This window comes from Coptis chinensis, chromosome 2 (genome assembly GCF_015680905.1).
Source record: "Coptis chinensis isolate HL-2020 chromosome 2, ASM1568090v1, whole genome shotgun sequence".
NCBI classification, from domain to species: Eukaryota; Viridiplantae; Streptophyta; class Magnoliopsida; order Ranunculales; family Ranunculaceae; genus Coptis; species Coptis chinensis.
Window position 1 is genome coordinate 60,307,274 of NC_141457.1, and position 144,179 is coordinate 60,451,452.

General features: G+C 38.0%; 8 protein-coding genes and 3 long non-coding RNA genes across 18 annotated transcripts; 7 read left to right on the forward strand and 4 right to left on the reverse strand.

Annotated features, from left to right (window-relative positions):
- The first annotated feature begins 11,671 nt into the window (after positions 1 to 11,671).
- LOC147516916 (uncharacterized) lies at positions 11,672 to 28,367 on the forward strand. The gene is made up of 4 exons (XR_015213764.1): positions 11,672 to 11,961; positions 12,160 to 12,220; positions 28,146 to 28,200; positions 28,277 to 28,367. It is a non-coding gene; the product is annotated as an uncharacterized LOC147516916 (long non-coding RNA).
- Positions 14,396 to 16,232, reverse strand: LOC147516917 (omega-amidase, chloroplastic-like). Its single transcript, XM_086595007.1, is given in 8 exon segments — positions 14,396 to 14,483; positions 14,787 to 14,869; positions 14,937 to 14,972; positions 14,975 to 15,001; positions 15,003 to 15,029; positions 15,122 to 15,137; positions 15,310 to 15,408; positions 16,204 to 16,232. Coding segments are annotated over 8 exon segments (405 nt in total).
- A 5,153-nt stretch (positions 28,368 to 33,520) lies between the features above and the next one.
- LOC147516918 (uncharacterized) lies at positions 33,521 to 34,201 on the forward strand. Its single transcript, XM_086593417.1, has one exon. The coding sequence runs from the start codon at positions 33,521 to 33,523 to the stop codon at positions 34,199 to 34,201; it is 681 nt and encodes a 226-aa protein (XP_086449543.1).
- A 3,679-nt stretch (positions 34,202 to 37,880) lies between these two features.
- On the forward strand, positions 37,881 to 39,657 carry LOC147516919 (uncharacterized). Its single transcript, XR_015213765.1, has 2 exons — positions 37,881 to 38,067; positions 39,422 to 39,657. It is a non-coding gene; the product is annotated as an uncharacterized LOC147516919 (long non-coding RNA).
- A 706-nt stretch (positions 39,658 to 40,363) lies between these two features.
- LOC147516920 (uncharacterized) lies at positions 40,364 to 46,184 on the forward strand. The gene is made up of 10 exons (XM_086593418.1): positions 40,364 to 40,487; positions 40,630 to 41,177; positions 41,323 to 41,526; positions 41,599 to 41,691; positions 41,765 to 41,875; positions 41,985 to 42,275; positions 42,372 to 42,443; positions 42,533 to 42,583; positions 45,110 to 45,165; positions 45,765 to 46,184. Exons 1-6 carry the CDS (start codon positions 40,364 to 40,366, stop codon positions 42,168 to 42,170), a joined length of 1,266 nt encoding a protein of 421 aa, XP_086449544.1. The 3' UTR covers positions 42,171 to 42,275; positions 42,372 to 42,443; positions 42,533 to 42,583; positions 45,110 to 45,165; positions 45,765 to 46,184.
- Positions 46,185 to 48,253: 2,069 nt separating this feature from the next.
- LOC147516921 (phytochrome B-like) lies at positions 48,254 to 59,749 on the forward strand. Of its 2 annotated transcripts, none has more exons than XM_086589398.1 (4): positions 48,254 to 50,374; positions 50,815 to 51,622; positions 53,156 to 53,449; positions 57,636 to 58,352. In XM_086589398.1, the coding sequence occupies exons 1-4, from the start codon at positions 48,295 to 48,297 to the stop codon at positions 57,715 to 57,717; spliced, it is 3,264 nt and encodes a 1,087-aa protein (XP_086445524.1). In that variant the 5' UTR covers positions 48,254 to 48,294; the 3' UTR covers positions 57,718 to 58,352. The 2 variants fall into 2 exon arrangements, with proteins under 2 accessions (XP_086445524.1, XP_086445523.1); XM_086589397.1 differs by lacking the exon at positions 57,636 to 58,352 and adding an exon at positions 59,032 to 59,749 and having other exon boundaries at positions 48,255 to 50,374.
- A 2,767-nt stretch (positions 59,750 to 62,516) lies between these two features.
- On the forward strand, positions 62,517 to 72,407 carry LOC147516922 (uncharacterized). 7 transcript variants are annotated; one of them, XM_086589401.1, is made up of 13 exons: positions 62,517 to 63,107; positions 63,739 to 64,135; positions 64,203 to 64,875; positions 65,794 to 65,834; positions 67,938 to 68,006; positions 68,583 to 68,683; positions 68,849 to 68,927; positions 69,185 to 69,283; positions 69,406 to 69,471; positions 69,601 to 69,650; positions 69,764 to 69,845; positions 70,747 to 70,841; positions 71,625 to 72,407. In XM_086589401.1, the coding sequence occupies exons 1-7, from the start codon at positions 62,674 to 62,676 to the stop codon at positions 68,889 to 68,891; spliced, it is 1,758 nt and encodes a 585-aa protein (XP_086445527.1). In that variant the 5' UTR covers positions 62,517 to 62,673; the 3' UTR covers positions 68,892 to 68,927; positions 69,185 to 69,283; positions 69,406 to 69,471; positions 69,601 to 69,650; positions 69,764 to 69,845; positions 70,747 to 70,841; positions 71,625 to 72,407. The 7 variants fall into 7 exon arrangements, with proteins under 7 accessions (XP_086445527.1, XP_086445528.1, XP_086445526.1 ...); XM_086589402.1 differs by having other exon boundaries at positions 62,527 to 63,107; positions 69,728 to 69,845; XM_086589400.1 differs by having other exon boundaries at positions 62,534 to 63,107; positions 68,827 to 68,927; positions 69,728 to 69,845.
- On the forward strand, positions 69,610 to 71,751 carry LOC147516923 (serine/threonine-protein kinase EDR1-like). Its single transcript, XM_086593419.1, has 4 exons — positions 69,610 to 69,650; positions 69,764 to 69,845; positions 70,747 to 70,841; positions 71,625 to 71,751. The coding sequence occupies exons 1-4, from the start codon at positions 69,610 to 69,612 to the stop codon at positions 71,749 to 71,751; spliced, it is 345 nt and encodes a 114-aa protein (XP_086449545.1).
- A 1,877-nt stretch (positions 72,408 to 74,284) lies between the features above and the next one.
- Positions 74,285 to 77,778, reverse strand: LOC147516924 (DNA-binding enhancer protein-like protein). The gene is made up of 4 exons (XM_086589406.1): positions 77,592 to 77,778; positions 77,435 to 77,490; positions 74,819 to 74,885; positions 74,285 to 74,721 (listed from the first exon to the last, which is right to left on the reverse strand). Exons 1-4 carry the CDS (start codon positions 77,718 to 77,720, stop codon positions 74,641 to 74,643), a joined length of 333 nt encoding a protein of 110 aa, XP_086445532.1. The 5' UTR covers positions 77,721 to 77,778; the 3' UTR covers positions 74,285 to 74,640.
- Positions 77,779 to 103,628: 25,850 nt separating this feature from the next.
- On the reverse strand, positions 103,629 to 105,592 carry LOC147516925 (uncharacterized). The gene is made up of 3 exons (XR_015213766.1): positions 105,498 to 105,592; positions 105,166 to 105,338; positions 103,629 to 103,741 (listed from the first exon to the last, which is right to left on the reverse strand). It is a non-coding gene; the product is annotated as an uncharacterized LOC147516925 (long non-coding RNA).
- Positions 105,593 to 131,314: 25,722 nt separating this feature from the next.
- Positions 131,315 to 131,737, reverse strand: LOC147516926 (uncharacterized). Its single transcript, XM_086593420.1, has one exon. It carries the CDS (start codon positions 131,735 to 131,737, stop codon positions 131,315 to 131,317), a length of 423 nt encoding a protein of 140 aa, XP_086449546.1.
- Between the last annotated feature and the right edge of the window lie 12,442 nt (positions 131,738 to 144,179).

A 144,179-nucleotide genomic window follows, 5' to 3' on the forward strand; every position in this document is an offset into this window, starting at 1 on the left:
TAAAAAGTCTACCTGGACACGCTAAGTTTCTAAAAGAGTTGTGCACCAAGAAGAGGAAAACCAACATACCCCACGAAGCATTCTTAACTAAACAATATCCCTCTTTATCTGAACATAACAGAATTGTTAAGTACAAGGACCACAATCAGATCCCTCTTTATCTGATGCACCTTAGGTGATACCTTCATAACAACTGCTTTATTAGACACGGGGGCGAGTGTTAACTTACTCCCTTTTTATTTATATAAACAACTGGGTCTAACAATACTTCAACCAACCAAAATGACTTTGCGGTTAAATTGATCGTTCTATTAAGTATCCCAGGGTGTAGTTGAAAATATTCTTGTTAAAGTTCAGGATTTTTTACTATCCTGCCGACTTTGTTATTCTCGACCGCGTAAGTTGCTCATGATTCCATTCCCATCATCTTAGGGCGTCCTTTCTTGGCAACCCGCCAATGCCCAAATCAATTGTCGGGATGGCTCAATGACTCTTTCTTTTGGAAATCTTTACGTAGAAGTTAACATGTTTAGACAAAACAGGGACAACTAGGTTTGCCTATAGAAGGAGAAGTGAAGTCCATTGAGAGTTTTGTACCTCACATTAGTCGCGGTGACACTTTAGTCCCCACACTAGTAGATACCCCTCTTATGGAAGAAGACAAGGATCCCAATTTCTACTCCCTAGGCGTAGATAACATCGAGGAAGATTTCCTTCGACTCCTTGAGTTCTCTCCTATTGACATCCATTCATCTCTCTTGACGCCATGGCGGAAGAAGAATTTTTCGCCCTCTATCCCAGTGATTCTTCTTACCCACCTATTGAGGAATGTCTTGCATATCTCAAAGCCTCTGATGATATAGACCTAAGAACACTAGTTGAACACCATTCACCCACCTCACATCCTCATGTCACTCATTCACCTTCCATCACGAATGTTCCTCGCCTCTACCTTTTCAAAAGAACCATTGAGTTTGTACTTGACCTTGGTGTTTCTCCTATGCTTCATAACTATCTAAAACCAACTAGTGAAGAAGTAACACCCAAGGACAAGCCACCGGACACTTTTTCATTTTTTCCATTTTTCCCTTCTCAAAATTATCCACATCCTACGTATCTTCCACAACTATCAATTTTCTCATGTTCATTTACTTGGCATTCCCTTCGTGGGAGGACAAAGAAGAAACCAGATGCTCGATTAGGTTTTAGATCTATAAGGCTTTACTCTCATTCCACTAAGCTACATCATAGGAAATCTTGGTGCTTAATTACGTTTGATGGTGCATTCCATGTTAATTATTTGTGGAAAGACCCACAACTTTTAGATTATTGATATATGGGAACCGCATGTAAATACATATATATCACTTTAAGTCTAGGGAATCGACTTTAAAAAAGACCAGCGTTTTAAAACAAATTTTTACAAACTGTTTTTTCAAAAATTTGTTTGGGGTGGGTGTGTTTGGTTTTTCCATGCTTGATCACTAAACTTCCTATTCTTACCCCCACCTTTCCTCGCTCCCTTGTAAAAAAAAAAAAAAAAAAAAAAAAAAAAAAAAAAAAAAATGTTTTCCACTCCAAGTTTTACTTTCTTTTTCATCTAAACTCCGGTTTGACCTTCAGAGGCCTGCGCGCGGCGTCGCTGCGCTTCTTTAATTTTTTTTTTTTTTTTTGAAGAATTTTGTCGAGTCGACCGCCCGTCATCTTGGCCAGCGACCATACCGACTCTTGGGACCTAAACGAACCAGCCCTCATACCAAAAGCGACTTCGGCTCAAACACTGGAATTCTAAATACACGAGGCGACTTCGCGCCTAGTTAATGGCGCCAGCGCTGACTTCCGTGAACCAGAAAAATTCCAGTTTTCTCGGGTAGTTTCGGATCATTCACAGGCTATTCCAGGCGTAATTTTGAGATGACATCTCCTACATTGATACCGGAACAATCTTTGAAGATTTGTTTCAAAAGCACTACTTATGGTGCTTGGTTTTGTGAGGTGATCACACACGTAGGGTTTGGATGCTTATGGTTCTTGCAAGCATTTGTTCTTGGACTTGCCATGCCCGGCTGAAATACAAGACCCATGATGCTATTGGGTAGATAATATTCATGTCTACACTTATGACTTTTTGCATGAGGCTTATGGGTCCGACAATTTCCGTGTAGAGGACCAAGGGACATATAATGTAGCCCTTGGTAACTTGTCCCTTAATGTGATACTCGGTAATGTTCTTTATCATGCTAAACATATTAGGGGAGTGACATTTTTCTTCTGCGAATAATGCCACTTCGCGATGTTTTCCTTGCTTTAGGCGAGGAACGCTGCTATATGACCTTCCTAAGACCTTAATGTCTAGTTTAGCACGAGCCCATAGCATGAGGCATAAGTATCTTCTTATGCCTATATTAGTTTGCCGTATTATACTATGTTTCTTCCCCGTTTTTTGTGCCCCTTTCACGGACCGGGTTGGGGTTCGACATTGTGAGACCCACCAATTCTATTATTCGATCTTTCCGTGTGCAATGACTTGGCAAGGGTGGAGGATACAACCTCATCAGGTTGCACCTTACACCCCATCCGACCAAGTGGCTTTAACAAAGTTAGGATCCGTAGATGATAAATGGCGGCAAGCTTGGCAAATTATAATGGCATGGCAGGATGCAAAGGAACCTCACTTCTTTATAGAAGAGGAGGATGACGAGTAAACGCTGGAGTGGAGGTAAGTTTTTAGTTTCAGTTAGTGTCTGCTTATGTCCCAAGCAATTTAATTCTGTTAACCCCATAATGGGTGGAACTCTTATAGAGTTGCGTCAGTATTTTTATTACTATATTTGTATGTTTTAACTTTGTTTTGCAGATGTTCCTGAATTTCACGCGCTTCAATGGTATTTTTCCTACCCTCTTTATTTAAATGCTTTGAGGACAAAGCATGCTTCTTGTTTGGGGGGGCATAGAAACACGTGTAATTAAGACATCTGTTAGGATATAGATATGTATAATATGCACTTGTTTTCTAGTTAAAATTTCAAAAATTCAAAAATATAAATAAAAAGTATGCTATACACTTAGGAATATTGGTATTGTTTTCTTTCTCCATGCTCTTAACAATCTAGAAGTCTCCGTAGTCTGTTGCATCAGAATATTGTTAGAAACTTAGGTTAATATGTAGGTAATAATCTTTGCATCTATCTATAAATTTATTACATGAGTATCTATGATTGTTAGCAGTAAGTTTCTGAAATCTAGGCTAGAGTACTTATTCTACAAATCCTGTGAGAATATAGCCTAAAGCCTTATATGAGCGAAACATTTGAGAAATGACACAAGGGAGAAGTAAAATCCGGATAGAGAAATCACACGTCCACTTGCTTGATCACTAAACCATATCCTAAGCGAGAATTTAGGCCCTCTTTGGATCGATATAGCCAGAAATTCAAACCTATGAATTATTTTCCGCTAGTCGCCCCTCTGAGCCTTTCTTTAGCCTTCCATAAACCACAATTCCTTTACCCTGTTACAAAAACAAAACAAAATAAAAAATCAACCTACCCAATTTAGAATAAGTCTGAGAATAGAATGAGGAAGAAAGAAGAAGAGAAAAACCTTTGTAAACAAAAATTAGTTAGTTGCTTCAGAAAATAAAGAAAAGAAGTTTCCATCCAAAGAGAAAAGAAAAAAAAAAACATAAAAGAAAAAAAAAAAAAGAAATAAATAAAACTCCAAAAAATAGAATAAAAAAGGAGTCAAAGGCCAAAGAAAAGAAAAAATATGGCTAAGGATGGAAACAAAGTGTAGAAGCAAAAGTAAATAACAAGGTTTTCTCTAGTTACATAATATGAAGACTCTATTATCTCGGACTTGTCCTCTAGAATATCCATTTCCTTCCTTCTTAAACCATCTCCTAATCCCCGCAACACCTAATAAAGACCTCTAGCTCAATTAGGAATAGGTTAGTGTGATAGTAAGTGGCGGATGTGTTTGATCGACCGAGCTTCCTTGTTGTCATTGAGATTGTAAGGTAAAGTGTGCCCACTGCATTAATCGAGTAGCTTAAACTTGAGTGGAAAAATCAGAGTGGTTTTTTTGTCTTGACATTTATGTGAGGACCTACTTAAGGACGCTATTCCGAAGTTTTCTAAACGGACTGCTATTACATTTCATTGTATTACTCATTGTTATATGTTTATTTTAGATGATTGATTATTATGCATATATTAGTTTAGGGTTCTGACTGGGTTATTCTTATGTAATTGCTAGAGAGATGTATAGATAGTTGAGCATGAATAAGGAAACAATAGTTTTATTTTCTTAGTCGTTGTAGTATAGATGAAGTTTGTGAGTACCTTCACTAGAAAACTCTCACGAGGCTATAACTTCGTCCACTAGGGAATTCCTAGTGGTTTAAGGCCTTGTTGCATATGGTCAATGCAATCGCATCTCAAATAAACGAGAGTAGTTAGAACTCCATTTTGGTCACTTATTCTAATTTCTCATATTTGCTTGAGGACAAGCAAAATGTCATGTTTGGGGTGGTTTGATAAGAGCCCAAAAACTGTAGTTTTAACCCCTAATAATCATACTGTTAGACCAATTATGTGAATAATAAGTAAGAGTTAATACTGATTACGTGTTTTTGCATTTCGGGCTTCAAAGTCCATTACGTCTTGCGCGAGAAATGTGCCACTTTAGCGAGATAAAGGAGCAAAAGTCGTGAGAACTTCCTCAAGGCGTATCTTTGGACTCGGACCTCGAATTGGGCCTACCTTATGTCAAAACGACCGGCTCAGAAAGAGCTTTCCAATGGACTAAGCCTTGACCTAATCAGAGGAGCAGAAGTGGACAAAACATCTGTCGAAGCCAACTGCAGCTGAGGAGCCCATTTTGGACTAAAGAAATTGGGTTTTGGGCCCGATTTTCCGGCCCAAAACATGGCTCCAAGCCCATGCACGATTTTTGGATCCGGAAGTATAAAACAAAAGCTTGACTCTTTGTTAATGGCAGTTAGGTTAGGAAGCTAATGTAATGGAGTTTAGGGTTAGAAAAAGTTAGATCTAGATTAGTTAATTACTTAGTTTTCATTCCATTAATTAGTTTCATTCTTTGTTTTAGCTTAGTTATTTAAATCATTGAATATCATTCATTAGATAAATAAAATAGTTGTTATTCATTCAATCATATCTTGTTCTTATTGTTCTATTAGATAAATAAAGTTAATTAGTTCTCCATAATCTAGTTTCATTTTCATTTATTTATTAGCTTAAATCCTTAGATTTACTTATTTGTCATTATTAGTTTAATTCAATTAAATTGCATGAGTAGTTTCAAATTGAGTTTAAACAAATAAAGTTCAAATCTTTATATTATGTCTTGTTTAGATTCAATTGTTGGGAATGGTAGAATAGAAAATTCACATCAAATCATTACTCTCACCATTGTTCCTTTTGGGTTTGATTAGTTGAATTCTATTTAAGTCTTGAGGGTTTAAGAGTGGAACGAATTCCTTACTCATTATATTGCATAAATATGTTTTGAGAGTAAGAAGAATTGATTTAAACGTAAGAACGGTAGGATTACGTATTAGTGTTCTTGTAGCATTAATATTTAGGATTCTATTATTTTTATGTTTATCACTCACCAACTTTCTTCTTTCAACGAGCTTCAGCTAACCGAGCATCATCAGCCAAATCAATCAGGTTCATCCCCTTCAGAGGAACCCGACCTGAAGACGAACGACCTTCAACAGAACCAGGTCGGTCTTCAGACTCAGTTCGGGCCTTCTTAGCCCCCTCCGACTCAACCACTTTGGAATGCCTTTTTCAGATTAGGCTTCCGGAATGAAATGGGAGCATCACCCTCCCCACCAGCACTGCCACCTGCAACACCACCAGCACTTCTAGCACCCGCATCTCCAGAGGAGAAGCAGTTGGATGCAGAACGATCTGCATCACCAGAGGAGAAGAGGTTGGACGCAGAGCGCCCTCCACCCACCCCCTAGCTCAGAACGTTGGGGTGTCAAACGATTTGCATTATCCAACTCAGAATGTTGGGATAACAAATGATTTGCGTCACCCAACTCAGGACGTCTGGAAGGCATCACCTCTCTAGCCACCCTCACAACTCCAAAATGGTGTTCAGCAACCCACCAAACGTCCTAGCTCCACCAGAACGGCTGTCATCAGCACCTCCACTCCTTTTCACTCAAGAAACAGGTGCTTTCTTGTGACTCTCCCTCTCCATGGCAGATTCCGAGCTAGAATCAGAAAGTTCAACCACTACCTTGCGAGCCCTAGCTTTTTGCTCCATCCTCTTATGGTTGATTTTTTTCCCTCCACGCCTCTTAAAGTAATGCGCAACCTCCCCCAACAAAGCCTGCTTATCCTCCAAACTTAAACAAGCAAACCTTTCAATAACACCGTTCTTCGTACGATCACGAATTGTAATCTCTGCAAAAACAAACCAAATAAATCAGAACGTCCAAATTATAATTTACAACACACACATTACGACCTACAACCAATGACCTACCACGAGGTTGTACAACACGTTTATCAATCTCCAAACCAGGCGAGCAATATCTACCTACAGCCAACAACGGCTTATGCCCCCAGTCCTCCTTGCTCACCCCCACAATAACAAAAGACTTCCCCTTATAAATATGAAAACTAAAGTTCACAGCACCCGACTTCCTCACAATAAAGTGCTCCGTTACATCATTTAAATAGATGTTGTAGCCCCTGTCATTCAACATGTCCAACACATGGAGAATCCTCCAACGGTTCCCCACGAGCTGACAAGGGGCTTTCCCCAAAAAGTTCAAAACCTCCACAGTAAGACGGGAAAAGGGCAGCCTCATCCCAGCCTTCATCTGCCCATAACAAATAACTACTCCTCCACCCCAAGGAACGTAGTCGTTAGTATACAAATTCTTCTCCCCAGCCAGATCGTACATAGACAGATCGGATTTCACCCAACCAAACTCCTTCCTAAAAGCAGCATAACAATTCACCGACTTAGGCTTTCTCTCATCCACTGTCTCCAACGAGGAAGACGACAAAGCCTCATCACCACTACGAACCCTTTCCTCAGTTTCTTCACTTACAATTCTCTCTCTCCATTCATTAACTTCAACCTCACCACTCAAACTATCACAAGTCATAGACATTGCACAATCAAAGAAAGAAAGAAAGCTCAAATTTTTAAAGTTGAAGGACGAACCTAATTTAAGAAGGACGAGAAGTTTTTTTCTTCTTTCTTTCTCTTTTTCTTTTTCTTTTTCTTTCACTCTGGATTCTTTTTTTTTTTCCTTTGGTTGAAAAGTGAACAAACAAAAATCTTCTACAAGTCAAAAACCCCTCAACTGCCCAAACACCTCGAGACAATCAAAACGTTTTGTGTTCCCAAAACTTAAATCATTACTCGCCCACAAATCGCCATAACTCCGGGCCCACGAATCCAGCCCAGTAGTTCCTGCACATTCCCCAAAACCTAAATTCAAAACAAACCAGCTGTCAAACACGTGCTTTCAAACTTTACTTTTTAAACCGTTCTTGTTCCACGCAACAGCTGTCCAAAGAACAAATAAAAAGTAAAGGGGGTTGTGTAAGTACCCTCTGTTCTACACTGCAGAGCATATGTCCACAAGGCAGGACGTCTTACTTCAGCTCATCCCACAACATCAGATCGTACCAACGACCCAACACCCAGGTCGTTACCAGTAGCAGTTACAGCCATTCATGGAAAGATATCAACTAGCGCAATCCTGGAGCTCAGTCAACGCAACATTCAAGGAGTCATTTACTTTGTAACATTAGAGTAATGGTGAATCATCAAGATATCATACAAGATGGATCTGCAATCCATAACGGTTCAAGCACACATCTATAAATAGAGAGAGATGAACTACGTAAGGTTTGATTCAAGTTTACCCCGAGAAACTTGATACGTAGGCAACTCTTATCCCAAGAAGAGTGCAGCCACTTCCTATCCAACAAATCATCAGGTCGTAGTCCCAAAATAACCAACATTTACAACCTTGAATTACTGCACCTTCAGGAGAGTTTGTGGGAAACTTATTCCAAATATATACTTATTGTTAAGTAAACAACAAAATCAATATACAATAAATATATCGTAATGTAAACAAACCTTTATTCGTTTAATGAATAAGCGAAATTACCAAATTTCAATCAGAGCCTAGTGTATCACACTATGTCCTTAAGACAAATTTGCTCCCTCTTGGTGCTCAAGGTTGATAAGCAATTGTCTCCCAAAATAGAACATATTTCATTCTAAGGAATGTAGCACTTCAATTTCAAAGAACCAATGAATGCAACATTGTGTTTGTACTCGAACAACGAAAAACTTTTAGAGAGAGCTGAGAGAGAGAGAATGCACGAAAAATTAATCCTAGTGACTTTTTCTTTAGATTCTTTTAAACAAAACATGCAGTCGAGTTTTATAGAAGAGAATGTACATACCTTTTCAAAGAGGTGCACCTTTTTAAAAAGACGCGACAATTTGAAAAGACACGACTGCTCAAACAAAAAGCCAAATTCGGTTACGGTCGTTACATAAACTTCATTCTAAAAGAAATATTATTTATACGCCATAAACCTAAGCCTAAAGTATAACTCACATTATTTCTACTCAAGTGGGTACACTAGAGACAATTTCTCATTCATTATTAAATGGTTTTTAGACTACTCAAATGTCTAAGAATTTCTAACATAAGGAACTTCATTTCTAAACCATTTTTCCAACAGAATTAAGCTTCAACAACTTACATGTCAATTCTGCCGCTAGAAATTCAGCCTATAAATGACTGCATGCCTTGAATCCAGTGAATGCGACTTGTATTATATTTCATGTTGCACTTCTACAAAGAACACTTGCAGCTCCTCTATTCGAAAGTTTGTCGAAAGTAGCATCAAAAGAATAAATATTCCATCCAGTAGGAATATCAGTAATAACTATGGGGGTGACAACATTTCCAGCTGTTGTGCTTCCATTTTGTTTGAAAACCTCCATATTAATGCACCAAATACTATTAGCAGCTCTCCATATAGCTTTATGAGAAGAATGCCCATTCTCAAATTTAACATAATTATTATGCTTCCATATTTCATGCATAAGGATAAAGCAATATAACCCTCTATTCCTAATATCCTCCCAATCATCATTATACCATGAGACAGGTGTTGACTAGCAAAGTCGGTAAAACCTTTGGGTGATGATACCAAAGGTCTAGGGCCCACCAGCATCAAAGAGTTAATGATCTCATTTAAAACAGGCTTACCAAACAAAAAATAATAATAATAATAATAAAATAAATAAATAAACAATTCAAACCATTGTCAACAGTTCATAAAAGATTGAGAATCTATTCTAATGATATGACAACCATAGAACCATACTATAAACATCTAATCTACTCACATTCAAAGAAAATGTGCATATATATCATATTCTATGCACTTATAGCAAAAGTAACATGTGAGATCACCTTGAAAATTTCTGGACTGTAGAAGGTCTCAAGTGGAGAGATAGTGCATATATAATTTCCAGATGAAAAGTTGTAGGTTAGCCTCCACTTTAGCTTCCAGAGCCTTCTGACAATTTTATAGTTAAGAGAAGAACTTTGAGGGTCTTGCTACAGAGGTGGTTATATAGGTTTTGCCCTGATTCTTGATTAAACTTAATTATATTAAGGTTTTTTGGTAATTAGGTTCTATTTCTTTGTAAAAAGACCCTGCCTAATAAGTGAATTTGGTTTTGAACATCCACTATAAACCCCAATATTCTGGAACTAGTTACTAAAGCAAAGTGCTTCAAAACATATTTAGTTGACCCATTAATAGCCCTAGTTGTACAAACCACATTACAAAATATTAGATAGGGCAATATACCGATCCCAGATTTATAGATATGTATCGTGGATATATCCCTCTGCGTGGGGATAGTTTGCATTGGGGCATTTGCAACACATTTGAAATATCCACATATTCTTTATTTCTCGAAACACCATTGAAGTCCAGAATTTTCAAGGTTTAAGAGTGCAACAAATGGCACTCGGGCCAGACCACGATGGAAACAGTTCGTTTACATTCAGACATAAACAATGGTATTTAAGCAGCAGAAGACAAAGTTTACTAATTTTCATTGATACTAAAAAGGTAAATCATTTCAGTACACACAACATACTCCATAATGATTATTAGTTACCTCTTGATGAAAAGGTAAATTAATCCATACCTTCTCAATTACAACCCACTTGTTGTTTTGCCAAGCTTGCCGCACCCATAAATTAGATATTTGGAATCCTTTAAGCTGGATGGATCCAGACAGTCTAATCACAAAGTTATTATTGTTTAGCACCTTCACGACCTTTCCAACCCTCCAACAGTGAAGATCAAAAGTTTCTACAGAATCACCAACCACCCACTCCTCTTCCCTTCACTGGTGGCGGATAAGGCCTAACATCTTCATAATTGAGAAGTATACATCTAAGAGTGTATGTATATCTATATCTTCTGAAATGATTATACCAGAAACCAGGATTCACACTACCTCTTCTCTTTTCAACACTTCCACCTCATTTCCTTTTTTGAACTTCATGGTTTCGCTTAAGCTTGATCTTGTTTAGTGGCAAATAAATCTGAACTAGCTTGTCCGTGCATACGCACCAGCTATTTTGAAAACATTTAGATTGTTTTTAGAAAATTGAGGCTATCGTTTTAGTTGCTAACACATTTTTATTTTATAACAAATTGTTTTAAATTAAGTTTTAAAAACCCGTTTTTTCAATTGGGAGAGAAATTCTATTTTAATAGGAGAATGATTCCTATTTTAATTAGAGACGCTAGATTTTCCCTTAATTTTCAATAGAGAGGAATTCCCATTTTAATAGGAGAATGATTCCTGCTTTAATTAGAAGTGCTAGAATTCGTTTTAATAGGAGAATAATTCCCATTCTAATAAGAGATGAATTTCCATTGTAAAAAAAGATTTTCATTTTTTAAATAGGAGAGAAATTCTAGTTTTGATGATGTGGAATTTTAATAGAGTTTGAAAAATACCCTCGTGGGAGCTTTAATATTAAGATATAGATTAGAACGAAATTAGTGATATATTGTCATACATATCTACTATATCGTCGATATATCACGATATTTGACAATATATCGAGGATATTTGCAGATTTTGCACTTGAAAATATCTTATGCATATCCTTGATATATTCATATCTTTTGTTGAAATCTTGATATATATCACGATATATCGCGATATTTTGTAGGGGGAATTAGCAATACCCCCCACATTTAAAGATCTCTTTTGCGATACCCACCACATTTGAAGATCATTTGCGATACCCCCCACATTTGCAACTTCCGTCAGTCAACAGTTAGTTGCACTACTACAAAAATGCAATAAGATAGCGTTTATTTAATAGCACTTATAAAAAAAACGCTATGCTTTTATTGGGATAGCATTTACTTATCCAGCGCTATCAAAATTTTACACTGGGCCAACTTACAATTGCGTTTGGATGAATAGCGCTACATAATTGATTGCATTTTGGGCCAACTGCTATCTTCTATTGCCAGAGGGGCCCAATTTAAGCCCGCTAAAAATGAAAATCCCAATTTTTAGCTCGCGCCCTTCTTTTTTTACTTAATTTTCCTCTTTCTGAATTAATAACTAAAAAGGAAAACAGCCACCACTGTTTTCTCTCTAACCCAAACCCTCCAATCACCGACCACCACCTAATCAAAATTGTTTTCTTTCTAATCCAAAACCGTATGTAACCAACTCCAATCACCCCCACCACCACATTTATCTCCACCGACCCATCAATTCATTCCTTCTCTTCATCTCAAAACAAAGCCAAAAAGTTTTATCGGATAAACCAATCATCAAAAGTCTGAGAAAAGGTTGCAAAAAAAGCTAAAAACAGATTATAATGTACGTACTCATCTTCTCCTTCATAAAAAAAAAACCCCATGTTTTCATTTCCATCTTTATTTTTAACAAATAAAAATTCTGTCTTTTGTTAAAGTTTTTGAATTTTAGTTCCATTTTAGTCTTAGTTATTTTGTCTTTATTTCAATTTTACTTCAATTGTTTTTGTTTTTCTTTCTTGTTTGTGTACCGGGTGTTCAGGTGAATTGAGTTTGAAGAAATTAAGCCAAACAACGTGAACATCTCAAGCCTGAATATTTTGGTAAGTTCATCAAATTCATTGATTCTAAAATTATATGTTATTGTACAAAGTCAAACTCCAACTTAGTCGTCTGATGATTATTTGTGAATTTGGGTTTTGTGTTATATGAAGTGTTAAATTGCTTTAGTGAATTATGAAGTGTGGTGTTTGTTATTGGTTCGTATATTTGATATTTTTAATTAATCATGAATTGGCACTACAAAAGAAACGATTTTACCCGACTGACTATAACAGTCGCCATAGGTTAATGACGCAAGACCGTCGGAAAATGCTCGATCGGCATAGGCTTCTGGGGGTTCAAATTAGTTAGAATAGGCTGTCGGCATTGATAACCTTTGCCGACGAACATTCCAATAGTTTTAGACACTACACTAGAACAATTGAAAAAAGACATCAAAGAGCCGTTGTTTTTTCAAAAAAACGGCACTTTAAAGTGTCGGATGGTGACCCGTTTTTTTAGCAATCGTTTTTTTTTTTATTTCACACTAAAGGTGCGTCCGTTTATCAAATTTTCAATTTTTTTTTAAAAGCGTTGAATGAGCTAAAAGAAGCCCAGTCTATAGAGAGGAAACCAAACAAAATGGACATTTCTTCCTAAACAGACCCATCTTCATACAACAATAACAACAGAAGCCAAATATAAGTAAATTCAAATTCTTTTCCATTTCCACACCTACTAAATAATACAGTCATACCACTCAACAAAATTCTAAACTTAAAATTTCAATTCATACACTATTACAATGATCTAAATTGTACAAAAATCTAAATACTCCAAAAATCTCATGTAGAGAACTTTCACTTTAACTTCTGATGAGTAAATATTCGAAAAGAAAAGTATGTAGTACCAAAGTCACCATGGCACCATCTCAAGCTCCAGAGGGATGTGGTCCTGATCCTGATGGTATAGCTTAGTAAAGTAGAACAGAAAAAAGAATTAATTCATTTTCGGAAGGCAATCGAGGGACAAACTTTTAGGATCTCGCATAAGAGTCATATACAGATGTAGTGGATTCGTGATGGATGCATAGGAGTCTCACTTCCCATACCATAACGTGGTGTCTCACTGTTGAAACGGAAAAGGTCAGAAAGCTCAACAAACAAACCAACTTTTAAGAAACAGATAACTGACAACCAATTACATATTATTACCGATATGGAGTTGAAACAACAATATTATCCCTAATATTTTTGAAAATGTTGCCACGTGAAACTTTGTAGAGGTTTTTAAGGAAAAAGGGGGACTAAGCAGCTCAAAAAATTGAAAGCAACAAATTACTGTGGAATTCTAAATGAAAAAAAGAAGAATGAACAATACCAAATGGCCCTATTATCTCAGCAGTGATAAAAAATAACCATATAGTAGCCACAAATTATCGAAGTTCGAAGGTATAGAATTGTTCAGCTGCCATAATGACTACAGAACTATTGTTATACGCTTTGAGGATGACAAATGTTGCAGCTAAAGTATGAAATCAAGTTAGAGAACCATCACAAAAAATGTAACTTAAAATGAACAGATAGTGAAACCTGTATACAATGCACTTGAAAGCATATATGCAACAGAGTTTCAAAGGAAAGTAAGAGGGTTATGATTATCTAAATAGGCCATCCGAATTGCGTCTGTATTATTGTCTTTATGTGTGTAATATGCAGGAAATGCATGACAAATACATTAACAAAGACATCAGATTTGTCATTTTTAACATATCAAAATGAGGTGGCAGATCTCTACACTACATTACTACTACTAAAACTACCCACTAGATGTACAACTACAGATGGGTACCGTTTATTTCCATTAGCCACAAGGACTGCGAAATCCATCTATGGGAAATTAGATAAAGATTAATTAGCTCTTTGTTAGAGCCAAACACAACAGCTGGATAAAGTTCCTTGGGTACCAAAACAGTGAAGGAAATCAAGACTAGAGAGTAAAAAGGCCAACTATGTGCAAAATCCACCACACGAGGCTAGGGGGATAACTACAATTATTTATAGCCTGATATGAAAATGAAAAAATAGATTAAATTTAGATACTGCATTCGGGATTTATGCTACTTCTACAAGAATTTATAATGGACATTTCACTGTAAACATTAAGGAAACAAAAAAAAGAATATGTCAAAAGCTCTATAAACCTGATTGTGGTGAACTTAAGAGAAGTGGACAACATTATGAAACCGCCCCATTGTTCATTTCCTGGATGTCAACAAATTTGAATATGTCACTCCGTTTCTGTTTCTCAAGGGGAAGGTTCTCCCTGTGCACATTCAATACAATTAATAGGAGACGGAGAGAGTTTAAATATCTAAACATTCTTCAGACTTTTGTACTAGGCAAGGTGAAGGGAGAAAAGAAATTACAGCTGTTATACAATTCGAAAGTGTAGGACTTCGTCATTTAACATATTTGAAAGTTGAATCACATTAAAAAAAGGGAGATCAAGATGTTGGGAAGTGTTTTTACAATGACTTGGCAATAAAATTGGTCGATGGGATTGAATCTGGCATAAGCAAAACCAACCTCACCTAATATCCTTCTGCTTTTCAGTATGAAGAAGTACCTTTGCAATGGAATCATGGAATAATTGACCTCAGCAATAACAGTTGTCTCCTCATGACCTATAGTTTCAATTATCTCACCAAACTGCAAAGTAAAAGAAAAGCTCATGTTGGTGACTATCATTAAAACACCTAACACTTCGATTAAAGACGCGTCTTCTTGGTCCAACAAGTGTTGAATGACCCCAAAAATCATGTAAGAGCCACTAGAGTCTCGAAGTTGGTGAGCAAGTTGCCACAAACAACTGCCAACAAAATAAAAAAGAATAGATACAAAATTCACAAACCCATTTTCAATCTCAGAAATATATAACGGAGAATTATATTTGAAAAACACCTGATTATCAGTTGCCCTGGAAATAGAATGGGAAAGAAAAGATCAGTAAATGAACACGAAGGTATGTTGTATCATGAAGGAACTATAATCATGGTATTGCATAAGGGACAAGCTTAATCTGGGCAGATAGAATCAATCATATAACAGGCTCGATGATGACAAGAATATGACTCATGACATACTCTTGCCTTGCTCTCTGTACTAGCTCCCACAGTGCTTCACCAATACTCATGTTGAATGCTCCTGGATAGCAAATAAGATGAGCACCTAGTATCCAGTCATAGTAACTTTAATATTAGCAAGCAAGCAGAACATTTAACAGAGAAAAGGTCTACGTTTATAATGTGAGAGTTTTAAGACGAGAATAAAATATGATGATAATAATAATGACGATGATGATAATAAAAACGAAAACATACAATTAGAAGACCACTAGCACCAGAGAGCCAAGTTTGCACTAAATGAAGAACACTTCTCTCAACCAAAAGTTTGTATTACTACAAAAGGTCAAAACCAATCTTGCGAAAAGAGAAACTATCCAACACAAAATAGAACCAGTTAAAGCCTAACCACATTAAGCATCACTAACTAGATGCTGCAAAAATAGTTCTGACTTGCTGTAAACGATTTTGGTGAATGACATATATGGAAGCACACACCAGTAAAACAAAGGTTAGAAGATGTCCAATTCATCAGCTTGGCCTAATTGTCCTGAGATCATGGTATTATGCATCTTCCAGAGGTCGACTAAACATCAGATATATATTGGTCACAGACCAAGCGGTCCAGGCCAGTATCACCATAAGTGGATGCAAAGTATCATAATGAAGTTTCTTCTGCTAATTCCTACATATATAATAAGTACCTGTATCCACAACAGTAGGTCTATCACCAGAAGTGAAGTTGTTAGATTCCTTGAAGGAACTATCTACAGGTGCGTTGATGTCAAACAGATGCACGTGCAGATCATCAAAAATGAAAATGTCTAAAATTCATCAAACTACATGCCCTAGTTATCAAAGGGCCTAAATGGCACCATGGTAACATAATTTAAGCTGACTTATCGAAATTAATTCAAATACCTTCCTGTGCTCAGCCAGTAGTTCTCCATCTGTTCCAAATATACAGTTGGTATTATACAACCTCCCACCACACTGTTTAGGTGTAGATCCACCAACTATAGTGATCCCTTTATTATGTGCAACTTCCGATAGCATCTTGAATGATGGTGATGCATTTTTGTCCCTAAAATCCTCGGTAAAACTTAAGAAATTATCACTTGCTTAAGAACAGTTCCACATTTCCTACATTTTAAACTCCCACATGAAGCAATGTAGAAAACTACCATGCATATGTAAATACTAAATACTCTTGTGAATCACACATTAGTTTGCTGCTTGGTATTTGGAAGAGATATGCCTACCGTTAACAACTCTCGTAGAACCGTCAGGTACCCATTGAGATTGCCCGATAGATGGTCAGATTATACCCGAAGGACATAATGTGTTGGGAACTTCCTACAGACGGAATCCGTCGGGTATTCTTTATGGCCTTGGTCGGGTAAACTCGTTTTTTTGGTAGTGTGGGGTGTTTGTACGTTATGTTGAATTATTTGTAATTAGTGAATTATGAATTGGGGTTATGTAATTTTATGCCAAAATTGTTAGTAATTAGAGAACACGCTGAAACATGCATAATTAAGCTAGTTTATATATATTTTTTTTTTCTTGAGAAAAGGAATAAAAAATTTCATCATTTGGTCGTGTCTGCATGTTTATTGCTCGTCTCTATTGCCAATAATTTATAGCCTATACGAATGATTACTGAATTTCAATTTTTTCAGTTTTTTATTGTACCTTTTTATTTTGATTGTAGTAAGGTTTATGTAGTTGTCATGGTGGCCTTTAGTGAGCGATTTTAAACACTAAGGGCATTTTCGTCTTTTAACCAAAAAATTAGATGAAAGAAGACAAAACGAGTGAGAATGAGAGCGGGATTCTGAAAACACCAAGCAAGATTTCAAATAGAGATGAGGATGAGGAAGCAGACAAATTAGAATCTGAGTTTGAGAGGGTTAATGGGAAGGGATCTCTTAAGGGGTTGCTGCAAAGAAGAATGATAAGGATTCATGAAGAAGTTCTTCTACAGCGAGAGGATGAAGATGATACAGAGGGGACAATATCTATGGAAGGAAACTCAGGTAAGACCGTTGTAGTTGATACAGAGAAGAGAGGAGATGAATGGGATCGCCATGAAAAAAGTACCTTAGAAACGAAGAATCTTAGATCCATAAATGTCGGATATGAAAAAACGACTTACATAAGGTCTGAAACACCTCTGGCAATGATCAATTATACTGAAACACCTCTGGTTTCGATGGAGTCAGGGCAACCGCAGGAGCATGCTAGGGTCGTGAACAAACAAGGAGAACTCAGGATTCATCATCTGGGATCCACCATCATAGAAGACATAACTCGAGTTAATAAGAATGATGCCACAACTGCTGGAAATGAGTGTGATAAGGACGGGGTTTCAGCAAGTGACAATGGTGGAAAAAAGAGCTCATGGGTGGATATCCTAGGACGTGAGTCTATTGGGAAAGATAAGCTGGAGTACGTGCAACCTACACTAGTGAATGGGAAGCCTGTACTCCATGTTAAATCGTCGCAGTTCATGAATATAAACAAAAAATATGAGAGACTGATTGTGGGGAGTTTTGTGGGAAGGCGGTTGGGTTTTAACTTTGTAAAGGAAATAGTTCAGCGAATATGGAAGGTTAAGAGTTTCACTATGAGGACATATGGGGAATGTATGTTTACATTTGAATTTGGGAAAGAAGAGGATAGAAGCACAGTGCTGGACATAGGATCGTTCCACATTGCCAGCCAGCTGTTTGTAGTAAGGCCGTGGAAGGCTTTTATTGAGGCAGAAGCAGATGAAATCATGACAATTCCAATATGGGTCATTATGAAGAAATTTCCAATGGAATTATGGAACAAGGATGGGTTTAGTAAAGTGGCAAGTGTCATTGGGACGCCATTGTTTGTTGATAGGTTAACTGAATCAATGACACGGACTTCTTATGCGAGAGTATGCGTAGAGATAGATACGGAGTGTACCTATCCAGAGGGATTACCAATTATAGTGGATTAGAAACGAATGTTCACCATACCGTTTGAGTATAACTGGAAGCCTCAAAGGTGTGCTAAGTGCAAAGTTTTCGGTCATACAGAGTTGAAATGTCCAAAGCAAGTTAAGCAAGAACAGGGAGCGTAAGCAAGGGTCCAGTTACGAAAAGAAGGCAATAAAACTAAGGAACCTAAAGGGAAAGCAATCCAACAAGAAGAAGTGACAAATTATGAGACGAGAAAACACAAGAGCAAATGATACAAGGAGCACATCTTTAATTATCGAACTGGAAATCAAGAGGGAGTAAAGGGCACCGAGGGAGAAGAATTACGCTGAATAGAGGCGGTGCATGAAAGAGAGGCAGCACAAGTAGTAGAAGAGGGGAAGAAAAAAGATAAAGAGGAGAAATGGCGTGACGCCAAAAAGAGGAACACTTGCGCACCAAAAAGTTGTACAAGAGGTGATGACACACAATGTGGTGGTAGTGAGAGAAGGAGAGACTGTAGAGAAGGAGAGGAGAAGGAAGTCTGCGAACAAAAAGTAAAAACAGAAATGAGATGAGCACAGATGGCCGAATAGGGACAGAGGTGAAAAACAAGTATGAGAAAACAAGGACTAGAAGGGGTATCGAAGATGAGCAAGAATACTCAGATTCCAAGTTATGGGAAATCTAACTTAGTGGTTGCGAAGTACGATCACTCTAATCCTAAAAGGAATATTAAATGATTGGTATAGGATGTTGGAATGTGAGGGGCCTAAACAGAGCTTTTAAGTAGTTTGAGGTGGAAGACATGATAAGACAGAAACAATTGAGTGTGTTTGGACTGATTGAAACGAAAGTGAAGCAAGCAAAGATGCAAGAAGTCATTAACTGCTGGCACAGAATGGATGGATGGTGGAACATAACTATGAGTATAGTGCAAAGGGAATGATATGGTGTCACTGGAACCCACGTAGTGTAACTTGAAAATTATAGAAAAGGTGAACAGAGTATAACTATGGATGCCGAATGATGAATGGGAAATTGTTCGTAATAACATTGGTTTATGGTTCTAATGATAGAGATAAGAGAAGAGAGCTATGGAGGAGTTTGATTCAGGTATCGTACATAGTACGAAAACCATGGGTTGTAATAGGAGATTTTAACTTCAAGATTGAATGGGCAAGAAAGAGTAGGAGGGACGGAGACAAGACCGTGATCACTTCCAAGATTTGGTCAGTGTAACAATGGTCGGGTTAGTCAACTTGAAATATTCGGGGAACTTCCTAACATGGAGTAATAAGCGCATGTGAGGCTATGGAGGAAACTAGATAGAGTCATGGTCAATGCAGAGTGGATAAATGAGTTTGGAGATCTGAAAGCAACTTTTAAAACCCGGAGCAACATCTGATCATTCATCAATGGTGGTGGAAATGATAAAAACAAAAGGGCAATGTAAAAAGTCATTTCGATTTTTCAACTACTGGATTGATGAGGAGGGGTTTTTTTGAGGTGGTTCAGGATGCATGGGGGGTGTCAGTGGTAGGAAATCCAATGTACACCTTCACAAAAAAGCTAAAGAACGTCAAGAATGCTTTAATCAGCTGGAACAGAGAAAAAGGAAAGGCATGCACAACGAAAATAGAAGCGGAAAAAGAACTAGAAGAAGTACAAAATCAGCTACAGAACCAACCATTGGATCAACAGCTCATCACACAGGAGAGAGTGATAACAAGAAAGTACGTCAAAGCTGTTATAGAGGAGGAGAACGAGTGTAAACAAAAATCAAGGGATCAGGTAGTAACTCTTGGAGACGGCAACACAAAGTATTTTTTTAACTCAGTAAAAGTGAGAAGGATGACAAACAAGATTAACTACCTAAGAGATGGGAATGGGAAGATTCTGGAAGAGATAGAGAGTATAAGGGCAGAATGTGTGAAGTTTTATACTGACCTATACAGCCCGGATCAGATGGAAGAAATGGATTTCAGTATGCTAGAGGAAATTCAGGTAGAACAGCTGGATCAAAATACTCAAGAGGAGCTGATAAAGGAGGTCACTATAGATGAAATTATTGAATGTCTATCAGGTATAAGTGACAAAGCACCAGGGAGTGATGGGTTCTCTTCATTATTCTTCAAGGCTACATGGAGGATTATAGGCAATGAGTTTGTGAAAGCTGTGAAGAATTTTTTCAGATCAGGCATGATGTTGCAGGAGGTGAATACAACATGTATTACCTTGATTCCTAAGATACCAAAGCCTACCTCGTTGGGGGATTACAGGCCCATTGCATGTTGCAATGTGATATACAAATGCATTACAAAGATCATGACACGCAGAATGAAACTATTCATGGCTCAGGTGATATCTCTTAATCAGTCAGCATTCATTTCTGGAAGAAGTATCCATGATAATATACTGCTTTCGCATGAGCTACTACACAATTACCATAGGAATCATGGCCCACCTAGATGTGCTGCTAAGATTGATCTAAGGGAGGCATATGATACTGTAAGATGGGAGGCTGTTACGTTTGCTTTAACGAGAATTGGAGTCCCCTTACAGTTTGTACAGTGGATTCAAAAATGCATAGAAACACCGAGATACAGCATTATGATAAATGGAACGCCTTTCGGGTATTTCAAGGGAAAGAGAGGTATCAGGCAAGGGGACCCAATGTCACCTTATTTATTTGTACTAGTCATGGAGTTTTTCACTCAAATGCTAAGACGGAAAGTGGAGGAAGGAGAATATAGGCTTCATTATAAATGCAGGAACCCACTCATCACACATTTATCTTTCGCAGATGATTTAATTGCATTCATGAGTGGAGACTTGGGAACAGTACGAGCTCTGAAGGAAACTCTGAGCAAGTTGAAAAAGTGCTCGGGATTGCAAGTTAACCTATAGAAAAGCAATATGTTCTACTCGGCTATGGATGCGACAAGATGTACACAAGTCGAGAGTATTATTCAGTTCCAAAGAGGAAAGTTGCCGGTGAGATATCTGGGACTACCTTTAATAACGACAAGATTAAAGAATACTGATTGTGTGGCCTTGATAGAAAAGGTAAGGACCAAAATACAAGCATGGAAAGGACGCGCACTGTCGTATGCGGGGAGACTTCAGTTGTTAAAGGCAATACTGAACAACATGAGTATATACTGGACGTCCTCTTTTGTGTTGCCACAACAAACAATTGACACCATAAATCAAATGTGCAGAAACTTCTTGTGGTCGAGGCCTGAATGCGCTACATCCCATGCACTTATTAGTTAGGATAGTTTGTGTTTCCTGTATGAAGAAGGGGTTCTTGGGATTCGGAACCTCAGCACATCCAATATGGCAGCGAACCTAAAACATATTTGGAACCTAGTGAGTGGGAAGGAGACGCTATGGGTAAAATGGGTTAAGCTGAACCTGATCAAGGGCATAAACTTTTGGCAGTTACAGATACCAAATGATTGTTCATGGGTTTGGCGCCATATTTTGAAAAACAGGAAAGATGCGAAACACATTGCTCAGCACCAGATCAGAGATGGAAGGGATACCAAGTTTTGGTTGGATCCATGGCATCCGATGGGCATATTGAAAGAGTTTTTTCCACTATCTCTTCTTTATGATTCAACCTGTAATCTAAACGCACCAGTCGCAAACTTGATTGAAAATGGGCGCTGGAATACACCATGGTATATTCGAGTCCACATGCCAGACATTATTAATGAAATGGAAGAAGGGGTTAAGGTGGGCAGAGATAAGGACATAATCATCTGGAATGCATCAGATAAGGGGGAGTACACACTCAGAGACACATATGAGAGTGTAAGAGAGACAAAGAGACCAAATACATGGCATAGCATCATCTGGTTTCCCAACAGAATTTCGAGGCACTCGTTTACAGTTTGGCTAACTCTGAGTGAAGGATTAAAGACTCTAGAAAAGATGAAGGAGTGGAATATAGTACAAGATGATAATTGTGTTATCTGTGGGAGAGAAACAGAGACAGTAAGACACTTATTCTTTGATTGTAACTACTCAAAGTTTATATGGCAATATGTACTCAAGTTTGCGAGGTTATCAAAGGGCTTAGAGTCGCTTCATGGCAACCGGAAATCGCATGGGTACAACAGGTGGCAAAGGGAAAAGGCTATAAGCAAGACGCAGTTCGGTTATTGTTTACTTGGCTTCATATACAAAGTGTGGCAAGAGCGAAATCGAGAATTTTTTCAAAGAAAAAGAAAAAGTGGCGAGCATGTGGGGAATGAGATCATAAGGGATGTAAGGACCAAGCTACCACCTCAAAACTGAAATGGAGGAGGGCCCGAGCGGAACATCTTCATGGAAAGATGGAACATTCAAGTGGGAACGAGGAAAAAAAGGTAAAGAACTGCTGTTGGGAGAGAGCCGGAGCAGCATATACAACTTGAATAATGGATGGCACACTCAAAGGAAGTCAAGGAGGATGGGTAGCAGTGTTTCGAGATGTGAATGGGGTTGTGGTTCCAAAGCAGCACATGTAAAAGCGGACTATGATTCAATAGACTTGATTGAATTGCAAGGGATTGAACAAGGGCTTGAGACTTGGATTGCGAAAAGGTTATCAAAGAATGAGGGCAAAACAGACTTCGACTTGTGTAACGTACTTACATAAAGAATGAAGGGCAGCACCCTTGGTGGGCACATCACATGATGAAAGAGATACATGACATGATAGAACAGCTAGAAGATTTTTCCATTATGCATGTATTTAGAGAAACAAATAAACTAGCAGATATACTAGCATCTACCATACCTACTGTTAGTTATATAGAATTTAATCTTAGTTCTTTTTCAAAGGATGTAAAAAAGATTATATATGATGATGCCATGGGCAAAGAATATGTAAGAATGTAACCGAGCTATGATTTTATTATGAATAAAAAAGGGGTAAGGGACCTCTCAAAAACCCTGCTTGCCGTTCAAAAAAAAATTGGTTGTACTAATAACTAGTACTATTGGTGGTTCATGTTTACTTAATCTATGGTTCAATTGTTGCTGGTTCAAGTTTTGATCGTTGATTTATGTGATAATGTGTTCTAGTTTTAGCAATGTAGTTTAGTGTGCTGATGTAGTTGTAGGTTAAATAACTATGGAAGTGGTTTAGCAACTTAACTCTTTTGCTTATGCCAGATCAGATTTGAAGTTAGGAAGTGGTACCATAATGATGGATAAAGCTTGGGTCCATTGGCAGAGGTTCTGAAAAGAAGTCCTTATATTGCCTTCCATAAAATTTGGCATATATTTACCACATTTAGTAATTTCTTTTTTGTTTTTCTTCTATGTTGTTTGGTTTTGTTTTGTTTTTTTTTTTATAGAAATGAAGTAGAGTATAGAAAAGCGGCTGAGAACTTTGTGGAACTGCTAAAACTAGAACCGAGAAAAAAGAAATTGAGATGTCCTTGCAAAGTATGTCGAATTTTCGCCGTGGAGATGATAATAAGGTCGTCGAACACTTGGTGATAAATGGTATGGATATGACGATACTACTTGGTTTTGGCACGGGGAGCCACTAGATGCAAAGTCTGTAATCTGGTATAGAAACCACAGAGACACATGAATTATGTGAAGCTGCATTTGAGCATGACGATTCTTCGAACCGGGGATTACCAAGAGAGAATGGGTGCCGAGTTTGAAGAAGGTTCTTTGAAAATGCTGAAATCCCTCTATATCCAGGTTGCACCAAATACACAAAGTTGGCAGCAACAGTTGTCTTGTACAAGCTTAAAATTACGCATGATGTTTCAGATAGTTTTTTTGATGGGCTTCTAAGGGTATTGCAAGATATGTTACCAGCAATGGGGAACACAATTCGACTCCATATACTCGGCGAGACTTCGTTAATCAAAGAGTTTCAACTCGAAGAGAAAAAGATACACGCTTGTGTTAACGATTGCTATCTTTTTAGGGATGAGAAAATTGACGAGTGTCCAAAATGCAATTCTTCGCGATGGTTTGTGGATGAGAAGACCAATGAGATTAAGAAAGGTGTTCCTGCAAAGGTGTTAAGGTATTTTCCTATAATACCAAGGTTTAAAAGAATGTTTCAATTGCCAAAGTTGGCTGAACATTTAAGGTGGCATCACAACAACAAGAGTACAGATGGTAACAGGCGACACCCAGTAGATTCTGAGGCATGGCAAGAAGTTGACAAGAAATGGCCATTGTTCTCAGTAGAGCCACACAACCTTAGACTTGGTCTTGCTGCTGATAGATTTAACCAATTTAGTAATCTTAGTTCAACGCATAGTTGCTGGCCAGTCCTGTTGTGTACATACAATCTCCCGTCATGGCTATGCATGAGAAAGGAACATTTGATGCTAGCATTATTGATTCCTAGAAAAAAGCAACCTGGAAATGAAATCGACGTATATCTACAACCACTTATCGATGATTTAATGGAGTTGTGGAATAAAGGAGTGGAGGTTTATGATGCATTTACTAAGACCATCTTCAACCTAAAGGCAGTACTAATGTGGACTGTGAATGATTTTCCCGCCCTTGGGAACTTAGCCGGTTGCACAACAAAGGGTCAAACTGCATGCCCTACTTGTGGTGTTAATACAAATTCAATGTGGTTGCCCTTTAGCGGTAAAACAGTTTATATGGATCATAGATGTTTCCACCCGCCAAATCACTCATTTTGAAAGAAAAGAAGATGGTTCAATGGAAAGCATGAATATCGGGAGAAACCTAAAGTTATGTCTGGTTCAGAAATTAAGGTTGTGGTGGACAAAATAGAAAATGACTTTGGAAAAGATGAAAACAAAACGAAGAAGAGGAAGAGGGAAGAACATGTTCTAATGTGGAAGAAGAGGTCAATATTTTTTGATTTGCCTTATTGGGAGGTAATGTTTTACACTTTCCACACACACACACACACACACATATATATATATATATATATATATATATGTGTGTGTGTGTGTGTGTGTGTGTGTGTGTGTGTGTGTGTGTGTGTGTGTATATATATATGTGTGTGTGTGTGTGGAAATATATATATATATATATATATATATTATTATTTTTTTTTTTTTTTTTTGAAGTAATTATCTAGAAGCCTAGGTTGACCGCTCTGAACTCTATGCCCTAAGATATCTATAACAACCCTGTCACTACATACCATCCATGCTAGTGCTGAAAATCTAGAATGTACCATTGTAGAATTGTACTTGTCAATTAAATGAAGTGTTCAAACCTCTACTCCATACTACCTGAGGTTGGACCAAACCCAAGTATGCTCTAAGTTATGTGCCTGGGGCAGTATATTTTTAACAAGACCCCTGCTGAATTACTAAAGGCCTTAGGAGTTTTAAATAATTTTAAGATACATTGCGACACTGTTTGATACTATTTAGGTGGAATCTGACTCGACTAGTGTGGAAATGGTCTAAGGGGAGTAAGGGCCACAGGCTATGCTAATGGGCAGATTCAGTTCACTAAAATGAACTGATATTTTGGCCTAACTAGAAATGTATGACCTTATGACGCTTGCATTATCATGAACACTGATTATCCTTCCTAAAATGTAATGTACTGTACTGCCCCCTACATACCCTCTAGAATGTACTTGCTTGCCCCCCCATTGTACCCTCTAGAGTGTACTGCATGCCCCCATACTCAGTGGTCCTCCACCCTCTTAGATACCCTAGGTAAGCCAACTTTATTTTTTTTTAGCAATATTATTTTTTTTCGAATTTTTCAGTATAATCCTTTGCGTCACAATGTGGACGTAATGCACTAAGAGAAAAATGTGTGCGAAAGTATTATTGCCACATTATTTAATGTGAAGAACAAATCAAAGGACCATCTTAAGTCTCGCCAAGATTTGCAACAATTGGGAATTAGGCATGAATTGCATCCAGAAGTTCGTGGCAATAGAACTTATCTTCCACCGGCACCACACACACTATCGAAAGTTGAAAAAAGGATTTTTTGCAAGAGATTACAAGATTTAAAGCTACCTTATGGCTATAGCTCAAATATCAGGAGAGTTATATCAAGGGATGAGTTCAAGATTTCAGGTCTCAAGTCCTATGATTTCCATGTTTTAATGCAACAATTGTTGTCATTTAGTTAAAGGGCTTCTTCCAAAGAACCGGGACTGCAATTTTTCACTTATGTGCCTTTTACAATGAATTATGCAAAAAAGTCGTAATATCTGAGAGACTAAAAAAAAAGCTCGAGAGAGATGTTGCGAGAGACTTTGTGCATGTTAGAAAGGTTCTTCCCTCCATCCTTCTTTGATATTATGATCCATTTAACAATTCATTTAGCACGAGAAGCACGGCTTGGTGGACCAGTTCATTTGCGTTGGATGTATGCTTTTGAAAGGTGAATTTATACTCATTCATAAAACGTTAATGATTATATTCCACTACTTGTTTCTTATTTACTATTGATGTTATTTCTTGTCTTTAGATACATGAAAGAGTTGAAAGGATATGTCAGAAACTTTGCAAGACCTGAGGGTTCCATTGCAAAGTGCTATCTTGCGGAAGAGGGCATGAGATTTTGTAGTGAATTTATGAAACAGACCGTTGAGATAAGTAATCGCCGAAGTAAAAATGATGGTTTTGCAAGTGATGCAATACTTGATGGCAGGCCGAATTCTAGAGGAGTCTCGATTAGATTAAGTAAAGAAAGATTACATGCTGCCCATCTATATATATGCTGCATTCAATACAAAATTTGTAGTCGAGTTTATATTTTGAGTGAGTATGGTAATAATTATTGAAATTTAGAGTTTTGAAAAGACATACCTTAGTTATCTTTTACCATTTTTCTTTGGTTAGGAAGCACATGTGGATGAGCTACGGAAGCAAAACAAACAACTCTCAAGAAATAGAAATTTGATGTGGAAGAGACATCTAGAAAAGTTTTCTGAATGGCTACGTGAGAAGGTTCAGTTGTGACTTTTGTGTATTTGTGTTACCCTTTTTACATATATGTAGATAATAATCGTGATACTTATGCATGAATTTGGACAGATTGTAGAGGACACTAGTGAGAATATCTCTGAGACATTAAAGTGGATTGCCAATGGACCGAGGAAGCTAGCAATGTCGTATTCTTCATTTATTGTCAAAGGTCAACGTTACCACAAGAAAAGTGCTGAGAAGTCCAACCAAAATAGTGGTGTTTCACTTGAGTCAACAACTATGTGTAGATCTAGTTCAAAGGACAGAAACCAAGTCATGAACAATGTTTCTTACTATGGGGTCATCAAAGATATAATTTTGCTTGACTACATTGGCTTCCAAGTGCCTGTTTTTTTTTTGTGATTGGGCAAATGTTGGAAATGGTGTTAAGGTGGAAGATGGATTTACTTTGGTTAACTTCCATCAAGGACAACGCCAGTTCGAAAAAGAGCCATTCATTTTAGCATCACAAGCGAAGCAGGTCTTTTATTCAAGGGACAACAGTGATTCCAATTGGTATGTTGTATTACAATCCCCACCAAGAGGGCGTCATGACTTGGATATGTATGAGGAGAATGTCGATATATTCTCAGGACCACTAGATGTTTCGAGAATTGACAAGAACATTGATGATGAAGATGGTAGCTATGTTAGAAAGGACTGTGTGAGGGAGACTATGTGTAGTGCATGTACTTTCAAAGAATTTAGTAAAACGTTTTTTGTATTAATATTTTCGGCTATGAGTTCTGGTTGTTTAGTTCTGGTAGTTTTTCCTATTAATATTAGTATCTAATTTGTTTGGCACTTCGGTTGTTTGTTCATCTTAGTATGAGTATTGGTTGTTTGTTTTTATTAATATGTGCTGTGATTTGTTTTTGGTACTCTCTCCTGTCTTGTTCATATCAGTTTTGTGTCTTGATGTTTTCTACCACATTATGCATCGTTGACATTTCAGGATTTTGACAAGGACGTAAAAACACTTCACTTCAAACAAAATGTCGAAAGCGGAGGTAAGACTTTTTGTTGATAATGTTTGTGTATACACATGTTTCTCATTTAACAAAATTTTTGTTGGCATGTTGACAGAGTTCAAAACAAGCTAAGAAAAGGAGACTTAATGAAAGACTAGCTATTGTAGCTACTCTTAGGAATACATCAAATGCTGGGATACGCATATTGTAAAGTCCTGAATTATTATTAAGGGTACTTGTGTAAATTTCATATCAAATTTAGGGTCATTTATGTAAATTGGTCGTCGGGTTTATGTTTCAAACGTACGTAACTGGATGAAACTTAACTCCGACTCATAAGTCACGTTAGGTAAGCGACCATAGGCGAAAATTTGACCAAAAACGGCGGTTAGCGGTTTTCTGCGTGCGAAGCGTCTTGGCGAAGCTGGCACGAGTTAACAGCTTACACGCATGATTGGGTCATCATTATAGCATGCGGTGAGATAGAATATGGAAGATCAAATTTAGCGGGATGAGCCGGAAAAATAATTACGACGAGACGTCAAATTCGTTAGTGGTTAGGAGTCTAAGTAGGGCGTTAAGTCTAATTAGGATATATTGGGCTTGGGCCTAAATATATCGGCCCAAATAGAACCCACGAAATCGCAAAACTGAAAAATCAAAAAAATCGGCCAAACTGAAAATCGCGAAACCCACTTCTTCTTCCCCAATTCGCACCTCTCAAAACCTAAGAGAGAGAAACACGAATTCGCCTAAAATTCCATCGATTCAACCTCAATTCCTCACGCCCAAAACCTTAACAACACTCAACCAAGCATGGGAATTCAAAAAAATTATTGGATTTGCGTCGTGCCGCCGCTGCCAGGTGAGTTAATTTGCTTCAATCGATAGTTTAAACTCATTGCAATGGAATTGATGTGTTACTGAAAATATTGAACGGTGGTGTGGTGTTTCGGCAGTAGCAGCTGGAGAAGCTAGTGAATTTTGAGCGTACCAAGCGAAATCGAAGTGAAAGGTGAGTGATTTTCGCCTCCATCAAATAATTTAAACTCAATGACGATAACCTGTGATATATTGATGAAAACTAAGTGAATTAGGGGTGTATTGATGGTAACTGATTGTATTGGGGGTAGTGAAGGTCGGCAGTAGCAGTTTGGAGGAGCCAGAGTGGAGCGATTTTGGTGGAGCAACAAGCTAGGAGCGATTTTGTTTGCTGACTTGGTAAGAATTTGGTTATCCATTACAATTTCAAGAGATTTATGTCGATGTATAACTGTATGAGAGTTGATTGAGTAATGATCGAGGGATAAGGAACACCACCGATTTTATTAATAGAATTAAGGTTAATTGAGAGGTGTAGAATGGGTTGTAGTTAAAATTTGAAATTTGAATTGAGACGTGATAGGATTGACGTTGATATGAGGGCCTGCCATGGCCGAAATAACCGTAGAGACCGTCAGAGTAACAGTGCCCGAAAGGGCCTGTAGCTCTGTTGACAGTAGTTATAGGAAAAAATAATTCAACCCCAATTCTTAACGCGTTGAGATTTCTTCTCGGCTTATACTAAGTTAAGAATTCCTCGTTGTTCGATCAATTCTAACAACCGACGATATGTATATATCGATAGGATTGAATTCGAGTTGATTCGGTTAAGCGAGCTTGATTCGGTTAAGTGGGATTGAGGAGAACGGAGCTTGCTAAGGTAGGAACCTACATCCCAATATATAGTCTGCTTATTTTCATGCATGATTTGAATTGCTTAAATTGGAAATAGATAGTTTGTGTATCAACCATGCATGTATATATGATATTCATGTTTTGCATTGTATTTCCTCGCTATAAACTATATATATAGATAGCTTTCGTGTGAAATGGGTTTTCTGTAAAATCGGGGTAGCGAGGGATTGTTTCTTTGTTAAAAGTGAAAAACTGGTTTTGGGAAAGGTTCGCGTCTCTTGTCTCCGAAGGAGACAGAGAGAGATGGATTTTGAAATCGCGGGTAAGAATTACCCGTTGTCTCAGAATTAGGAGCGAGGTTAAGGATTTTTCCCGAATGGGTGTTGTTATTTACGATGATTCGCCGTTTGGGGAATCATCGGTTGTTATTTACTATGATCGCCCGTTTGGGGAGTCATAGGTTGTTCTACTCGAGGATGGGAAATCCAGGAACTCACACCTATATAATCAACAGTTTTAAAAGAAAAACTAGATATGTAACTAGAGTATTTGAAAACAATCGGTAATACGAGTATATATATATATATATAGATATTACTATGTTTATCACGAGGGGATTTAGAAAAGGAACTGTGAATTCCTATAAAGAAGGAACTGTTGTCGCATTTCCGGAGACGGCAGGTTAAGCTTCTAGATTCCAACCGGTGTACACCTTTCGAGGTGGTGGGCCACCTTTAAAGGGATGCATCACCGGATGTAGTCCGAATTCCTTTTCTACTTTTCTAGATAACCATGCTTGTTGCGTCACCATGTATGGTGATTAGCTTGTGTGGGGTTACATGCTACCTCGATGAGGTTTAGACGCTGGTGAGTGAGAGTTTAGTCCACTCGGATGTGTGTCGATCCCGAAAGCTCAGGTCAGTCGTCGAACGGTTGACCACCGTAAGTTAGGTGACGCCCGTGGGGGGTCGTGGTCACAGGCCCACCCGAGCCCTAAAAGCTTTGGGGATTTTGTGTGTCTGAACACAACAACGACATTTCAGCTCCTAGCCCGGTAAAATCGGGAAAACAACGGTGCATGGTTCACATCGGGAAGTCTTGAACCGAGATTGCTGTGGATCGGGCCGAAAATTACGGTCATACCCACCATTCTAATAGGATCACGTGCCACAATAGTTGTATGATGACCGACGAAAACTCTATTTTGAATATTAAAGAAGCATGCCGATATGATTTATGCTAGCTAGTGATTTATTGTATAGTCACGATATTTGAATACTATTATAGAAACCCTGCATGTTTTAAATGTTTTGTATAAGTAGTCTAGTATTGGTTATGTATGTTTCTCTACAAGCATAGTTGTTTGCTCATCCTACTTAACATTTCAGACGAGCCAGTTGCGGAGGAGGCTTTTCCTAACCCTAGTGATGAGGGTTATGGGGATTTGGGAGGATTCCCTTATGCTTGACGGGGACAGAGTCAAGTTCTTACTTTTGGGTTGTATATATATAGAGCTCCGCTCCTTTTGAGGTATTTATTTGATGTATTGGAGTGTAGTTAATCTTAAACCTTTTGGATATGTATATGGGCATCACAGTGGTGTATAGAGTGGAGATTTTGTATATATATGGTTGTTGGAAGGGTATTATGAAGTGTCCGGGTTATGACAGTTTATGACCCGAGGTTATGACAGGTTTTAGGGTTTACTGAACGCCGATCAAACAAAGGAAACTCTGCCGAAATTTCGGTAGAATCGGGATAGATGTCTGCCTCGAGATTCATTCCACGTCCTCGGGATGTGTGTTGGGTCTCGGGGCGTGACAAAACGTGGTATCAGAGCGTCCACTATTAGATCCGTCTGGGAGCTGTAGTGGGGGACTCGGTCGCAACGCGTTTGAGAAGTTTAGTCGGAACCCGATAAAACCCTAAGTAGTGGTTACGCTACGTTAAGCGTTAATACTAGTTTAGCAATGTTGAGACGTCGCACGGGTAGTTGTCTTGTCACGGCGGAGAGCGTGGACACATGTCGGAAAAATTTGACAAATCGGACACCATTAGGTCGGAGTGAATTTTCATTTCGAGGTGCGGTAGCGACGCTGCCTTCGCTTTACCTTACGAAAGCTCTGGCTCATCTCTTGAAATTCTACTCGCACTCATTCTATGCATGTGAGTTCCATAAGGCGCGACCTACGCCTCTTGCATAATTTTGAGAAATTCTCTCTAATGTATCATACACTGAGTTGGCTCTTTGTGTATGTGCAGAATTGTCACCATGGATCCGGAAAGTACTAGTGGTGATGATGCTACGGATCATGGTCGGGAGGACCGAATGGATAGGCTCCTCTCTATGATGAATCAAATGGCTCAAGCACAAAATGAGATGAGAGCTGAGATCGAAAGTTTGAGGGCTAGTCCGAACGAGCCCCAACCTCTTCTGGACATCCATTGTTATTCCACCGGTGTAACACCAGAGGTAGCATCCCCAACCACAGTGAGAGTTGAGGAGTTCAGACCACCAGTGCAAAGTCAATCGGGGTTTCTGCTTGCAAATTTCATCAGGCTACGTCCACCTGAATTTGTGGGGTCTTCTGAGGTTAAAGTAGCCGAAGACTGGTTGCTAGACATGTCGAGTATGCTAGACTCTATGATGTGTACTGATGTGGAACGGGTCACTTTGGCTGCCTTCATGCTTAGAGGTGAAGCCAAACACTGGTGGATCAGTGTTAAGGACGTGGAGACGTTTCCTATGAGTTGGGCTAAGTTTGAGGAACTCTTCCTTTTGAGGTATGTTACTGAGGCAGAGAGATAAGAAGCGAATGGAATTCCTCAAGTTAGAAACAAGGAAACATGACAATTGGGGGCAATTATGAAGAGAAATTCACCGTTCTTTCAATGATATGGGAAGGAGTGGATTTCCACGGAAAAAACTAAAGGCGAGGAAGTTCATTGACGGGCTGAAACCGTGATATGCAGAGCAAGATGTCGGCCCTTCGATCGATTCCTATCTTGAGGCTGTGAGAAGAGCTCAAGGTATTGAAAGAGTGGATGATCGCCATTGCTTCTGAGGCAAGAGGTTGGAAGGGTAAGGCGGTCGGCATCTCGGGGTAGGCGGGATACGGAAAGAGGCGGGTTTACCAAGGTAGTGGTTCGTGGTCGCAATGCATGTATAGGCCGGTTATTATTCAGCACCACAGTGGAGGGCACCAGCCGTACACGGGGGTTTGAATGTGGTTAGCCCCGGCCAGAGTCTACGGTTCGCGACCCGATGAGTGGATCACAGAGGCCACCGAGGGTACCCGCTCCTTCTCGGACTGAGAGCACCAGGTGCAGAATTTGAGGCCTCGTGGTCGAGAGCTAGATTGCAATCTGTAATACCACGAGTACACACCGGGGAGAGAGTGTAGTTTGCTATGGTTGCGTGAAGTTGGGCATATCAAGCGGTTTTGTCCCAAGTCCACTTCGGGGTGGAACGAGACCACAGGCCAAGGTGTATTATCTAGTGCCGAGGAGGAAGAAGTTGTGGATCCCGTGATCCGCTCAAGAGGAAGCCACGGTATATAATGCTATGGGGGCAGATATCAGCGCTACCGATCAAGTGGTTGAAGGTATGATATGTCTGTTTACACATAAGGTGCATGTCTTGTTTGATACGGGTGCTACTCATTCCTTCATTTCTAAAAATATGGTAGAAATTCTTGGGTTGGATGTAGTTAATACGGGGAGGAAGCTCATTTTATCTACTCCTCTAGGAAAGAAAACTATGTTCTTTGAAGTTTGTCACCATTGTGTGATAAAGATAGGTGATAGGGAGATGATAGTCGATCTAACGGTGATGGACCTAAAGGATTTCGATGTCATCGTAGGGATGGATTTGTTAGGGAAGTATCATGCTCATGTAGATTGTTTTGCCAAAACAGTGACGTTTAGAGTACCGGGACAGCCTGAGGTTGTGTTTGAGGGGATTAGAAATATGGTATCTCGAGTGGTGAAGGCCAAGTCTGACTTCAAGTATGATAGATACGGATTGTTAGCTGGTCTCAGTCTCCAAGGGCCGAAGTTCGAATCTTCCGAGCTTGTTCCTGTAGTTAGTGAGTTTGCGGCAGTGTTCCCAGATGCATTGCCGGGATTGCCTCCCTGGCGTGAGATAGATTTTGTGATCGATCTAATGCCGGGAACGTCGCCTATTTCGATGATTCCTTATCGAATGGCTCCTCTCGAAATGAGAGAACTCAAGTCCCAATTAGATGAATTGAAAAGATTGGGGTTTATAAGGGAAAGTCACTCACCTTGGGGAGCACCGGTGTTATTTGTGAAGAAGAAGGATGGGTCATTTCGCTATGTGTGGATTATCGGAAGTCAATAATGTGACTATCAAGAACAAATATCCGTTGCCTAGGATTAATGACCCGCTCGATCGGTTAAGGGGTGCCAAGTATTTCTCAAAGATAGATCTCGAATCGGGCTACCATCGATGAGAATTCGAGAAGAAGATATCTGAAGACAGCTTTTCGCTTAACGCTAGGGGCATTTTGAGTTTTGGTGTTACCATTTGGATTGACAAATGCTCCAAAATTGCATTTATGGATCTCATGCACCGAAAGTGATATGGAAATACTTAGATCAATTTGTCATCGTATTCATAGATGACATCTTGATTTATTCCAAGACTAGAAATTTGAACACAAGGAACACTTGAGGATTGTCTTCCAAACATTAGTTGATCATCGCCTTTATGCCAAGTTCAGCAAGTGTGAGTTCCGTTGAATAAAATGAGGTTCTTAGGGCATGTTGTATCGGAGAATGGAATCAAAGTTGATCGTTCAAAGATAGAGGCAGTGAATAATTGGCCGAGACCGACGTCAGCGACGGAAATCAGGAGTTTCTTGGGATTGGCAGGGTATTACCGTCGTTTTGTAGAAGGATTCTCTAGCATAGCGTCGTCCTTAACTAGATTGACACAGAAGGATGTGAAGTTTGAATGGACGGAGGCATGCGAAAAAGCTTTCCAAGAGCTAAAGACGCGATTGGTAACAGCGCCAGTTTTGACTATTCCAGATCCGGAGAAGAGCTATGTGATTTATACTGATGCCTCTAACACCGGGTTAGGATGTGTCTTAATGCAAGAAGGCCAAGTGATAGCGTATGCGTCTAGACAATTGAATGCCCATGAGAAGAATTATCCTACTCATGACTTGGAGTTAGCGGCGATCATTCATGCTCTAAAGATATGGAGGCATTATGTGTATGGTGAGAAGTTTGAGATATTCTCGGATCACAAGAGTCTCAAGTACTTGTTCTCGCAGAAAGATTTGAATATGAGGCAGAGGAGATGGGTTGAGTACATGGAGGACTATACCTTCACATTGCAATACCATCCGGGTAAAGCAAATGTAGTTGCCGATGCATTGAGTAGGAAGCGAGAACATGTCTGTGCTCAGATGATGATGAAGGAGTGGCAATTGCTGGAGTCTGCTGCTTCTTATGGTTTTGAAATCGCGGGAAATGGAAGTGGAGATCCTCAGAAATGCTGTTATTTAGCACAGATGACAGTGACGGCAGAAAACACCTTGGTTCAAGAGATTGTGAATGCTCAGAATACCTCGAGGGATGGACCTAGGTACCAAGGATATGTGAATAATGCTGAGGATGTTGATTGGGAGAATATAACCATGGATTTTGTATCCGGGTTACCGAGGACCAGTGAGGGAATGGATTCTATATGGGTCATTGTTGATAGACTGACCAAGTCTGCCCATTTCATACCTGTTAAGACTACTTACTCTGCTAAAAGCTAAGTAGAATCTACATGTCAGATGTACTGAGGTTGCATGGGGCACCATTATCTATAATTTCAGATAGAGGTACTCAATTTACCGGTTCATTTTGGAGAAGTCTTCAAAGGGAATTGGGGACCAAACTGAAATTCAGTACAGCATTTCATCCGCAGACCGATGGGCAATCGGAAAGAGTCATCCAAATCATAGAGGATATGCTTCGGGCTTGCGTGCTTGATTTTGGGGGTAGTTGGAAGACTCATTTGGCATTGGCTGAGTTTGCCTACAATAACAGTTACCAATCTAGTATTGGTATGGCTCCGTTTGAAGCGTTGTATGGCAGACCTTGCGTAACACCTTCGCATTGACTGAAACCGAGATAGTATTATGTTGGGGCCAGAGATGGTTAGTGACACCACCGAAAGATCGAGTGATAATGAATCGGTTGCTCACAGCCAGTCGTCGAAAAAAGCTATCTTGGATAGGCGTAGACGTCCCTTGGAATTTTATGAAGGTGACAGGGTATTCTTGAAAGTATCTCCGAAGAAGGGCATTCAGAGGTTCGGGATGAAAGGGAAACTTGCACCTAGATATGTGGGACCATTCCTGATTATTCAGAAGATCTCTGAGCTAGCTTATAAGCTCGAGCTACCAGAAAGGCTATCACGTGTCCATAACGTGTTCCATATCTCGATGCTACGCAAGTATGAGCCGGATCCACTACATGTTGTCGATTTGGAATCGTTGGAGTTGGAAGAAGACATTACCTATCCGGAAGGGCCAGTTCAGATCCTAGATGCGAGAGAGAAGAGATTGAGGTCCAAGGTCATTCCATTGGTAAAGGTCTTATGGAGAAATCACAACGTGGAGGAAGCAACATGGGAGAAAGAAACCGAGATGAGGCAACAATATCCAGAATTGTTCGAGAACTAAGGTATGATTTAATTTTGAGGACGAAATTTTCTTTTAAGGAGGGTAGGATGTAAAGTCCTGAATTATTATTAAGGGTACTTGTGTAAATTTCATATCAAATTTAGGGTCATTTATGTAAATTGGTCGTCGGGTTTATGTTTCAAACGTACGTAACTGGATGAAACTTAACTCCGACTCATAAGTCACGTTAGGTTTACCATAGGCGAAAATTTGACCAAAAACGGGCGGTTAAGCGGTTTTCTCGCGTCTGGCCGCACGAAGTTAACGGCTTTACACACGCATGATTGGGTCATCATTATAGCATGCGGGTGAGATAGAATATGGAAGATCAAATTTAGCGGGATGAGCCGGAAAAATAATTACGACGAGACGTCAAATTCGTTAGTGGTTAGGAGTCTAAGTAGGGCGTTAAGTCTAATTAGGATATATTGGGCTTGGGCCTAAATATATCGGCCCAAATAGAACTCACGAAATCGCAAAACTGAAAAATCAAAAAAATCGGCCAAACTGAAAATCGCGAAACCCACTTTTTCTTCCCCATTAAGCCCTCTCAAAACCTAAGAGAGAAAACACGAATTAAGCCTAAAATTCCATCGATTCAACCTCAATTCCTCACGCCCAAAACCTTAACAACACTCAACCAAGCGGGAATTCAAAAAATTATTGATTTATGCGTCGTCACGCCGCCAGTGAGTTAATTTGCTTCAATCGATAGTTTAAACTCATTGCAATGGAATTGATGTGTTCTTGAAAATATTGAACGGTGGTGTGGTGTTTTACAAGAGCTTTTGGAAGCTAGTGAATTTTGAGCGCACCAAAGCCAAATCGAAGTGAAAGGTGAGTGATTTTCGCCTCCATCAAATAATTTAAACTCAATGACGATAACCTGTGATATATTGATGAAAACTAAGTGAATTGGGGTGTATTGATGGTAACCGATTGTATTGGGGTAGTGAAGGTCGTCGGCAAGAGTTTGGAGGAGCCGAGTGGAGCGATTTTGGTGGAGCAACAAGCTAGGAGCGATTTTGTTTGTCGACTTGGTAAGAATTTGGTTATCCATTACAATTTCAAGAGATTTATGTCGATGTATAACTGTATGAGAGTTGATTGAGTAATGATCGAGGGATAAGGAACACCACCGATTTTATTAATAGAATTAAGGTTAATTGAGAGGTGTAGAATGGGTTGTAGTTAAAATTTGGAATTTGAATTGAGACGTGATAGGATTGACGTTGATATGAGGGCCTGCCATGGCCGAAATAACCGTAGAGACCGTCAGAGTAACAGTGCCCGAAAGGGCCTGTAGCTCTGTTGACAGTAGTTATAGGAAAAAAATACCCGAACCCCAATTCTTAACGTTGAGATTTCTTCTCGGCTTATACTAAGTTAAGAATTCCTCGTTGTTCGATCAATTCTAACAACCGACGTATATGTATATGTTGTATAGGATTGAATTCGAGTTGATTCGGTTAAGCGAGCTTGATTCGGTTAAGTGGGATTGAGGAGAACGGAGCTTGCTAAGGTAGGAACCTACATCCCAATATATAGTCTGCTTATTTTCATGCATGATTTGAATTGCTTAAATTGGAAATAGATAGTTTGTGTATCAACCATGCATGTATATATGATATTCATGTTTTGCATTGTATTTCCTCGCTATAAACTATATATATAGATAGCTTTAAATGTGAAATGGGTTTTCAGAAAATCGGGTAGCGAGGGATTGTTTCTTTGTTAAAAGTGAAAAACTGGTTTTGGGAAAGGTTCGCGTCTCTTGTCTCAGTAAGGAGACAGAGAGATGGATTTTGAAATGCGGGTAAGAATTACCCGGTTGTCTGTAATTAGGAGCGAGGTTCTGGATTTTTCCCGGAATGGGTGTTGTTATTTACGATAATTAAGCGTTTTAGGAATCATCGGTTGTTATTTACTATGACTGGCCCGTTTGGGAGTCATAGGTTGTTCTACTCGAGGATGGGAAATCCAGGAACTCACACCTATATAATCAACAGTTTTAAAAGAAAAACTAGATATGTAACTAGAGTATTTGAAAACAATCGGTAATACGAGTATATATATATAGATATTACTATGTTTATCACGGGGATTTAGAAAAGGAACCGTGAATTCCTATAAAGAAGGAACCTGTTGTCGTCGATTTCCGAGACGGCAGTTAAGCTCTAGGATTCAACTGTGGTGTACACCTTTTCGGTGGTGGGCCACCTTTAAAGGGATGCATCACCGGATGTAGTCCGGAATTCCTTTTCTACTTTTCTAGATAACCATGCTTATGCGTGTCACTTATTTGTATGGTGATTAGCTTGTGTGGGGTTACATGCTACCTCGATGAGGTTTAGGCCGAGGAGTGAGAGTTTAGTCCACTCGGATGTGTCGATCCCGAAATCTGCGATCGTCGAACGGTTGACCACCGTAAGTTAGGTGACAGCCCGTATGGGGTCGTGGTCACAGGCCCACCCGAGCCCTAAAAGCTTTGGGGATTTTGTGTGTCTGAACACAACAACGACATTTCAGCTCCTGCTTAGGTAAAATCGAGGAAAACAACGGTGCATGGTTCACACCGGGAAGTCTTGAACCGAGATTGCCCGCGGATCGGGGTGAAAGTACCGTCGTACCCTCACCATTCTAATAGGATCAAATGACCACAATAGTTGTATGATGACTGTGAAAACTCTATTTTGAATATTAAAGAAGCATGCCGATATGATTTATGCTAGCTAGTGATTTATTGTATAGTCACGATATTTGAATACTATTATAGAAACCCTGCATGTTTTAAATGTTTTGTATAAGTAGTCTAGTATTGGTTATGTATGTTTCTACTGGGCATAGTTGTTTGCTCATCCTACTTAACATTTCAGACGAGCCAGTTGCGGAGGAGGCTTTTCCTAACCCTAGCGATGAGGGTTATGGGGATTTGGGAGGATTCCCTTATGCTTGACGGGGACAGAGTCAAGTTCTTACTTTTGGGTTGTATATATATAGAGCTCCGCTCCTTTTGAGGTATTTATTTGATGTATTGGAGTGTAGTTAATCTTAAACCTTTTGGATATGTATATGGGCATCACAGTGGTGTATAGAGTGGAGATTTTGTATATATATGGTTGTTGGAAGGGTATTATGAAGTGTCCAGGGTTATGACAGGTTTATGACAGGTTATGACAGGTTTTTTAGGGTTTACGAACGTCGATCAAACAAAGGAAACTCTGCCGAAATTTCGGTAGAATCGGGATAGATGTCTGCCTCGAGATTCATTCCACGTCCTCGGGATGTGTGTTGGGTCTTGGGGCGTGACACATATCAAATAGAAGTGATGGTAGTCTACCACACTCAGCCTCTCAAGCCAATGAGTCCCACTTGTCAAAGAAAAAATTGTGTACCTTAGAGAAGTCTAACTCTAAGAAGAATAAGGTAAGCACACCTATCTTCCTCTCCTTTCTTCCTTATGCAACTAGGCACTGAAGCCATACTAGTCCTAGTTAGTTTGGTACATGTTTGAGTCTCCACGAATAGCCGCTAACTAGTAGTTAGTGCTTCCCGGGATGCTGCTATATTCGCCGGCTTTCGTAAGTATGTATGAGACTCCTAGTATAGGTCTAACTTACCCTACCGGCCGGTGCCTTTAGGTAACTCTGTACCTGGTTATTTGCATTTCCAATATATGTAGTTGCACTTTAATCTTAATATATAACTGCTGCCTTTCACCTAATTCATTCCCAAGTTTAAGGGTGTTTTATGTTAACCTTTATGTTATATTCTTTAAATTCCAGAGTGTAAAGGGAGCAACAACTAAACGATCTAAGATGGGTAAAATGCCCATTCAAGATACTAACGACTCAGATTCCACTGATGGGAACTTTAGCAAGGAAGAAGATGTCCATGATTTCAGTGAGGACGACGACATAGTCCCAAATTCTTACTCTCGTGGTAATAGAGAGAACCCTTCTTCAAATGAATCTCACAAATCAAAAAAGACGGGGGGTTCTACAAAGTCTAATATGTTGTTTAAATATGTTTTGCTTAACATTTTTGTTTATATATGTTAGATTTTTGTGTTTCCTTTGTTAAGTATTGTTTATAATTTTCATTAATCTTTTGTTTTCCTTTAATGGGGTTTTATCACAGAGTTTCAAAAAAGTTGATAAAAGATCTAGGACAAAAAGGAATTCTTCTCACGACTTAAGTGATAAAGATCTTGACGATGAAGATTATTGTAATGACGAGGATGGAAGTAAGACTACTACCAACCGAGCCAAGTTTAAGGGGCCATTGACTGAAGAAGAGAGTGAAGGAGATTCTAGTGATGAAGGTGATGCTATCGACTCTGATGATGCTATCGACTTGGATGCAGAACTTGAAAGTAGTAATCCTTCTTCCAAAGAATCTCACCTATCAAGCAAGACACTAAGAGGTTCTCGTAGATCCAAGGTAATGGCGACTGATAGTGGATCTAAGTTAGCGGTGACCTTTAACGCGAATGGGCAGCCTGTAGGAGAAAATTCAGAACAATTTTCTTCTCATTTAGGAAATATTGCATCTGAGATGGTGCCACTAACTTTTAGTGATTGGAGAGTAATCAAAAAAGGGTACAAAGATCTGTATTGGCAATCAATCTTGGTAAGAACAATTTTTTTTTTTTTTTTTTTTTACTTTGCTTTTTAGTAAATATATATAGTTATTATGATGTTCTTATTATATATGTTTAATTTGTTGATGGTGGGGTTGTCAAAACATTTCATGTATTATTTCTTATTTCTTGTAGCAAAAATTTATCTTGGATGAAGGGCGCAGAACTTATGCCCTCCAACAAATTGGAAGGTTGTGGCGGGCGCATAAATCAAGATTGAGGGGAAAGATAAGAGTTTATAGAAAAAAGAAAAAGGACATTGCACGTCTCCAGCCTAAAGACTGTGATGATGCCGAATGGGAGATGTTTGTTAAACAAATGTCAAAGAGAAAGTTCATTGTGAGTTATTTTGGTGATACTTTGAATATACTCATATTGTGAAATGTGTTATTTGACTCTTTTGTGTTGCAGCTAAAAAGTCAAAAGTTTCAAGAAATGAGGGAAAAGCAAGATCTCCCTCACACATGTAGTCGACAAGGCTATGCACGCCTAGAGTTCCAAATGGTAATTAACTATCAAATTTGTGCAACTTTGTTTTTGTGTATGTATCTTGATTGTGGATATTGTTATCATGTAGAAAAAAGAGAGTCTGAATCCCTCGTCTATAACTAGAGTTGATGTTTGGTGCAAAGGACACAACACTAAGAAAAATGGCAAACCATCAAATAGTAGAGTTGGGGAACGAATGGTATGTTTAGTTAGATTTTCTAACCAGAAGTATAGCCATAAATATCATCAATTTTGTTGAGCTTTGCTAATTTCTCTATTAACATACATATCAAATGTGATTGCTATAGAAAAAAATAAAAGAAATTAGAAATGCGACAGCATCAGATTCTCGTAACCACTCGATACAAAATGATGCTTCTTCACAAGTACTTGGACCTGATCGTTATGGTCGTGTGAGAGGTAAAGGAGCAGGAGTAACTCCTTCAAAAGTAGGTGTGGTGTCACAAAACAAAGAGTTGGTCACCCAACTTTAGGAGAAGTTACTAACGGTCGAGAAGGATATGGCTCAAATGACCAATTTGGTGAATACTCAAAATGAACTTATAAGAAACTTAATTGCTTCTCTGAATATTCGAAAGGCAAGTGACAGATGCACAAGCATTGTACAATAGCTTATTTGATATTTGTTGTCTTGCTAGAGTACTTGAACTGACAATCTTAATATATTTTTCTAGAATGAAAGTCAACAAGTTGTGACTGAGCAAGTGATACAGTCAACTATTGCTCCAATTACTTCACCTTCGCAGGTATTTTTTTTAGAATCTCTAAAGCAAAGTACTCTAGATTCTTAATTAGTAGACTGACAACTAACCGATGGTTATGATTATTTGGTTAGGGTCAAGGCATAGGCAGTGGTGATCAGGGGATACAAACTACTCTTCCACAGGTAAAATATTTCTTTTTGCAAGCAAGGGTAACTAGCTTTTGGCTTACTTGGTCTGGCGCAAAATTTTTTTTGAGTTAAAAAGGCCATTATGCAGTAGGGCTATAAGATCAGAGTTAGTGTGCTTAAGGTGTTGGTGAGATTATATTAGGTCTATATTTGGTAGCCTTTTTCAGTTTACGGCTACTTGTGTACCATTAGGGAACCTACCTCTGTAAAAACTTATAGACTCACCAATACCTACTTTATATTTTTAATTGGATGTATAGCTCCTGAGCTGCCAAGGAGAAAATTGCAGTGTTTTCTCTGTTGCCACTTCAGTCCTGAACCTTTCGATTGTGTCTGATATTTCTCTGGCCATTTTTATTAAATCTTTCACAAGTTTATAACAAAATGAAAACCAATAGCAGCTAGCCCGTTAACGCGGAGAGAAGCAGCAATAAGAGAAGCAAATTGACTACAAGGATGCCTGAGAGAACACTTTCTGAGAAGAGAGCTGTCTGATCCACCAATGCAGCTAGACACTGTAATAGTGCATGTAATTGTAGGGAGAGATGGTTTTGGTAACGATGAGTTGGCGGTAGTAGTATTTTTCTTCATTCCGGAAGCCCTAGTGGCCAAGTCGCCTTGCTGTTAACTTAATCTTGGTGATTAACGAAATTCTTTTGTGAGATAAACTAGAATTTAACAGATGAAGTGGTGTTGTAACACAAACCCTCGAAGCCTGTTCTTTGCTTTGAATAGGTGGGATTTCTCCAACTATAGGTGCAAGATCAAATTGGAGATGAAAAATGCAATTAATTAAGTTGGATTTGTTTCAACTTTTCTAACCATGGTGCTTCACTCCAGTACATAATTTTATGGGAAACCAATGTGTGGCTTTTGGCACCTTTCTTTCTCTGTGACCCTTCGTCTTGCAGTATGGATGGTGTAAATGTTGGGTCTCTAGAGAAAAACTTTTGTAATTTCTTTTTCCGAGGAATAGCCCTAGTCTGATGGTGAGGGGACTCAGGCTTCTCGGACTTTGACTCCTACATCTGCTTTGTTCGATATCTTCAATTAGCTCTACTATATTCTCTTTTTTTTTTGCTGGTCTAATGTTAAATCAAATAGAGTACATTGAACACCAACCCAATCTCGACAAAAAACAAGTACACGTTTACCTTCCTTCCTCTGGCCCTTGGTGACATCGCTAACGAATTGAGCCCTGAACTTCGAACCTCCCATTCCTAATATAGTTGGTCAATCACTTCCAGCCTCTTGATTGCCTCCGAAATAAAAATGGGGACAAACTCCAGACCAGGCCTTTCCTAAGGCTTAGCTCTTCATCTAGCAGCAAGAAAGAAAGGCAAGGACATAAAAACGAATACCATTATTATATAGCCTGCTCTTCTCTTATAGAACATATTCAACCTTCTTTTAAACACTAGCAACTCGTTCTTCTCCAGCATGAAAGTCGATATATTACAACCAGCGCGGTTGTTTGGTTTCACATGACCATTTGATTACAACAAGAATCTAGCTTGGATTGCTTTCTGGCCATGAGTGTTTTCTTGGGTGAAGTTGCAACACTCTCTTGGACAGGCCAATGGCCAAGGCTTGCTCTGAGAATGCTCGTTGTTAATAAACATTAACATTATCTTGCTCATCGTGAGTCCCAGGGTGAACCCATAAAGTGAGTGGATCGGCGACCAGCATAGTACGAGGAGATATTCAGATGGAGAGGAAAACGCAGCTTCCTTAGTTCCTCTTTCGAGCTTCTTTTTCTTTCTCTAGGTCTTTTATTCTCTAAGGTAAGGGCAGTGAAAGAAAGTCATCTGCTATACTTCCTGTAAGAAGTCTCCTGGAATAAGTGACTAGCCCTGAATTCCTTTGGTCCTTAGACCGATCCGCCACTTGGTTCTAAAGACAATCTTCCATTATATAATAACATATGGATTCACCACTGAATGTATTGCTTGACTGGAGTCATCCCTAAGGGCCCGAAGGCCCAAGAATGAGTGAAGGCTGCATTCGCTGAGCCTTTTCGAACTATGATGCTTTGAGACCAGACTCAACCAGGTCACCCAAAATGACATTTTTGCTGCGGCTTCATTGTATGTGGGGGACTTAGGTGAGGGTCTGTTATGCTCAGTTAAATACCCCCAACTTTTGATCTTCAGCTTTATGTTTTTAAGGCATGGACACGTACAGAATATCATGCTCTTTGTCTGCCAATGCATGCATGCATGCACACCTTCATCAATGCTTAGTACTGGTTTTATTGTTGTTGGTTTTAATTGGATGTCTCCACCCTCGCGCTATCGAAGTTAGAGAGTACTATTATGGATTGGCTTAGAAAAATGCTAAAACTTCCCAAGTCTTTCCTGTTTTCTGGTAATATATAGCTGGGGTGTGTTGCAAGGGGCTACTTGTGACGCCATTTTGTGCGCACAAGATTATTTGCACCTGCAGAACCTTAAACATAGGGGACATAGCAGGGATTTATTATACTTGGTTATTATACTGAATTTCTTTTTGTTTGGGTAGGGTCGAGGCATAGTAATGATGATCAGGGTATACGAACTACAACTTCTCTTCCACAGGTAAAATATTTCTTTTTGCAAGGGGTAACTTATGGCTTATTCAATGTTCATTTGTAATTAGACAGTATCAAATGGTTGTTATGCATGTATTGTTGACGTAATTAGAGTTTAAGAATATATGCTTGTGCTGCAGTCTGCTTAAGGCAGTTGCACTGGACTGACTTAGCGCTCGATTTTGTCATAGTTAGAGTTGGATTAATTTGAGCTTCAGTGACCTAGGCAGTAAATTTAGTGCTTTGTGTGTGCTATCTAATGAACCTTGTTTCATTGCATTTTGATATCTAAGTTGTAAGTTATGTTTCGAAGTGGATTGTTCCAACTAAATTTCCTACAGTTACGCTTAATAAAATGCGAAGTTTTAAATAATGAATCACTATGTTGACTGATTTCGAACAATTTTCTATTTGTCTTGAAACAAATGCTCGAAAGTCAGGTGAGTAATAACCATACTAATAATTCATTGCCATGCATGTTTCCTACTTGTAAGCTTATTAGAATGTATACAACATTTTTTTTATAGTAACTACCTACTTTTGATTCTGTACTGATTACCTAAATTATTAGTTATTATATTTGTGGCTTCCTTTTTTTTGGGTAAGGTCAAGGCGGAGGGAGTCATGGGCGACAGTGCAAGTTGATGAATTGGACGACTCTGCATGATTTAGTTGCTGAAGGACATTGGGAGACTAACAATCCTTTTAAACCGGTACATGGTGTACCTCTTGGAGATAATGCCTCTAAAGTTTGGATAGATGAAGTTGTGAAGTCAAAACCATGTCTTTGGAGAGAAAATTCTGAATTGCAAACAATGGGAGATGCTAAAGGAACCGCAATTGCATGGCCCACACAACACGTCATATTTACTGATGATCACCATGCGAAGTAGGTCGGGATTAGGATGTTTATTTTGTCTAATTTTGTGAAACTTGAATCGCGTTTTAAGTCATTTTTGTCCTTGTACAGTACACAATGAAATTGTATATTTTGGGTATTACTTAATGAATGAAGTTATTATTGATTATCGTGTGTATGTATTTTATAGACATTGTTATACTGTAGATTTTGCAGGTTTAGTGGTTACAACAATTTAGTAGCACATATTAATAGTATTGTATGAAAATGTAATTGTGTACAGGCTTCTAAAAAAAACAGTAATTGTGATTAGGAAAAGCTTTAAAATGGATGCGCACAATTTAAAATGCTATAGAACTGATAGCGCTAAAAAGAAAACGCTATTAATAAATAGATAGCGCTAAGAAAAAATGCTATAAATATAATAGCGTTTGTCATAATAAACGCTATCGGTTGGTAATCGCGCTAAAGAAAACACGCTATCATTATAATAGCATTTGTCATAATAAACGCTATTGATCTTTAATAGCGCTAATAGAAAACGCTATAAATATAATAGCGTTTGTGAAGAAACGCTATAAATTCAATAGCGTTTTTGCCTAAAATGCTATCAATAAAAGCATAGCACCGTCATTAATAGCGTTTTGGAAAACGCTATGGACACCAACTATAGCGTTTTTTGCATGCCATCTTAGGCCTTTTCTGCAGTAGTGTTGACTGAGTCAAACCATAAGAAAAAAACCCAAAAAACTCAAAAAAAAATAAAATAAAATAAAAATCGATGGTATATGGTATGTAGCATTCCAAATAATGGGGGTATATAATATGTATCATCCTTACTTTGGCAGACCAAAACTTCCAATAAGAATAGTGAGAACCAAGTGATAATGGTGTTCAAATGGATGGTATATGGTATGTAGCATTTCAAATAATGGATGGTATATAGTACGTATCATCCTTACTTTAGCAGACCAAAACTTCTAGTAAGAATGGTGAGAACCAAGTGATAATGGTGCTCAAAAGGATGGTATATGGTATGTAGCATTTCAAATAATGAATGCTATATAGTATGTATCATCCTTAATTTGGCACGTGGAGGGGTATTTTGGTAACCTCCACTATTTAATTAGGTCGATTTTTTTATTTTTTTATTTTTTTTGGTTTTTTCTTATGGTTTGACTCGGTCAACTAACTATTGACTGACCAAAATTGCAATGTGGGAGGTATCGCAAATGATCTTCAAATGTGGGGAGTATCGCAAAAGAGATCTTTAAATGTGGAGGGTATCACTAATTTCCCCTATTTTGTATTATGGTACAAACTACAAACATGGTGGCCTCTTGTTGGACTTTTAATGAGTGACCCTCTTATAATACAATATATGCATGATTCCCTAGAGAACAACTTTACAGGTCTATCAGCTGGGATGTGCAATATGGCTCTCCCTTAGCATTATTTAAACCAGATGATCGAGGAACTCCACACATCTAACAATTTAGGATGTGCGATAGATATGGCTTTGCTTGACAACAATCCTTCTGTTCCACAACTTACATCTCTACCAGCCCATAGAAATTATGATCCATTTTCAATTCAAGAAAATACGATAATCTCAATATCTCATTAGTAGACAATTTCAAAGACAAGCAATTCTTTTACGGCTTTTGAGTAGCCCATTGATAATTGTTATATGAACATAAACGCGTATTATGTCTTTTATATCTAGTCACTGTTTTAAAGAACTTCAAATTCTACTTATTGTCTCATTTCCTTACTCACTGGTACTATTTGTTTTATGCACGTTTTATACAATTGATACTCACACAACAAAACATAAAATAAAATGGTCGTACTCAAGATAAATGGACGAGCCAACAGTCTCTAAAATGACGAAAGAAGAAATGCTTTTTTTTTATTAGCTTTCTCTCTGTCTTGTTGTACATAATATATCTTTCTACTTCATTCAAATTCTTTTGCTTTTCTCTTCCCAAATCTCTATATCCAAAAGAATTGTCAAAAACAAACATATATCAATAATAATGGCCTAAGTTCACATGGACAATATTAACAAGACATGAGATCACAAAATTGTTAATAGTGTAGACTGTAGACTATGATAGTGGCAAGGGTGGTTAAGGTTATTTTGAGACAATTCATAATCAAGCATTAAGTTATTTTTAAAATAATAATAATAATAAACTCGTCTTAAACCAATATAAAAAGAAACAGAGAATGAAAAAAAACAAAAAAAAAAAAAAAACTTGGCCAGTGTTGAAAATGGCTTCAGGAAGCAAAACAACATATTCACATAACTCAGGTGGAAGTAATATAAGAGCCCAAACAACAAACAATAACAATAATAATAATCAAGCAGACTCTATGAACAAAGCAATAGCTCAATTCACAGTAGATGCAAAACTACATGCTGTGTTTGAACAATCAGGAGAGTCAGGTAAGTCATTTGATTACTCACAGTCAGTTAGGACAACTACTCAATCTGTTCCTGAACAACAAATTAATGCTTACTTGACTAAAATCCAACGGGGTGGACATATTCAGCCTTTTGGTTGTACTATTTCTGTCGACGAATCTTCTTTTAAGGTTATAGCTTATAGTGTAAATGCTACCGATATGCTTGATCTTACTCCACAATCTGTACCCACACTTGAGAAGCCTTTACTTCTTACTGTTGGGACTGATGTGAGGACTGTTTTTACTCAATCGAGTGTCGTTTTGCTTGAAAAGGCGTTTTCTGCCAGAGAAATTACACTTTTGAACCCGGTTTGGATTCATTCCAAGAATTCTGGGAAGCCCTTTTATGGAATTTTGCATAGGATTGATGTGGGGATTGTTATTGATTTGGAACCTGCAAGAACGGAAGACCCCGCTCTGTCGATTGCTGGGGCTGTGCAGTCGCAGAAGCTAGCTGTTCGTGCCATTTCCAGGTTGCAGTCACTTCCTGGTGGGGATATTAAGTTATTGTGCGATACTGTGGTTGAACATGTGAGGGAGCTTACTGGGTATGACAGGGTTATGGTTTATAAGTTCCATGAGGATGAACATGGGGAGGTTGTGGCAGAAAGTAAGCGTGCTGATTTAGAGCCGTATATTGGACTGCATTATCCTGCTACTGATATACCTCAAGCTTCGAGGTTTTTGTTCAAGCAGAATCGAGTTCGAATGATAATCGATTGTCATGCTATACCCGTTCGGGTAGTTCAGGATGAAGAGCTTATGCAACCTCTATGCTTGGTTGGTTCGACGTTGCGAGCCCCACATGGGTGTCATGCTCACTATATGGCTAATATGGGATCAATTGCGTCATTAGCTCTTGCAGTGATCATCAATGGGAATGATGAAGATTGTAGCGGAGGGAGAAATTCAATGAAGTTGTGGGGGCTTGTTGTGTGTCACCATACATCTGCTAGGTGTATTCCGTTCCCCCTTCGTTATGCATGTGAATTCCTTATGCAGGCTTTTGGGCTTCAATTGAACATGGAATTGCAATTGTCCTCCCAGTTGTCAGAGAAACATGTTTTACGGACACAGACTCTTTTGTGTGACATGCTCCTCAGAGACTCCCCAACTGGGATTGTGACCCAGAGCCCAAGCATTATGGATCTTGTGAAGTGTGATGGGGCTGCACTCTACTACAAGGGAAAGTACTATCCAATTGGCATCACTCCAACGGAGGCTCAGTTGAAGGACATTGTTGAATGGTTAGCTGCTTACCACGGGGATTCAACGGGTTTGAGTACAGACAGCTTGGCTGATGCTGGGTACCCTGCTGCAGCTTCACTAGGTGATGCCGTATGTGGAATGGCTGTGGCTTATATCACTGCAAGGGATTTCTTATTCTGGTTCCGCTCCAACACTGCGAAAGAGATCAAATGGGGAGGGGCGAAACATCACCCAGAGGATAAGGATGATGGGCAAAGGATGCATCCACGTTCTTCATTCAAAGCATTCTTAGAAGTTGTCAAGAGTAGGAGCTTGCCGTGGGAGAATGCTGAAATGGATGCAATACACTCTTTGCAGCTTATACTACGAGATTCATTCAGGGATGCTGAAGGTAGCGATTCCAAGCCATTGATCACTCCCCCAGTGGGTGATTTACAAGTGCAAGGGGTTGATGAGCTCAGCTCGGTTGCAAGAGAGATGGTTCGACTGATAGAGACAGCTACTGCTCCCATTTTTGCTGTGGATTCTGATGGGAGGATAAATGGCTGGAATGCAAAGGTTGCGGAACTTACTGGGCTCTCAGTTGAGGAAGCCATGGGGAAGTCACTAGTTCATGATATTGTTTTCAAAGAATCTGCTGAAGTTGTCAACAAGCTTTTAGGTCGTGCTTTGAGGGGTCAGTTCACTATTAGTCTTCTTTGTTCAGCTAGTTATCTTAATTTTCCAAAGGTAAATCATAGAAGAATAAAGAAGTAAATAAAACAAAAAAATTTATGATCCTTAGCATTTTAATTGTTTTGGATGCCTATATTGAAGACGCGGTAATTCTTTTTTCAGAAGGCTTACTAGTTACATTGCAAATGGCTTTACTGTATGTTTAGGTGTAACGCAAAGTAGTCTATATATGCTAAACTATGTTGCATATTCTTCTCATTCAAAACTAGTATCATATCACCTTATTGATATTGGTTTAATGTAAGTACCGTCCCTGATGCAAGGTGTGTTTATGGGATGATTGAATATGTTCCTGCATTGGTACTCTCTTAAGTTGTACCCAATGGTTACCACTTCACCATTTGTTATTCTACAATGTTGATATTCCTACTTAATATGCAGGTGAAGAAGATAAAAACGTTGAGATAAAGTTGAGGACATTCAGTCCACAAAAACCTGAGAAAGCCATTTTTGTGGTGGTCAATGCGTGCTCTAGCAAGGATTACACAAACAACATTGTTGGAGTGTGTTTCGTGGGTCAGGATGTCACTGGTCAGAAAGTGGTAATGGATAAGTTCATCCACATACAGGGTGATTACAAGGCTATTGTACATAATCCAAACCCTTTGATCCCACCTATATTTGCTGCAGATGAGAATACTTGTTGCTCAGAGTGGAACACAGCCATGGAAAAGCTCACTGGATGGGATAGGGGGGAAATCATGGGGAAGATGTTGGTGGGGGAGATATTTGGTGGTTGCTGTCGGCTCAAGGGCCCTGACGCTATGACAAAGTTTATGATCGTCTTGCACAGTGCGATAGGAGGACAGGATACTGACAAGTATCCCTTTGCTTTTTTTAACCGGGATGGGAAATATGTTCAAGCTCTCTTGACGGCAAATAAAAGGGATAACTTAGAAGGCAAAATAATTGGGGTCTTCTGTTTCTTACAAATTGCTAGTCCTGAACTACAACAAGCTCTGGAAGTTCAGAGGCAGCAAGAACAGAAATTTTTTGCTAGGGTGAAAGAGTTGGCCTACATTAGTCAGGAGATAAAGAATCCTTTAAGTGGAATAAGGTTTGCAAACTCACTCTTGGAGGCTACAAATTTAACGGATGATCAGAAGCAGTTCCTTGAGACTAGTGCTGCTTGTGAGCGACAAATGATGATGATTATAAGGGATGTCGATCTGAAGCGCATTGAAGATGGGTGAGTTCTCTCATATCATTTTTTAACGCAGTTGCATGTTGTTAGATTCTGTGTTCTGTGACTGAATACTTGTTACTTGGCTTTGTTTAATTAACTTTCAATATGTTGAAGGAGTGTCATGAGAAAATGGTGTAATCTGTCTCTTTGTACTTTATTAAGGCCTCTACGCTGAAGAAATTGCTGCATGATCCCAAAAGTTAAATAATTAGCTACTTATGTAGCTGTTTTGAACTCAGAGCCAAAGTTGTAGTATTGGGACCCGTTCATTCTATACTTAAATTACAAGTATGACAGAATCTTGTTCTTATAGCCTCGAGCTAGACTATACCATTTTGTCACTGTTAATGATTAGTGCAATTTCTGAATTGTCTATGAGGTCAATGCTGTCAAAGGCGACACCCTAGGCGCTTGTTTTGGTGAATCACCTTGCCTTTATGTCTTTTTCCTTAAAAATTTAGAGCCCACTTAAAGATGAGAAAAAAATCCATGAAACCTATCAAAGGATTGCTTTTCCTCTGGTGTAAGAGGTGGAGGGATCCAAGGAGACACCTCACACCCTTTGGGTTTATTGCATTTTCTTGGGAAGCTATCATCAGAGAAGCTTAATTCATTGTTGTCTTTTTGTTTTTTCTTGTTGTTGTTTGCTGTTTTTTTGCACTTTTAGTGTTTCCTTAGTAGGATATTTCATCCTACATTGTACATATTCTCTTACATTTCTAATATATAAATTGATCGTTTAGCTCTTAAAAGAAAAAGAAAAAGAAAATAATAATACAAAAATTGTAGCATGGTGCGTAGGTGGCACCTGGACATTGCTTAGGCACCGCCTGACCTCGCAGAACACCTTTGAAATAGCTATGGGTTCAATTCGCCTTCCTTGAGATGGCTAAAAAACAATATTATATGTCACTTCTCTTTGCAAAAGATCATTGGGTCTGGATTCTTAACTGGTTAGATTGGATAGATTTTGGTCACAAAATATTAACCAATGTTTCCAAGAGAGGCTCTATGAACTGCCTCTTTGTGGCAAGGATTGCGACCCTTTGCTCATATACTGGTCTTGGCTGTTGGGGTGCGGAAGAGGAAGCCAAGTTGACCCAACCGCTATTCCGTTTGATAGGAGTTTAAGTTTTTCCTGTACTATGCATATACCATATTGATATTTCATCATTTTCTGTGTTTGCAACTCTGCACAGGCTTGAAACTTTCTCTCTTATATTTCACTAATCAATGCTTAAATTTATTATCCTCTTCCCTTGTGAAATATGAAAAAACTTTCATCACCGGGCTTCTGCTAGGCAAAAGGATTATATTTATCAGGTGCTTTTACTTCTGTTATGATAAAAGAATCTTGTCCAACTCTTCCTAAATATATATTTTTTTTATAGGTAAAATTTATTGATTAGGGTGTAAATGAGATACAACCGTACAGATTATTATAATGATCAAACCTGCATTTAGTGAATGAAATCCCAGCTAAAGGAGAACTAACTTTTTCTTTCTTTGTTTCCTTTCATTATTTTCTGGTGAAAGATCTCTAGAGCTTGAGAATGGCGAGTTTTTACTGGGGAGTGTTATAAATGCTGTTGTCAGCCAAGTAATGATCCTGTTAAGAGAAAGAGGTTTACAGTTGATCCGAGATATTCCGGAGGAAATAAAAACACTGACTGTTTCTGGCGATCAAGTTAGGATCCAACAAGTGCTGGCTGATTACTTGTTGAATATGGTTAGATATGCACCATATCCAGATGGTTGGGTAGAGATTCAAGTTCGGCCTAGTCTTAAACAGAGTTTGGATGGAATTGAGCTTGTGCATCTTGAATTCAGGTCCGTTAGTCTCACCATAACTTTCATCTTTCATGCCCAACTTTTCAAGCTTGGTCTTCGTCTATTTGATTAGTTTCAATTAGCTTTATGAGATTTCTATTACCGTTATCGCTCTTATGAAAGTGTAGTGAAATCTTTCTCACTGAGGTAAGTGGTATATGCTTGAGAAGGATGAAGAATTTAACCATCTTCAGCCCAAATGCACCTCGGTGCCAACTTAATTTTATCCTATTTCTGTTTGTTTTTTTTTATCTTAGAATCGACCATTTATCGACTAGAACCTATATTTTCTGAAATAGAAAGTAAAAAGAATTTACCGAAAAATGCATGTATGCATTTATACTAACAATGACATGAAGTTCCAAAAGGAAAGATGACCTGAACTTCAAAAGTCCGTAAAAATTGCAGAACAGAATTACCAGAAATAGATAAATGTACCAACCACATTTTACCTTATGTTGAGATGGTGGACTTCTCCCAGTTTAACTGAAGTTCTGGTGAACCGTTGAGCTTCTTGATTACAAACTAAATATTATAAACAATTGGTTTGATTAACGACATACTGCCTTCTTTCAAAATTATCCTAGCTACAGTGCATACCGACCTACCGTACCTATACCCTATGGGCTAAGACCTACATAAGATGGCACTATGTTTTCCAGGAAAAGTCAAAGCTCTGTTATATTGCCCACCTTGTTCTCCTTGGCTTTGGAAACAAAGGACTTGGTCGTAAAATTGGCATTTGTGCTTGACCAGAACCAAAAATTGTTTCCTTGCATAAATACACTGAACGAAATATTTTCTTAGAAGTGCTCAACTGTGTTAGAAATCATTTATTTATTTATCGAGAAACGTTAGAAATGTAACTTTACTTTAGCAACTTTGCTACTGCTATATGGTGTGCTATTATTTTTTTACTCAAATTAGCATTTGCCATTTCGTCATATGTAGTATACTATGTTACCTAGGGGCAAGGGCACAAGTAAAATCTTATTTGGGAGAATCGCCTGATTAATCCTAACTAATGCCAGACCTACTGTGCATACTGGTCTCTCCTGGACCGACTAGAGACCGGTTTCCGGTTCAATTGCGCCGACTCCATAGTACAATTTGGAAATTCACCTTGCAACCATAGGTGGGAGCCAGATCATGAATCTCGGTGACATCTGTGACACCCAACACACCTTTTAAAAGTTAAGTTCCAAACAAAGTATCATTGGGTGTGTTGCCGATTCCATGCCCTCGAATTTTCTTGGGCTTTAGCTTGGTTCCCTGCCTAGGTCGGTTACTAGGAATCTGTTTTTGAGAATCTAAGTTGGAAGGGTGGCAATGTCACTACTTGTTAAGAGGGGCGAGTGTGATTTCGATTAAGAGCTATTTATATAGCCTTCTGGTCTACTTTATGTCTCTCTTTCTAATGCCTCATAGCGTGTCAAGATGGTAGTGAGGATGATTACAAATTTTTTTGTGGCACGATTCTGAGGTAAACCAATGGTATCACCTAGTTAATTGGAAGTGTGTGTTTGTCCGAGAGATGGAGGTTTTCGGTTGCGGAGGATCTGAGAGTTCAATTTGGCCTTAATGGGCAAATGGCTCTAGGGGTTTGGAGAGGAGCGTGATAGGTTCTGGAGACGAGTGGTCAAATTTAGGTTTGGTGAGACTAACCAAGGTTGGTATAGTTCAGGTTTGTAAGGGTGTGGGGTGTGGAAGAGTTTCTAGAGAGGTCTCAAGGGATTTCAGAGAGAGTCAGGTTTGGTCTAAGAGACGGGACTAGCATTAGATCTCGAGAGGATAAATGGGTAGCAGAGAGACCGTTTTTCTTGGATTTCCCAAATTTTTATGTGTCTCAATTTTAAAAAATTCCCCTATTTGCTATTTGCGAATTCATGCAGTAATCTTAGTTGGGACTTGGGCATTTATGTTGCAATAACTGATTGCGACACTGCGAGTTTTTCCGCCCTAATATTGAGGGTGGAGGTGATTTCAGCTGTAAGACCGGAAATAAATTTTCGGAATTTGGGCTATAGGCGAAAATGAGAAATTCTCAGCTAAATCCTTATATTTCTCCCTTGTTTCTCATCTCCCTGTTAACCATCTAGGTATAATTTTTCTGATTTTCCTAGCTTTCATATTTAGTAAGCAAAAATACCTTGACATCCGTCTAGGAACCATTTTTCTGATTTTCTTAGCTTTCATATTTGGTAAGCAAAAATACCTTGCAATGTCTCCTTTTAAATGTGATGTACTACTCAGAATAAGATTTTGACCGTGGATAATAATTGTTAACTTCTACCCTTTGTGTATGGCTGATGGCGAGTTTGTTAGTCACACTCTCATCCATTGTCCCTTCTCATGAGAGATATGGAGTCTTGGGTGTTAGGAAATAATTAATCCTAGATCTTTGACATGCTAATCTATTATTGATCAAAAAGAAACAAAAGAACAATACCTTCAAAGTAAGAAGCCGAAATTGGAAATTGACAATAAAGAAAAACTTTCCAAAACTGAATCCAAAAAGTAAGTCTTCAGCCTTCTAGTAGTATTCACCACATAATACACCACAAAACACTTTTATTTTTCTCCTACTTTTAGTTGTACTTTTCCTGGAAAGACTAATAGTCCCTTTCACCAAAAAGTCATTCTCTTATATAGAAAACCTTTGAGAATACGTTTGTGTGTGTAGTGGAATCCACTTAGGATTCCAAGTCTTATCTCAAAGAGGTTAAGTCCTTGTCATACAACTAAAATACTTTTAATATATATCTCTTTAATATGAAAAGTGCCCATTAACAAATCCATATTCACAATAAGGCCCTGGAATTATCAAGAAAGTCCTTTCCTACCATTATTTAAATCCCTCCACCTCACTTGTATTTACAATTAGACCATTGGGAATATGTTCTTCACTGTCACACCCATGTCTAATTGACCCAATGTGACATTCAACATCAATTGAGCATTAAAAAATTATTTCTTATACCGGCCGGGTTTGAGCTCAATTAGTTATGTTTCCAAATACATAACTTTGTAGAGTCGTGGATCCTTTATTAAAATTCGTGATTCAAGGCATCCTACATTCATTACCCAAAACGTTAAGTCTAGTCTATGAAGAGACATTACTTTTTAACGTCTCAAAGTAATAAATTTGAGACACAATGAATTTTCACAATTCCTCAAGTCTAGGGAATAATTGGTAGAGTGAGATTTGCACACTAACTTTAACAATGAGTTTTCAGTGTGTTCTCGCTTCAATGCCCTCAGTATCACTCATGTGACTACACCAATATATAAACTTAGAGTCACACTCAAATAATTGAGATATCATCATCCTCATATAGCAATTATGTATATTACAGTCGTATAAGTGAAGTGTTCAACTTCACTTTTAACTGTGAGCATTCTAGGTAAATAGATACAATCAAATCTCCCACATATGATTCTTCATATATTTGATTGTTCTAATTCTATTACTTATGAAACTTATGGTTTCATATAAATTCATCCATATGCATAATAATAAGATCCGTGTATTTAATTAAACATCATCATATATCAACAATAAATGTTGATAGTCTTTAGAAAGACTAAATATCCCAACAATCTCCCACTAGCCTTCAAAGCCATTTAACAACTTTTCTAAGACCTATATTATTTATATAAAGGTCTGCATAAACATATACCAATATATAGTGTTTGGTCCTCATAGACTATATCATTCCTAATGAGTAGTGTATCATATACATATGAGACCAAAAACATAGCAATCTTACCTTCAATCTTCTTGTAAAACACAAGGTTTTTTCTCACATTGATCAAAACCAAACGATTTAATTGTTTGATCAAAGTATACATTCCAACTTCTTGAAGCCTATTTTAAGTCCATAAATGGACTTTTTCAGCTTGCATACTTTATGCTCTTGTCTAGGAACTGTAAAGCCTCCAGGTTCTAAAATGCAGTCTTTACATCCATTTGTCAAATCTCATTGTCATAATGAGCAGCAATTGAAAGAAGGACTCTAATGGACTTAAGCATGACCACTGGTGAAAAAATTTCCTCATAATCGATGCCCTCTTTTTGAGTAAACCCTTTCGTCACCAGCCTCGCTTTAAAGGTCTATACCTTTCTATCGACCCCTCTTTTCCTTTTGAATAATCACTTATTCTTAATAGGCTTTATATTTGGCAGTGGATCTTCCCAAACATTGTTGGAATACATGGACTCCATTTCTGATCTCATTGCTTCAAGCCATTTTCTCAAATCAATGTAACACACACAAAGGTGTTGGGATAAGGATGAAATGGGTGGTATACTGGTAGGAGGCTAACATCTGCAGTGGGCATACCAGCTGCATGCGTGCAGCTAGGTTCTGACGCGGGAGTAGGTGGTTATGATACGTGGGATGGAGGCCAATGTTTAATTGCTTGAATAATTCCATAGAGCTCACGGTCAGAATTTGAGGACTTTGATTTAGCACCAGATATCTTTTGGCTAAAAGTGCAATGGGTCTGTCATTCTGAGAGACAACCAATTACAGATTCACTAGCATCACAAGTCAGTTCGTTAAGCTGAGACAATCAGGGAGAGCAAGGGTGGGAGCAGTAGTCATTTTCTTCTTAGCCAAATCGTCTTCTTCAGCAGCCTCATGTGGGCAAGAAAAAGGACTGCGAGGACAGATTACGGGGATGATGTGGAGTATCATTCCCTTCCTTAGACTGTGGGGCATTTGGCTGGAGGGAAATTGGAGACTCTGAGGCTGGTGACCATGCCATTGTGCAATTGATTCTTGACAGTGAATGGTTGCTTTTCCTATGGTGTTGTGGAGGTAAACTTTAGGATGTACCTTTTGGAACATTTGCATTTGCTAAAGGAATCTATCACCCATTTGTATTGGTTTAAACTTTGTAGATGTTCCTTTTGTGTGTTTTTTTTTCTTTTCCTTGTGTTACGATAGCTCGTCCAACATTGTACTCATTTTCTGTGATTCTACTCCTATAGGCCAAATAAGACCTCAAGGGGATCAAGACATCTCCAACAGCAACGATTAGCTTAATTTGCAAGTTTTTCCTTTTCTTTTGGATTGTTGAAAGTCCTGTTTGAGGTTCCCTTTGTAAGGAGAGTATATCCTGTCACTGTTAGTTTACAAGATAATAGATTAATAGCTACTTAGGTACAAAACCGCTCCTTTTCTCCTGCTTTTGTATTGACATTACTGGGACATCTCTCACAAAGTAAGCTATTTGTCTGATCTTGTATGGAAATCAAGTTCATCTTTTTTGACTTAACAATGATCTTTAACAAGCTTTAAGAAATCTTTTAGCATAAATCATATCTTATTGTACCATTCGTCCAGTTCCCATTTTACGAGATGACTGCAATGTTAGGAGTAAGAAGTTCGGTCTCAATGTAAAATTGTTGCAGTAGTGCAGTACACAGGTAGATGATTTCTCTCCTTATTTTTTGGCTGTATGAGCCGTTAAGTGTAAGTGTATATATGATGTTAAACTGTTAAACATTCACTGATGCTTCAACTCTTATATGCTCTTATATACTGTCTCGATTAACTTACTTCTGTTGGACGTAGGATGGTATGCCCTGGTGAAGGCCTACCACCTGAACTTGTTCAGGATATGTTTCACAGCAGTCGTTGGGTAACTCAAGAAGGTCTTGGGTTGAGCATGTGCAGAAAAATTCTGAAGTTGATGAATGGTGAAGTCCAATACATTAGGGAGTCAGAAAGATGCTATTTTATCATCATTTTAGAACTACCAACAACACCTCACAGAGGCTTAAATTCTCCAAACTAGGACCTTCACTCAAGCTCACTGGACTCGAGCATTCTCAGTGCTCATGTGTCTCTCTATTTGACGTTTCCCAAGTGGTGCATAATACCTGCTTTGAAAGCCAAAAAGTTGGGCAGTTAATTACTTCATTAGCTGATTAGTATCTGTTAAAAGCGTTATCCTGTCCGTGTTGCGATTTCTAATCAACTCTTTCTGCTTTCATGCTTACAATTTGGGCGTAATACTGTCTGATTGAAGCCTTCAGTTCTACTGTTGTATAAGCACTGAGTGGTACAATAGGTGTCACTTGTCTAGGTGCCCTAATGAGATGTACTCTCTATTTTTATGTTTAAATTGATTCTCAGATTTTCGAGGTTGATGCGGAAGCTTAACTGTAAAGCTGTTAGAGGTCTGCAAATGTGCGCAGTGTGGCATTATCTCCCATTGTAAGCTTGTTTGTCAAATACGATCTGTACAACCTGTACTGTAGTTAATAGAGAGCTATAACAGTTATTTAAACATCGTATTGTCTGACATAATGTTGTATTTATGATAAACTGCGAGCACTCTTTGTACTGCCGTCTATATGTTCTCCCTATTTCAGAGTTTGCACTCTATAAAGCAGAGAAACTTAACAAGCGCCATTACCCGGTTGAACAACTGACTGTAAATTTAAGGTGCCAAAGGGGATTGTGTGGAGTCACTAGAAATGTCTCGCATCCGTGACAGGAGTTATCATTTGCCACATGGTGATGCTCATTATGTTTGCTATAATTAACTGCTTTTTTTGTTAGTTGGATTCCTGATACCAAAAGTGGCAAAAATGCACTCCTGAAGTCCTGATAGGAATCCATTGCGGTAGTAGAGTTGGATCACTCAACAGTCAACACCATGAATCTAAGAGTAGAGGTAAGGAACATTAAAGAAAGAGAATTTTATTAGAAAAACTTTGGCTAGCGCGTATTTCCTAGTTTGTTTCACTTGTTGGTCATGAAAGTTTATTATAGCAACATCCACATGTGGGAAAGTTTGTCTTCTTGGATCTCTAGGCTTTCGTTTTAAAGTTTAAACACAACAACGACTTCACAGCATGTCATGTATATGATTTTGTTTTTGTTTTGTTTTTCTTTCTTTTGCATTTATGATCTTTTGTCTTCACTGAAAGCGATCATCCTCATGCCCCTTCAGTACTGACTACTGAGAATCCGATTGCAGATAGCACAGTCCAACTGCATGTTTGGTTTATTCAGCTCAAGAAATAAGTCAAAATGCCCAATTTCCAATTTTAATCATAGTCTAGAAGAGCTGGGTTTTTAAACCATTGATAATAAAGACATTTTTTGGTTTATAACTATTAGAAAAACCAGATTTTATGTTTTAATTATTAATAAAGACAGACTTAACTTTTTTATTTTTTACTCTTTCTAATTTTACCCTTCTATGTTTGGTATGCATTGACGTTTGTAGATACTTTGCATACCAAAAAGTGGTATGCACTGACACTTGCGCATATCTTAAGTTGCACTAACATCTATACATACGAGAGTACTATTGTCTTTTTAAGACAAAAATAAACTATTGTCCTTGAGAGTGTTTTTAAAATGAGGATGAATTTTTTGGTTTGTTATTTCGGAATTTGGTCCTTTTCAGTTTTGTCCATTGACAAATTATTCGAATTTTTTAAAAAAGTCTATGAAATACGCAAATTAGGAGTGTGCCGAATTTAGTTGCGAATTAACTTCACTAACAATATAATTAATATTTACCATGTTTATAACACATTTTGTGATGTTTATACACACTTTTTATAACTCTTTTTTTTTTCTTAAACAAAATTCTCCCAATTTACTTCCGTATTGATCCGAAATTCCGAATTACCCGAATTGAAGCGTTGCCGAATTAACACCGAATCCGAACTTTGTTACTACGGTTTTGTCGAGCTTTGGTTGAAGATTATTTAATTCGTTTTTTCGCCCCATTAATATTATCAAAAAGTGGGCTTTCTTATTTATACTAGCTTCCTGACACGTGGCTACGCCACGTGAACGGGCAGTTTTTGGGCAGTGGCAGTTCCGTAATTGTTTGCAAAAAAAGAGGCTAATGTCTCAATTCTAAAAAGAGGAGTCCACGTGTCAGTTTTTTAGGAAGTGGTAATATTGTAAATATTTGCAAAACTGAGGATAATGTGCTAAAATGAGAGAGAAACGTCTAAATTTTACCGGTCAAATACCGGTCTTACCCTTTCATAATATATCTTATTACGAATTTACTTTTTAATAATAATTGTAATAACAAAATTTGTTCAGGGGTATAACCGGAAAAAGGCACTATTCACCGAACCAAACTCTTTAAAGTAGTTAGATTATTGACCCCCCACTTTGGGCCTTAAAGACAAAAAACGCCAAATCCAATTTATTTTGTCAAATCAACTCAAAGATTTATCTAACCCCAAGCTTTAAAAAAAAAACTCGAAGAATTATGAAATTGCATATCTGAATTGGAAGCCAAAGACAATTCGATTGCTTGCCAACATGTTAGTGGTTATTGTGCACTTCAAGTCTGGATGGAAGGTCTTGTTAGATGAGTTACTTGGTGCATTCCCTTCGTCCAGATACATTAGAATTTAAGTTATAGAACTCAGCAATAAACTATAATTGTTTTAATTAATTTGATTTTTCTTGAATTTCACAAAAAAAATTAGAAATGTTTTTTTTATGAAATTTCATCGTCTCTTCACAATTTACACCGAGTTAAAAACTTCCACCAAATAACTTAGATTTGGGCTACCCGAGGATATCCCTATAGGGATGAGTGTGCCAATACCGTTGGATCTCTAGATCCGAGATCCAACGGTCCGAAAATCAAAAACAAAAAGAAAGAGAGAGAATATGAATTTGTTTTTGATTTTCGGACCGTTGGATCCAAAATCCAATGGTATCGGATGTCGTCCCTGTGAGGATATCCTCGGAGTAGACGAACTCAATAACTTACCCTCCCCAAGCACACACACCAACAAATCTAAATAAAGTAAATAGTGGTGCCACTAAACTGTATTTACCAAAAAAGGAATGTTATTATTACAAGTCCCAAAAAAATTAAAGAAAAAAAGGCCTAGCCAGCCAGCCCGCCCACTTGTATACAAAACTAGTCTTTCACTGATTGGTCCCAATCTAATATTATTAAACTGCAATTGGTAACTCCTACTGTCAACTTGCAAGATGAGATGAACTACTGTCAATATTTTTTTAGATAAAGAAGACAACTGATACACTTTAAATCACCATAAAACAGGGACCATGAATGATAAGAAACAAAGAAATAACAAAAATTAATATCATAAAACATTTGTGAAGTTCACAAACAACATATATACAAGGTCGGCCATCATAGTTCATTAAGTTTCAGACAAAAACCTTCATTGGGTTTTCAATTCATGCAAAAACATGAACGCCTCACCAACAGAGGAGTTATTGAAAAAGATCCATGACTTAGAAACTGGGCATGCAAGTCTCAAAGAAGAAATGTCACAGCTAAAACTTAGCAGTGAACATGGACAGCAAAAACAGCATCATAGGTCTCATTCTGTATCACCACAAAGACCAAGGTTGGCTTCTTCTTTGAAAAAAATAGGTGGGGTGGTGGGATTTGATGGACCAACTGCTTCTTGGAAACAAGGTTCAGCTTCATTTAGAAATTCATCTCCATTAAAGAGGGAGAGCAAAAATCATGAGCCTGCTTTGAGTCCAAGAAGAGGAGGAAATGGAGGAGGTGGTGGTCTTGGTAATGTGAATTTTACTCATGAACAGTACTTGAATATATTGCAGTGTATGGGTCAGTCTGTTCATATATTTGATCTCAAGGGGAAGATTATTTACTGGTGAGTCACTGGAATGTAGTTCATTTTATTGTTTTGTTTTTGATAGAGGTGTATTGTTTTTATGAATTTGGTGAGTTAGGTTTGTGGGGAATTTGGGATTTGCCTTAGTTTTTAGATTAAAGGTGTTTGAGTTTGACATTTGGGAAGAACAATTTACAGGTGAAGTATCGAAATCGAGTTTCTGTTAATGAAGTTTATTGTTCATATACTTCTTCTGTTTAGAAAAGTTGTTTTATGAGTTTGGTGAATTCGAGCTGTGGGTATTTTGTTGCATTTGCAATGATGTTTTAGTTACTAAGTTTTCAAAGTGAAAAATATTAAGTAGATAAGAAATTATGAGTTTGCTGTTTGAATTCAGCATTGAATGCACGGCTTAATCCTTCATTGATATTTTAAGATTAACTAAGATTTTGAGAAGCTATGAGGAATACCTATTTCATGTGATTGTCTGCATTCACAATATTTGAGATGAGCTGAACTTTTCTGCTGGTTAGATTGACCAAGAAAACAAAAGTGTGTTAAATGGCAATTGAATCTTGACACAAGATATATTTTTCTATTTGACTTGGTACTTTCGTCGTCTTACAAAAACCGTGAGAGGATACGTAACGTCTTACTTTCTATTTTACAGGAATCGAATGGCTGAACTCCTGTATGGTTATTCCTCATCGGAAGCACTTGATCATGATGCCGTTGAGCTCCTTACAGATCCCTGTGACTTTGATGCAGCAAATAGTATAGTTCATCGAACAACAATGGGAGAGAGCTGGACTGGACAGATTCCAGTTAAGAATAAGATAGGAGAGCGGTTTCTAGCTATGGCAACCAACACCCCATTCTATGACGATAGTGGTAGTTTGGTTGGGATTATTTGTGTATCTAGTGATTCACGATCGTTCCAAGCTCAATTATCTAGTACTAGGCCATTGGTCACTTCCAGCATTAGTCAGACTAGAAGCAGTCCCACAAAACTTGGTCTTGATTCTCAACAGCCTCTCCAAAATGCCATTGCTTCTATATCAAATTTGGTGAGTAGTCTTAATTTCTTGATTTGTTCAAACATAGCCTCCATTTATTGTTAGAATCATAAAACAGGCTTCTAAAGTGTCCAACAAAGTGCGAGCAACTATGCGGAGTGGTGAGAATACGGTGGAACATGAAGGTGGGAGCGGAGGTAGCCAGTATTCAGATCAAGGCTTCTCAGATGCCATTCTATCTGACCACAGGGAGGACGCAGCATCAAGTGGAGCTAGCACACCTAGAGGAGATGGTTCACCTTCTCCATTTGCTGTATCTTCTCATTGTACCTCTGAGGAGAAATCCTCTTGGAATCCGTTCAGAGAATTAAATGACAGAGGCGAGGGAAAGACTGGAATCCACAAGATCATAACTTCAAAGGCAGAGGCATGGATAGGTAAAAAGGGTAAATTGTGGCCTTGGAAAGGCAATGAACAGGATGTGGCAGATGCAAAGAATGCCCATCGCGAGTGGCCCGCTTTGAATCATGATCAAGTAGATGATTTTAGTCATGAGACCAATTTTGAATCTAATGCAAAGACGGGAATGCCGGTGGGAGAATATAACCGTGTGGGAAACAATGATGCCTCTGGATCCTGGTCTTCGTCATTTAATGTTAACAGCACAAGTAGTGTGAGCAGTAGTGGGAGTACCAGTAGCTGTGTTGTTTATAAAATGGATATGGAAAATGATTGCTTGGACTGTGAAATTCTGTGGGAAGACTTGCTAATTGGAGAGCAGATAGGGCAAGGTAATAATCTTGCTAAACTTTTCTATGTGCCTTCTATGTGCCACTCCAACATAGCCACTTGATTTTAAGTTCTTAACCTTCAGAGCTTCCATCTCGAAATAGTTTGGCTATAAATGGAGCGGTCCCAGAAACTTATACAGTAATTTGCAAGGCTTTATACCCCCGATGTGGGATTAATCTATATATCTCTACCTGAATATTTCAATACGTTACCTGTTATATTCTTGCTAGAAAAGGTTACAATGTGGTCTTCACTAGAACTCTAGAAGTAAAGTTATATTGTTTATTGGTTCACCCCTTTTGGATTGTGAACATCATGAAGGAAAAAGGACTTTCAAAGAATTGTTACTTGCATTACTAAAGCGAAAATTAAAAGAAAAATGAGAAAACAAATAGATTATATACATTTGATATGTAAAAGTCTGGCATATTTCCCATCTGTTGTATACTATAAAGCTAAGTTACATTCACATGGACACACTTGTTAGTATCTGGGCACCGATAAGGAGTGTCAGAAACAGCAACGTATATAAAGTAAGACAGGACACAACTATGTAAAAATCAATATTATTACTATTCTTTTGTTACACAACTATTTCTTGGGATCAAGACGTTACAAAGCGCCTCAAATAAAATTATTACACAAGTGAGATATCATGGGGTTATGACAATGTTAATAGATTGAGTTTTTAATCTTGTAGGATTTTAGTTCAAAATTGTATGCATGATGTGCTTGTGTGTCCGACACGGATACGTATTGGACATGGATGTTTTTTGAGAATCTGAGTTGTCCATGTTACTTAACTCCATTCTCTTTGTATCTTTTTTACTGTTATGTAAAATTACTTCTCTTCCAATAAATTTTGTGCCAAATCACTCCTTTGAGATTTCATTATGAGATTTTCACCATTTTTGCAGGTTCTTGTGGCACTGTTTATCATGGTCTTTGGTATGGATCGGTATGTTGCCTTTCTTTCTCATAACGAGTAGCCTGTGGCATTCATTATACACTGTGATTGTATCATCCTCTCCCATCCCAAACCTGAACGTTTTGTCCATGTCATGTTGAGGATGTGTTTTTTCCAGATCCATGGAACATAGGTTAAGGCACGTGTCTTTTCTATACTTTCTTCATTCATGTCAGTTTTGGTCTTCCACCTGCCATTTATGACTTGTGCTGTTTTTCTCTGGTTACGCCACGAATACTCTGTGCAGCTCATCTTATATCATCTTGGAACCTACCAAAATTTTACTAGCTGATGTGGACATAAGTCAGGTCATAGTCAAGTCAAGCCTCTGGGTTGCATGCATTAGGAGAACCCTATATAAGAGCGTCATTAGGTGAGACACTATCCTAGCATCAAACACCAAATTTTCAATAATTTGGTGTTTTTAAATCTTCAGGAGAATTACATGTTGATGAAAACACAAAAAAACACCAAAGCAAACACCAAATCGGCCAAAATTTGGTGTTTGTTTTGGTGCTGTATCAAATTTCACCGCGCGGTTTTTTGAACACCGCGGAGCTAGAGTGTGGGCTTCAATCATATGCGGTTTTGCGAAAACCGCGCGAGAGATTTGAAAAGAGAATAAAGAAGAAAGTTGATGTGCGATCGCATGGTTTCTGGAAAACCGCATGGACTTAGGCTTCTAAGGTAGGCTTCTGTGGTGCGGTTTTGCGAAAGCTGCGTAGGCTATACGGTGCGGTTTATCCAAAGTCGTGTCATTTGATGTCAACTATTTGATATTGCTACTGAAGTTGGTTGGTGTTTTTTTGGTTTGGTATTTGGTTTGGTTCAAATATTTGGATATTTGGTGTTTTCTTGGTTTCTCTCCTAAAGATGCTCTAAGTTGGTCGTTTTAATTAGTAGCAACCAGTGTCTTGCTTTGTTGTCAGCTAGTATAGATAAGGGCTTGTAATTAGGGTTTTTCAGTAGTTGATGTTTATAAATTTTTGAGAAGAAATAAAGAGAGACATTTAGGTTTTCTTTGATTTGTTTTTAATTAAAGTGTGGATTTTGCTAAACTGTTGCATCCGCCAGTGTTAAGTCTACATTACTAACCTCTATCAATAATTTTCTCTTAGCTTTCTAATATCCAGATTGACAAACGTGGTACCTCATGTAAAACTAAGTTTGTGGAAGCTTGTGGAAGCATTCGATACAAATTAAATTGAGGAGAACTCAACTATGGTTCCTGATAGAAAACCTAAAAATATAATTTAAAGTCTTTCATAAACACATAATTTAGCTACTGAGTGGTGTTCTTATTACATGCTCTCATCTGTAAATTGGAATTCTTGGGCTACAGAAAACAAAATGTGAAACTAAATAAAAAAAAACAAACATAGAAATATTTAAACTCTCAGGTTGGGCCTATCATTATCTCGTTATCCGCCTTAGTTTTTAGTTTTTCTCTTCTTTCTGTTTTCGTTGTAATTGTAGGATACCTCAATTTCTCATCCTACTAATTTTGATTTAGATTTTAGTATAACATATTTTGCCAATAAAAATCATATGTATATAAAAAAAAATGTATATAGTCAAGAAGGAAGAATTTTATTAAAAAGTAATCTAAAGTGTGAAAAACAACTACGGTTCTTGATAGATACCCTAAAACTATAACTTTCAATCTTTTACAAACTCCTAAATCAACAAAAAAGTTGTTTCTTGAAACATGCTCTTATTTATAATTATGAAAACTAAATAGAAGATATTAAACATGGCAATATAAGCTGTGCAGAGGCTGGGACATATATTATTTGTGACTTTTGATCCCCATTCTGGAATAGCATCCTTACAAAGGGTGCACTGCCATATTTTGTTGCTCCAAGATTATGCTAGACAATGGACAAAGTGCCTATTAATGCATGCATTTTTCTTGGAGCTCATCATTGTGAATTTGTGATCAGCGTTTTTCTTTTCTTGTTCTTCTAGTCCACCTTGTCCTTCTCTAGTTCAGCTCCAGTTGCACATTTTCTTAACTTAAAACAAAGGAAGTGTACTAAAATGCTGTATACCTCATTACTATGTATGAAGTAAAATATTTCTACTTTGCTGCAGGATGTTGCGATTAAGGTATTTTCCAAGCAAGAATATTCTGACGACCTGCTTCTTTCTTTCAGAAAAGAGGTAAGTTTTCACAGCATACTCAGTATTGTTTTCTCAAGTAATTTTCTGGTTCTTGTGCTGATGTTCTTACTTTAGTTGTGTATTGAATCTTTTGGTTTAGATTTACACTTAGTAAGATATACGGTCTGCATTAAGAAGACATATATATATGATGGGGTTATTTTCTTATCAATTTCTAACAATTATCCCATTACCTAATTACACTCGAATTGCATTACATTACAAGAGTATTCCTATGCCGAGTATTAATTTCCTATTGCTGTCTTTGGATCTTTTCTTCTGCAATTTGTGCTCAGTTCTCCAGAGTAGATGAGAGTGAAAGGTTTAAATTTGTACTTAAAGCATGTGAAAAGACTCAAATAGAGTGCAATACCAGGGCGGAATGTTGTGTATATATTGCCAAGGACCTTATCCGGTTTGGTACTTCTTTAAACTAGATACTCTTTAATGGAATTTGTTTTCCCTTTTGACCGATACCATAACCTGGCAGACATTGTTGTTGAATTAACATTTGTAGTGTCTGTGACTACATATAACATGGTTGTCTGGTCTAAATATTAGTTCCTATGTATGAAGGTATTGCTTATGAAGAAGCTCCGGCATCCAAATGTTCTACTCTTTATGGGAGCAGTGACTTCACTGGAGCGTCTTTGCATTGTCACAGAGTTCCTTCCACGGTTTACTCTCTACTTTTCCTTTTGAAAACCATCAATATTGGGATGGATCACCTTAGTTAGTGTTCACTTTAATTTCCTAGTACTACATTTCCTGCTGCTGTGGAATTGTCTAGCATAGTCCATTTCTAAGTCTTGCTTATCAGGATTATGCTCATCTGGATGCAGTGGAAGTTTGTTTCAGTTGCTTCAAGAAACACTTCTAGATTAGACTGGAGGCTGACGAGTTCACATGGCTTTGGATATTGTAAGTATTGGTAGTTCTCATCATTTCATCAGATTGGAAAATATAAAACTATGTAATGCATTTGGTATATGCAATATTTCTATATATACCATTTCATGTAACTTGATAAAATATTTTGCTATGGGCTCTGCTGTCTAATCAAATCTGATAAAGATCAATGACATAAGTACTTGAAAAGAAGCAAGTTTCCTACATCGGGTCCAGTTTTATATATCATCACTGCTTATTTATCATACTCTTGTCTAACCTTTCTGTAGGCGCGGGGCATGAATTATCTTCATCGTTGCAAACCACCTGTCATCCATCGCGATTTAAAGTCGTCAAACTTGCTAGTTGATAAAAACTGGACTGTGAAGGTAGAATCATATATATATTCTCAAGCAATTTCTTTCCCTTGTTTTCTCTCAGCTATATTTCTGTAAATCTGTTTCTATGTAGAAAACAAAAATCACTTGTCGTCCTTATTTCCTTTTATCAGGTTGGCGACTTTGGTCTCTCGCGTCTGAAACATGAAATGTACCTGACGAAGAATGGGAAAGGAACGGTATATAACATAACATTTCCATGAGTTATTTTTACTTTTTAGGTTGCTATTACTCTTGTTGTCATTTGTTTTGGGTCGATCTGTTTAAAGAAAGTAATTAACTCAAGGACAATATTTTCCTGTTTTTAGCCACAATGGATGGCTCCAGAAGTTCTTCGTAATGAGCCTGCAGATGAGAAGTAAGTCGAAATCTTTAAGCGGCAATTGATTATTTTTTATTTCATTACTTATAGTTCTAATATTCTTTAGTTAAAAGTTGTTGTTTTTCTTGTTGAGATGTGGAAAAATTTAGGTCCGATGTGTATAGCTATGGTGTAATATTGTGGGAACTTGTCACTGAGAAGATCCCTTGGGAAAATCACAACTCAATGCAGGTATTATTTTCTGATAACGGCACTTATTGTCACTGAACTACTAGTCAGTTGAACTGATGTGAGTGCATTACAAGTACTATCACAATGTCGGTTCAATTTACCTTATAAGCAGGTGAAGTGCCAGGAAATCAATTTGCTTACCACTCAAAAAGTGGGGAATCATATCCACCCACACGATTAATTCATAACTAATGTATAAAACCATAGATTTGTGAACATAATACACTAATACAGTTGTAGATTTGAACTTATTTTGACAGTGAAGTTTGTGGCATAATAGGGTATCATGTAAAACATGACAAAAAATGGTTTATACATAAATATTGTTTAAGCCTTACCCAAGCATTGGCTCATCAACATGATACTCTTTTTCATTCAATTTTTTATTTAAGCTCATGCTAATTAAGTTGCTAAGAAGATGAACTCAATAACTAAATATGCGTAAACCACCAATGACTTTTATGTTGTAGGTTGTTGAGCTCTCTCCTTGTTCTTATTTTGGTCGACAAAAGTACAAACATCAAGTTATGGTGGAATTTAATTATCATGTCACTAACCCACTTGCTTCTGAAATGTCATCGGGTACTTTCATGACAAGTTCCAGTGCACTAATTGAGTATGATTGCATGAATGACACTTTTTGGTATGAACTACGAAGAAGTTAGAATGCTTTATAGAAGCCTGTCAATAACAAAATCAAGGAAAGAGATCCCTTTCTTTGCAAGAACTAGAAAAGATTTTCTCTGATACATCAGCTTTATCTTTCGTCTGACCCCCCATATATCTACTTCTAATTTCTTGATGCTTGTTCCAAAGAATTTTAGAATATAACTCCTGCACTGCATAAACTATAGAGTTCCATCAAAACATAGATTTCAACCTTTCGTGGTATGTTATGTAGGTGATGGGAGCTGTAGGATTTATGAATCACCGGCTTGAGATCCCGAAAGACTTGGACCCATTGTGGGTGTCGATAATCGAGAGCTGCTGGCACAGGTGCTTAATTTGTTGCATTCTTTCGACACATACATTTTCTCACTTAAGTTTATATCTAGCTTCCAGATGCCACTGATTTGCTGTTACATTGTTAATGAGGGCCTTGGTAGTTTTCCGTATGATTGAATATAGGCAGGAACAATGTGTGGGTTGCTCTCCACAACAAAATGACAGTTCGTCAGAGCAAATTTGATTAAACTATTACATGCACCAAATAGCTATGAAGCTTTACGCCTCTATCTACTGTATGTTTATGTATTTTTTGTCCACGATATCATTAGAATTGGTTTTATTAAACTGAATTTCTTCTGATTTCACCAATGAATGAAATGGGATTTGAAATAAAAGAATGGGACATAAAAAATGTCCGTGTTGCATTGATATACTGCATTCCTTTGTTGTCCAAAACTCAGTAGCACAGTAATGTCCTTGTATATGACCATGTATAACACTGAGAACTCCACTGTACATATTCCATCAACGGAACATCTAATTTAAGATATCATGCAATTGGTTCATATTTCCATATGAGGCCAAAACGTTTGTTACAGATCATTTGGAACAGGGACTGCTAGGTCAGATCTGTACTGGATCCTGAGACAAATCTTTGTAGTGTATTTATGGATACAGCTCAGCTCAATCTGACTCAATTAGTTCAAGACAAAAGAGAAAGAAAAATAGCATAGTTTTGCTCTGGCAGTACAGTCTAGATAATGATTTTCTTGTATCAACATTACTATTATTATTATAATATGTTTTTTTTTTTTTTCTTATGATTTTCAGTGAGCCGCAGTGCCGACCAACATTCCAGGAACTGCTAGAAAGATTTAAAGATTTGCAGAGAAAATGTGTCATTCAATTCCAGGCAACCCGATCTTCCCAGGGGGATATCACACTAATGGTGCCGTAGAGAGTTGAATAGCTGGCTCTGGAAGGCATATTCCAAGTGCACATCTTGGTTTCGGTTGTTTGATCCTTTACAACTCTAGAAATAACTTCAGAAATGAGTTCGCATATCACATGTGGAGAGATTTCAGAATTATCAGCAACTGTGATTGCTTCCGCATGAATCGGTCCAGCTAATTCTGTTTTGGTTCCTCAGTATAGAGATTCGGAGATCAACTACTCAGTACTCATTGCTTTTCTATATGCCTACTATTAGTAGGTGGTAGTTTCCAATTATTTGTGCAGTAAGAGCTGTGGTAAAGTACTCAGCATCCGCCACAGAGATCTGGATTGCTTCTTTGTTTGCAATAGTTGTTGTGATGATGGAGTTTGTGGGAGTGAATTGTTGAATGACGTTGCATTGACGCGGCTATGAGCTTAAACCTGGTTCACGTCTCGGTCCCTGTTTTAAAACAGGAAGAAAGAGGAAAGAGATGTTCCGTCTTTCTTGTCTGAGTTTCCTTGTAACTAATATGTGAGCTCTATAAACGCAACCCATTTAAAAAGCCAACAAGTTAGATAGTTAACATTTTCTTAACTTTCTGGCATCAATTTGAGATAGGTATGGCAGTGTTTGCTTAGCTGGTAAAGTTTCGTGTTAAAGAAGTTTTTACCCCCTGCCGCTAAAGTTTTTACTTGTATGTTGACTTACAGTTGTGTGTATTGGGGGAGACCCTAATTTCCTATCGTGGGGGAAATTCTAATTGGCTCATTTAGGAGGGTAATATTAGTTAACACAAGTTTTTAAAAGAGCTCGGCACAACCAGGTAATCCCCTCAGATGCACAATTACACAAGACACACCTATAGTTATCTTACAATTATATATAAACTTTATCAATTAAATATACAAATAAACATACTGATAATTAAAGAGACGCAAAAATTATATAAAAAAGGATCTTTGTAACATATTAAGAAGACATGAAGATCATAAAATTAACTCAATAACATATTACAAAATCGTGAATTAGAAATTAAAACAAATGATCAAAAACTTATAAACTGCCTCCTTCGTTGTCACGAGCGGCTTTTTAAATAGAGACTGTAGTATTGAAACTCGAGAGGTGGTTTCGGAAAATTCAGAGCAGATTTTGTCGATGTTTTCATCAGAAAACGCCCAACTGTTGTTTGTGAGTTTCATACAATTACCGCAGTTTGTGTGACTAAGATCAGGAGTGATGTATATTAAATTACAACACATAATTTGGTCATCTCCAATATCACAACAAATATTTAGTAAATACACATTTGGATTGGAAGTAGTTTTTAGGTTTAAAACTAATAAGGAATTCTCTCGTTATCCATATACATTATCAAATTTACACCAAAAGTGAAGTTGTATCATAATTCATCAGAGATTACTCATAACATTCACATGAGAGCGCATTCGAAAAATATGAGTAATAATGTAATAAGGATTTGTTCATCCCTATAATTGGGCTTATGCTTTTCGACGTCCCAATCCAAACCCAACCTAAATTAAAGCCGGGTTTTTACTTTCCAACTCAATCCTGACAAGAAAAGCTTTGGTCCTCAGCGCTTAGAACTGAAACGGCTCTAGACAACAAATTCTTTTTCCACGTCAGCAATTTCACAAAAAAAGTCTTAATCAAATTTTAAAAAAAAAACACAAAAGCCCAAATGTGTGGTCCGAAGCTGTTTTGGACTTTTTCCAATCTGACCCAATGAAAACTTTTTGCAGCCCAAACTTGTCAGAACTCTGGTTTAGCCCGTAGTAATAGCTTCTAGCCTACAACTAATACCAACGTCCTTTATTCTTTGCCATAAGTCCAAAACCATTCCTTGTTGCCTTGTTCCGTCTCAAAATAACAGTCAAACAAGCACAGCCGTAGTAGAGGAAGACATGTAGCCATGCGGGTGAATAGGATCCTGGCGACATCCTAGCGAATGAGCCACTTAGAGATACTTGACCTCTCCGCCTAGTACAAACAAGAAGATGTTTGCAAACCAGTATCACTGAGGCTACGACATTGGAGTTGCGGTGCACAAATTGAAAGTCAGACTCCTCGTTCATGGTTCATGCAAAGGAAATATTGCATATCTAGTATGATAGTATCTAACTATCTATGTTAAAAACCACCGGACTTGGCTGGATCATTGATGACCCATTGCATCTCACCTAATCCAATCTCAAATCCCAAACCATATCACGGTATTCATCTTGCTGTACTTGTGCCATTTACCCATTAACATCCAGGCAGCCTGAGTTGGGATGCGACACTCATTGAGATACCTTGTCTAAGAAATTGTATAGCATATGATTCAGAAGGTTAACCAAAGAAGATAACAAAGGTACACCGGCCACAAACTACAGTATATGGCAGTCCTAGTAGTAGCTTAGGGCAGTTTTGTTCGCATATGCTAATGAGCTTTCAGCCTTACGGGTGGACACAGTACACAGAAGTCATCCAAGACTAATCAGCAATTCGCTTTAATTTAATGAACAAATGTAGCCTCATACCATTGCAACTAACATAGATAAACACAGTTACTAGATAAGCCTTATACTGTCAGAGGAATACAACTAGACCAGACTGCCCTATTTTATTCAAACAAGTGTGGATAATCAAAAAATTTACGACAAACTACAATTTAACCATGATCGGAGACACCTCGCAAGGCTTATATAACTTGATCCTTAGATTTACTTTGCCAATACACTGATAACACATATGATGGTCTTTTTCAACGCATTTACTGACTCCAAGGCCAAAATGAAAACAATGCAACACAAAATCATTTATTCCCCTGAAGTCAAAAATATTCTGCCCAAAGGTTTTCTAGTAAATGGGCTTGTTGCTATGTGAATCTCTGATGAGTTCGACTTTGTATTAGCAAAGCAAGTGACGAATAGCAGCAACAGCATCACCTTTGTGCTCTCGCAGTGTTCTTTCTGCCACCTTCTTGCCCAACTGTTTAGATATTGAGATAGAAAACCTGACCTTACAGAAGAAACTAACCACAAAATCTAGGAAGCTGATGAAAACAAAGGCAAAAAAGACAACAAACCTCTAGCTCATTTGCAATGATATCCACATCAGCAGCATTGATCTTAACAGCAGATAATTCTTTCTCCCTGCAGAAAACCAATTTAGATATGTGATTCTGCAATAGTAGCGGAAATGAAATTGACTACTAGTACGTATTCCCACCTGTGACTTTTGTACATTCAATTGGCTCTACATCTTGAAAATAGTGGGTAATCTAGCATATTACAGTAAAAAACTCAGCGATTTTTTTTTTGAAATAAATCAAGTATTGGCGGACTCGACATAAAATTAATACTAGGAACACAAGTAAAATTGTATTGTTGTTAATGGAGAGAAGGTTTGGAGAGAAAAGGGAGAGAGGATACGGCCTTATTAGTTTCGGCCTTGTATCACTTCAGAATATCTAAGATAATAAGGGTTTACAATAATAGAAGCTTCCTATTAGAACTCTGACAAGAATGTTATGCAGTACATGCAACAAGGCCCTTTCGATATAATTAACAGCCCATTGCAAACTCTGCAGTGAAGTTTTTAACAGTTGTTTAAATAAACATAAATGTATAATCATTTCTTTGGTCATTTGCTGAAAAATGTCATTACAATGTAGTGATGGACAAAATCATCATCTTCCTAGTACATTTACACGGTAATAGATATATAAAACTTACCATCTCCATTCAAACTTCCATCTCAAACCATAGCAAGTCTTCATACTTTCTCTCACTAAATGCATCAAAATTCATTCTCACTATTGCTCTTGGAGTTTTAGAACTTTAACAACATACAAGAAGTCTTCAATAGTTGTTAGTTGATTACAAGCTAAACTAGTTTCAAGAGTGTCATCTAAACTTCCACTCTTATATTCCATTCTGGTCATGGAACCAATACGCTAATGATCCCTTCATAACTCTACTTTAAACTTATATGATTTGTATCCAATCAACATGCCTTATTTTGACAGTTACCGGCACCTCTCCTTGAGTATGCATAATTACAATCACGAACTAGTGTAAATTACTAAAATGTATAGCCCTCTGAATAAACGCACTACAATAGGCATGATCAGCCTTACAGCTCTACTAAACAAGTTATTTAAGAATGTCATACAGTAAACAACTCCTCAAATGACAATTCTCTCGCATTCATCAGTGAAAGAAATACTCCTGGCTTGCTTGATTGATTCCTATTGGACTTTCTTTGCACTAACACAAATGTACAGGAAGTCATGACATACTTAAGTCCTCATATGATGTTCTCTGGCACTTATCAATCTTCAGTACTACAGGCCTAGTTTAACATTGGAGCTTATTCAGTTTGTATCAATGAGTCCTCTTCTTTCTGTTCCTGGGTAATGAGGTATATGGTAGGAGATGAATGAGAGCTAACCTGGAGTTGGACTAGCTAAGGATTGAAGGGGAGAGCGAAGGGGGTGTAGGCCATCTCAACATATTTCCTTTCGTAGGACCTTCACTTCATCCCATGTTTAGTCCTTTTTTTTTATTCAGTATTCCATTCCCAATAAAATTATTACAAGATTGCTAAGAATTGCTAAACACAACCCCACAAGATGGTCCAAATGTCCAATACAAACAATTACAGAACTAGAGTATCCCAATTAAAAAATTAGATCTTGGAATATCAATTCCCTAAAATTGGTGACATTACTCAACCAATCATACCAAAGCTCATTGATATCCACCAATATCTTGTGCACTTTCTTTTCCTTGTTCTCAAACACTATTTTCTTACGTTCCAACCATATCCCCCACACTATTGCCTTAGGAAGATGTTCCGCTAATCACTTGGATCTTGGTGACAGCTTCCACGAAGATGTCACTACCAAGAGTCTCTCTAATTTCACCCAGATAAATCCACCGGACAAAGGACTAATAGTTGATCCACTTCCTCGTCCTCCACCTCCTCACAAAGTGAGCAAACATTATGGATATCCTTACCTATGTTTCATCTGTCATAATCGGCCTTCACTAATAAAAAAACGTGAAATAAAAAAGAAGCCCCTAACAAATAAACTATAAACTTATAAAGTGTCAGAATTCTATTGTCACATAGAAGTCACTATCCACACTTCCTATTAAGAGCTCCAAGGAACAGTTTAATCTAGGAAAACTACGGAGACTGCCTGTGACAAGGTGATGCTATGTCTTGGTGACACACTGGCAAGGCGCCTTCTCTAAGGTGAGCCTATGCGAGTGCTTTAAAAAGAGTTTAGGTTTTAACCTACTATATTTATAAGGGCCTTTTTCTGGGGTTGTGTTTCGCTCTGTACATTAATCTTAGTTTTTACATCAAAGTTGTATTTCTTATCCTTTTCCCCGTCTTATTCTTCCTTTTGTTCAATTATTCATTTTCTTTTATGGTGATCGCGTACTTGCAACAGGCCATAATAGAAGTTTTTTTTTTGTCAATTATGGAAGGGATATGTGCACGTTTGTGAGTAGAGGAACTTCATATAGTCTTTAGTAAAGAAATCCCAGTAGAGAAACTGCTCAAGTCATCTACATATTGTGAATAACTCGGTATTTAGAAACTTCATATCTAACTATATCAATACACAAAACATAGTCAGACCGTAGATGTAGAAGCATAAACAAACTCCCAAGTGTAACATTCATACCTGAGTCTCATTGCATTCAAATCGGCTTCCGATGACGCAGAAATTGATGCCATAGCCTACACATGACCATTACAACACATAAAACAATCACACACTCCTAAAATACTCAATTTAATAGATACAATGAAGTATAAGTATTGGTTTTTTAAGTGTATACCTCTTGAACTCTAGTGGAATTAAGCTGACGATCTTCGACATGGTCAGTAAGCTTGTCAAGTGCTTTGCTTTGTTGCTGCAAGTCTTTTGAGTCCTCTACTCTATCAATCCCTTCTTCTCCTCCCTCCATTCCTCTTTTTTCTCTCTCTACTCAAAACCTAATTTTTTTTAAGTGGTTTTATAACATCAGCCCATGGGCTCAAACAAAGCCCGTATTTGTAATCTATCTGGTCCGGCCCAATTGTGGTGCGAAGTGGAAACTGGAAACGTTCTATTTTCCTTGAAGATAGCATCAGGTAGAGAATTGACCCACATGTGACCATGCATGCAAATAGCAAAGTACGGAAAACTGGAGATTTGTGTGGATATGAAGATAGGAGAGACCACATTTTAATGGAATTTTGACAACTCGGATTTAACACATTAAATACTTACACTATAAATACTCCTTCAGATATCTCTTACAGCCATAACGAGTTTTTTTTATTCTTTTCTTTACAACAGAAAGATGGGTAAGTTTTTAAAGAGTAGTAGTTTGATGTTGGTTTCGTTCTTGGGAGTGATTGCTATTACAGAATGTACCTTTGGTCCATACTTTAATCCACACGTGATGCATGGTCATCACTCCGGTCAAGGTTTTGGTCACGGTGGCGGTTCCGGTGGAGGAGAATTTAAAGGCGACTTCAGCTGGGGGGGTAAAGGTAGTGGCCACTTTGGTGGCGGCGGCCAAGGAAGTGGGGCAGTAAGCGGAAGTGGGTCAGCAAGTGGAAGTGGTTCAGGTGGTGCTACTGGAGGAGGAGGACTCGGTGGTGTTAGCGGCGGTAAAGGATTCGGTGCTGGAAACTTTGGAGGTGGTTCTAGTGGTAGCTTTAGCGGTGGAGGAGGAGGCAGTTTTAGGGGTGGTGCTAGCGGTGGCAAAGGGTTTTCTGGTAACGTTGGAGGCAGTGGTGGATCTACCGGCGGAGGAGTCGTTGACGCCCCACAAGGTAGTATTACCGGTGGTAGTGGAGGAAAATCAAGTGGTGGTGGTAGTATAGGTGGTGGTTCTAGTTTTAATGGTGGAGGTAGCTTCAGTGGTAGTGGTGGTGCTAGTGCAGGCGGTGGTTCTAGTGGTAATTCTGGAGTTGCAAGTGCCCCTCTAGGCAGCGTTAGCAGTGGTGGTGGTGGTAGTGTTAGCGGTGGTAGTGGAGGAAAAACAAGTGGTGGCGGCAGTATAGGCGGTGGTTCTAGTTTTAACGGTGGAGGTAGCTTCAGCGGTAGTGGCGGTGCAAGTGCAGGCGGTGGTTCTAGTGGTAGTTTTGGAGTTGCAAGTGCCCCTCTAGGCAGTGTTAGCGGCGGTGGTGGAGGAAGAGCAAGTGGTGGTGGTAGTGGAGGAAAAGCAAGTGGTGGTGGTGGTGGTGGTAGTATAGGCGATGGTTCTAGTTTTAATGGTGGAGGTAGCTTCAGTGGTAGTGGTGGTGCAGGTGCAGGCAGTGGTTCTAGTGGTAAATCTGGAGTTGCAAGTGCCCCTCTAGGCAGTGCTAGCGGCGGTGGTGGAGGAAAAGCAAGTGGTGGTGGTAGTGGAGAAAAAGCAAGGGGTGGTGGTAGTATAGGCGGTGGTTCGAGTTTTAATAGTGGAGGTAGTTTCAGCGGTAGTGGTGGTGCAGGTGCAGGCGGTGGTTCTAGTGGTAGTTTTGGAGTTGCAAGTGCCCCTCTAGGCAGTGTTAGCGGCGGTGGTGGAGGAAAAGCAAGTGGTGGTGGTAGTGGAGGAAAAGCAAGGGGTGGTGGTAGTATAGGCGGTGGTTCGAGTTTTAACAGTGGAGGTAGCTTCAGCGGTAGTGGTGGTGCAAGTGTAGGCGGTGGTTCTAGTGGTAGTTATGGAGTTGCAAGTGCCCCTCTAGGCAGTGTTAGCGGCGGTGGTGGAGGAAAAGCAAGTGGTGGTGGTAGTGTTAGCGGTGGTAGTGGAGGAAAAGCAAGGGGTGGTGGTAGTACAGGCGGTGGTTCTAGTTTTAAGGGAGGTAGCCCGTCAAATAGTGGTGGTGCAAGTGCAGGCGGTGGTTCTAGTGGTAGTTCTGGAGTTGTAAGTGCCCCTCTAAGCAGTGTTAGCGGCGGTGGTGGAGGAAAAGCAAGTGGTGGTGGTAGTGTTAGCAGTGGTAGTGGAGGAAAAGCAAGTGGTGGTGGTAGTGGAGAAAAAGCAAGTGGTGGTGGTGGTAGTATAGGCGATGGTTCTAGTTTTAACGGTGGAGGTAGCTTCAACGGTAGTGGTGGTGCAAGTGCAGGTGGTGGTTCTAGTGGTAGTTCTGGAGTTGCAAGTTCCCCTCTAGGCAGTGTTAGCGGTGGTGGTGGAGGAAAAGCAAGTGGTGGTGGTAGTGTTAGCAGTGGTAGTGGAGGAAAAACAAGTGGTGGTGGTAGTGTTAGCAGTGGTAGTGGAGGAAAAGCAAGTGGTGGTGGTAGTATAGGTGGTGGTTCTAGTTTTAACGGTGGAGGTAGCTTCAGCAGGAGTGGTGGTGCTAGTGCAGGTGGTGGTTCAAGAAGTAGTAATGGAGTTGCTAGTGCCCCTCTAGGCAGTGTGAGTGGTAGTGGTGCAGGAAAAGTAAGTGGTGGTGCTAGTGTAGGCGGTGTGTCTAGCAGTGGTGGTGGAGGGAAAGTAAGCGGCGGTGCCAGCGCAGGTGGTGCTACCTCTGGTGGAGCTGGAGTTGTTAGTGCCCCTCAAGCTGGTGTCCCCAGTGGTGGAGTTGCTGGTGGCAGTCAAGGTAGTGTTAGCGGTAGTGGTGGAGGAAAATTTGGCAGTGGAGGCAGTTTTAGTGGTAGTGGAGGAGGAAAAGTAAGCGGCGGTGGTTCCAGTAATGGTGGAGTCACTGGTGGTTCTACTGGTAGTGGTAGTAATGTAGGTGGTGGTTTTGGTGGTCATGGTGCTGCTGGAGGTGGTACTAGTGGTAGTGCTAATGGTGGAGGAGTTGGCAATGGCGGATTCCATGGCGAAAAAAGTGGTAATTTCAACTTTGGTTTCGGATTTGGTGGTAGCGGAAATGGTAAAGGAGGATTTAGTGAAAATGGCAACTTTGGTGGACATGGAGGAAACATAGGCGGTTCTGCTGGAGGCACAGGAGCGGGAGCTGGTGCTGGAAATGGTAACTTTGGCGGAGGTGGAGATTTTAAAAGCAGCTTTAGAGGAAGTGGTCAGATCGGTGGTGGTTTGGGGAAGGGGGGGAATATTGCTGGAGGAACTTGATTAGTTTATCAAATTTTGTTATTTATTTGTTGCGAGCCATGTTGTACGATCCGTTCAAGTCGATGGATGGATGTACTTCTATTGTGCGGCCTCTTTTTAGTCTTTGTATGTATAGCCTTTGCGGGTTTTCGTTAATTTCCCATGTAATGATTTTGATAAAAGTAAATTCCAATAATATGCTCTCATAGTCTCATTCGAGTGATTTTTTGCTCTCAAGGGTTCTTCCTCAATTCCCAGCTGTACACGTCTAAAGACTCTAAACCCAATCCCAGCAAAACGGAAGTGGTAGTTTGCTTAATATTGTTTACAAATAATAACTCAAAGAACCGGTTACTTGGCTTGGCTTGATCAGGAACATACATCATTCCAAATAAGTGAAAATAATTATTCTATGGTACTCGCGGGCACCTCCCATTTTGTGTTGGGCGGACCAAAAAAAAAAAAAAATTATTACAAATTTGCCATTGACCTAAAAATTGTAATTTGTGTTGGGCACCTCCCAACTACATCGAGGTAACATGAAGCCAACCTGTTTAGCCTTTCTCTTCTTCTCCCACATTCCTAATCCCTAAACTATACCCTAAGTCCTAAACTTCGAAACAGTAAAATATAAGACCTGAGATTTTTAGAACATGAAGATGAACCATTTAATGAACAAATGAGAGAAAATGAAGAAGAGAGAGGAATGGAAGATGACCAAATGAGAGAAAATGTTAAAAGTGAAGAAGTTGCAATGGGAAGTGAAGACGAAGATGATACAATCAGTCAGACAATGGAGATGCCAAGAAATCGTCGACGACATAAGATAAACCTAGCTAGAGTTTGTGTTTGTGAGCTTGTGTTTCCTGAGTCCCAAACGACCCCACCAAATCAAATTTGGGCATCACGAATGACCCAGCCATATCGATAGATATTAGTCCTAAACGACCTAGCTACATCGATTACCTTCAGTTCTAAACGATATGACCACATCGAATTGGGTGAGTCCCAAATGACCTAGTCACATCGAATGAGAAAAAAATTATTAAAATGAAATTTCACCAAATCGATTTGGGTACGTAATTACAACTCTAATAAAATTGTATAAAAAATCATCTGTATAAAACATCACTTAACAATTGTTCTTCATGCAGGATCCTTTGCTGGGTTCCGAGAACCGTGGAAACTCGAATGACGTGGATGATGTTCAACCGTTTTCAATGGATACAATAGAAATATTTACTACAGATGAGGTACATATTAGGTATTGATTTTATTTGTTTTTATTTTCTAAATGAAATTATATTAGTGTATTGATTGTTGTTTTCTTCATATCTTTAGGTATTTCATACACGTAATGAGGTAATTGGTTGGGCAACTGCTCGGGGAAAACTATGTAATGTGGTTGTAGTAATTGGGAAGTCGCAAAATGCTAAGGGCAACCGATAGTACCAAGGCTGGATTTAACTTGTGAGAGTTCGAGTGTGTATCGTTCACACAAAAAGGTGGGTGAGGATAAAGCTAATAAGAGAAATACAGGAACTGCAAAATGTGGTTGTCCATTTAAGTTAAGATGTTTTTTCCAACGCGGCACTATCGATAGTTGGAAAATTGCTGTTGTTAATGGTGTTCACAACCATCCACTGGCAAAGACCCTTGAAGGACATGCATTTGCAACTCGGCTGACCGTTCCACAATTCGAGTACTTGTCAGAGATGACTCAAAATTCAGTTAAGCCTAAAGAAGTTTTGAAGTCCATCAGAAATAGGCATCCTGAAAACCTATCCAGCATATATCAAGTTTATAATGTGAGGCACAATGTGAGGACGTTGGATATGAATGGTCTCACGCAAATGCAGAGATTGCATGAGATGTTATCAAAAAACCATTATTTCAAGGAGGTGAGAGAGGATACGAATACGGATGAGATAACATGGTTGTTATGGGCCCATCCAGAGGGAGTTAAGTTGACTTGGACTTTTCCAAAAGTTATCATCATAGACGCCACCTACAAAACCAATAGGTATCGGTGGCCTTTTGTATAGTTTGTGGGGGTGACTTCAACCTGAAAGTTTTTCACGGTCTGTCAAGTGTTGCTTCGGTCTGAAACAATGATAGACTATGAGTGGGCTTTGCGTTAGTCTAACGGCTTGCTGGGTGACGAAAGGTCATCTGTGATCGTGTCTGATAGGGAGTTGGCCTTCATACGTGCCGTTGATATTGTGTTCCCTGACGCACACAAGCATCTCTGTAGATGGCATATTGCTACGTGTGTCCTTCAAAAATGCCACGATTTTTTCCAACCACAGAACTTGTAGAGAAAGGCCAATTCTCGTGGAACACTGTAGTGAAATCAAGGACTGAGGATATCTTCAACCGTAGATTTGCTACTTTGGAAAAACACTATAGGGTTAAGTACTCCAATTTTGTCAGTTATCTACGATAGACTTGGTGGTCTTACAAGGATCGATTCGTATATTGTTAAACAGACCAACACATTCACTTTGGGAGTACAACGACCAATAGAGTCAAAGGGTCTCATGCTCAGGTGAAACGTGTTCTAGGAAACACAAATAGACATGATTTTCTAGGTATGTTTTACTTGATTCACCCTATTTTAGAGATTTAGATGTCCGAGATTAGAGGTACTTTTGAGAGGAGTCTGATTCTAACTCAGCACCGCCACAAAATTCCGTTATTTCGTGAACTCAGAAACCTGGTCTCTATAAAATGTTTGGACTTGCTTTTTGAAGAACTGAATACCCGCGTCCAGAATCCTGCTAAAGACTCTGAGTTCATTTATGGGTGTTATTTGCCTACCAGCCATGGATTGCCATGTGCTCACAAAATTATAGAACTTCAAAAGCAAGAGCGGTCCATATCTTTGAGTGCTATTGATCCTTTTTGGAAAACTTTGTCTGCCTCTCCAAATGTGTATGTGGGTGTTAGTCCCGATTGTAGACCTTCGGTGGATATGTTCCAGAAAAGGTATGAAATGGCTTCTGAAGAAGAGCAGAGGGTTATAGTTAGGAAACTTATGGAGATTGCCATGTCAGAAAGTACATGGCTAGAACTGCCTCAAGAGGAGGCGAAAACCAAAGGCCAGCCTAAGGATAGCTGTAAGAGAAAGCTTCAAACTGAGGATGAGAACTCTTCAAAGCGAGATCCATCTAGTTTTGAACATTCCCAACGTGAGCATGAAGAGTGGGTCTCGTCGCAACAATCGGAATGTACGCCAAATTCTAAGCATTCTCATAAAACACCCACACCATCGAAATACGCTACTCCAAACCCACCTGCAGAGAAGTCTTCTCCAAAACCACCTTTGCCACAAAAAACAACAACCACACCACGGAATAACTTTTCTAAAAATTCACCTTTACCACATAAAACAACCACACCACGGAATAACTCTTCTAAAAAATCACCTTACCACCTAAAACAAACACACCACGGAATAACTCTTCTAAAAAATCACCTCAAAAGTTAGACATTAGCACTTTTAGGGGGCCGAAACATTACAGTTTGGATATTCCAGAAGAACTGTACAATATATTGTTAAAGTGGATGACCCTTTGGGTGATATGGCAATTGCGGGTATAAAGCAATGTGCATTGCACTGGGAAGAAGTCAGGAAGAGTGGTCGTGGATGAGAAATGAGTTGTTACAAGAACTTAATGACAACCTCCCCCTATACTGTATATTGTACACTCACAGTGAGGTTAGGTATGTGAAACCTACAATTTCACATAAATATGGTTGGGCACCCCCTGATAAGTGGATGAGCACGCCCTTTGCTGGATATCTATTTGCTTCGAGATTTAATGTCGTCCTCCTACATTTAGGAAGTACGTACTGCCATCTTATCTTGCCACTGAGAACCCAAGAAAATCCTGAGAGAGTAAAGAAAGTGTTGGGTATCGCTTACATACAGGGATGTCATTTTGTCCATGTTGAACTTGTTGATGATTGTTCGGTTCCAAAACCGATGCAAAGATGGCGTAGAGCTCAACACTTAATTGCAGATAGTTCGGATACTGCATTACAAGCAAGACAAGCACAATTTACGACATTGAACATTCCCAGTTTAGTATTGGAAGACGAGCACACTAATTATAGGTCCAAAATACCAATAGTACATGTTATCGAATAAGTCTATTTAATTAATGTTCATGTGGTTGGAATTGTAATTTAGTTTTTGGTACAATTTTCTTAAATTTGATGGTATTCTTTGGCGAAATTTGATGTATGGATGTATGTTTGCTTGATTTGGATGGTTTGGATGTATGTATATGTTTGTTTGGTTTGATCTTTATAGTAAATTGGTTGTTTTGGATTTGATAGGGTAGTATATGATTTTGTTTGGATATGAAAGTCCCAAAAAACCAAATGGATTTGCCAAGTTTTTGTCCCAAACGACTTGGCCACATCGCCCAAGCCACTCCCAAACGATCTGATGGGATCGTTCTAGAGCCAAAATTCCAGCAGCATCAAATTTTTGATCTTGAACGATCTCACCACATCAGGACATTCAGTTCCAAACGACCTAGACATATCGTTCCAGATCAAGCCAAAATTCTAGCAGGTTTGTTTCAAATGACATGGCCATATCGATCAACTTTTGTTCTAAATGACCTAGACATATCGATTAGCCTATGTTCCAAATGACCTGGACATATCGATTAGCATATGTTCCAAATGACCCACTTACACCGCTAGAATCATTCTCGTGTTCATCCATTTGTGCCTAATATTGGGTTTAGGGACTCAAAATTCAACACAGTTTATGCTAATTGAATATTACAAATTGTGAAATTGATTAAAACTTTACAAATTGAATTAACAATACTTAATTGAACAATATAATCGATTAAAACTGATGAATTATCGACCAAATTATATTGACTCAGTGTATATCTTAGTAAGTTTAGGGTTTTGACATATGTATTCAACACAGTTTACGCTAATTGAACATTACAAATTGATTAAAACTTTATAATTTCAATTAACAATACTTAATTATATTGAACAATAGTCGATTAAAACTGATGAATTATCGACCAAATTGCATCGACTTAGTGTATATCTCAGTACATTTAGGGTTTTGACATATGTCTTATAAGTTTATAACATATCAACACAACCAATCGAGATAGAAAAATCATAATTTGATTTGAAAAATTGAATTATGAAAAATTAAAATCATAGCAAGTCTTGCATGTAACAAACTGTTACATGCAAGACTTGTCAGTTATGAGATGGTATCAGCACGAAATACATATATGACCAACTTAGGGTTTACACAAACAAATTGAATGAGAATAATTGTAATCAAAGCAAATCTAATATAATATTATTTAAAAAAAATTTAAACTTGTTATTTTCCATTTTGTTTTGTTCAATTGCAAATCATAAACATCGTGCACTGGGTTTAGGGTTTAGGGTTTAGAAATTTCGGACTAAATTACATACCCAAGTCGATTTGGCAAAATTTCATTCCATTTTAATTAATTGTTCTAAATAGTTATTTTCATTTCAAACATATTTCACTCATAATTTCATCATTAAAAACTATTTGCACTGGATTTAGGGTTTAGGGTTTATGAAGAAGTGTTTTCGGACGAAAAATTCGTATCCAAATCGAAATTTTGAACATATTCATAGAATAACTATATTCCAATAAAAAATATTTCAATCATAATAATTTTGAATTTTCTAAAATTATTTGAAAATTTGCACAAATATCAATTCATTTGTTTAAAAGTATCAAAATTTGTGCCTCTGGAACAATGTGATGGAGTCGTTTGGACTTATTGTCTCTCGATGTTGTCACATCGTTTGGAACTAAAAACCATGGATGTGGTGAGATCGTTTATGCTTGAAGTGTCTTGATGTGATAAGATCGTTCGGGACCAAAACTTTGATGCTGCTGGAATTTTGGCTCTGGAACGATATGGCCAGGTCGTTTGGAAGTGAAGTCCTCGATGTGGTGAGATCAATTGAGACAAAAAAATTGATGCTGTTGGAATTTTAGCTTTGCAACGATCCCATCAGATCGTTTGGGAGTGGATTTCTCGATGTGGCCACGTCATTTGGGACAAAAACTTGGCAAAATTCATTTGGTTTTTTGGGACTTTCATATCCAAACAAAATCATATCCCTGTCAAATCCAAAACAACCAATAAAGAGTAATACAAATCTAAAACAACCAATAAAGATTAAGACAAATACGAAGACATCCGTTTAACTTAAAAATACATCAAGATCCACAATTACATATATCAAATCTCATAATACATTAGACACCAAATACATTAAATCCAAAACAACAAATTTCCTATCTAAGATGTATATGCGCGATATCGTCCACCAAATAACTTGTACTAGGTCAAATTGTATGCATTTATGAACTCGTCCCGTGCTTCCTTTAGAATCGCAGTCCCACCCAATTGAAGTCCCCTTTTAAGCAAGCAAGTAGTTTCATCGATGATGGGGTGCTACCAAAATTAAAATGCAAAACTACATTAGTATATACATTTCCAAAAGACCAAAAGAAAAAGAAAAAACTAAAGTTCGAATATTAACTCACCAGATTATGATATGGACGACTCTGTAGGGAGAAGTGAATAGGAAGATCACGGTTAATGATTCGAATATGAGTTTGCTTTTCTTACCAATACATATACCTATTCTCATACTCCCATGGATAAGTAGCAGTAGGTCCTCAATTTTGGGGTTGTATCACGTGATTTTGCCATCTACCCCAGTAGGCATGCACAATACTATATTTCACGTCGTAGCCGCGTCCAGAAAGGGTTCTCGTCGAGGTCTTTGGTCTTGGGGGATCTGAGGGTACAAACTGAACATGTCCTAACTGACGCATAACCCTAGAAACATTGTAATGCTCCACAACATCAAGAAAACATATAAATCCCTCGAAAAAAGCTATTTCATCCACCGGGCGTGTGGCTCGGACATTATCATAGGGATACCATTTAACCTGTCAAATAGCATATGATTGAGGAAATCAATCATTAACCACGTACTCCAATAATCAATTAATAAATATAATTATTTACAAACCCAAATACTTACATCGGAATAAGTCTAATCATCAAGTATTGCTCGAGTATAGTTCAATGCTTCTGTTGTGTTAGCATAGCTCAACTGAGTGTTTATGAGTACGCGACATGTTCAAGTTATAATTCAAGTTTGGGAATGGCCTGAATCTCAGGAAGTACTCATAGATCCATGCCTAGATTAATATAGACACCCAGTTAACATTCTAATAGATAGATAAAATTAACATTGAAAAGAAAAACGAAAATACTCATACCTATAGGATAGTTAAATAACCTGAAACACCCTTCACCTTGGCACTTGTCGCAGTCCCAAGAGCCCTATACAAGTATGCCAGTAAGGCTGCACCCTACGCGTAGTCTCTGATCTCATTAAATTTCAAAAGCAGCCTCAGATAACAAACAGGAACTTCAGTTCCAGATGTGTCAGTGAAGGCAGTACATCCAAAGAAAAATAAGAGATAAGCTCTTACAGCAAACTACAACTCTTTATGGGTTGACACCTTCTTCACAACAACCCCATTTCCATTACATAAATCTTCATCCGTCGCCTTCCTAGCAAACTGCTTCAACAAGAAATCCATCCTAACTCTGGAAGTGAACTTATTGGCTTTCATCTCCGCATCTATCTTGTCAATGGGTATGCCAAGATCTTTGTGGAGGAGTTTCTTTGTCTATTCCAGATTCAAATCAGTGTCCCCAGTCACTGCTTTGCCTCTGATTGGAACTCCTAGGAGTTGGGAAACATCGTCCAATGTGATTGTTATTTCGACCCACGACATATGAAAGGTATTGGTCTCTGGATGTCACCTGTCTACAAACGCAGAGACCAACACAGGATCTTGATGCCTATATACACCGAATACTAGAGCACATAAGCCGGTCCTTTGAAGCTTCTCATGAAAATTTGAGCAGTCTGAACACTCTCTGACGATATCCCATTGTACTAACTTGGTTAGGTGCCCATTGCACTTCAACGCTCCTCGATCCGCCTAAAATAACCAAAACTCAGTATGTATGCACAAGGTTTCATAATAAAAAAACTTAAATACTAATAGATACTATATGATATTACCTGCCCCTCCCAAACATCGCGAGCCACGTGCACCGCATAGTCATACAAAAGATTTGACCCATAAGGGCCACCTCCATAATTTCTTCTCTGGAACTCCAAGTCATTCTTAGACTTTCTCACAATAGCCGGTGGAGGTACAGGGGCTACCTCGACATCGTCCTCCTCCTCCTCACCCTCCTCTTCTCCATCATCAACACCTTCTTCGTCATCTTCTTCACCATCATCATCATTATCATCAGCTACAACTACACTCTTCCCATGATCCATATTTACATCTTTTTCTTCTAAATCTACATTAAAATCACTATCCGTATCACTATTGCTTACATCACTTACAACATTTCCCTTTCTTCTATTTTTCTTTTCTAACTCTACACCACTTACAACTATATTGCTGGGATCATCCGCTTTTCGATCCCCTCTACGGACTGATGCCGAGGTGTTATTTCCCATTTCTCTCTTTTTCTTAGGCGCCTCACCGCGACCTTAACTACTACTCTCCCCACCTAACAACTTCTTAGCACCTGTGTAGAAAGTTTTTGCTACATTCTTTGTTCAAGGCATTGCTACAAAATAAATAGGAAAAAAAAAAACAAGTATTAGTACATATAATAAAAGTTGAATCAAAACTAAATGCTGCAATTCAAAATTCAAACTCAGCCCTTAAATGGAGGCATTATATATAACCTCAAAACAATGCTCTTTCACACATATTTCATTTGGCAGTAGCATACAACATATTTTTCTAGATTTATCTTATATCTCAATATATGAAGTTCACTTTCAATACTTAATTTTGGTACTTCAACGTAGCAAAACAGAGTTTCCTCATCAGTTCATCCTCAAATTTCAACTGACATCTCTCATCAGTGATCATGAAGAACACGGTAGTATTAGTATATATAACAAAAATTGAATCAAAACTAAATGAATATTAAAACATCTGCATTTTTGGATCATTTTTTAAAACAATCAAAACATATAATAAACTCGGAGACCTTAGAAAAAGCAACGACGTCCAACTATAAAGCTTTTGAGAAAAAAACTTATTACTAGATCGAAAAAAGTGCAGCAAAATTAAACTTAGTATAACGTCTCGAGAAAAACAACAACTCAACTTAGCTATCAAAATTAGTACAAAGGTCATTTCTTAACATACACATATATACCAAAATAAACCAACAATGCTGCACTATTCAAAATTCCCTTAAATGGAGGCATTACACATAATCTAGGACTTAATAATATACATAGATTGAATGACAAAAGAAGACTCATATTGTCAACCGAACTAGCTAGATAAGATAGAAGTAATGTTAACAGATATACAGTGTATCAAATCAAATGAATCACCATCAACAAATGTAGAAGAAAACTGAAAGTTAGAACATTCTATCAGTGTGCCCGAATGAACATAGAAGCAAATTAACCAACTAACTTAAACCAAAAGTGCGAACAAGGTTATTACTAAAAGATATATAAAAAGGAGCACAGGGTAATAAAAAGAACGAAAGGAGAACTGAAGGAGATTCTACTATTTGTGGGTTTTCAGAGTTTTCTCATATAATTGCTAATCATAATCACACACAATGCGATCGAAGCATTCAAAATCAAGTTACATTCAAAATCTGATTACAATTTAAAATCAATTACATTTAAGGTCTGTTTACATTCAAAATCTGATTAAATCAAGTTACATTCAAAATACAAAATACAAAGTGATCACAATATAACATAATCATTAGATGCTACTTCAATTACAATTTTCAAACAATAAATTACTAATACAATCAAACAACAAAACGAGATGCATTTGTTGAAAAAGAATTGAATAGTTGAGGAGAAGCTATTTACCTCTCAGTAGAAGATGAAAACGATTTTGCTACAATGATTTCTTAACAATGCCGGTTGCCCAAACTCAAATTAGATGAGACCAACAACAATGGTGGCGAACACTAATTTGATTCAAAACAATACTTTGGACCTTCAAAACAATAATTTCACACAATTTGGTGGAGTAGAGGAGATGGAGACGAAGGCTGGAATGTGTTAAACGTAAAGAATGAAGTTGGTGGAGTAGAGGAGACGGAGACGGAGACGAAGGATGTATTAAATGTAAAGAAGGTAACTAGTTATTTCCAGGTTTTTTTTTTATCGGGCTTTGGTGATGGAGGCTGCCCAACACTCTAGGTTGCGTCCAACACAATTACAAACCCCAAATTGGGCCGGGGTCTGCCCATCACAAAATGGGGTCCGTCAATAACACGACTCTTATTCTATTCATTCCAAATAATTGAAAGCCAGCCACCTAAGAAAATTCCATATGAGTTTGTAAAATTCATTTCATGAGTTGTATCGGCATCACTCTTAGCGAGTAATGATGTTCTAGTGTGGAACCATTTTTATATCCATTTAACTCAAAACTTTGAATTAAGTACAAGTAGCAAACAAGGATTTCCAAGAAGAAAGTTGTCTTGAGATAATTGTATCCGTACAAATTTGCAATATTTATCGATCACTAGAAAAGAAGATGATTAGCTTTCTCAATTTAAATTTGTAATCAAAGAAGATTTGAATCACATAAAGAATTTGAAATCTAAACGAGATTTAACAAATGGGATTAACAAATTGAAGATGAATCAACAGATCTAAGGTAATAATTTGATGAAAAAGTGATAGAACTAAACTAGAATAAAATGAACGAAAAACGACTAAAAAGGGTATCGAACTTTACAAGTTTTGACAATATGGGAACTAAACTTTTTTTTTTCGGTCAAATTGGGGACCAAACTTTTTAATTTTTGCAATGTGGGGACATGTATAACATGATATCTAAATTTCTCACACGATGTTTCACAATTCTAATTAAAATCTATGGTCATGAGGTTGTAGCATGGATATACTTTGATAAGAAAGTGTATAACAATGTATGCAACTTGTGAATTATGAAACACCGTGTGAGAAATTTAGACTACATGTGTAATTAGTCCCCACATTGCAAAAATGAAAAAGTTTGGTCCCCAATTTGACCGAAAAAAAAATTTAGTCCCCATATTGTTAAAACTTGTAAAGTTCGATACCTTTTTTAATCATTTTTCGTAAAATGAATGTTTACTAACCAAATTGAAAAAATCTTGAACAACTTTGACCTTCGTTTAAAGAGCTTTAATGACAGTTTAAGTTTAAGAAGTTGAAATGAAGTACGCGTCATCGGTCTACACCATAACGTGATTCAAAAAATCAGAACAAACATAAGAAATGAGTCAAATGAGAAAGTGAATTGTATACATCAGACTTCCCTTTCCAAATATTTATAGAAGTTCCACAGAAGTTTCCAGTGTTCTGACATATATAAAACAGAATCTCTAACCAACTCTAACCGAATCGATAATTACCCTGCTGTCACAACAACTTGAATAAATTATACAAGTAATATTCCTTCCATCCTTTGCTCGTTGAGTCTATTTTTACTACAATTTTGGTAACGCTAAGTTTGCTTTCAGCCCAATAGAGACATGACACGTGTCCATCCAGCAAAACAAAATATAGTTAGAAAATTGGTATTGTTCTGAATTATTTATATTCCTATTATGCCCTTACCTTCTACCTCAAGTCCTCAAACCCACCAGTTGAAATAAGAGAAAATAATTTTTCAATTGCTTTGCTGCATCTTTTGCATTAGAAGTTGCACTGCAAATGGCGACAAATTTTATCTCGAAGCACATACACTCTTATGATTTTGTGTAAAATAACTAAATTAAAAACATTTCAATTGACCCTTTTGTAGAAGTAATATCATCAGAGTCACCAAAATTTCACAATCAACTAAAATTTGCAACACATGATTTGTACAAAACTACTAAAATTGGAAAGAAGAATCAGAAAAACAATAGTCTGAAAAGACCGAAACATGATTTGTTGTTGGAGATTGTTGTCTTTGGTTTAAATTTTCTTTAAAAGAGTGATAATGAAGGGGAGAAGACTGTCTAGCTAGAAGAGAAGAAAACGTGGTGGTAAGCTTTTCTTTTGGTTTCTGTCACATGACAGGTTGATTAGATGAAATTGCTAGTGGGAGTTTTATAAAAGTTTTCCTAGTGTTTCATTTTGTACGGGACAGGGGAAGGAGAAGGAGAGGGCATAATAGGAAGAAAACAAACTCAGAACGGTTCCAATTTTTGATGTACTTTTTGTTTAGTTAGCTGGACACATATCATGCCTCCATTGGGCGGGAAGCAAACTAACCATTACCGAAATTGCAGCAAAAATGGACTCTTTGCTCCGGCTCGCTAGTCAAATAAAAAAGGACTTGTAGTCTACGAACTTTAAAGCTGAAAAATGAGCCAAGTATGTATATCATTATTAAAACATACTACCATAAATGGTAACGTTTTGATTCTGGCCATTTCTTAATTAACTCTTCACTCTTGGAAACTATATCTTAAGCTACTCATACCTGCTGACTTGTTCATGGTTCCATAGTACAAAATATCGTGATAAATATTGAGATTTCAGCAAAAGATACATAAATATTGTGATAAGTTTAGAGATATATACAACTACAAATATCGGTGATATTTCAACGATATTTATGATATTTTCAATATTTTAGGATATATTGCGATATTTGGAGATATTTGGCGATATTTTGTTTAGATGATAATTTTATTTAATATTTACCATTATATTTCAAATAAATATAAATGATATATCGTGATATATCAAGAAATATCCACAATATCCACGATATTTGTCGATAGTTTAGATATATCCACGATATTTGCATATCAAACAATGTAAAATATCTCTAAAGAGAAGGATATATCTATGATACATATCAAGAAATTGAGTATCGATAAATACCCATATCCTGATATTTTGTACTATGTATGGTTCTATACTAGAAATGCCCCTGCATTGAATGCACCCATGCTTCGACATGTCGTATGCTACACGTTTTATTGTTTAAGTGTGCCTTTGGCATGCCTCTACAGCCTACCTTTTAGAGAGATTTTGTTCGGAATATTTAAATAGAAATTGCTCTGCCTATAGCTAGGCACTCTAGATCTAGTCTTAGAGATTTACATCACTTAACTTTTAGGTGCAAGCTCGTGTTCTAGGTGAGTTCTATGACTTCTATCAATATTCAATATTCAGTAGTTTTCTTGAAAGACACAACACGTTACTGATATACGTATTGGTGTATCGGTACCATACGGAGACTAGCTAGATATATTGTGCCATTTCTCACAATATCAACAAATCTTGCTGTTTTTTGTGGCTTTTTATTCTTCGGTTTTACATATAAAACCACTAATCACAGGATTGCCAATTGCCAGCCATCCATTAATTAACCACATATAAATCTCCATAGGGAAGCTCTCATCATTAAAACTAAATAGATTCCCTTTTTACTGTTAAAATGTATATCTATATGTAATGAGGGAAATAAATCGATAACAAGAATAATTTGATTGAAATAATTAAATGTAAAAGTGTATGAATTTAAATACATGGAAATTTCATACACTATTAATTGAAATTTGAGTAACTCAAAAATCCTATGAGGACCTCTGCACTCCTTATTGATGAGATTTATCGAATTGAATGGATCAACTTAATTGTTTTTCATTCAACTGTAGAGGCCACGGAGCTCGATATGTGGGATTGGAACCAAGTCCATGATAGTATGACACTTGTACTCCGCATGAAATAGGTTCCTGCTTCAATGCATGATTCCATTAGTTATATCATCTTGAGTATAATAACAGCTTTGTTTGCTAAGTTATTCGTTAATGATGTCATATTGTCACTGTACTACTTGATAATGTGCGATCCTTCTGGACTCGCGCAGAAAATATTTTTACTGGTAATATGTAGTACTAAATTAATTTGGCTTTAAACTGATTTCATTTACCACAATGCCGCAATTAATCTGCTGTAAGCCTACCTACATGACAGAATTTAGACTTAATTAGGATGGACAATTTTCTTACATACTTCGTGGTGCCATTAGCTCTAGCTGGTCCGGCCATGAAGGAACATTAACGGAGAGATAAGCCTTATTAAATAAGACTCTTGAGTAGGCTCCTTTGGCTCTGCGCCTCTGCCAAGGTACTTAGGTACATATCCCACCTATTTTGTAAATTCTAGGAACACAAAGCATTGTCTTCTTCTGCAGTTTGACTGTTTTGAGCTGTGAATGATCTACCGATATCCACCTAATTATCAGAAACTATAAATATCTAGCTCACAATTTTGCATCGATTATCAATTTGGCCTAGTACGTGATTCCTCGGCCATTAAAAGCCTTAAAAGATTATAGAACTACTAGATAGAAAGTTTCATAAAATTAATTATTAGCATAGGACCCTACGAATGGAGCGTTTAAACAATACTAGATTAGACTTTTAATATTAGAGATTGATCTGCTGTTAATTTGCATTCTTATCAGAAAAATTAGTATACATGAGTTCTGTTAAATTTAATGTTATTGGTGATGTTAGGAGAGTTTTGACATTGATAGATGGAGAGATACCAAGAATAAGAACAATAGAGAAGAATAGAGATTGATTGATTGAGAGAGTTGAGTTAGAGATTGATTAGAGTTCAGAGTATTAAGTTCTCTACCCAAAGTTATATATTTATACTAAACTACCTTGGGAGTGAAGTAACTCAAAACATGAGAATAGAAACTACTTGGTATAGATGTCTACACTTATAGAAACGTGGGACTGTACATATAGGACATATTTTATAAATATATAACTCTGGGTAGAGAACTTAATACTCTGAACTCTAACCCTAATCAATCTCTAACTCAACTCTCTCAATCAATCAATCTCTATTCTTCTCCATTGTTCTTCTTCTTGGCATCTCTCCATCTATCAATGTCACAACTCTCCTAGTATCACTAATAACATTAAATTTAACATGGTATCAGAGCCAGGTTCAAATCAAAGTTCAGTGGTATGCTAGGAGAGGAATCTCTTAAAATCAATATCCAAAAAAAAAAATTAAAATCAAAATCAATTCTTTTTCAATTTTCAGTATTCAATTCAAGTCAAATTTCAATCTTTCTCATAAGAAGAAGTTCTTCTATCTCGATTCAAGTTTCATTCTTTCTCTAGATGGATTTACTATTCACCGACACTATTTACCATTACTATTCATTATTTATGTTCATCATTACTATTTGCCGACGCTATTCATCGTTACTATTCATTATTCTCCATGGTTCGAAGTCAGTATTCAAGGTTCCGCAATCTCTCTGTTAAGTATTGGTCAAGGCGCGCATCCGCTCAAAATTGCTTTCGTCAAGGGGTGCACACGCTCATAATTGTCTTCGTCAAGGCGCGCACAGGCTCAGGAATTACCTTCGTAGAGGCGCGCACACCCTCATCTCTATATCTCTATATCTCACAGTCACTGTCATTATTCTCCATAGGGGCACACGCGCTTAGGTTTGCCTTCGTCAAGGGGAGCACGCGCTCTAGTGTATATCGCGACGCATTATCTTTTCTCTGTTTTCAGTACTGTTTCAGATGTCTCCACCTTGGTATCTTGATTGGAGGCTTCTATTTAAGCTTGGTTTTCTTGACAACTTGCACGTTTCATAAAATTTCCCTTATAAGGGTTTTACTCCCTTTCATGTCATGGTTCTAAGTTCGATGGTGTTTCACCGACTTTATGTTTTAGTCTTCTTATTGAGGAGCTTATTATATGCTGTTGTCGTTGATGGTTCAACTTTTCAGGTTTTGATTCCTTTTATGCCGCAGTGGTGCCCGGAACTCAGGTGCTTCATTGACTCTTACTATCTCTTATTGAGCACTTTGCCTGAAAAGCACGAGCTTTCTATTCATCTCTCAGGTTGTAGTCATATCATCACTACACTATTCAAAATTCATTTCGATCTCAGGTTGCAGTCATGCCTAAACTACACTCATATTTTAGTTTGTGATTGTGGTACAACTTCAGTATTCAGGTTAGGCCATTGTTTACACCGACAATTTCACTTTCCAGAATGTCTCGCCTCAGCAGTTGTTTGGGTTCTTCAACTAAAGACAGTTCTATGCAAAAGGGGGAGTTGTATTCTTATATTTTCTTTCTACCATTCAAGCTGTAATTTGCATAGTTTGCAGCATTACAGCTTGAGGGGGAGTATTAGAATATGTCCTATACGTAAAGTCCCACGTTTCTATAAGTGTGGACATCTATATCTAGTAGTTTCTATTATCATGTTTTGGGTTACTTCACACCCAAGGTAGGTGATCAGTCCCTAAATGTGCATTATATTACCTTTACAATGCTTCAAATATGCCATTCTTATGATTAACGAACAAACAACTTATAGCTTTTGCTACCGTTTGCAAGATACATGCCATTTAGGATGTATATTCTTAATATGTGCATTTTAGCACAAAAAAGCTTGCTATTGATGCTGCTTGGGAAGATTCTAGATTAGGAGCAAAAGTGCCCAGAAATTCAAAATCAACTCTCAAAGACTCAAGGACTTAAAGCTAAAAGTTATAGACTCAAGGACTTAAAGCGAAAAGCTATGGACTCAGGGACTTAAAGCCAAAATCAAGAACTATATTAAATGGGCTTAGGTTAAAAGCCCACAAGGTTGCGTATAAAAGGAAGGGCAAAGATATATAAACCAAAGAGATGTAAAGAATTAGTTATCCAATGTTTTAGGGTCCAAACCATTTGGTTTGTTAGAAGTAGTGTAACCTAAATTTACATTAAAGTATTTTTATTTTATTTTATTTACTTTAATTGCATTTTCTATTATTGTTCTTCAAGTTCTTCAATCAATCCAAGTTTGATTTCATTGTTGTTATTTCAAGTTCAATTAAGTTTTATTCTCTACAAAGTATTCCATGTTTTAATCTTTGTTTTCATTTTCATGTTTTAAACCCCATCCCTTTACTAGTGTTTTCCACCATTAGAGAGTTTAGAGAGAGTCCTTTCAATTCATCCAGCCATTCCTCCCACTATAAGAGTTTAAGATGAACAACGAACCCAACTCCCACTTTCTCAAATTGTCAAATGGCGCCGTTGCCGGGAGTTGGGTTTGTTGTTCATCTTAAACTCTTATGGTGGGAGGAATGGTTGGATGGATTGAAAGAACTCTCTCTAAACTCTTCTAAACTTTCTAATGGTGGAAAACACTAGCTAATGGGATGGGGTTTAAAACATGAAAGTGAAAACAAGGATTAAAACATGGAACATAGATGGATTTGGTAAAGTAGACTAACTCACCAAATTACATTCAGGAAAGAGATTACCATAAGAACATGAGCAAAAACAGCAGGAACCTGTACTATGTTCTTCGTTATGAAAATACGCCACCCACCCCCAAATAAGTTTGGGGTGTGAGTTGTTTGATATAGAACAAGAAATACATGGTTTATCTTAATAGTAAGCTACATAATTATTCTACCATGATTTTTCTCTCTCTCAAAAGGTATCTCTAACCATATAGAGGGTTTTTACAAGAAGATAAAATCGTACGTTTATCCAGTATCATTTTGGTTACTCTGTGGCGGAAGATTTTAATTTTTATATCCTCAAGTTTTGAAAACTATGTAGAGATGTTATAAAGATAACTCGTATAAAAGCTGTGATTTCTAATACTAAGTTTGAAAACAAAACAAGTGATCTTAGGCAACTTTCGTGTTGGCTCTTTATTGAACCCAATCCAGTCAGACTGTGGCTTCAGTTATGTGTGTTATAGGATTTATTGCGTAGAACGTAGTGGGATGGTTTATCTGATTGGACATTAGTGGATGGTGAAACTAGGTCTCTTTGGTGGATTTTGTTAGTTTTGGTTAAAATGGGGTGGAACCAATGCTCTGTTCTGATTGCTGTAGATATTTTGTCCTTGTCTAAATGTAGTTGGTGGTTTGATGAAACCTGGAGGTGGTTAGGTTTGTGGCTTTAGCTGTTGCCTCCATGGTGCATTTGGTATATTGAACGCACAGACTTCTTGATGGCATGTTGGTGCATAAGGGATAATTGGTATCTATGTGGGTTAAGCTGAGACAGAAAGTGCATGGTGATATGGATAACCCTTAATAACACATAACTGATCCTCAAACCGCCCTTAGAAGAATGGAGATTGTGTACTTCAAAGGGTTGGTCTATCTGGAATCCATTGCCAGTTTTGTTTTTGGAAAATCACATAAGTACGTATTGTTGTAACGAGAAACTCTATTATAAGCACAGAAAAAACAAGAACTTTTATGAAAGGGTGAGAGAAGGGTTTTTCTTTTTGGCTTTTTGGGTTTTTATTCCTAAATTACTTAAAACAATAACAGAAAAAGAGAAAACTAATACTAAGAAAAATCACTATGAGGAGAGTGATCCTCCCAATAGAATGAAAAAATGTTTGAAATTATACAGAATGACACTTATACCACTGTTTTTAAGTGTGGTATAAATATATTTACCACTGTTATACAACCGTGACAATAGGTGGTGTGGTATATAATAATAGCAAAACTGTGGTATATATGTTTAACGGATACCACGGTTTTTCAAAGAATCGTGGTTTGTATGCCCATTATATACCACGGTTGTCAACAGAACCGTGGCATATAAGCTATTGAAACCGTGGTTTATATTGGTGTATGTGTTATAATACCGTGGTATATAGTTATACTAAACACTACGGTTTATGCCAAACTGTGGTATATATTTTAATAATAATGCTAGTAACAGTCTTCCACTTAAAAACCGAACCTACATAACAAAATTTACACAGCCTGCCTACATACAACATTTTCATCTTCCCAACAAATTCCAAAATGTACAATAAACTATCAAACATTGCAAAAAAAGTTAATAATAATAAAAAAAAACTTCCATTAATTTTTTGAGTGCACTAAGAAAACAAACTTCAAATTCCTTTTCATAAATTAAAAGGTAAGACTCATAAATTAAATTGGAGGGGTCCGAACATAGCTAAAACTCATCCTCATTAAACCCCTACTAAAACACCCCATTTTCCTGGATGAACTGAATAATATCGAGTCGAACACCGTCAAGTTCATCTTGCGTGTATGTCTCTTTCAGTTCTAAATTTGTTATCTGGATGAGTCAAAGCACAACATGTGGAGTTACTATATAAGAATAAGACGAAGTCGTTGAGCCAAATAAAGTGTTTGTCGAAACTTTCGAATACCTTATTTTCAAATGATCCAGTTGAACAAGCTTCTACTATTTCCCTCATAAACTTCATTGTATAATACCCACACTCTGTGCCACCTGGTTGATATGGGCCTTAACATATAGACTCACAACATATGTAAACATATACTTTTCAAAGAAAAAGACAATAATGTGTAGGATTTGTTTACCTTGATCTTGTCCCACTTCAGCGGAACTCATTTCCCATCAACCCTTTGCAATGTGAGGACCGCACTTCACAATAAGATAAATGCAAAACATTTAATTCACATATATGGTATCAATGTTGGCATGAGGATAAACTCCAAACCTACATGAAACAGTCACATGCTCCAAGGATGGTGCTTAGATGACATACAAAGAACCAAAACTTAGGTACATGCATAAACAAGCTAGGCCAACCCATCCACAAAAAATGCCATGTATGTTATAAAAAGTGCATTAAAGAGCCTCTCTACTGCCTCAAACAAATCTTTTGATGGATTGGAGCTATTTACATCACCTTGGGCAAGACGATGCCAAAATGCAAATTTCAAGAAATTAATCCTTTTTCCGAATCCTAGAGCGCACAATTCAAGTGTATATGAACATTTTCTTTCGCACCATCTACACGACAATATAGTCTTGAAAATACAATTTCCTCATAGCATAAATCAAATGGCCAATATTATCAGACACACCCATTTTCAAATATGTATGCTTTCGGTAGCCTACTAAAAATCACTACAATAGATGCAAATAAATAAAACCACGTAACATAATTTCACTCTGAATCATTAGTGGAAGTTTGAAACATATAAATCAGCAGACTTTACCTAAAATGGAAAAAGGATTAAAAAAATCACCCGGTAATTGTCCCATCAACATCGAAACAACTATCACGAAAGTGTCCCATTTCCATAAATAAATTCTAGCATCCACCTGAAAAAAGAAATAAATAAATAAACATAAACATATATTTTATTTTGAGTAATCATTAATAAGTCAAGTCTACAAAAGAACTGAAAAGTCCAAGCTAAGATCAAAGTAGAGACCATGATGATAATAAAACAATAACTACAAACCTCTTTGCCCCAACATAGCGGTTGAAAATGTGAAGGTTATAACATTCCGACCTTCCTTGATTCAAGGTTGCCGGTTGCTTTCGGATGTTGGAACAAGTGATTTCACCTTCTTTTTTTAGCACTTTCACTATCTGCACACTTTTATTGCACTGTAGCATCACTAGTTCTAACTGAAGCATTCATACAATCGAGTTAGTGGTGCCGTCCTCGAGGTGGTAGAATAGGACTCCGCAGATCTTGATCTTCCGAAAGTTGAAAGGCCGAGACTCCGGCTTCCACCAGATGGGACATTGGTTCTTGTTAGTTGCCCTTCAACAGTCTTCTCAATTTGGTCCACATCTATCATTCCTTCCGGTACAATGCTTTGGTCATGGCCTAGTGAGAGCATCTTTGATATAATAGATGCAGCGGCAGAAGATCCCATGGGAAATAAGCGCCCCAATTCTAACAATAATATCATTATTCTTCATGAGTTGGGGATCCGGAGAAGTAAAATTTTCCAAATCTACTTTCCCAAAGATCAAATACTTGAGAAGTCGCATCGCTCCCATACCTTCATAAAGCAAGCGTTTGCATAGAGATATCTCTCAACAAAAACGGACAAAATAAATAAGATTCCCATTCTTATCTTTTCAGTTCTTTTAGTGATTAAAGGAGTATAAAGAAGTCGCGAGAACCAAAGCCCTCTTACCAACTAAACCTGCTGTTTGACATGTTTTTATTTCCTCCCAAATCCGTGTGTCCTCGGCTCTGCGATGTTAAGCCTGCAAGCTTACACTTTCGTTGTCTAAATTAGATAATGAAGAGCACGAAACATCTTTCCTCGAAAACTCCCGCCTCAAACTTTCGAATGTAAATCTAGAGACTGGCTCGGTGGATGAATTACATCGACATCTCCAAATTGTCTATGTGAGACCGAAAATTGGGTAAAGATTCTATCATCCACTCAACCTCTTCTTACGCACATTTTCGATTTCTAGGGATTTTCATCGGGCTGGATTTCTTCATTAAGTCTTCAACTAGAGGTTCAATATCATCCGGGAACACTCCTCGATGAGCTTAATTGAAGACAATTGTGACCAGTGTTCCCTATTTGTTTTATCATTCCGGTCTTCAACGCCATTCCTCATCAAGGATTTTCATCTATTTCCTCGGAATCGGGAAAAACTGAATCCTTGCATTGAATCCCACTGGTTTCGATTATCGATGTCACCGAAAATAAATTGAGCTTCCCTAAATTCTCTAACAAGATTGCTCGAGTCGTTGCCCTTATATATTCAGTGTTTGATCCCCGAGGGGTCACCAACAAAGTCTAATGTGTCATATAAGCTACTCACCTCATCTTCTTCCCCAAATGTACCTCTTCTTTGACTAGACTAACCGAGTTGCTACCACAAGAAGAAACGCGACACCCCTTGTGACTCTGCTTCTACATCAAAATGAGCTACATTATTAGCACCCAATATTAGATCGAGGATCCGGATAACGTAGAAGGCTCTCCAAGGTCTGTATGTGGCTCACAATTAACACTCTTTACTAATTATCTTCAACACAATTAACACTCTTCACCAATTACCTTCAGCATCTGTCATAGGTGTTTTAGATTTGAGTGCTACTGAAAATTTATGTTCTCAGATAGAAATTAACTAAGTATACAAAAGATTGTAGAAATATAAAATGAAACAAACCTGATTGAGGATCCCTTGATTGGCCTTTTAACCTGAAACAAAAGAATATAACGAGAAACAACAAATAATAGATTCAATTTTAGCACTTTTTAATAAGCAACCGAAACTCTTGTTCCATCTCTCTATCACTTACAATCTCTATTGAACAATGCAATGCAATCAGATGAAGACATCTATACAACAACAATTCTCAGCAACAACACATTAATTCAGTTAAGCAAATTAGGGAGTCAGGAACAAGACACGCTACCTATAGAGAGTGCAATCCAAGTTTCAGACTAGAACAACTAGAAAATATTTTCCCAAACCAACAAGGAAGAAAAGAATGAGGGTCATTCAAAGTGTCTGACCCTCTCAAATTTAACACAAATAGTTTACAAGCATCAAACCCTTAGTATTTCAATACTCTTCCTTATGTGCCCTATAAAGGTTATAATGCCAACAAAGAGGAAACACAAAGAAAATGAAAATATATTGCATAATCAATGTGACATCTACGTGTACAACATAATTCACCATCAATTGAAGTAAAAAGATATTGAGTACAAAATTCAGTTTGAATAGCCCACTTTCTGTAGAGCATAACTCGTGACTCTGATATCCAAACGCAACAAAACAAGATTCATTAGAAAATAGACGTAGGGCACTGACTATTTTGTAAAGGTCATTGAAGCTAAATGTGACTCTAACCTTGTCAAAACACAGCTGGAAAGCAGTCCGTCTCCTTTTTTTCCCTAAAGCACCATCGCAGCCCCAATGTTCTCAAATTCTCACTAATAGAATTTATGAGGCTCTCTCCATGTGTTTAGCCTACTCAAGAATTGTGCTTGCATTGCTCACTCCCTTTTGCCTGGGTTCTATTACCCTAAAACAGAAAAAGTGCTAATTTCAATGCTTACAAAGGCAAACCATTAGCTAAAGGAAAACTAAAAGAAAGCGAAAAAAGAAAAGAAAAGAAAGACAACTTAAAATGCTACATCAAAGAGGGGACATAACAAAATGGATAAGAAAACCATTAGTTTGTTCCACATTAGTGTGAGTTGTTGTAAAACACTCTATCGATGTAAGCATTTTATAAATAAGTCTGAAACGAGTTGGCCTATTCTTTCCTAGCTGTTGAAAAACCCTTTATTATATTAAAGGGCTCATGATTAGCCCGGTGGTTTCAAGAAGAGCACCGATTAAAATGGGGGTAAAAAATGAACAAAATCCAAGATTTGATCGATGTCGGTTGAAGAATCTGTTGATCTACCGCATCGAAGGAGGAGGCTAAGTCGGGAACAGCGGGAGGTTTTTCACTTTTGGATGGACAGAAAGACGGGGAGCAAGAAATGCTATAACCAAGTCAGACTTTAACCGCAAATTGACCCTTTCTAAGAAGAAACCAAAACATTAGAAGAGCCCAGTCGTTCTAGCAGTGGCAAGAGATCAATAAAAACCACTGACAGGAATGACCCAGAGAAACAAGATTAGCTTCAGCCTGACTATTCAAGATTCAATTTACTTAGTGAGACAATTGAGGAGCTCAATGATATCTATTATCGACCGACTTTAGTTTCTTTCTTTTGGAGAGCTAATGCTTGAAAGGAGAGTTCATTCTATCACTCAAAAGTGAAAGACTGCTTTGAAATCACGCTAGTGGAATTTGAGAAAGGAAGGAAACTCGTACTTGTGGGGAGAAGGTCCTGCCGCCGGTGTCCCTCGTTTCATTTCATTTGAGGCACGTCTCCGGTTCGGCTTGACGGTTATCCTCCCAGGTCCCTATTTGTTCAGGGCGGGCAGCGTGAACTCCTCTCAGAAAGGGAGGGACAGAGGGACACCATGCAAGAGAGACAGAGGGCCTGGATCCATTCCAGCATAAGTGAAACCAATTCACACTGTCTCACTGCCACCACTTCTTCAGATGTAGTTCTTCTTGATACTTCCAAGAACGACGTAGAGATGTCTGTATCCAAGAACCTCCAAGTCCTGAACCTAGAGGGTGCTACTTGGTCATTGTTTCCTACTTCAAGACCACACCAGCCAACCCATACATTCATTCCATCGAAAGCATTAAGAGCAAGACAAGCGGCTATTTAGAGAATAACCAACCAACTACAGTGAATCATCACAAAGAAACAACACAGAGAGAACCTAAATTGCCAAATATCCAACCCTCTAAAAAAAAAACCCCTCTTGAATTTAATTCGTAAAAGTTTTTTAATGCCAAGTAAGACTACTAATTGTTAGTATCGTGCTCCAGCTACATGAAATTTACCACAAAAACTTAAAAAGAAAAGTTTGGCTTACCTCTTCCTTGAAAATGGTTAGTGGGTAATTAGGCGACATGGATATCTAGTCAGTCGGAATTACTGGCTGTGACAAACAGACCATTGATATCCACTGACCTCTGTTAAGTGAATCCCCCACAAACATCAGACTCTTGCCTCTCAATTTCTCCTAACATCTCAGTTGCATTCCACCTAAATGACACAAGAAATACTGAACTTCAATCTCATTTTATAGCACCTATTAGGTATCCAGGTAGGCAATATTACATGCGGCCAAAGAACACAAGCTAAAAGCGAGAAAGCAATTTTCTGGTATTTAGCATAAGACCGCTAAACAAATGTAACTAATACCTCTTGAGATTGTAGTCATGAGGTTCCCATCTCCAATTCCAGTACTCTAAATTTGTCCTCCCATGCTTCCAGCATGCTAACTGAACAAAAATATATGGGCAATCCGATTCATTGTAGAGTGGATATGAAGCATTGTCAAATATCCATTTCACACTTCTCTGAAATAAGAAAACCAAACTTCCCAAAATCAAATAAAACACCATTGTCAAATATCCATTACTGGAAAAGTTTGAAGAAACTGATTAAATTGACGACAAACAGAGCTTAAATACTGGAAATTTTAAAGTGGAAATTATAAATTCTAACTAATAGATTTTACATACGTAATTAAAAAGGAAACACACTTTCAATTTCGAAGTCTAATCGAGAAATTCTTACCAAATGAGAATGAAGAAATTTAAAAAAAAAAAAAAAAAAAAGCGGCACGATCTTGTGAAGTTCGGGTTTGAGAATTATGCCCTAGAGTTAACGAAAGCTACAGAAGTAAATCGCAGGAAGAGAATTGCAGCTTGAGCACCGACGGTTTAGAGCAAGTGGAACTTTTTTTTTTTTTTTTGGTTTGATATAACTTCTATCCCCACGTAATTATAATTTGCCGAAATATAAACCACTGTTCGCCAGAAAACAGTGGGATACTCCTTAACTGATTAGTGGAAAATGAATGTGCCGTGGTATAAACTATCAATATGCCACGATTTTTGTAAATTAGTGGTATAAACTAAGATCTCAAAAATCGGATCAATTTCTACCGTGGTATACAAATATTAACCACTGTTATTACAAAAACAGTGGTATATAAATTCATACATACCGTGGTATATGTGTCTTTCTGTAGTAGTGCATGATTCTAATTGAGAACCTGCATAGGGTTTGGCTTGCCCTAGATTGTCCACTTCCTTGTTTTGCAAGAAAGCGAATCTAGTGAAGAGGACTAGCTCTATTGCTAGATACTCTAGTCTCTCCTCTTCTAATCTCTAGTTAGCCCTATTTTGTAGCTATTCCAACCAGAGAGAAAGATGAAGCTCGGAATAATTAGAAATCACCCATATAAGGAAAAAGTTTTCGAAATTAAGGGCTCCAGCTGCCAACTATCCCACGATATGGCATGCCTATGGAAGACGAGACATGCTAAACAACCATGAGAGACAACCGTATGATACCTTCACCTAATCCCCATCGCCCTCTGCTTTGTTTCATCTCCCTTCTTTATAGAGGAAAGACTACTAAGCGTCAAAGGTGAGATTGAAAAAAAATGCTTATGTAAAAACATAAAACAGGGAAATGAAAATAAAGACAGGAATTGTAAATGACAGGAATAGAAAAGCTATTCTAAAAAGAGTGTAAAATAAAGAAAAGAAAAAGTGTATACTTGTTCCATAGGGGTACACTACTCAAACTACGAGTAAAAGTGCTAACAAGGAATATGCAAGTATATGTAGACTCAAGACTCCGGCACTTACAACCACACACTCCAAGTGGAGTGGTCCAGTTACCTTAATGATGCACTCCCATGGAATACATCGAGAAAGCATAACATGAATATTTTATAGTAAGATATTTAAGACTATATGTGAGGTCATTTTAAGTCAGATTCCCCAAGACTATGCATATGAGATGGATGATATGCTATTAACTATATAATAATAGTCTAAACATGTTGGGGATCTTTATAGAAAAACATATGAAAGCATTTACCCCCAAACAAAATGAAATGATGCATTTGGAATGTAAGATGTAGAATGATAAAAGAAAGCTTATGTAAACCATCATGGAACTTATGTAGTAACCCGTCATTGAATTGTCCAAGAGAGTCTGAGTGTGGTAGTAGTTGTTCTTTAGATGATGTGACATATGGCAAACTGGGTTTTTCAACCACTTAAATAAAGGGATCATCGTATGCCCTCAAGAACTCATATTCCACCTTAGATTCTATTTCCTTTTTTTCTGGCACTTCAATCAATGTGGGGATCTTCTCAACTGGAATGATAGTCTCGGGAGTTTGTATGTTGGGCAAAGTCTCTATACTGGGAAGGTTTAGAAAATTATGAAGGATTTCAAAAGCAATTGGCTTAAGTGCGAGCTTGAGGTTTCTTTGAAATGGTTTAGTGGTGCAATCCTCAGAAATTAGTGGATTTTTTTTATGAATAGAGGTTGGCTTTTGAGAAGTGTTAACTCGGGGGAATTATGGTCGGGTGGTGGTTTTTTTTTTATGGTCTCGAGGACTCAGGGAATTCTTCATCTAGTTTTGGCATTTCCATAAGATTGTGGTTCATATCTGCTATAGTAAGGATGTCACAAATTTGTTTCATCGATAAGTCTTTCACAGCCAAACTAAAATTAGATCCACTTTCCACTATAGAATTTATATCCTCTTCTCCATGCACTTCATTTTTTTTGTCGTCTTTATCTAGAACTTCATAAATTTTCTCAATTTCATCGTCCAAGTTTGTCGAGTTACTTTCCAACACAGGTTCTAGAGTTTCTTCTGCCGGAGTGGTTTCATCCATGGGTGTATTAAGACAAATGGGAGAAACTGTAACTTTAGGCATGTAATTATCATAAGAACTGGAATTCACACGATAGTCAAGTGGATGGTGATGGGGTTTTAATTGGTCATAAATATCAGGATAGGCTTTAGCAATTGGCTCTATTATAGCAACACCTTGTTCCTATTTTTGGTTGGGTTCTGGACTGGTGGGAAGAATATTAGTCTCAGATATGGTACCGATTGAAATAGATTGGAGAGAACAGAAGGTCTTTGATATTTGTTGTATTTGAATTGTTTGCTTGACCATTGCTTGGTAAAGTAGGTCTGTGATAGATGGTGGAGTGGGATATGAATTAGATATGGATGGTGATGTGAATGGTAATGGGATTTGGGTGAAACCACACTCTAACTGACCATATGGATACATGAATGGTGGTTGACTATCTGTGTTGGAATTCCATGAATTGTCTGCATGATTAGAAAACTCTTGCGTGTATTGGGTACTAGGGAAATTTGAAAATTGAGGTTCATAATCTTAAGAATATTCCATAGGAGGCTCGAACTCGGTATATGATATGCATTGAGATACCCAATGATACAGACTACCACAACAAGAACAAGGTTCTGGGTTTGTATTGTAATTCCATGATGGTTGTGATGCATATTGATAAGACATGAATGCTCAAACAAGAATAATGCACAATCTGTAGAAATTCATTTGTGACTTTGAAGTTTTTGAAAAGTTTGCATGCAATGTCTGTAGATTAGAATTATGCCCTGTTTGAATTTAATAGTGGGTGCGAAACTGGGTTTTGGGAACTACATACGTCGAGGGAGAAGATCGCTTCTTCACTAGATGGTGTGCCACCAAGAATCTCACCCACGGTAGTTCTGAGCGAAGGGAGTGAGGAAAGTGGTTAGTCTACTAGAATCTGGTAGTTTACTACTCTCTTTGTTCGTGCTAGATGTTTGTCCTGATGGACGTGACTAAATTGGCTCTGCTTGATTGATTTTATCTTTTTAATTTGGTCTATGAAACAAACATTTCATGCAACGTCGGCTCTAAAGTGGGGCTTAATCTACTTTTTGTTCTTTTAGGGCTTGGGTTTAGCCTTAGCGTTAGTGTAAAGACGAGACTGAAATGTAAATCACACAATCATCAAAGCATGCTTAGTAACACACAAGTATCCTCTTACACTTTGTAGCGAGGAGGTTTAGAAATTACCGCCCAAGGTGTGCATACACAACCCTTGGGGTGAAGGCGACGTGGTGGGGTTGACGAAGTGTTTAGTGTCTTGCGTGTCAACCCACCATTCGAGCCTTTACTTACGGTTACAAATTTAATCTAACTAAGACCCACAAGTTGGGTTGAAATGTTGGCAAAGCCAATAAGATACAATTGGTTGCCTTCGTGGGCCTAAAACAAAATTGCTTTCATGGGCTTAAAACTATGAAAGCGGTAAACACGAAAATTTACTACGTTTAGCTAATTAACTATTTACTAATGATTAAACAAAATATATAAAAGCTTAGAAAGTGTTCATCAAAGATTGGAACTTCAACCCCAAGTTGGGTTGAGATATGCGAGCGTGATGTTACACTACTCGCCTCGCACATCCAACCGGTCCAAGTTGGTTGAATCTCCAACTCTTGGTAAGTAAACTTAAACCAAAAGACTAAACTTTCAAAACTCTAACTATTTTGTATTTACCCTAATTAATATATTATTATTATTTTTATACTAAAAAAAATAAAAAACATAATAAAGATAATGTTAAAATATGATATTATCCTAAATATCTAACATTTATCAAATAGTGAAAATTAACTAATTTTTTTTTTTTTTTTTTTTTTTTTTTTTTTTAACTCAAACTTTGCAAATCTATCTACTTTTTATCTACAAACAGATGAATTAAAAAGACCTGGGGGAATTAAATTGGACTTACATACGAAGATTCTGAGCCAATGGAATCTTCGTCGAAGAAAAAGAAGGTGTGGCGCAGGTCAAAGGAAGAGCGGCGCGGGTCAAATGCGGACGCGGGGCAACAATTCGCAGGTGCGTGTAGTACGCGGACGTGTGTCTAACATACGCGAGTGCATTTCATGCATGGGCGCACGTGTGACAGGTGCGGCGCGGGTTCTTTTTCTCCGTTTGCACTATGTTTTCTACAGCAAATTCTGGTAGTTCGTCCCGTGCTACTATCGGGCTCCGTTTGCGCAGAAATGTACTGGAAACATACAAAAACGAAATGTCAGTAACGAAATTTAGAAAAAAACTAAAAAAAAAAAATTGAAATGAAGATTGAGAAGAAGGGTTCAATGAATGTTGTTTTTCTCCATCTTCCTCTTCCCATTTGAATCCATGACGGCGGTGCCATTTGACAATTTGAGAAAGTGGGAGTTGGGTTTGTTGTTCATCTTAAACTCTTATGGTGGGAGGAATGGTTGGATGGATTGAAAGAACTCTCTCTAAACTCTTCTAAACTTTCTAATGGTGGAAAACACTGCTAAAGGGATGGGGGTTTAAAACATGAAAATGAAAACAAGGATTAAAACAGGGAATAGAGATGGATTTGGTAAAGTAGACTAACTCACCAAATTACATTCATTTGAACTTGTCAAATGAACATAGCTTGGTTTTGATGGTGATTGAAATGAACTAACAATGAAAACAAGGTTGTATGACTTGAAATAACTTTTGTAGAGAATAGAAACTTGATTAAAACTTTGATTGAAGAACTTGAAGAACAATAATGGAAAATGCAATTAAAGTAAATAAAAGAAAATAAAAAGACTTTAATACAAATTTAGGTTACACTACTCCTAACAAACCAAATGGTTTGGATCCTAAAACATTGGATATCTAATTCTCTCCATATCTTTGGTTTATATATGACACCATTTACATTTATGCCCTTCCTTCTAGAAACAACCTTGTGGGCTTTTGACATAAGCCCATTCAATATAGTTCTTGATTTTGGCTTTAAGTCCTTGGTCAGACAATTCATGGAGTTCCATCACAGATAGTTAACCACCAATCATGTATCCATATGGTCAGTCCGAGTGCGGTTTCACCCAAAGCCCATTACCATTCACATCACCATCCATATCTAATTCATATCCTATTCCACCATCAATCACATACCAACTTTACCTAGCAATGGTTGAGCAAACAATTTAAATACAACAAATAGCTAAGACCTTCTATTTTCTTCAATCCATTTCAATCGATACCACATCTGAGACTAATATTTTTCCCACCAGTCCAGAACCCAACCAACAAGAGGAACAAGGTGTTGCTATAACAAAACCAATTGCTAAAGCCCATCTTGATATTTATGACCAATTAAAACCACATTACCATCCACCTGACTATCGTGTGAATTCCAGATTCTATGATGATGACTATATAGATGAGACCACTCCAGCAGAAGAAACTCTAGAACCTGTGTTGGAAAGTAACTCAACAAACTTAGATGATGAAATTGAGAAAAGTTATGAAGTTCTAGATAAAGAGGACAAAGAAAATGGAGTGCATGGAGAAGAGGATATAAATTATATAGTGGAAAGTGGCTCTAATTTTAGTTTGGCTGTTAAAGACTTATCGATGGAACAAATTTGTAACATCCTTAATATTACCGATATAAACCACAAATTTTGGAAATGCCAAAGCTAGATGAAGAGTTCTCTAAGTCCTCGAGACCATATGAAGAACCACCACCCGACTATCATTACCCCGAGTCAACACCTCTCGAAAGCCAACCTCCATTCATAAAAAATCCACCAAATTCTGAGGACTGCACCACTAAACCATTTCAAAGAAACCTCAAGCTCGTATTTAAGCTAACTATCTTTGAAATCCTTTAGAATTTTCTAAACCTTCCCAGTAAAGAGACTTTGCCCAACATACAAACTCCCGAGACTATCATTCCAGTTGAGAAGAGCCCTATATTGATTGAAGTGCTAGAAAAAGAGAAAATAGAATCTAAGGTGGAATATGAGTTCTTGACAGTATACGATGATCCCTTTATTCAAGTGGTTGAAAAACCCAGTTTTCCATATGTCGCATCATCTAAGCCTCATCAAGAACAACTACTACCATACTCACACTCTCTTAGACAATTCAAACATGACGGGTTTCTGCATAAGTTTCATGACGGTTTACAATTTTTTTTTATTCTGCATCTTACACTCCAAATGCATCATTTTATTATGTTTGGGGGTAAATACTTTCATATGTTTTTCTATAAAGATCTCAAATTGTTTAGACTATTAGTATATAGTTAATAGCATATCATCCATCTCATATGCATAGTCTTGGGGAATCTGACTCAAAACGACCCCACATATAGTCTTGAATATCTGACTATAAAAGATTCAAGTTATGTTTTCTTGATGCATTCCATGGGAGTGCATCATTAAGATAACTGGACCCTCTACTTGGAGTGTGTGGTTGTAAGTGCTAGAGCCTTGAGTCCACGTATACTTGCATATTCCTTGTTAGAACTTTTACTTGTAGTTTGAGTAGTGTACCCCTATGGAGCAATTATATAATTTTCTTTTTCTTTATTTTACATTTCTTTTTAGAATAGCTTTTCTATTCCTGTCATTTACAATTCCTGTCTTTATTTTCATTTCCTTATTTTTTGTTTTTACATAAGCATTTTTCTTTCAATCTCACCTTTGACGCTGAGTAGTCTTTCCTCTACAAAGAAGATATGTGAAACAAAGCAGAAGGCGATGGGATTAGTGAAGGTGTCTTACGGTTGTCTCTCATGGTTGTTTAGCATGTCTCGTCTTCCATAGGCATGTCATACTGTGAGATGGTTGGCAGATAGAGCTATTGATTTTGAAAACTTTTTCCTTCTATGGGTGATTTCTAATTGTTTCGAGCTTCGTCTTTCGCTCTGGTTGGAATAGCTACAAAATAGGGCTAACTAGAGATTAGGAGAGAAGAGACTAGATTATCTAGTAATAGAGCTAGTCCTCTTCACTAGATTTGCTTTCTTGCAAAACAAGGAAGCGCACAATCTAGGGTAAGCCAAATCCCACACAGGTTTTCAATTAGAATCACTTAATTTCAAGCATCTTCTATTGGGAGGATCACTTTCGTCATATTGATTTTTCTTAGTAGTTTTATAGTTTATATTTTTCTGTCATAAGTAATTTAGGAACAAAAACCCAAAAGCCAAAAAGAAAAACCCTTGTCTCACCCTTTCATAAAAGTTCTTGTTTTTCCTGTGACTATAATAAAGTTTCTTGATACATCAATAGTTATGTGATTTTCCAAAAACAAAACGGGCAATGGATTCCACATAGACCACCTCTTAGAAGTACGAAATCTCCATTCTTCTAAGGGCGGTTTGAGGATCAGTTATGTGTTACTAAGGGTCGCACATATCACCATGCACTTTCTGTCCCAGCTAAAACCATATACCAATTGTCCCATGCTCACCATCATACCATCACTTCCACCAGAAGAAGTATGTGCATTCAATGTACCAAATGCACCATAGAGGCAACACCCAAAGCCACAAACCCAACCACCTCTAGGGTTTGTCAAACCACAAATAATATTCAGACAAGGACAACGTACCTACAATAATCAGAATAGAACATTGGTTCCACCCCATTTTAACCAGAACTACCAAAATCCACTAAAGAGACCTAGTTCCACCATCCACTAGTGTCCAATCAGATAAACCTTCCCATTACATCTTGCGCAGTAAATCCTCCAACACACACATAACTGAAGCCACAATCTGACTAGATTGGGTTCAATGAAGAGCCGACACAAAAGTTGCCTAAAATCACATGTTATGCTTTGTTTTCAATCACTGCTTTTGAGCACGAGTCTCTTTATATCATCTCTAAATAGTTTTCAAAATATGAGGATATAAAAATGAAAATCTTACGTCCCAGAGTAACCAAAATGATACTGGATAAACATATGATTTTATTCTTTTGTATAAACCCTCTATATGGTTAGAGATACATTTAGATTGAGAAAAACAACCTCTAAAAACAAATACACACACACACACACACACATTTCATATAGATAGTTGTTTACATACTTGCATTTCCCATCTTTTTATTTCTTAACTTCTAAGTATAATTCTGCATGCATGTTAAGTATTTCATGGTAGAATAATTACGTAGCTTACTATTTAGATAAACTATGTATATCCTGTTCTATATCTATCAACCCACGCTCTAAACTTGTTTGGGGGTGGTATATTCTCATAATAAAGAACATAGTACAGGTTACTACTATTTTTGCTCATGTTTCTATGATAATCTTTTTCCTTTTCTTCATACTTTGAGGACAAATCATATTTTTGTTTGGGGGTGGTATAGTAACATTCTACAAAAACTAGGCATTTATTATATAGTATTCTTATATTAGATAGATTTAGTATATTTCTATATTTCTATATTTCTTTCTTTCTTAAAATATTTTGAAAAGACCAAAAATATTTTTCTGTTTAGTACCAAAAGTCTTGTTTTCCTTTTTCTATGATGAACAAATGGTTTAGAAGTCTCATTATAGTAATAGAGTAAAAATTTGTTCTTCGAACTCAGACTAATATACATACAATAGTTTCTGCACCTTTTCATGAATGACATGCATCAACATTTGATTGTATATAGCAGTGAGTTTCCGAGACCAAGGTTAGAATAGTTAAGTTCCATATCCTGTGAGAATCTAGCCCAAAGCCTCATATGAATGATTATTGAGTGATGAGACAAGGATGCCCAGATAGAAAGATAACACGTCCACTTGCTTGATCACTATGCCATATCCTAGGAGAGAATTTAGGCCTTTTTTGGATCGATATAGCCAAATAAACGTTAAAAACCCCAAAAGACAAATTTTCCTCTAGTTACCCTCTTTGAGCTTTCACCAAGTTCTAAAAGCCTTTTATTTCTTTGCCATCAATCCCTTAACCGTTACTACACACAATAAAAAGCTTACCTAGCTAATGAGTTGAGAAGTTGATGAACTGTAAAAAAGAGAAGAGAAAGCCTTGTACAAAAATAGAATAGTTAGAACCTTCAAAACAAAGAAAAGATTCAAAAGATTGAAATCTCCCAAAAGTTCAAAATCAAAAGGAGTCGAATTCAAAAGAAACAAAGGCAAAGTTAAAACTCCCAAAAATCAAAATCATATGAAGTCACAAAGCCAAAGGGCTAAAGAATGAATTACAATTTCGGAAGCAAAAGAACAAAACGAGGTTCTTTTCTAGTTACAAATATCTTTAAGACCCAATTTTTCAACATATCAGAGTTTGTTTTCCCTTCCCTTTATTTCTAAACCACTACCTTAGCCCCATAATTCATAATAAAAGACCTTTAGCTCAACTAGGAATATGATGGTGTGATAGTAATTGGATATTGTGATCAATCGACCCCGGTTTTTTTGGACATCATGTGAGTATGTGAGGAATATAAAGTGCCCTCTGCACTTAAGAAAATGAAACTTGAGTGAATCTATCAAAGAGTTGTGATTGCAACACACCCCTGTGAGAACCCAACTTAAGGACGTTCTCTAAAAGTTTCGAAAACGACTCTGCTTTTGCATTTCACCGCTCATATTTTGCACTTTTATCTTTAGATGATTAAACTACTGTATATATATTATTGTGAAAGGAGCTTTTCTTTATTCCCCCGCTAATGAGATGTATAAACCTCTGAGAATAAATAAGGAAATGAGACCCTTTGTACTAAATAAATGAAGTTTATGAGTCCCTTCTCTGGAAAACTCTCACGAGGCTTAAGCTCGTCTATTAGGGAATTCCTAGTGGTTTAAGGCCTTGTTGCATATGGTCAATGCAATCGCACTCCGCAAAACGAGACTAGTATAATAAATCACACATTTATGATCTTAGTTTTTTGTATCTTATCTTTTGCTTGAGGACAAGCAAAATGCTGTTTGGGGGTAGTTGATTAATCCCCAAATGCGCATTTTATTACCTTTACAATGTTTCAAATATGCCCTTCTTATGCTTAACGAACATACAACTTATAGCTTTTGCTACCGTTTGCATGATACAGACCATTTAGGACGTATATTCTTAATACGTGCATTTTAGCGCAAAAATACTTGCTATTGACGCTGTTTGGAAAGATTCCAGCTTAGGAGCAAAAGTGCCAGAAAGTCAAAGTCAATTGTCAAAGTCAACTTTCAAAGACTTAAAGACTTTTAGCTAAAAGCTATAGACTCAAGGACTTAAAGCTAAAAGCTATGGACTCAAGGACTTAAAGCCAAAATCAAGAACTATATTGAATGGGCTTAGGTCAAAAGCCCACAAGGTTGCTTCTAGAAGGAAGGGCAAAAATGTAAATGGTGTCCTATATAAACCAAAGAGATGTAGAGAATTAGTTATCCAATGTTTTAGGGTCCAAACCATTTGGTTTGTTAGGAGTAGTGTAACCTAAATTTACATTAAAGTCTTTTTATTTTATTTATTTTAATTGGATTTTCCATTATTGTTCTTCAAGTTCTTCAATCAATCCAAGTTTGATTTCATTATTGTTATTTCAAGTTCAATCAAATTTTATTCTCTACAAAGTATTCCATGTTTTAATTCTTGTTTTCATTTTCATGTTTTAAACCCTATCCCTTTACTAGTGTTTTCCACCATTAGAGAGTTTAGAGAGAGTTCTTTCAATCCATCCAACCATTCCTCCCACCATAAGAGTTTAAGATGAACAACAAACCCAACTCCCATTTTCTCAAATTGTCATTGGTTAGTATAAATATGTAACTCTGGGTAGAGAACTTAATACTTTGAACTCTAACCCTAATCAATCTCCAACTCAACTCAACTCTCTCAATCAATCAATCTCTATTCTTCTCCATTGTTCTTCTTCTTGGTATCTCTCCATCTATCAATGTCACAACTTTCCTAGTATCACCAATAACATTGAATTTAACATGGTTAGTGACAGTCCAGTTTCTAAAAACCCATCCAATTTCCTTTTAGAGGGACTACTCATCTGTTATATATAAGGCAGTTCCCAGTACAAGGGAATATGGTACATGCATTATTGATTCTAGAATAGAACCAAAATAGAACATGCATCCATCAAAATTTGATGCTAGCTTATAAAATAACATGTTATACTCCCACAGCTCTATTGATCTTATAAGTAGCATCACCTGTTGTTTATATGTTATTTAAACATATATAGTTCATACTGTACGTTATTTTCTAATAACTTGTTACATGGAAAACAAATCGTTCCAGGCCAAAAATGAAGTCAATGGAACCCTGGATGTAGCAATAATCCAAGTTTAGTTATGAACCATGGATGCCTTCGTAATTAATCAAAGCTAAAGGGTAGTGTTACGAGCACTATGCACAATGGTAGAATGCACGCAACTTTGTCTGCTCAAACTAACGTTATCACTGATTGTTTTTAATTTTCATGTACTGATGAAGGAAGCCCTATACATTCAAGTCATTCTGTAAACGAGTATGTATGATCAAATTTTCGAGTTAGATTGTACTCGGCAAATAAATTGATCAGTTATTACATTTGTTTTAGGCCATCTCTTATTCGGTAAGTGTAATAAACAAACACCATTAGGCCGTGGTCCACTCAAGGCAAGTTTCCTGTTTTCGGATCCTGTGGTCCCGTATAGTGTGGTCGTGTGGTAAGTCATTCTTTCAATATTTTTAGTCTCATCCATGCAAACCATCATTTCTCTTGCATGCTCTTCCCAAATCTTTAGTTGCATTGTTTGTTGATATTCTAGCCCCATTTCATGTTATGATATGATTTTGCATTGAGCGTTATATCAACACACGTACATACCACTTAATGCCCAATTTTAATACTTAATTAACACAAATTTTTACATATATGCATGCTAAGCATCACCTATGCTGTGAGTCTGTGATTCTAAGTGTTAAATTCCATGTTAGTGGTAATTGATAAAAGTAAAAAGACAGTTTCTTACCCTATGAATAATTATTTATGCTAGGAATAAGAAAGCTATTGGATTCTACGTTTAGATCAAAGTTTCTACTCTCATTTATCATGCAATACGGTAGAGTAAAGATTTCGTTCCACTTCTAGTTGTTTAGACGTAACAGTTTCAATAGTTTTAACAATTATATGTAGATCTATGAGAGCAATGGATTGTAATTTTACTAATATGATAAAAATAACTAATTACGAAGATTTAATGGTCTAGTTTATACTAAGGCAATTTACTACGAAGATTTTAAATGGGAAGAAGGGATTAATTAAAGGGATTTGATAGTCACCTAGATAAATTCCTAATATGCTAGTGTAGATTATTACAACCTTAACCAATAAAGATTAAATATTTGATCCCTAACTATTCATGACATCTCTAACCAAATAATAATTAGCATGAGAGGAAGTTTAACCCATTCTCATGGTGAATAAACTAACCTCTAGATTGAAACTCTTGAATAAGCAATAATTCTAACTAACACATCAAGTCTTCATCAAAGTTTTAATCAAACCCCTCTAATGGAGGTTTAGCTAAGATTCATTAGACTATCATAATTAAAAGAATGGTTATTTAGGCTTTAGTCCTAAAATTATCGATTATTAGGTTTTAGTCCTACTTCCATCTTCAATTTTCTTAAATGACCAGAATACCCTTAGAGCATGTTTATCACGTGACTTGAAATTGCATAAAAGTAGGACCAAAACCTAATTTACCCAATTACAGGAGGGGTAAATCCTAAAAATGAGATTCGACTACACAACACAATGTTGCGTTCATTGAGTCCTTTGAATTGGAGTGCTACATTTATGGGATTGAAATCCGTTCTGTCTTGGGAGACAATTGTTCATCAACCTTGAGCACCGAGAGGGAGCAAATTTGTCTTAATAAGGACATAGTGATTATCACTTGGATCGAATTTAATCATTGATAAATTAAGTTAGTTTGTTGAAATAAAGGTTTGTTCGTGACATATTTGTTGTATCAATTTGATTTTCTTGTTTACTTAACAATAAATATAATTTTATAATAAGTTTTCTACATAAATTACATCTGTCATTCGATCATTAATAGTTTTCATCTTGATGAATTAGGTGAGATAATGAGAGAAAATTCTTCTCACTCCCAATTCCGTTCAGATTACGAGTGCATGAGAGAAAACGAGTGGGCGGAGATTTTTGGGGGGTTTTTTTTTTTTTTTTTTAGCTCTACCGGAGCACTAGTTTAATACAATAATGTCCATTTAGTTTTAATTATAAACATTTTAAAAGCGGGGCTATACTTGTAAAACCAACTCTGTGTAGTAGATTCTGGGATCACTAAAACCATTTATGGGCTTGGGCTTTTCTGAGCTGGAAGGTCTCTCTGTCTACGTGGCACTCTCTTTAGAGAAGAACCTCAATTCGAGCGGTAAATTCTTCATTATATATTTATATTAAACACGCAACTCGTCAATATTTGTATTTGTATTTGTATTTTTATCCTATGAATGTAGCACTCTAATTCAAAGAACTCAATGAACACAACATTGTGTTGCGTAGTCAAACAATTTAAAATTAAGACTTATAGAGAGAGAGAATGCACAAAAAAACAATGCAATGACTTTTCCCAAAATACTTTTTTTTTAATGTAAATTAAGAAAATATTAGAATTTAGTGCATGTCCGAATCTCATTTTTAGGATTTACCCCTCCTGTAATTGGATAAATTAGGTTTTGGTCCTACTTTTATGCAATTTCAAGTCACGTGATAAACATGCTCTAAGGGTATTCTGGTCATTTAAGAAAATCAAAGATGGAAGTAGGACTAAAACCTAATAATCAATAATTTTAGGACTAAAGCCTAAATACCCCATAAAAAGTAGGACTAAAGCCTAAATAACCCTTAAAAGAATAATAATAAGACATCATAGAAACAATAACAATAACTTGGATTTTATTAATGGTGGCTAGGCTAATAAAACATAAACTAGGTTAAAACTAAAGAGAAACTAAATTATTCTAGCTAATAGGAGAGAGAGAGAGAGAGAGAGAGAGAGAGAGAGAGAGAGAGAGAGAGAGAGAGAGAGAGAGAGAATCCTAATTTACAACTAAACTAAAGAGAGGAGTAGCCAAGTTTTGTTTAGCCTTAACCTTCTTTATATAGGAGAGGGTTAGATTTATAATATCGTGCATGGGCTTTGGAGCTATGTTTTGGGCCATTAAATCAAGCCCAAAACCTAATTACTTAAGTCCAAAAAGGGTTTCTCTGCTGGAAATTACTGAAACAACTTTTTTGTCCGCCTTTACTCTACTGATTTGATTAAGGCCTAAACCATAAGAAAGCTCTTTCTGAGCCGGTCGTTTTGACATATAGTAGGCCTAATTCTGAGGTCTGAGTCTAAAAGGCCTGCGGAAGTTCTGTTGACTTTTATGTTCTATTTCTGCCCGCGTTGACTTTGACTTTTCAGCTTTGACTTGGCTTTAAAAATGTTTTTTCTCCTTGAAAGTTGGGTTTTAATCATAGAACTTCTTAGCAACCAACCTTTGCTCCTTTATCTTGCAAAGGTGACATATTTCTTCACATATTTGACTCCAATACTTGAAATACACAAAAACACGTAAACAGTTGACACTTGCCTCTTTTTGTGTGTGAGATGTGGTATGGGTGATGTAGATAGATGATGGTCGTTGAACAAAAAAGAAGCGTATCAAAACCTAATTATCCCTCAATGAGTAGAGGATGAGTAGGGTATCGTTCCACTTTTAAGTGTATGTTTATATGAATGACAGGATTGAAAAGGGGGTTTGAGGGATTAAAAACTATTATTATAGATATTGTAGATTCTAAAAACATAAAGAACTAACCTGATTGAAGAACACCATAAACCAGAAGAATCATTAAACCTTAAGCACTGGCTTCATCTTCTCCCTTGAAGGAGAAGATTAGCCTTCCATATAGAAGGAAGAACACGAAGAATGAAATGAAGAAGAGTCCAAGAACAAAAGACTAGAAAGACAAATTTATTAAGACTAAGCTAGTTAAAACCGATCTTTTATTATTAATCTCTCTCTGCCTCAAGTTCTGGAGACAAGAATATAAATGAATTGGCCCATTACATGAGGCACTTAGGTCCTCTATTTATAGGGGTTACAATGAGCTCTAGAAGCATTCCAAACCGTCATTTGTTTCCTAATACAAATAGACTTCTTTCAGAGTCCAACTTCATGTCCAAAACTGAGAAGGAATTGGCTACAGTGTCGATTCATGCGTCTGGACTCATTATCCATGCGTCTCAGACTCAAGAAATGCGTCTGGACTCATTATCCATGCGTCCCAAACGCAAGCATTGAGTCCAGACTCACGATCCATGAGTCTCAGACTCAGAAGTCTATTTTCCCTTTTCTGCTCTATCCTTCTATCCTCTTTTGCGGGCTTTGGTCCAAGCAACGAATCCTTTGGCCTTGGGCTTCCAAATAGGCTTTAAAATAGGTCCAAGTCACATCTTTAATAGCTCCAATTCCTTGGCCTTCTCCATGATTGTCCACGGGCTTCCCATGTGATCCTTAATGCTCTGAATTGCTCCGTTTTACCCCATTTTCTCTAATATTCTACAAAACTCTCTTTTTTACCTGTAGAATCTTAAAACACAACTTATAAACACTATTAGTCCACTAAGATGGCTAAACAAGAGGCATAATCGAGGGTTAAATAATATTTTTTGAGCACTTATCACAACTCCCAACTAGCCTTTTGCTAGTCTCTTAGCAAATAAGATAAAAAAATAGATAAGTGATCAAAATCACATCCTAATAACAAAAATAAAATCCTAACTCACTTTCGCAAGCATCGCGATTGCATTTACCATATGCAACAAGGCTTTAAACCTTTAAGTTCCCCAAAAAGGACGAGTTATAGTCTCGTGAGGGGTTTTCGATGATATACCCACAAAATCAATCAATAGCATGTTCAAGAATGATAGTATTTTTTTTCAGAGAGAAATTCCTTACCCACTTAGTTCTTACTCCAACGCATCGGTATCCATTGCTAACTACATTGCTGCAAAGACTCATAGATTATGGTGGGAGATAGTAAAATTGACAAAATTCTCAATCAAGGCTTATGTGTGTACTTAGTCAATCTCCTATACTCTCCTATCCAAGAAACGGAATCCCTAGTTTACCATAGGTAGATAATCTCGACTTTCAATCCTCACCACCATACTCTCGAGAAAAAGAATCTCTCGGAAGATGGTCTACTATTTTACCCTCATGTATGTGGGGAAAAGAATAATGCATATGAACATCCCACATACTACTTTGAAAAACAAACTTCTGAATAAAAGTAGTCTCATGGAAAGAATGTCAATCACATATGAAGTGTCGGGTCCTTCACTTTAACATCTTCTCACCTATTCTAGACTTCGTACCATACTTCAGAGTGATAAGCCATGGGTTGTAACTTGGCTTGGGTATTGGTTTATGAAGGAAAGGTAAAAAGGATTCTAAGGTTGTTTCTGAAAAACACTAAGGGTTTTGCTTCTTTCTTTGGAAGATTTCTTTAAATTTTGTATTGCAGAGAAAATTCTTCCTTTGTCTTAGCTTTTCCATCCATTCTGTTCAACCTTGTTTTTTTTTTTTTTTACTCAGTGGTATATCCTTGATTAATACTGGATATACTTGTTTTCCACTAGCTTCTTTCACTTTGAACAGAATGATGGTCTTCATTGTATCTCTATGATATTTCCTTGTAATCTTCCTTTTGTGCTCTTTCTTCCTCCTTGTGCCCCTTGTATTCTCAGAAACATATGGGTATGGCTGATAAAGATTTTGGCTATACTCCTTGTCTGGAGTTGGATAAAGGGTAGAGGGTTTTATGAAAGAAAATGGCTTATTATAAGGCGCAAAAGGGTTTAACATGATGGTCCTACTAGGTGGGATAAAGGCTGAATGGGTTTACTACTTGACTTATCGAGATGATACTGCTTTTGAATAGACTACAAGGCCTAATGGCTATCTCCCCAGTTGATGTCACTTCGTGATTAACCAAATCAACAAATAATGAGACTATATTACAACGACATAAAGAACTGAAATATGTTGAGTCACTAAGACTCGGATTTTTCATAAGAACTCTCCAAAGAATGGGTATAAAGCTCAAGTATTATGGGTTAAGTCTAAAAATTCTACTTCCAGTTTACTAGGGGTTTAAATCTCTCTTCTAGCAAAAGTATACAAAACTGATCAAGTATTATGGTGGTGCCTTGATAAAGAATTCTATCAACAAGAACTATGTCCGAGCATAATAAATAGTCTAAGCGGTAATGAAATAAAAAATATCAACTATCTATCAAACTCAACACTAAGCAGTATAGAATATATATCCCAGACTCATCATTAAAATTCATTTTTCTCATGCTACTGATTTAGAAACAAAAATATTTTTGTTTTTGAAAACTAATTTTCGAAATTCATTTCTCAAGTACTTCTCAAGTACACCCTCCCCCTACTTATGCATGCATTGACCTCAATGTATAAAGAAGTAAATGAAATGGATGAGAAAAAGGTAGGATATTACCATTGATGCCGAATATCGTAATTAGTTCAAAAACAAATTTTTTAGGTCTTTTACGCCGATCCCCAAGACGCGTGTGAGTCTTTTAAAGTCAGATTCTCAAGACTTTTGAGTCCTTTATAGTCAGATCCTCAAGACTAGTATATCATGCATTATCAATTGGGAGTGAGGAGATCAAATTTTCTCACCCAAATATGACAAATGTTTGGAGGACGAGGAGGTCTCACCTTGTGGGTTGTTAAAAATACTCCTTGATATGCTGGAAAGATTACTGGTGAAGTTGCTTCTCTACCTTGAACTATTTCAGGTCTGATGATTGTGTGATAGGCCTTGTGGTTCCCCTGTGTAGAAGATTGATGAAAATCTTTCTTTCTAACAGGACAATAGTATCTGATGTGCCTTTTACCACCACAGTAATGATAATGGATGTCCGGGTCGACTCACGCCAAGGGGGCGTAGACTGGTTCACATACTTCTCTCGTTCAGACAATAATGGTGTAGAAGAGGCTTCAACAGTGCAATTCTCCTTATCAATATGGTTCACTTTCTGCTTTTGAAGACTCATTTCAGTTTCTAGATTCTGTTGTTTTTCCAAAACTTCTTTAAGCTGATTCTCTAGTAACTGATTTTTCTGGGTAGAAGTATGTTGTTCATCCTGAAATGTAGAGTTCATCTTCTCAAGGTATGATACTCTCTCTGTCAATTTTCCATTATGCTCACTTAAATCCTGAATTTTCTGCAGAGATTCTAAGAACATGGCTAGCAACGCCTCTGTGGTGTGGTTCTCAGGTTCATCATAGTTTTTTGTAGATTGAGCACTTTCAATTGTATCTTCGAATGGGAAGGATTCTTGTATCATGCTATCAAGGAAGTTCACCTCTCCACCTTCGGTGTTATCACAATCCTTATGCAACAGGTGAAAGATATTTATGTCCATGGACATCTTACCAAAGTTGATCTTCATTTCACCGTTGTGACAATTTATCAAAGCTTTTGCGGTAGCGAGGAAAGGTCGACCTAGAATAATTGGAATTTTATCAAAGGCCTCCTTGATGTCTATTACAATGAAATCCATTGGATAGTAGAAATCAGCTACTTGAACAAGAACATCCTTAACTATGCCTCTGGGAATCTTGGTAGAGCGGTCAGCTAACTTCAATTTGACTTGTGTAGGCTTTAGGTTTTCCAGGCCCAACGCTTGGTACACATGATATGGCAAGAGATTAACACTAGCACCAAGGTCTAAGAGAGCATTACCCGTGAATTTTTCTCTTATCCTGCATGATATTGTAGGACTTCCTGGATCTTTGAGCTTGACTGGAGCTTGCTGATGGATAATAGATGTTGTTTGTCCAGCTAGAAATGCTCGCTTTGGAACATGAGTACTTCTCTTTATGTTGCATGCATCCTTCAAGAATTTGGCATATGATGGCAACTGCTTGATCGCTTTGAGAAAGGGGATATTGATGTTATCTTTCTCAAATGCTTCCTTTATCTCTAAAAATTGTTTGTCCTTTTTGCTTTGGGCAAAAAAGATAGGAAAAGGTGCCTTCGGTACAAACACATCAGCATGTGTTTGCTCTTCTTTCTCTTTGGCATTCTTGCATATCTTGTCTTGGTCATCTTGACGAATGGGAGTGGAAAGGATTTCCCCCACTTCCTTTTGAATTTCATTTGAAATCTTGACCGATTGCTCTGTAGCAATGTCATCATGAGAAGGTAAGTCAACCTTGTTATCTATCTTCAATCATGATCTGAGAGTAGTAACTGAGCTAACATGATCATGGAGGTGATCAATACTAAAAGTTGTCCCAATGTGGCATACATCTTCACTCTTCAATATTGGTTCCAATAAGCTAGGTTGAGTGGCTTGTGTCTTTACAGGCAAAGCAGTGGTGAGTTTGTCGACCTTAGCCTCTAGAGACTCCATTCTAGAACATTGACTTACCTGAGATTGCTGGATATTGAGCTGAGACTGTGCAATAAGCTCTAGAACACTTTCAAACTTCTGATTTTTCTGTGATAGCAAAGTAATTGCATTCTCCAGGTTGGCAGGTGCGACATAATTTCTCCTAGGATCAGGCAATAACTCTCCACTTGTATTGGAATTTTGTTGAGAGTATAATTGTTGTTGAGGGACCAACTGTGAAACTTGACTTGTTTGTGGAATATAAGTTTGATCTTGAGAACCTGGGGGTCCAGCATTTTGTCTCCAATAATTACCTTGAAAGTTATTACCACCTTGGTTGGGCCTCCTGAAATGAGTTTATATTGTACTCTCCAACCGATGCATGTTGATAGTAACCGTGACATTCTAGAGTTGCATGGGAAGTGTCCCAACAGACTTCGTAGTATTGGCTAGCTTGCATGACCGGGAGAGATTTAGCTTGAGACTTGTTGAACTTGGAGGATTCATAGAGAACTCGATTAAATTTCTTACTCGAGTTTCAATCTTTGGTGGCGCCGGCCAATGTAGACTTCAGTTCTTGATCCGATTGTTCATGTGCTTGGTAGCCAAATTGCTTTGGCTCCCCCTCCATGCTAGCTCCATCCTCGTTGCTAGTAGTCCATTGTTGTGTTTCTTCAGCTAAATTCTCGAGAAAGTTGTAAGCTTCCTCTCCATCCATTGATGTAAACTTGCCTTTGTGCATTGACTGTATCATCTGCTTGTTCATCATCGAGAGTCCTCGATAGAAAAAATGAGCAAGTATGCTCTTATCGTATCCATGATGTGGACATGAGATTAGCAGATTATTGAATTTCTCCCAAATTGATGATATTCTTCACCACCTTCCCTTTGAAATTGTTGATGGCTTGCTGCATGGCATCTGTCTTCTCGGGTGGGTAGAACTTGTTCATAAACTTTGTTCTCAACTTCTCCCAGTTGTCTATTGAATTGATCGGTTGTGCAGTTAACCATTCAGATGCTTTACCTTTGAGTGAGAGTGGGAACAGAATGATTTTGATACTCTCATCCCTGATATTCTGGTTCTTGAAAGTTCTGAGGAATGATAGAAATTTGTTCATGTGAACATAAGGCTGAACATTGTCTGAACCGTTGAACTTTGGAAGCATAGAGATTACTGATGCTCTAAGCTCAAACTGGTTAGCTTCTGTTTCTCGAAAAATAATACTGCTGGGTGGGTCTCCAATGATTGGCTTAATAGAAATCGCTTCAACTTCTTCCTCTCATTGTGCTTGCATGGGTGGGATAGCTTCGTAATTATTTGGATTCATAACACCTCCATCATTGCTTGCGGCCATTGTTTCAATCTCGTCTAGTATTCTTGTGAGTCGGTTGTTAAACCTTGTCCACTGTTGTGTTCTTACTGGACAATGATATCAACGACGTGGCATACACTAGAAAATGCTATGCGAAAAATGACGAAAAACTATCCTACAATGCTTGAATGCAATTAAACTAATATGCAACTATTCTAAATTATACTAATATGCAAAACTACTTTCCTTCAACTGGTTTGGGCTTTGCAGCTAGTATCTCGCCCGTTGTCTAAAGCTGTCTCTTCTAGGGTTATGGTGAATCACTTGGATTGCTTAAGTACCACGCCCCACGCATCGATAGTCCGCTTTGTCAAGATTCAGACAAGAAACACTAGAGTTTGATTTTTTGCTGTGTTGGCTTACAACTTCAATTGTTGAAAAGATCCTAAATGCAATTATACTATAAAGTAATAAAACTAAACTAATTATGATGTAACTAAACTAAGAATGAAATAAAAAGAATGAAGATTCGACTAACCTAGATGGTAGATCTTGTCTTCGAGATGTCCTTCAAGCTTCTCTCTTTCTCAAAAGGTTGGATGATGCGACTAAAATTGCCTCAAGATCCAAAGTTCTAATCTTGAAAGAAAACGTTAAACATAAACAACTTAAAACGGCAGCGGCGCCATTTGACACTTGCCTCTTTTTGTGTGTGAGATGTGGTATGGGTGATGTAGATAGATGATGGTCGTTGAACAAAAAAGAAGCGTATCAAAACCTAATTATCCCTCAATGAGTAAAGGATGAGTAGGGTATCGTTCCACTTTTAAGTGTATGTTTATATGAAGGACAGGATTGAAAAGGGGGTTTGAGGGATTAAAAACTATTATTATAGATATTGTAGATTCTAATGTTAAACTAAACTAAACTAAACTAACTAACTAAACTTATACTAAAACTAAGAATTGGAAATAGGGAGAGAATATGAGAGAGATAGATTCAAGAGATTCAAATCCACCAATGCTTTTGATTCAATGACTTTTTGCTTCATGTTGTTCTCCCAAGTAGACTACAATCGGCAATCGAGCGAAAGTGCCGATGCCTTTTGGGTGAAACATCGTTAAACAATTAACTCTACTTAAGGTTGTTCCAATGTTCATATTACTAGTATCTTCTTTCCTTTTATGTGAGCTTGGGCAGCTATTCAATGAATCACCATCTAAGGCAAACATAAGGAATACTTCCCTTACTCTAAAACACTACACAATTAGAAGAAAAGTAGAGAATAATAGTATAATATTCTATTACAATAAATAAAACTCTATTCTAGCATTATATTCAATTGCAATAAATAAAAGCATGTTACTAGCAAATATTCAATTGCAATAAATAAAACCCTAAACTAGCATGATATTCAATTGTAATAAATAAAAACCTTAATCTATACTTTCATCCCCTGGTGTGGGCAATGGAACTAATAACTAAAAACATAAAGAACTAACCTGATTGAAGAACACCATAAACCAGAAGAATCATTAAACCTTAAGCACTGGCTTCATCTTCTCCCTTGAAGGAGAAGATTAGCCTTCCATATAGAAGGAAGAACACGAAGAATGAAAAGAAGAAGAGTCGAAGAGCATAAGACTAGAAAGACAAATTTATTAAGACTCAGCTAGTTAAAACCGATCTTTTATTATTAATCTCTCTCTGCCTCAAGTTCTGGAGACAAGAATATAAGTGAATTGGCCCATTACTTGAGGCACTTAGGTCCTCTATTTATAGGGGTTACAATGAGCTCTAGAAGCATTCCAAACCGTCATTTGTTTCCTAATACAAATAGACTTCTTTCAGAGTCCAACTTCATGTCCAAAACTGAGAAGGAATTGGCTACAGTGTCGATTTATGCGTCTGGACTCATTATCCATGCGTCTCAGACTCAAGAAATGCGTCTGGACTCACGATCTATGCGTCCCAAACACAAGCATTGAGTCCAGACTCACGATCCATGAGTCTCAGACTCAGAAGTCTATTTTCCCTTTTCTGCTCTATCCTTCTATCCTCTTTTGCGGGCTTTGGTCCAAGCAACGAATCCTTTGGCCTTGGGCTTCCAAATAGGCTTTAAAATAGGTCCAAGTCACATCTTTAATAGCTCCATTCCTTGGCCTTCTCCATGATTGTCCACGGGCTTCCCATGTGATCTTTAATGCTCTGAATTGGCTCCGTTTTACCCCATTTTCTCTAATATTCTACAAAACTCTCTTTTTACCTGTAGAATCTTAAAACACAACTTATAAACACTATTAGTCCACTAAGATGGCTAAACAAGAGGCATAATCGAGGGTTAAATAGCACTTTTTGAGCACTTATCAACAGTATTAACTCTTATTTATTATAAACATAATTGATCTAAATGTAATATTATTAAGGGGTTAAAACTACAGTTTTGGGCTCTTATCAAACCACCCCCAAATAGCATTTTGCTTGTCCTCAAGCAAATATGAGAAATTAAAATAAGTGACCAAAAATGGAGTTCTAACTAATCTCGTTTCGCCGAGTGTGATTGTATTGGCCATATGCAATAAGACCTTAAACTACTAGGAATTCTCTAGTGGATGAGTTATAGCCTCGTGAGAGTTTTCCAGAGAAGGTACTCACAAACTTCATCTATACTACAACGACTAAGAAATAAAATTACTATTTCCTTATTTATCCTCAGATATCTATACATCTCACTAGCAATGAATACAGAATAATCAATTCGAAATCTAAGCTAATATGTGCATAATAATCAATCATCTATGGATAAACATATATATATAATGAACTATGGTATGAAATGTAATAACAGGTGTCGAGGCAAAAAGTTAAACCAACACTCCCGATGTAATGGTGCTTCCGAAAGCTCGAAAAAGATAGGATTAGGTATTTTGGAAGAAGAGAGACTGCACCAACGTTCTGGTTGCCTACGTACCCAGTGATGAATCCGGGATCAAGTATCTTAAAACCTAGTTCTGGAGGCTGCAGAAGCCTCCGTATATATAACAATCTCCTGCCTTGGCGGCCAAGAAAGTGATTCTCGAAGATTGCCTTCCTTGATGAATCCTAGTATAATCCTATCTAAAATAGGATCATTCCCCAATATTTCATTCTATCCTTGTGCAAGATCTTATCGGATTGCACTAGGATTCCTCACCTCTGTAGATTGGGTTACTGGATCAGAATCATCCGGACGGATTGGATCCATGAACTTGGGCCACCCGGATGGGCCCTGGACTTGTTGTGAACTCTGACGGATTAAAGGACTGGATGATCCAAAAGTGTTTATTTGACAGCCACCCGACTAATCCGCCGCTGGTCCCACTCCCGGTCCATGGTCCGAGTACATTCTAGATAAAAAATATGATTTAGGGTACATACATTGCCCCCTCTTCAATAGAGGAGCAAACGAAGATGAAGGTGGTATGTTGAAGAATTAAGGAAACATGAAAAAGGGATTTAAGTGAAAAAGTGTGACAATGAGGGACCAAGTTAAAAAGATAAAAGTAAAAAGGGTTGGTGGGGTGGTGAAAAATGTGTAATAATTAGGTGGGGATGAGTGATATGGTCATGGAAGAGGCTTACCCAGCGTAAAAACTTTGGACCCGGTAAGAAAACATGAGAAACCGGTGAGAAAATTGCAGACCCGGCAAGAAAAAATTGCTGACCCAGCCTGAAAACTGCCTGAATCCATTGGAAATAATTTGGACCAGCTGGAAACTGCCTAAACCGAGTGAAAAAATGCCTGAACCGGCTAAAAAAATGCTAAACCGGCCAAAAAATGCCGGTGCCGATGGTGGAGGGTTAGCATAAGACCTGATGGGCCTCTTGGATGGGCCATTTTTTTTTTTTTGGTTTAGCGTGTATGGTTTGGTTCAGCACACCAAACCTTATACAGTTATACCAAATATAAATAGCAAACAAAAAAAGTCAACTTCGCCAGTTTGTGGTACTGTTGTTGTTGTTTTTTTTTTTTTTTTTTTAATGTTTTTTTTGTTTTTGGATGAGCCTTTGTATAAGATCTGGAAGGCTATTCTAAAATGAATAAGAACATAACCGAGTGAATATGGTGGTCTACCGTTGCCGCGACTATATCAATGTAACTAAGTCACTTGAAGAACAAACGTAGTTACATTTCGAAGATTCTCCAGTAGATGATCCTTGTGGAGACCAACGAACAACCAAGAAGTGCCTCATTAGTTGGGTTTAAATCTGAGTGTAGCTTAGACTTCGCCACCAAGGGTATACGCTTGATGTAATCTAAACAATCGTACACAGACCAAAAATGATACTTTATCGTTCTTGGGTTTGCATTGTCGAACCATGATACCAGGCATAGGCCCACTGCACCATGTAAGCCAAAACTGAAGTGCAGTACGGCCTTCATCACCCGGGTTTAATAAGTGTAAAATTAAATGACCAATTTGAAATTAAAACGCAACGTAAATGGAAATGAAATTTATTGATGATAAATGGAAGGAAAGTACAATGTATGGGAAATTTATTGGTGGAACTAATGATAAGTAATTTACTTGTGAAATAAACGCAAATGAGACGTGTTCCAGGGTTTGGTTAGGACATCGCTAGTCAAGTTCTTGAGAAAATAAGAACCTTTGGATGCGAGCCTTTCAATGATGAAAGGGCCCTCCCAGTTTTCGCCGAGTTTCCCGCTGTTGGGTTCTTCGTTGCTCCTTTGCCTTGTACGTAAGACCCAATCGCCTAGTTTGAATGCTTGTGCACGCAACTTCTTGTCATAACTATGCTTCATAGAGTCCTGGTAAGTCATAAGATTCTGCAAGGCTTCATCTCTAAGCTCATCCACCATGGCTTTGTCACGAGCCAAGATGTCAACACTCGTCTTTGTGGAGATGGCTTGTGTGCGCACTATTGGAGCGATTATTTCAGTTGGGAGTACTGCTTCTGTTCCATATGCCAATGAAAAGGGTGACATTCCTATTGAACGACGGGGGGTTGTCATGTAAGCCCAAAGCACCCCCAGTAACTGTTTTGCCTAGTTTCCTTTAGCTGATTCAAACCTTTTCTTCAACATGTCCGGAATAACACGGTTCATTGCTTCTGCATGTCCATTTCCCTGGGGATAGTAGGGCACAGAGAAGTTATGTCGTATCTTCAGGGATTTGCAGAAGATGTGGATCTCAGTAGAATCAAACTGTCGGCTGTTGTCCGATACCATTTCAGCTAGGACGTCGAATCGGCACACAGTATCACGCAGATGAACCGTTTGACATCTGAAGACTGAATCTGACTTAAGGATGCAACTTCAACCCACTTCGTGAAGTAATCAGTTGCGACCAAGAGAAACCTTACATTACCTGGGGCCTTAGGTAAAGGACCCACAATGTCGAGTCCCCACTTAGCAAATGGACAAGGGCTAAGTATGGGATGAAGCTCATTTGCAGGGAGCTTAACAATCTGAGCATGTTTCTGGTATGGTACACATATCTGGAAAAACCGTTTGGCATCCTTTTTCATATATGGCCACCATTATCCTTGGGTGAGAGCTTTGTGAGCGAGACTCCTACCACCCGAATGATTTCCACAGATGTCGCCGTGAATTTCTTGTAAAATATGTTGTCCCTGTTAAGGAGTAAGGCACCGGAGCAGTGGGCCTGAACCCATGGGTTTTCTGTAAAGGCGGGATCCCCCCTCTGAGGTAGGTAACAACACAAACTGCCAAACATAAAGCCTTGTCTACAGGGAGTTTTCCAGTCTGTAAGAATTCAACTATATTCTGACGCCAATCGGGAAGAAGAAGTTCCATTGACTTGATGTGGGAAAATTGATCGTCTGGTATTTCAGGAGTATTGTCAGCAAGATCTATTTCAGAATCAGCTGCAGAGTCCTTCTCCTGTACAACTTCATTGTTTGCCGCGCTGCAGAGACACTATCCATCATTGGGGAGATGTCAGGGTCCTGCTCATGGCTGTGAGGAGAATCCTGAGTGGGATGCTCTTGGTGCTTGTCTAGCGATTTGTTGTGCATCGTAACTGTGTAAAGCTGCGTGAATGCCTTGCATTTGGCAGCGTAGACATCAGCCATATCTGGCAATGGAAGGTCGATGCTAGGCATTAACTGGACCTCTACCCTAATATTTCGAGGTTCAATTGAATCAACTGCTGTTGAATGGTAGGCCAATGCATCGGCGTGTTGAACATCATTCATTGGTCTTTGCAAAATTGAGATGCACTCAAATTTTGCAGCGAGATCGCGCATAACATCTAAATAAGCCACCATTCACGCATCTCGTGCTTGATATGACCCTCCAAACTGACAAGCAACTTGCTTAGAATCCGTTACCATATTGATTTCCTTTGCCCCCATTTTGAGCGCCACTCTCATTCCAAATATTGCGCCTTCATATTTGGCTTCATTGTTGGAAGCATGAAAACAAAGTCGGACGGACATTTCGATTCGGCTACCGTTTCGGTCGACTATCACACAACCGATCCCGGACCCCCTTCCTATTACTTGAACCATCTGTATACACAAACCATGCCTCGTCCCCGGTGAAATTCTCTTTAACGGAGTCAGGTTGGTCGGTGAGAAAATCTTATAGCTGTTCTTCCTCGAATAACTCGGGCGAAACCACGATATCTTCTACCGGGAAATCCGCCATCAGAGAAGCTAATGCATGACCTTTTTCTGCAGTGCGAGGCTCATATAAGATGTGGTAAGCACATAGATAGCTAGACCAATCAGCGAGGTGGCCAGACTCTTCGGCTCGTCCGAGTGCCTTGCGAAGGGGATATTATGTATATACTTTAACAACACGTCCCTAAAAATATGGCTTAAGTTTGCATGCTGCATACACCAGGGCAAACACGATTTTCTCAATTTTAGAATATCTACTCTCTGATCCAGTCAACATTTTGCTAATGAAGTATATTGGGAGCTCCTTCGAGTTTTCCACAAATAATACTTCGCTTACTGCGATCTCAGAAGCTGCCAAATAAATTCCAATGTTTTAGCCAGTTTGTGGATTGACCAGGACGGGGGGTGATACCAAGTACGCTTTAATTTCTTTAAAAGCCCTATCACAGTCCTCGTTCCAAACTGAGGCACCTTTCAAAGTTTGAAAAAATGGCCTACATCGATTCGAGTACTTTGATATATATCTATTCAGGGATGCCAAACGACCAGCGAGTCACTGAATTTCCTTTTTATTCGATGGTGGTGGCATTTCGAGAATGGCCTGAATCTATTAAGGGTTCGCCTCAATACCCCGTCTTGTCATCAAGAATCCTAAGAACTTTCCAGATGCTAACCAAAAAGAACATTTTGAAAGGTTCAACTTCAGTTTATTTCTTACGAGCCTATCGAATACCTCTTGTAAATGTTGTAGGTGGTCAGGTGTTTCTTTGGATTTGACCACCATGTCATTTATGTAAACTTCCATGATACGCCCAATCAGATCGACAAACATTGTATTCATCATCCTCTAATAGGTGGCGCCTGCATTCTTCAGACCGAATGTCATGACTTTAAAGCAATACATGCCTTGGTCCATGATGAAAGCCATGTGCTCCTGGTCCTCCTTAAGCAGAGGTATCGGGTTATAACCAGAGGAAGCGTTCATGAATGACAGACGCTCGAATCCCGAGGTTGCATCTATGGATGCTCTGGGCAAGCTTTGTTGAGGTTGGTGAAGTCAATGCAAACCCTGAGCTTCCCATTTTTCTTTGGAATCACGACGATATTGGATACCCAATTCAGGTACTCGACGGGTTTAATGAACCCTGCTCCAAGCAGTTTACCAATCTTGTTGTTGACCTTCAGTTTTTGCTCGGGAGCCATCCTCCTTGGTTTTTGTCGAACCGGTTTGAATCTCGGGTCAATATCGAGCCTGTGGCAACTGACATCTGTGTCGATTCAGGGCATCTGGTCGATATTCTAGGTAAATATTTCTTGATAATTTCCTAACAGGTGAATTAGAGCTTTTTTTTTTCGGCTGGGGGTAAGTCGGCAGTGATGAAAGTAGTTTCGTGGCTCTCGCACCCTATTTGAACTTCTTCCAACTGATCGATCGAGGGACCTTCTTCAGAGCGTCGGGCTTTGATAAAAGTAAAATGAATAATTTTACCTACGCATAAACGATGCAACTTAAACGCAAGTAAAACTAAAACTAGACTTTACGTGATGTTTATCAAAGATTTCTACTCTCGAATCTATCAAAATAGAGTGGAGTAAAAGATTCGTTCCACTCCTAGTTCTTTAGCATTCAATGTTTTATCGGTCTATCTAAAGTTAATGAGAGTAATGGTGGGAATTTAATACTATGATGCAAATTTAACTAACAAGATATGAATAACTCAACTACGAAATGCTAAGGTTTGAATCTAGATAAAGAATTAGGAGAATTTGATTCCACCTTAAATCCACCTTAATAAACTAGTATAGATTGTTGTAATCTAATTCTTACGTTCTTACGATAAGAATTGGTAGTTCTAATCCCTAATCAATCATGACAATCTCTACCAAATAATGACTAGCATGTGAGGAAGTCCAACCCATTCTCATGGCGAATCAACTACCTTCTAGAGTGGAATAGACTCTTACAACTAGTTCTACACTACGCAATCAAGTTTTCATCAAACCCCTCTAATGGAGGTTTAGCCTTGATTCATCAAACTATCATTTCTCATGACATTTCAAACACCACATCATATAAAGATTCTAACTTTACTAAATTGAACTAATCAATAATTCAAATCTAAATTAACAACTAAGAAATGATTAACAACTAAATATGAATTTGACAATTCTAAAACTAAAAAGAATTTAATTAATAAACTAAATTGAGATGAAAATGAATACTTTATTATGAACTAATATTTGATTCTAAATAATAATCTACTTGTTCTAACATTAATTAATTGAAAGGTAAAACTAGATCTAAAACAATAATTGAAAACTAAATAATGGAATAAAAACTCAAAACTAGATCTAGATCGAAAAAAAAACTATTCTCTAATGGCTACTTGCTACCTAACCTCCTTGATTCTTAAGAGTTAAGTCTTCTCTATACAAATGGAGGAGACAAGATCCACATTTTCGTGCATGGGCTGAGAAGCCATGTTTTGGGCTGGAAAATCGAGCCCAAAGCCCAATTTCTTCAGTCCACAGACCACTTTCCAGCCGGATTTGACTTTAGCAGAATTTTCGTCCATTTATGCTACTCTGATTGGGTCAAGGCTTAGACCATTGGAAAGATCTTTCCGAGCCGGTCGTTTTGACATAAGGTAGACCCAATTCCAAGGTCTGAATCCAAAGATACGGTCTTCGAAAGTTCTACTGACTTTTGTGTGCTGTTTCTGCCCGCGTTGACTTTGACTTTTCAGCTTTGACCGGGCTTTTTAAAGGCTTTTTCTCCTTAAATATTGGCTTTTAATCACAGAAGTCTTTAGCAACCAACCCTTGCTCCTTTATCTCGCCAAAGTGACACATTTCTGCACATAATTGACTCCAAAGCCTGAAATACATAAAAACACGTAATCAGTATTAACTCTTATTTATTACTTGCATAATTGGTCTAAAAATATTATTGTTAAGGGGTTAAAACTACATTTTTGGGTTCTTATCAAACCACCCCAAAACAGTATTTTGCTTGTCCTCAAGCAAATATGAGAAATTAGCATAAGTGACCAAAAATGGAGTTCTAACTAATCTCGTTTTGCCGAGTGCGATTGCATTGACCATATGCAACAAGGCCTTAAACCACTAGGAATTCTCTAGTGGACGAGTTATAGCTTCGTGAGAGTTTTCCAGTAAAGGTACTCACAAACTTCATCTATACTACAACGACTAAGAAATAAAACTATTGTTTCCTTATTTATGCTCCAAATTATCTATATATCTCACTAGCAATGAATAAAGAATAATCAAGTCGAAACCTAAGCTAATATATGCATAATAACCAATCATCTATGAATAAACATGTATACAATACGTAATACTATGAAATGTACTAGCAGGTCCGTTTCTGAAAACTCGGAATAACGTCCTTAAGTAGGTCCTCACATAAATGTCAAGACAAACACCACTCTGATTTTTCCGCTCAAGTTTCACTACTCCAGTGTGCAGTGGGCACACTTTACCTTACAATCTCAATGACACACAAGGAAGCCGGAGTCGATCAAACATATCTTCCACTTACTATCACACTAACCTATTCCTAATTGAGCTAGAGGTCTTTATTAGGTGTTGCGGGGATTATGAGATAGTTTAAGAATGAAGGAAATGGATATTCAAAAAGGACAAGTCTGAGATAATAGAGCCTTCATATTATGTAACTAGAGAAAACCTTATTCTTTACTTTTGCTTCTACACTTTGTTTCCATCCTTAGCTATATTTTTCTTTTTCTTTGGCTTTTGACTCCTTTGATTATATTTTTGGAGTTCTAACTCTTTGTTTTCTTTTATTATTATTATTATTTTATTTGGATGGAAACTTTTTTTTTCTTATTTGAAACAACTAACAAATTCTTGATTTCAAAGGTCTTTCTCTTTTCTATTCTTCATCTCTATTCTCAGACTCATTCTACAATGGGTAGGTTGATTTTTTTTTTTTTTTTTTTGTTTTGTTTTTGTAACAGGGTAAAAGATTTGCAGTTTATGAAAGGCTAAAGAAAGGCTCAAAGGGGCGACTAGCGGAAAATAATTCATAGGTTTGAATTTCTGGCTATATCGATCTAAAGAGGGCCTAAATTCTCGCTTAGGATATGGTATAATGATCAAGCAAGTGGATGTATGATTTCTCTATCCGGATTTTACTTCTCCCTTGTGTCATTTCTCTAATGTTTCACTCATATAAGGATTTAGGCTATATTCTCACAGGATTTGTAGAATAAGTACTCTAGCCTAGATTTCAGAAACTTACTGCCAAACAATCATAGATACTCATGTAATATATTTATAGATAGATGCAAAGATTATTACCTACATATTAACCTAAGTTTCTAAAATTTATTCTAATGCAAAAGCTACGTGAGATTTCTAGATTATCAAGGGCCTAGAGAAGGAAAACAATACTAATATTCCTAAGTGTACAACATAAACTTTTATTTATATATATATTTTTAAAATTTTTGAATTTTTAACTAGAAAACAAGTGCATCTATATCCTAACAGATGCCTTAATTACACGTGTTTTTATGCACCCCCCCCAAACAAGAAGCATGCTTTGTCCTCAAAGTATTTAAATAAAAAGGGTAGAGAAATACCATTGAAACGCGTGAAATTCTGGGACATCTGCAAAACAAGGTTAAGATATACTAATATAGAAAAAGAAAACTGACGCAATTCTATAGGAGTTCCACCCGTTATGGGGTTAATAAGAATTAAATTGCTTGGGACATAAGCAGACACTAACTGAAATAAAAACTAACCCTAACTCCCGTTTAAGCCTCATCCTCCTCATCCTCCCTCTCCAAAGAGATGAGGTTCCTTCGCATCCTGCCATGCCATGATAACTTGCCAAGCCCATCGCCGTGTGTCATCAACTTGTGCTAACCTGTCGAGTGTTACTATATCTGATGGGGTGTAAGGAGCAACCAAATGAGGTTACACCTGCCATCCCGGCCAAGTCATTACTCTAAATGAGCGAACCACCCAATTGGTGGGTCTCATGACTTCAACCCTTTTTCAATCTGTGAACTGGGTACAGAATTCAGGTAGACAACTGAGCATGATGTGGCAAACCAAGACATGCATAAGAAGATACTTATGCCTCATGCTTTGGGCTCTCTTAAGACTAGCCACTAATACTCGGGGAATGTCATATCAGCGACGTCCCTCAGCTAAAAGCAAGGAAAACGTCACCAGCGGTACTATTTGCAGAGGTAAACTGTCAATCTCCTAAAATATTCATCAGGATGAATAACATGGTGGTGCCTACATTGAGGGACAGGCTACCAAGGGCTATGTTATAACGCCCTTGGTCCATTATATGAAACACCCTTCCCCCATAATACTCATGGAAATATGTATAGTCATAGAGGTATGCATTATCGGTCATATATCCCCACGTGTGAATAGGATCAGGTATTGGTATTCCCGAAACTAACGCTACCACATACTTATTGAATTCTAGTGGCGTGTCATCAACCGTGATGGAGAATTCTTATTCTCCATCCTGGTTACAATAGAACTTAACATTATTGTAAAAAAATTCAGTAAGCTTTGGTGAATATGAGTCGTCTTTACTTACCAATAGATGCCTCTATCCTAAACTACAAGATCTTGTCGCGGAACCAATGTCCATAAGTCTCACTTCCTAACAAGTGTTCGAAAGACTGCTCGGGTATCACTATAGGAGATGTCATCACAAAACTACTCTCTAGAACAGCTGCAAACGATCCTGGAACATAAAAAATTGGAATTTTTCATGCCCATGCGCTCAACCTATACTTGGGTAGGGCGCGGGGTGCGCCTTGGTGAATTTTGAGTTCCAAGCACTTAGGCACAGGGCGTGCTCACTTGTAGTCTTGGTAGGGCGCGGGTCGCGCTCAGGATGAAAACTGGAATTCTAGTGTTTTGGGCGCGGGCCGCGCTCAGGTTTGGGCTTGGTAGAGGCTGGTCGCGCTCAAGAAATTTTGACCGACAAGTGCCTAGAGCGCAGTGGCGCTCCATCGGGAGCAAAAGTGCCCGAGTCTTTGAAATGCGGAAGTGAGAAGAAAAAAGAAGGAAAACGTGGGAGTGAAAGGTGAGAGATGAAAGTGGGATGTAGTGTGGGTTGTGAGTGAAGAATGAAGGAAGTTTATATAGGTTGTGAGCTTCCAAAATGAATCGGCAAGTTACCAAAAAGTTTTAAGGCAATTACAGGAAACAAAATATTTCCGAAACCGCAAACGGAAACAACCCATATTCTCTATTCCAAAACAAACCTAATATCTTTTAGGTTGAATTTAGGATAACAACTGCCTAACTCATTGAGATTTCATCCTAACACCACATCTAATCCTAGGCATGCCAATATCGGCAATATTCTCAACCATCACTCCAAAACAACTTCTAATATGGAGGATCATATAACAAATCTTGCTATAGTAAATAATACCACCCCCAAACAATTCGGGAAGGTGGGATTAACAATAAAAACAATGCACAATTTGAAAAGAACCACATTATATTAAAAATTCAAATTCAAATACAATTAACTATCGAATTCAAATTTAACTACTGAATTCAAAATTAACATCTAAACTAAATAAAAAGAAATACAAAATGACATCAACTCAAAATATTCCTAACAATGCGCTGCTGGTAGTGGATGGCACATGAGAAGGAGATGACTCCTGAGCTCCCGATGGGCCAAAGCTATCCATCCTTCAGAGACGATGCTCCTGCCTCACAGACACCTCCTCAGAAAAAGAACCCCCCTGGGGTGGGAAACGTTCACGCATATCTTCACGGAACTTTCGCTGAGCTTCCATCTCGGTCTTCATCTCTTCCCAACGCTCATCCTCGCACTGGGCACAAGTCTCGAAGTTATGATGCATGGTAGCCTGTCGAGTCTGGAGATCTTCACAAATAGTATTGAGGGAACGCATGCCACTATGAAGCACCGACATGCGTTCTGCATCCGACCTACACCTCTCCAAGGTATCGACATCAAGACATGCCATGTCCTCCTCATCCTCCGAGTCATCCTCTTCAACTACCCTCTCTTCAGGCAACCTCCACGTCGTTTGGATACACTCCGTATAAATAGTAGGATTTTTGTGCTCTTTCAGCCAAATCCTATCAGACATCGGAGTCACTCTTAAGGTCATCATAATCTTCGTTATCAAAATAGGGAGAGGTGCAATACTCTTTCCGACTCCTCTAATCATAGTAATAAAAAACTCGAGAATACAGAATTCATACTTCTGCTCCTGGAGTATCCATAGAACGTGAAGGCAGTTCAGATTGATGTCACTGACCTTCTCCTTCCCGATGACATTCCTACCAATCCACTGAGCTACAACCAGTTGGTTGGTTCACAGAGACGACTGGCGAACACAATGCGAGCTCGCATTGTAGTTCCCTTCCAAAACAGTCTCATTCATCAAAGGCTCGATCCCAGTAAATTGGGATTCCTGTAATGTGGCATTGAGATGGCATCTAGGTAGAATGCATAAAATCTCAGCCAACAACCTAGTAGATACTTCTCTCCTCCTCCCGGCCACCTTAACAAAAATTCTATTCCCATCCAACTCCCTCGTCCTATAAAATTGTCGGACTAAATCTTCGTGGTAAAAATTATCTGTTGAGTACCACAACCTACTCCAATCTCTCCAACCATCTCGTCATCGTAAAACGGTGCGAAGTGGTCGGTCATAAACGCTTGCTCTGGCAAAATCCTTCGTCTCTGTGCCATTGGAAGTTTTGAATTGAATTAAGGGTTTGTATATGGTGTAGGAAACAATGTGACAACCTCACTAAAAAAAAATGATGGTGGTGGCGTGGCAGTTCCAATTTTTTTTGAATTTTTTGAATTTTTTAATGTTTTGGTGGTGGAAATTGGTGGAGATGGTGGTGGGAATGGTTTGGAGAAGATTTGGGGTTGGCTTGTATTGTGGGCGTGGTTGTATTTATGTTTCTCTCTTCTTTTTTAAAATTTTTGGTTAGGGTTTTGAATTTGGTAATGGCGGAATTGGAAAGAGGAAGAAGAAGAATGCGATGCGTTCTTGGTTCGCACTGTTGACTTGGGCCCACGCCCAATTCGCTGTCCAAAAAATTTCAATTTTTCGCGCAGCTTCTGTTACAACCACCTTACCGCGAATCTCGCCAATCTCTAACTTTACTCACATTCACTCTATATTTTGGATCGGCTGCACCAATTCGGTTGCCTACGTACCCATCTCGGGATCAAGCCCCCGTAGTTCACCTCTCTCTCCTCACCCTTCTATGCCTCTATCCATTGCCCCCCTCTTCTTCCTCCTTCTTTTTCTTTTTATATCCCTCTCTTAGGTTTTACTCATGGGACATAGTATGGTCCTGGGCCTATTCTCTGGGCCCAATACATACTATGGTATGGGACTTATCTCTTGGGCAAGTACTTATGTGATGCATTCCTGAATATGGCTACTACATTTGCCCCCTCTCGGGTTCGGCGACGATGACGACGGCGGACCCGAGAAGTCTTCAAACTTCCTTGTCTCTCTCTTTGAACTCTAGATATCCACAGTATCCTGTGGCTGTACGTAGTCTTCTCCTCCTCAGGACATTTCGTACCCATGTACTCTGCTACTGGACCGTATGTCTGTGAAGTACTCAATCCATCAGTTCTTGTTCATATACCCCATTAACGTATCCCGAAAGGATCTCATCCCCTTCACTCTCTCCCTTCAACTCGATACAATGCCCACAATGTGTCTCAACCCAGCCCTAAGCTCTCTTTCATAGAACTCACTACTATGTCCACGGAGTGTCTCACCTCAGCCAACATCTCTCTTTCCGAAAACTTGCCACTATGTCCGCGAAGTGTCTCAAAACATCATAATCTCTCCTTCACATAACTCACTTCTATATCCATGAGTGTCTCACCCTTTTCATTTTCCTTTTCAGTAGAACTCCATTGTCTCATCCCCTTCGGTCTCTCTCTCTTCAACTCAATACCATGCCCACAATGTGTCTCAACCCAGCCAACACCTCTCACATAGAACTCACTACCATATCAGCGGTATGCCTCCCCAAGCCACCTGCTCTCCTTCTCGGAACTCACTGCCCTGTCTGCGGAGTGTATCACCTCAGCCACCATCTCTCCTTCAGAGAACTCACCACTATGTTCGCGGATTGTCTCGTCCCCTGCATTTCTCCTTCTCATAACTCACTACAATGTCCGTGGAGGGTCTCCACCCAGCCATAAGCTCTCCTTCATAGAAATCTCTATCATGTCCGCGGAGTGTCTCACCCTTTCATTTCCCTTTCGTAGGACTCAACATTGTATCCGCTAAGGGTCTCATCCCCCTTGCACTTACTCATGTAATTTGATATACCGTCTGCAAAGGGCCTCCTCCCCTCTATTTCTCTTTTGTAGAATTCAATAGTATTGTTCCTTCTGGAACTCCGGCACGCGGAGGGCTCATCCCTCCCCTCCCCCCACTGTCTCTACTCTGAAGTGGAGTCTATTGAGGGGCCACTCTGTTTGCCCCCAAGTCTGATTGGGATCTCATGTCCGCAGATGGCTCATCCCCCCCGCTATCTCTACTCCTCGGAGTGGAGTCGATGAGGGGCAACTCCTCGCTAGCCCCCGGGTTTGACTTCGGATCTCATGTCCGGCGGGAGGGCTCATCCCCCGTGTCTCTGCTCTGGAGTGGAGAGTTGGATGAGGGGCAACTCAACTTCCTCCCAGGTTTGACTCGGATCTCATGTCCACAGAGGGCTCATCCCCCCCGCTATCTCTGCTCTGGAGTGGAGTCTGATGAGGGGTAACTCTGCTTACCCCCAGGTTTGACTCGGATCTCATGTCTGCGGAGGGCTCATCCCCCCCGTTGTTCAGATCTCATGTCCGCATATCTTATCTCGCTCGAGGCTTCGGACACGCCAGACCGTGACAGCTCTGCCTGCCCCACACGCGCTGTTTGGACATGAGGGTCCGCGGAGGGTTCATCCCCCGCTATCTCGCTCGCCCCGCTATCTCTCGCTTCCTGAGTGGAGTCTGATGAGGGGTAACTCTGCTTACCCCCAGGTTTGACTCGGATCTCATGTTTGCGGAGGGCTCATCCCCCCCCGTTGTTCAGATCTCATGTCCGCATATCTTATCTCGCTCGAGGCTTCGGACACGCCAGACCGCGGATAGCTCACTTTTGCCCACACGCACACCAAGTTTGGACATGAGGGTCCGCGGAGGGTTCATCCCCCTCCGCTCTCTTTCGGAATGCTTATCCGGGAACAGTTCAGCCTACCCCATGTTTGATTCAGACAAGAGGGTCCATTACAGCTCTGCCTGCCCCACACGTGATGTTTGGACACGAGGGTTTGTATCCTATCCCGCTCGAGGCTTCGGACACGCCGGTCCGGGACAGCTCTGCCTGCCCCACACGCACTGTTCGGACATGAGGATCTACGGATCCTATCCCGCTCGAGGCTTCGGACCTGATGGTCCCGGACAGCTCAGCCTGCCCCATGTTTGATTCGGACACGAGGGTCCGCGGAGGGCTCGTCCCCCCGTACTCATCCGCTTAATTGGGCTTCATTGTTCCTCATGGGATATAATATCTCCTTTGCATGTGGGTCTTTCTTAGCTTTCTGAGTTCCTCAAATCTGGCGAGCAACTACATATGTGTATTTCCTAAGAGCAGTTCCGTACTCAAGGCCTCTGAAGGCTACACTTGCCTTTCTATTCATTCTCGCCATACTTCGGAAGAACGTGACACATCTGAGCCTAATGC

Bases quoted from the DNA above. Each gene is read 5' to 3' on its own strand.
- LOC147516920 (XM_086593418.1), top strand. From the start codon at position 40,364: ATGGGTAAAATGCCCATTCAAGATACTAACGACTCAGATTCCACTGAT. The intron at 41,178-41,322 runs GTAAGAACAATT...TATTTCTTGTAG, and splicing joins TGTATTGGCAATCAATCTTG to CAAAAATTTATCTTGGATGA. The intron at 41,692-41,764 runs GTAATTAACTAT...GTTATCATGTAG, and splicing joins CACGCCTAGAGTTCCAAATG to AAAAAAGAGAGTCTGAATCC.
- LOC147516921 (XM_086589397.1), top strand. From the start codon at position 48,295: ATGGCTTCAGGAAGCAAAACAACATATTCACATAACTCAGGTGGAAGT. The intron at 51,623-53,155 runs GTGAGTTCTCTC...TTCTGGTGAAAG, and splicing joins CTGAAGCGCATTGAAGATGG to ATCTCTAGAGCTTGAGAATG. The intron at 53,450-59,031 runs GTCCGTTAGTCT...TGTTGGACGTAG, and splicing joins CTTGTGCATCTTGAATTCAG to GATGGTATGCCCTGGTGAAG.
- LOC147516918 (XM_086593417.1), top strand. From the start codon at position 33,521: ATGGTAGAAATTCTTGGGTTGGATGTAGTTAATACGGGGAGGAAGCTC.
- LOC147516926 (XM_086593420.1), bottom strand. From the start codon at position 131,737: ATGTCACCCTTTTCATTGGCATATGGAACAGAAGCAGTACTCCCAACT.
- LOC147516923 (XM_086593419.1), top strand. From the start codon at position 69,610: ATGGCTCCAGAAGTTCTTCGTAATGAGCCTGCAGATGAGAA. The intron at 69,651-69,763 runs GTAAGTCGAAAT...GGAAAAATTTAG, and splicing joins AATGAGCCTGCAGATGAGAA to GTCCGATGTGTATAGCTATG. The intron at 69,846-70,746 runs GTATTATTTTCT...TATGTTATGTAG, and splicing joins AAAATCACAACTCAATGCAG to GTGATGGGAGCTGTAGGATT.
- LOC147516924 (XM_086589406.1), bottom strand. From the start codon at position 77,720: ATGGAGGGAGGAGAAGAAGGGATTGATAGAGTAGAGGACTCAAAAGAC. The intron at 74,886-77,434 runs GTATGAATGTTA...GGTTTTCTGCAG, and splicing joins TTGAATGCAATGAGACTCAG to GGAGAAAGAATTATCTGCTG. The intron at 74,722-74,818 runs GTTTGTTGTCTT...ATATCTAAACAG, and splicing joins TCATTGCAAATGAGCTAGAG to TTGGGCAAGAAGGTGGCAGA.
- LOC147516922 (XM_086589400.1), top strand. From the start codon at position 62,674: ATGAACGCCTCACCAACAGAGGAGTTATTGAAAAAGATCCATGACTTA. The intron at 63,108-63,738 runs GTGAGTCACTGG...TCTATTTTACAG, and splicing joins AAGGGGAAGATTATTTACTG to GAATCGAATGGCTGAACTCC. The intron at 68,684-68,826 runs GTTTACTCTCTA...CTTGCTTATCAG, and splicing joins GTCACAGAGTTCCTTCCACG to GATTATGCTCATCTGGATGC.